This window comes from Idiotropiscis lumnitzeri, chromosome 1 (genome assembly GCF_059441095.1).
Source record: "Idiotropiscis lumnitzeri isolate Australia: NSW breed Sydney's pygmy pipehorse chromosome 1, RoL_Ilum_1.0, whole genome shotgun sequence".
Taxonomy (NCBI): domain Eukaryota; kingdom Metazoa; phylum Chordata; class Actinopteri; order Syngnathiformes; family Syngnathidae; genus Idiotropiscis; species Idiotropiscis lumnitzeri.
In genome coordinates this window covers 6460587-6582482 of record NC_142391.1, presented here as the reverse complement: position 1 = coordinate 6582482, position 121896 = coordinate 6460587, and the positions used below count along the sequence as shown (strand labels likewise).

The 121896-nt window shown below is 41.2% G+C and overlaps 3 protein-coding genes across 4 annotated transcripts; 1 reads left to right on the top strand and 2 right to left on the bottom strand.

Annotated features, from left to right (window-relative positions):
* Positions 1–873: 873 nt before the first annotated feature.
* Positions 874–16867, bottom strand: ddhd1a (DDHD domain containing 1a). Of its 2 annotated transcripts, XM_088313732.1 has the most exons (14): positions 15867–16867; positions 13338–13517; positions 11245–11346; positions 8678–8806; positions 7664–7811; positions 6769–6878; positions 6568–6674; positions 5653–5915; positions 4609–4684; positions 4382–4531; positions 3081–3145; positions 1878–2050; positions 1585–1785; positions 874–1411 (listed from the first exon to the last, which is right to left on the bottom strand). In XM_088313732.1, the coding sequence occupies exons 1-14, from the start codon at positions 16558–16560 to the stop codon at positions 1224–1226; spliced, it is 2586 nt and encodes an 861-aa protein (XP_088169858.1). In that variant the 5' UTR covers positions 16561–16867; the 3' UTR covers positions 874–1223. The 2 variants fall into 2 exon arrangements, with proteins under 2 accessions (XP_088169858.1, XP_088169867.1); XM_088313741.1 differs by lacking the exon at positions 11245–11346 and having other exon boundaries at positions 15867–16866.
* Positions 16853–102529, bottom strand: LOC148342997 (uncharacterized). Its single transcript, XM_088307272.1, has 7 exons — positions 102441–102529; positions 101808–101847; positions 101583–101715; positions 99752–99832; positions 18925–19015; positions 17881–17928; positions 16853–17004 (listed from the first exon to the last, which is right to left on the bottom strand). The coding sequence occupies exons 1-7, from the start codon at positions 102463–102465 to the stop codon at positions 16853–16855; spliced, it is 570 nt and encodes a 189-aa protein (XP_088163398.1). The 5' UTR covers positions 102466–102529.
* Positions 74876–88852, top strand: bmp4 (bone morphogenetic protein 4). The gene is made up of 4 exons (XM_088313701.1): positions 74876–75137; positions 80542–80664; positions 81678–82048; positions 86344–88852. The coding sequence occupies exons 3-4, from the start codon at positions 81685–81687 to the stop codon at positions 87192–87194; spliced, it is 1215 nt and encodes a 404-aa protein (XP_088169827.1). The 5' UTR covers positions 74876–75137; positions 80542–80664; positions 81678–81684; the 3' UTR covers positions 87195–88852.
* Positions 102530–121896: the final 19367 nt, after the last annotated feature.

Sequence of the window (121896 nt, the reverse complement as noted above, 5' to 3'; positions counted from 1 at the left end):
TTCGAGGTCATACTGGCTATTGTTTTGTTTCCGATTAACTACGCAAAAATGCGCTTACAGTGGAACCTCTAAAGTGGAATGTTTTATGAATGTGTGATGATACAAATAAAAACAAGGGAACGGAAGTCTGGCTGTTCACAAACACAAATACACAAATTATCTGGCTATTGCTGTAGTTTTTTTTGGACTCTATCCTCCATAAATTGTTTTGCTATTCACGTTAACGCTAACGATAGACCGGTTTCAGTGGTGGTTGGTCAAGGCCTTCAAGGCCTTCTCTGCTGGCCTAACATAATCAAGAAATCATGATCATATTCTTGACATTGATGTCATATTATATACTAGTGTTGAATTTTTAGGTTAGAGGTTTTTATCCAATCAGAATTCAGCTATGTCGTGTTGCCAGGCAGATTTCATAATACCAGCAGTATTACTATTCGTCCGAGGAAGGACTTCACATTTCACCTACGTGTGAAATGTACAGCCCGTCCGTCACTGACCAGTATCAAGTGTCTGATCTTCAAAGGCAATTAGTTTAATGCCGTTGAATTTTAAAGTGGAGAATGTAAAACTGTAATAAAAATCATTGCAAATTGAAATTTGCAATCAAGGAAAAATCTTTGCTTATTACTGTTTGACCATTGACGACGTTTCACATTATGTTAGCATTAAGCATTAGCATTCAGGTTTTAGACTCAATTTTCTGGTTTAGGGGAACATTTTGGTGTTTGAACGTATAACGTTGTTGTATGGTTGTACAGTAAACTACAAGTGGGAGCGAGCATGCTAATCTCTTAGTTGGATGGAGTCTTCATTTCATTTTTTTCAAAGTGACATTATACGACACTCTCACAGTTCTTGATATTTAGGAATACTTCAAAAGTTAACATTGTTTGCTAGGTGTGAGGGTGGTAAAACAAAAAAAAATGTTTTAATAAATTTTTAATGCTAAAGCCCAAATTCTCACCAATCGGGTGTGTTTGGAATGTACCCCATGCAATAAAGGTGCATAGTGTGCGGTTTACTATGTTGAGAAAACATTTTTTGGTCCACTTTGGATGTTCCACTGTACTGGAATGAAACTAATTTACGTTGGCTTATAACTTGTAGTTCACAGAACTGGATCATAACAAAAGTATCTGTGCATAAAAAAGAAAATATATTTTTTGAATCTAAGAATGAACCAAAAAAAAAGGAGGGGGGGGGTTAAGGGGAATGTGTGTTCAGTCAGGTTCGGGGGTGTGTCCTCCCGGGTCGGAGGGTGTCTTCCTCGGCTGGTAAATGAAAGTGAGAAGGAAGAGGGCGATGTCATGCGAGCACCAGTAGCCTGTGTGCGACGTCACAGCTGACCAGTAGCGACTTTCTACCAGGCCCTCGCGTAGCTCAAAGTCAATGCGACGCTCCAGCTCCACTGACGACACACAAAAAAAAAAAATTAATAAAAAACACACTTTTGTTGAGATCTGCTGATGTTAAGGTGTGCACATCGTCAATATTAATTCGATATCAATTCACTGTTTTTTGTTTTTTTTGAAGCAACTAAATTCAGGAATTTTCTTATGAAGGTTCTGGGAGGTGACTCACATGAAACGTCCGGGGTGGGCGAGGTGGGCCGGGCCATGGTGGAGAGGCCGTACGCCGACTGGCTCTCGGTGCGCTTCTGCTGCTCGTCCTCCTCGGTGTTGGACCCGCCCTCCAATCCCACGGAGACCGAGGGTTGGCTGTTAGAGCGCGAGAATCGGGAGAAGAGGATACCACCGATGCCCTTCCCGATGCTCGCCGCTCCTACAGAGGAAAGGAGAGAAAGGGGGAAAACTCAGCTTTGGTGTTTTATATTCAGGATAGCAGTGGATGACAAGGCTCTGCGATCATCTTACCCAGGATGCTGGCCTTGCCCAAGTTGGTGATGGACTCTCCGTAGTGTCTGCGGGGGAGGACTGGAGAAGTGCTCGGACTGGGGATGCTCTCCGTGTCGGACGTCGGCTCCTTAGTCAAGTTGAGGAAAGTGGGCCGCACCTCGTCGTAGGGTGCAGGGTTGATGGCGCTGCACCTGCAAAGGATTTCTCAAAAATAAGATAAAAAGTCTACACACACCAGTTCAAATGGACGTTTTTTGAAATTTAAAACAATTACAAAACTTTTTCCACCATAAAAAAATTCTGATTTAACATTCATTCAGGTTAAAGAACCGCTGATTAACCCCAAATGAAGTTCAGATGTTCTAGTAGGCTTTTTTTGAACACTTTTTCTTTCTAGGAGAAGCCTGGAGGTTTTGTGCTAACCGCTATTTGGAATTATTCATAATTCCTTCCTCCTGGACGAAGACCCCAGTTCCAGCTGAAGAAAACATACTTCTGGAATTATGGCCAAAAAGTTTAACCTAGGTGTCATTTCCCTTCATATGAGATTTTTTTTCTTTCTTTTTAAGCTAAGCCTTTTTTTGCCACCCTAGCCCAGATATATGAAGAAGAGTGGACATAGTTGTCAGATGTACTGAGTACTTGGCAGAAATTCCTGCACGTCCTATAATGTTGCTGTCGGCAGCCCCCGTGACCAGTTTATTTCTCATCTTAATGTCAGTCATGCCATATTTTCTGCACTTGATGATGACTGTCGTGACTGTGTCCATCCTATATTCAATATATGCTATGGAAATTCTTTCTTGCCTCTTCCCTGACTGACAACTTCAAACAATGAGATGTCTCTGATGCTCTGGTGTGACTACAAAAATGAATGCTAAAGCATACGAGAACATCTGAATGTTATTTGTCCTAATTAATTTGAATGTGATTAATTCTGTCTGCACAATCTGTCACTATTATAACAGGTTGTGCAAACACTTCCAACCACATTATCTCTGTTATTTATTATTCTTTCCCCATTTTAAAAGATCAAATTTTTCAGCTGAGTTGTACAAGTAGTAGGTCATGCTTCTGGTGGGAAAAGTTTTGAAATGACTTATGGCTGTCTCATTTTTTATTTCTTTAAACTATAAACCCAGACATTTACACAGGGGGGTGTAGACTTTTTATATTGAGTGGACATGGATTTATTGCATATTATCGGCACCCAAATCTTACCAATGTATCTGCACTGGTGCAACATTGTTGTAGTGTTTGAGGATGAGAGGCTCCAGTCTGTAGGCCTAAAAAAAAAGAGCAGAAGAGTTAATAACACACAAAAGATATTCTGGAAGTATTTATTTTTTTTTGTTAAATATTTTCCCATTACTTTTTAATATTGTAGTTGTAATTTTTCGGTACCAGTTTTGAACTTTTATTTTGCATCTAAGATTTCCTAATTTTGTATACTTTGTAATGTTTTTGGTTTATTTTTGTATATATTTAAATTTGAGTTATCTTGTCTAACATCCATCCATCCATCATCCGCCGCTTATCGGGTCGGGTCGCGGGGGCAGCAGCTTCAGCAGGGAAGCCCAGACTTCCCGCTCCCCAGCCACATCTTCCAGCTCTGCCGGAGGGATGCCCAGGCGTTCCCAGGCCAGCCGGGAGACGTAGTCTCTCCAGCGTGTCCTGGGTCGTCCTCTGGGCCTCCTGCCGGTGGGACATGCCCGGAACACCTCACCAGGGAGGCGTCCAGGAGGCATCCTAAACAGATGCCCGAGCCACCTCATCTGGCTCCTCTCTACGTGGAGGAGCAGCGGCTCGACACCGAGTCCCTCCCGGATGGCCGAGCTTCTCACCCTGTCTCTAAGGGAGAGCCCAGACACCCTGCGGAGGAAACTCATTTCGGCCGCTTGTATCCGAGATCTTGTTCTTTCGGTCGCGACCCACAGCTCGTGACCATAGGTGAGGGTAGGAACGAAGATCGACCGGTAAAACGAGAGCTTCGCCTTGTGGCTCAGCTCCCTCTTCACCACGACAGACCAATACAGCGTCCGCATCACAGCGGAGGCTGCACCGATCCGCCTGTCGATCTCTCGCTCCATCCTCCCCTCACTCGTAAACAAGACCCCAAGATACTTAAACTCCTCCACTTGGGGCAGGATCTCCTCCCCGACCTGGAGAGGGCACTCCACCCTTTTCTGACTGAGAACCATGGTTTCAGATTTGGAGGAGCTGATCTTCATCCCAAACGCTTCACACTCGACTGCGAACCGCTCCAATGAGAGTTGTCTAACATTGCGTGATATTTGTCAGAAAAGTTTTGTTTCTCATATTTCTCTCCTGATAGCTTTTCAATATTTGTGTTTTTGCCCTTTTAAAAGCCGCGTCTATGTACTGCAAGACTACATCCATGTGTGACGAGAGTATATATGAACAGAGTTATTAATAGCTAACTAACTACCTACTTTGTGTTTCTTTCATTCCCTATTTGAGGGAGGCATTAATTTCCCAAACAGGTATTTGGGGCAACTGACCACAGGGTCCGTCGGATGGAAGACGTTAAAAAGGCGGCTGCAGATGGATGTCGGAAGGATGTGGTCCTGGTGACAACTGGTGCCAGGCCGAATGCCCCTGAGTGCCAGGAAGACCGCCAGAGGAGAACCCATGCAGAAGAAATTTTCCACCTGAAGTATTATGAAAAAGTGCTGTAACTTAATCAACAGTTGCCCTTTGCGCTGCATCAGCGCTGACATGAACAAACCTTAAATATGAGTGCTGGAGGTGCTGATGGTTTGGAGGCTTCCAGTGTTAAAAGTTGATTCTCCAGCTCTCGTAATCTGGAAACGGATATAAAATACAGTGACTTGCTGAGTTACATGGAGGTTGTTATTACACAGAGTGGACAGGTGGTGGTGCAGGTGAACCACAATGGACTTTGCAACGCAGTAAGCACAAGGTCGAGATTGAGATTTGAGACACATTTTCATCGCTAATAACTAATATTTTATAGATTTTTCAAATACTTTCTTTTTTATCACAAATTACTAACATGTAAATGTATTTAGCAAATATTTTTAGATTTATTGAGTATAAAACATATTGCTAAGTTATTGTATTTTAACTGACTGCTTTCACTGTTAGTGAATTATTGCTACTTTGTGTTTTACTCTGTGTAACGCGCTTTGATACAGCTGAAACTGTTTTGAAATGCGCTATACAAATCGTTTTATTGTATTTTAATATTTTTGCATTTGTTATGTCAATGTATTTTTTGTCCAATATTTGTAGAAGCCCCCTGTTTTTAATTGCGATATTTTTCCAAATATTTGTTTTTCCTTGCAATTTTGTTTTTCTAATTGTGTGTATGCTATAAATTTTCCATCCAATATTTTTTTGTCAATTCCTTTCAGGTCTATTTTTGCATAGTATCCTGTATAAGTTTCTAGAATTTCAGACTTTTTTCTGTTGTAATCCAAGTATTTTTGAAAATATAAACACAGGAAGGCCGGAGACGGATTCTGACCCACTGCCTTTTTTTAATTAATCTGACGATTATTCGGGATTTCATTCTCTAAAAATATGAGCATCAGCTTCAGGCTAAAATTAATCCATATCAGTTGGGCTCTAGTTCTTATTATATATTTTAGTTAGTGATTAATGGTAATTTATTTGAGGACACTGATTTCTCATCATCATGTAACCGAAACAGAACAGGCCCGCCGGCCACTCTTGTGGTCCTTGGGGGCAACCTGGGCATCACATTGGTGACCCCTGCCTTAGCGTTTGAACTAGCTGCGAGTCAGACCTGTTCCTGGTGTAGCGCAGTTGCTCCAGCAGATGCCTCTCCTCGTACGACGTCCAGTGCTTGTGCAGCTCCTCCTCCACGGCGTGGTGCTCCTGAAGGCAGAAGCGGACGGGGTCCCAGCCCGTCATGATATCGTACGTGATCACGCAGCCCAGCGAGTGCGACACGATGGACACTTTGCCTCCACCTTCCTCAAAGTCGGGGTTGCGCGAGCAAAACAGGCTGTATAGTCTGTTTAGCTCTTGTGTCAGTCCCTTAGTGATCTGAATGGAAAGGAAGAAACAAGTCACATGACTTTTCTTCACATGGAAGGAGTGCAACCCACGCAACTAGTATTTCCCTGGCTTTTTTACTGCTCGGGCGCCTCGCACGCACCTCCTTGCTCTAATTGCAAGCAGGTGCTGGAGTTTTAGTTGTGTCACATGGAATAAGTTACGAAATATGCCGGGTTCTCACTTCACCACTTGCCAGCCCTGCACACACCCTCTTGCAAAAAGCTGCGCTGAATAAATGATTTGATTGGCTCGAGTGGTGTCATGGGAGAGGAGTTACAATTCATGCAATTTTTTAAGGCTTCTACCCTCATCACATGCCCAACTAGAATATACCCATTTGCTCTCCTCATATAAAACTGCACCGAATAAACTACTTGATTATATAAAATGTATTAAAAAAAACTATTTCATTGACCAGAGTGGCCTCGCATAGGTGGAGTTACAAATTGCAATGGTTACAAAAAACCCGTTTGGTCTGAGCATTTTCTTGATTTCTTTCTTCACTGCTTGCCCGCCTCGCACACACCTACTTGTTAAATGCTTGCTATGAAACAATGACTTAATTGGTTGAGTCCTTTCATCTGGGAGGAGTTACAACATCTGGAATGGGTCAATAAGTAGCGACGTGACTTTCACTCACCTCATCTCGGTAAAGAGGACTGTTGTAGTACATGATGTCCATGGCACTGCTGTTGAGAAGGTCTCGCAGGCCTCTCAACTTGTCTGGCGTAATAGAGTCCACTGTATCTATAAAGAGACACCCCGCAGAGTAGAAGTAAGTTATGCACTCAGTATGGCGAGTTTAATGTTACCCTTCTAAATGCACAATGGAAAGACAAACCTCCATCCAAGGACAGTTTGGAGCGCCACTCTACAGGAAGGAATTCCACATGCTCATCGTTGTGCTCCGAAAAGTGCTTCTCCTCCATTTTCCTCACACCTTCCCTCAACCTGTAAAACGCCAGATGGGATGGAGGGGGGTCACAGAAAAGAGTGTGTTTTACTTTGGAGGTTTGGCTGGTTGGAAAAAAAAGCAGGAAGTGGTTTGACGTGCCACGTTGCCGTTTCCTCTTTGCTGAGGATGGTCTTTGGAGACCGTAATCCTGATGTAGCCACGGGTAAGGCTTAAGATGCTCGGCGGCTCGACTTGGTCTACTTTACCTGCTTAGCCGGGCTAAGCCTCAAGCGACGGACTGACTATCTTTGTGACAAAGAGACACTCATGTTTTGATTTGGCTAAAGTAGGGTCTTCTATAGATCTGGAGCAGAAATGATTCCAAGGATTTTTTAATTGGGCCGCAGGCTCATGATTCATGTTTCCGTCTAATATATAAACACCTGTTGTGTTTCTTAATTATGTATTTATACATTGTGTTAATACATGTTCTATTTTTATATTGGATTACAAATTGGAACCTAACTACCAAATATGAATTGGACCAAATTGGAACCAAATGTATCGAAATAGAAACCAAATATGCATCCAAAATGGAACCAAATTTGCATCTTGACCTTTTTTTATATTGGAATTCTGCGTTTGATCTTCAAGAGGAGAAATGTCAGTGCGTGAAAATGAACACCCCTATCCCATAATGCTTTCTGATGACTGTTACGGCTCCGATAGAGAAATATTGCCAAGTTGACTTCGTCCTCCCCCCACCTCAGAATACTGACACAGAAAAAAGGCAGAAAAGTGTCTGCTTTACACAAAGAGCAAAAAGTGGCCTAAAACTCACATTCCCGTGTTTTTGATAATGCGCCCCTGGTCCATCTTCTGCCCGATCCCATGAACCACAAAGACAATGTGTGTGGTCCGTGGGGGTCTGTCCTCCGGAGAGGCCTCCTCCACGTAACCGCGATGTAGCCGAGTTCCGCTACTGGAGGCTGAGAGAGAGAATACGTTAGGGTTGGGGAGGTGCGGTTTCACACTATACATTGTTATGTTGTGACTGTGAACCTGTTTTTTATGAGCAGTTCATAGAGTGGAGCAGAGAGTGAGTCTATATTTAGATCTAAAGTCTAGTGCTATGAACAAGGTGATAGAAAGCAGTGCAAATTTCTGTAGGGTTGCAGTTGGAAGGATTTCAAGGAGTTTAAGGACTCAGATTACATCGCCAAATAAACCAAGACATCATATGTAAGGAAACTAGTTTCCGAGACAATACCACAATTAATTTAGAGTAACTACATATTTAACAGGTAAACTTACAATTGATCTGAATGCAAACTATAAAAGAATTTGCCATCAGTAAAGAACATTTGATTCTTGCAATCAACCAACATGTCCGAGAAGTCAAACGAGAAGTACAAACAGAAACAAACTTTAGTAAATGTAATGTTTCGAGTCATGGCAGATTTTTGTGTCAATGTGTTTTATTTAGATACACTTAGAATGAATGAGCCATGATTCACAGTATGTAAAATGACGCTGGCCGACGGTGACAACTGAACACTCTGATTGGCTGTTATCTAGCAATGGCAAAGAAATTGCATTACCTTATAAATTAAGCTCAGCAAAACTTGTTCCTGCCTATATTATGAGAGCGTTGGGCAAGGTTGTGCATATGTGTGCATTTCATTTAATAAAACCCTGACTGTGGATGGTATAATAAACAATGCTTTTCCACAACAGCAGGTGTCACGAGAATGCGAATAATGTCTGCTCACTTATGGCCACCCCCCCAGTGAGGTGTTGCGTTACACTGGCCAACCCACTTCAAATTTTGCAGCCAACGCCCTTGGTGACAGACCTTTGGAGAAGCCCAGTTTCTGCGTCACAGTGCGAGCGATTTTAGATGTGGTCGCGTCACTGTAGAGGTAGACCTCGTCCACGCTGTGCCAGTCCACGTGGGTCCGACTCAGCTTCATGCTGTGGATGGCTGCATAATCGGGGGAGTGAGAGAGAGAAAGGTGAAGGCATATTAAGAAGGGTATGGACATGGATAATTCGGTAAAGACACGGGTGAATACAAGACAGGTAAAACCAACGTAAGAGTTGTGATTGTGTTGACAGACTGTCCAACGCAATCTGCGGGACTGATTTGCATTTTGGAAGGAAATTAAGTGCAGGAGAGTCACTTCTTGCTTTTCCGTCCGGCTAATACAAGGAGTCTATTCTAGAGCTAGTAAGAGCCACACCAAAGGGATAGACAAAACTGGTCGACTGTCGCTGTACGATAAGCCCTTTGGATGTTCTGAACAGCAGCAGAGAGATCATTGAAATGAGATTGATGGGAGACTTTGGCGGTCGTCCAGTGTTTCCCTTGGACAGCACTAAAACAATTTGGGGAATGAAGGCCATAAGAACATGCTGAAGGACATGTGTGTGTGTGTGGGGGGGGGGGGCCTGGTAATGCAGTCGTCTTGACGACAACCGACAATTTCATACAAAGCAAAACTGAGCTAGAAAGCAGATTTGCAATTTTGTTTTATCACAAAAGATGAGTAATGGTCTACACTTTGGTTGATTCATAATTTCTTGACACAATCCTGGCTAAACGATGTCCACTATTACTACACTTTACATCCACCGCAGCAATTTTGCTGCTGGCAAAAAGAAGACCATCTAGACGGCAGCGATGGGAACTTTAATTACATCCATACAACAATACAGTGGAAACAGCAGTTCAGAACATCCAGAGAGCAGCACTGGGATGGAACCAGCGGAGTAGAAGCTAAAGCATGTTGGAAGCCTTTGTCATAATGTCCAGAAGAAGAATACACAATGGCGTGGCGTCATCTACGAAATGCTTAAGCTTGGCGGGGAGCGCCGTAATGTAAAGTTTAAAACCAGCAAAAGAAGAAACCATGCAAGAACAATAACACAACATTCTTCGACCTCTCAGGAACTAGTTTGGATTACTTTTAACACAGTCTTTGCCTGATAAATCTTGAACTCATGAAAGAAAACAGAAAATTGGTGAAATACAAAATACAGGCTGTAAGGGGAGATGAATGCAGTCCCGCATCACTGTAAAGCGGAAGGAAATCACAAGCCCTGAATGAAAATTACATTCAGCTTCCTCAGTCGGATGCTGACTTGACATGCGAGGCAAATGATGATATCATCAGCAAAGAGGCAGCTTGCGAGAGGGTTGTGCACTTCCAGTTTTACGGTGAAAGACTTTGCATTGTGAAAGGGAGGGGGAAGACAAAGTGCTCCCGGGACTGGCAAGCAATCATGAATCATTAAACTCAAGTTTTTCTTTTTTTAAATGTTATGCTATCATGTCTTGGTGCACGGGAAAGTGGTGGGGTAACAGGAACAGGGGTCAAAAAGCACCACATTTGTAGCACTAACATTCATATTCTCTCGGAATTATAAAGGCAAATAAGTCATGGGCGAAGTTGCAGGACCATGATTGAGAGGAAGTCGTTTGCAGAAGCCAAAGTAGATTCCAACCTGATATTCTCTGAGGGTGAATACCAGCAAGGCTGTCACGGTAATGTCTCGAAATAGGAGATTACAATTTTATGCCAGTCGAGATTATGTCGGCAGTGAGAGACTGTCTACCGAGTCTATGAGTCCCAGCCTCACCTACTGTTTGGCGAGACCAAAAGGGCAACCAACAGGCTGAGCAACACATTTGAGGACTCTGTAGTTAAAGGCCACAATGGCTCCACTGTTGGGTTTATCTCAAGTATTTGGCTTTCAACCACTGGCTTTGTTCATCACTTTTAGAGGGTAAGATAGTGACAGTAATTTATGTAAGTGTGTGTTCTACAAGTTCTGTTCCATGGAAGCACGTACATTGCAAGTGTGTGTCATAGTACAAGTCAGGTTCTATGTAAACTTAAGCATCGATTAGCGTGTGTTTTACTGGGTTATACGTGTCTGTCATGATCCAAACCTCTTATGTCCAAATTTGGTTAGTTTAGGGGTTTGGCATTTTGACCATTTTTGACCAATAAAAAGCGTTGAATAGATTACTCTCTGATGAGGCCATGTTAATGGCTTACAAACATGCCTTTCAAATTCTATAAGCGTGTATTCCACACATCATGTTCCATCCAAGTACATTACATGTTATGTGGAGCAGGGACTCGCGATTCACAATCAAAACTCGGAAAGCGACAGAAAGAGCAGCAGCACCAATCTCTAGGTCACAGCACACAAGGGGAAGTTCTAGCAACGAGTCCCAATTTCACCTACAAAGGATCTAAAGAACAAATCATTTCAAATAAAAGTGAGTCTAGCGCCAGAGAGATCAGGGCTCTACAAGGGGTTGAGAGGATAGAAGTTGAAGCTAGTGGGTTAGGGTAAAGAGACTGGGAAAAAATATATTCATTTATTTATTTATTCATTTTAATACAGTACCTTGGCAGCGTTTGCGCTTGTGACGTGTTGTTCTAGCACTCGTCTGATAGCCGCTCCATTTGAACAGAAAGGGGAGGTAGAAAGGGGGCAGGTGGGAGAGGACTAACAACCAAGAGAGAGTGAGTGATGGCCATTGACAACGCCTACCCCGGTCATTGTTGTTGAAAAAGTCGGTCGAGTGGCGCTGCTATCAGATTACCGTTACGGCCATGATACAACGCGTTAGAACTGTTGCCTGCCTCAAAGCCTCTCGGTCTGATATGCATCGCTGCTCGACAAATGCCAGAGATGACCGGGGTAGTGACTGTAGAAAATGAGGTTAATACTTTGGCATTTACTGTATCTTAGCACCACATCATAAGAGTAAAACACAAGTGTGGGGTTATTGTATAATGGTACCTTGACTAGACAGCTCACAATTTTTCAAGTGTGTGTTTTGTGTTGTGCGCCCAATATTCAGGTACAAACACGTTTCACATACACCGGCGCTTGTGTGAAAAGAAAAAAATGGACTTTAATGGAGAGCCACAGTCGCCGATGCGGCTTCAATCATTTATGAAACCGAATAACCAGTCAAACACACAATTAGAGAATGAAAACACGAGAAGTTAACATGCAACTGACTACCAAAGCCAACTTCTGCTCCTGATGTCACTCATTCAGCCATACTCCTTAAAGCGACACAGATACGACAGTACACACAGTAATATGACTTTATGACACCAGTTGATTTCTTTAAATTCTTTTTTGTTGCGTTATAATGTGGTATAGTGACAATCCATTGTTTGTGGGCTATGCGCAATGAACCTTGCCAGAAGTGGTGAGAATCTCTAAGTATTTGAATCGTTCCTAAAAGTCTTTGAATCGTTCCTAAAAGCTCCATCCTAAGCTGTTACCGCCTTTAAATACTACAAGTTGTTGCTAAATGACTAACGCAATCTAAATGAGGCTCCTGAACTTACTGGGTGGAACTGTACAATAATATTTAACTTTACTACAAAGAAAGTGACAAAAATTTTATTTAACTTTGCTAAAAACATGGAATTTTGAAGTTAATTTAAATGAATCTCAATGGGGAAAATGAATTTGAGAAACGAGCAAATTAAGCAATGATTTAAACTCTTAAGTCAGGGTACCACTGTACTGTGTTAAAGGGGCACAGATACATAAATAAGCACTGTTATCATACTTTGCAGAAATGCATTCAGGCATTGAGGTCTATGGAAACTGAAAGGCGCTATCTGCGTTTGACTTTTTAAAAGGCCTAACCCAGCATTTGTTAGTCAAATCAGCAGGTTTTGAATATTAGACGCGACTAAATCATCGATTCCGGTGCAAAGTCGGCTGCCTGATTTGTGTAAACGTCAGCGGCGTTTTTCCTTGGCCGAGGTGAAAAGGCTGACAAGGAGACAGAGCGGGAGACTTGCTCAATACACGAGAAATTACCGTAGCCATCAGGGGGAGTCATTTGTCTGTCGAGGCCATTAAATGGTTGATGGGGTATGTGAAGGTACCCAAAATTGAAGATAACCATGAGGTCACATTGATATGCAGGGGATAAAACTGCTGCCGGGCTTACCAAGAATGAGTTTTGTTTTGTTTTGTTTTTTTGCATCAAGTAAGAAGACTCCAATGTCACTCGGGCATTAATGTACTGTGACTGCTATTTAATCATTTCAAAACTGCACAGCACAGCCAGACCCTTCCCTATGTCACAGTAGGTTTAATTTCCTATTCTGTGGTTATCATCACCAAAACGTTGTTTAGTGTTAAAATATGTTAACCACTGTTTGACAAAACTCAAAGCAAAACTACATTTCTTTGAAGATGCCAAACAATATTAATAGACAATAACTATATTCTTGTTTGCAAATTTCTCGGGTTATATTCATGCCAGTTATTAGCCGTTACACTAACAATAGCATCTGCCTGATAAAATTAATTAGACCGAATTACTACTAACAAACTTAACCAATGCCACAATTTTCCTCATTGCCAGCAGAGGCACCGACGAAGCTAAAGAACAACCCGAAGACAGCAAAACGCACAGGTTCCACCGTACTTGAGTTATGAAGTATACAGTAACGCCTCACCATCTTTCCCATCGACGGTCCTGACAACCATGTCGCTGGCGTCAAAGGTATCCTGCGTCTGCTGCCCGTGAAAGTGGCTGAGGTGCTCGCATTCGATAAGGTCGCTCTCGTCTTCCTCTAGGGGCAGCCATGTGCCGTCGATGAACCACTGGCCTCGCAGCACCGGAATGTGGTCTTGCTCTGCGGAAGAAAAAAAAAATCAAAAAAACAAGATGCTAGATTTCGTCCCTGGTGATGGCTCGGCTTCTATTCTTGTTTTTGAGGCATTTTCCTTTCAATGTTATCTTCAGAAAAGTGTAACATGTGCTTAGTCGGTTTCAGGTCATATGACTGACTTGGCTGTTGGATAACAATCTACTAAAAAAAAAAAAAATGCTTTTGCAGTATGCTTTGGATCACTGTGAAGTGCAAGCCAATGAGTTCTGAAGCATTTGGCAGAATAGGAGAAGATAGTATTGCTCGAAGCTTTTTAAAATTCAGCCTGCTGCGTTTCAGCTCTCTCATCACTAAGAAATACAAGAGAACCAGTTCCGCTAGCAGCCATAAATGCCCATCTGGCCACGGAACAGCTGGTCATCACTTTTTGTCCCTTAAAAAGTGCAACCTGCAAGCTGTTGTCATTCCTCACCTGAGTTGGATGCAAACAACCTCAAATTAAAGATGAAAGTATCATTATTGTTTCATTTCAAATCCATAGTGGTTTTTTTCGAACCAAAAAGGTGAAATTTGTGTTCACTCCGAATATTTATGGAACTAATTGAAAATCTTAAAAATCAAATTGTTTGTTAGCATGTCAGTTTTAGATCAACTCTTGTTTGAAATTAAATGGTATGGCGTAAATGTGTATGAACATGCCTTTGTAGTCTCGCTACACAGGTTGCCAACGTGTTGTATGTTCGGACGAGCATTACTAGATTCTTGATCGTCTTTGCATAGTGTACAGCATTGGCATACCAACTGCTAGCATGACAGTATTTAATGCATTTTGATTTGAAGAAGAATATGAATACAAGGCAAAATGAAAAAGCGTGAATTCCATATCACTCGGAATTAGTTTCTTAGCATGAAAAAAAAAATACTGAAATAGCTGTCATCATTTGATCAATTCTCTTGAGCAAGAGTATCAGAAATACAGTGCAAGATGTAAAAAAATAATAATGAATAATCAATTTGCAGTCATGCTTTCTTGAGCAAGGTTGATGTCTTGCAATATTCATCATCATTTGATAGAGGAAATGGGTTACGTCGCTACTTTTCTGCAAATCGTTGATTGTAATTTAACTCAGACAAATCCAGCAGGGCCAAGTCTCAGTGGCTTTTGGAGTTGGGCCAGCTGTGATTAGTCGAGCACATTCATCAGTCTGCTGCTGCGGTGACTAATGACAAAGCTGATCTTAATAATTCAGACGTGCACGAAAGAATATTTAAACGAGCAGAATCACTGTTAATCACGCTCTTTACTAGATGACGAAAGAGACGGATGCAAAAACCCAAACAGGATAGAGTGCAAAGTCATACCGAGACGGGCTGCAGACAGGGAAACATCCTAACGCTGAGAAATATGTGCCGGCTTGTTTGCTAAGGTGTTCAGGCCAGATAAGATAACGCAAGCTCTGCGTTTGTGTCATACTTCATCAGTGCATCGACTCCCCAAATCAATTATCTTCTTGCCTTAAAAGGGACAGGCAGTGGTACGTTGCCATTAATCCATTCCCACCAATAATAAAATCACATATTTTTATGATTTTTAATAAGAGAAATATCACTTTACTGATGATGATGATGATGAATGAATGGACGACCTGTTGTAATTTAGGTTTTATCACAGTGAACCCTAGCTCCGGCCCTAATTGTGATTGAATTGAATCCATAATTGCCCTTAGCAAATATGGTTTGACTGGTGATTAATATTGGTAAAAGTGTAAGAGAAAGTTGAAAATACTGTATGCCCCGCCCCCTTTATTTAGGTTTAGTAACAGTGGTTAAGTTATTTTTACACTTGGCAGTCATAATTTTAATCCAATGAATGAATAACGAGTAACAAAGACAGTTAATTTTTAATTCAATTAGAACATAAAAACAATTTGTCTTCATCAAAGTAGTATTGTTTTTATTTTTTTAAGTTAATTATCAAAATGTATGAGCCCTTTAAAATCATTGTTTAGGTCAAATTCGACAGCAATAAAATATCCATTCTTTTAACTTGAAATTTATTGAAACATTAAAATTATTTTTTTAAGACTGTGGGATCTATTCAATATAAAAACAAATGTCGATTGTTGAAGAGTTAACAAGTTTTTGTCTTGCAGACCCGCTGAGATTGGCCACCTGATGCCCCCCCCCTCAAAAAAAGGGAAAAAAACAGCAGTAATAACAGAGCGAGCGTGAAACAGTCCTGAGAGCTGTCTGCATAAACGCCACATTTGTTCAGATTCCTGTTGTACTTTGAGGGGCAATGATGCAATCTAGAGGCACCCAGAGAGTCCAAGATGTCTGAATGGTTAATGAACAGGTTTAAGGGACACTTACGCTTCCAGTAAACAGGGTAGCATCCTCTTTCTCTGACGTCTACCTCATAGAGTCCCCCCCGAACACAGACGGGCTCCACATGGACGTCAATGCTGTCAAGGTCCCTCTCATCCGTGCTCATGGGCGGCGAGGATGTGTCCAAGGACCCCTGGTCTCCCAGGCCGCCTATTGTCCGGGTTTGCACCGACACTTCTCCGTTCACTCCCTGGACGTCTACCGGGAAGCTCGCCCCACCGGGGTTGAGCTCGCTGTACTTCCGATACATTAACTCGATGTTCAGCGAGTCATGTCCAACGAAGGGCTTCCACGTCTTCTTGTCCTCCTTGTAGAACCAGCGCACCTCCTCCGGACCCAGCTCGGCCACCACCTCGCCGAAGTGGTGCCTGGAGCTGTTGGAGCGCGACCGCTTACGTCTGTCGAACAGCGGGCCCTCGCTGTTGACGTCGCCCACGTAGGGTGAGGCGGCGGGTGGGCAGCCGAGATCCTCGAGGAGCCGGAGCCCGTCCCGGTCGTCCAGTCCGGGCTGGACGGACATCCCGGGCAACACGACTTCGTCCATGGAACTCATGTCTTGACAGCACTCACATCCATCGCTATCGACAGAGTGCCACTTTTTATTATTGTTATTAGCCGCCGTCACCCCCTCCAAGGGACATTTTTTCTCTTTTAAAGACGTAAGGTCACAATTGTTCATAACTATTTGAGCCACTTAGCATCACTCGAGCTAGGCAGCTAACGAGCTAGCCGCGGCTAACGAAGCCGGTAGAAGTCCGAGGCTAGCTTATGAGCGAGGCTTCCTTCCTACGGGTATCTCACTTCAATGCTTCTCTTTGAACGGCTTTCCCCAAGGCGCTTTAATCCAGCATTGCGACCACTTTGCGGGCATGTTACTTTTTACACGTCCTCGCTGAGTTTCGTCTGCTATATTGAACGGTAGTAGTGAGAGACGTTGTGGTCCATTGTGAATGGAGCAGAGTGGTGCGCGTTCACAGCTTGACAGTTGTGACGCATTGACGCAGAAGCGCGCACGTCGAAACCGCACGAACGTCCAGCTTCGTGTTGTGTCCACTAGATGGGGACAAAGACCAAACAATGGCGACGAAGCCGAGTTTTACAACTGCAGTAACACGATTGTTGGCTAGATGTCGACAAAGACCGTTTTAAAATGTTGCTCCAATTCGTTACAATTTTATATCTAATTGTTAGTAACGTTTATAAAAAGCGTAATATAATAAAGTTATATATTTCTTATATGAAAAAAAATTTTTTTAGGGGGGTTTACACATACTAATGATTTTACATTAATAACTGTTAAGGTGGGGTTGAGGGACTGGTGGACAGAGTGGAATACTTTGAGGCCCAGGCAGCTGCCTTTTGAGTAAACAGACATTACCCTGCTGTGTTCTAATTTACTGCAGAGTGGTTATTATAAAGTGTAGACAAGTGCCCGCCCCTCCACAACGCAACACACGTTTTGACCCTAGACAAGCACTTACAAAATAGGCAAGACTTAAACGTCACCTCGCCCAAAATCGGCCCTTATGGTACCAAATTAGTGACTTCATGCTAGCTAAGAAGTGCCTCTCAAAAGCTTTTTGAGTGATCCACGCCGATGGAGCTCGTGACACGTCTACATGGCAACATAATGGAAAATCAGGAATGTTTAACAAAAGAAGAAAACAATCCCAGAACCGTAAAAATCACACTGAAAATTATGTAATGTGTATGCCAGGCCAGTAGGTGGTAATATCATGTCACAGTAACACTTGTTTTGAAAAAGCTCCTTCTCTAATCTGTTGCCATGTAAACAACGGAAATAACCCTTTAGGCTCAATTTAGACAAAACTGTCACATACAGACTAACTACCAAAAAAAAAAAAAGGATGCTCCTAAATCACATTTTAATTGTAATAATGATCCCCTAGAATGTTTTTTTTCTTTTTTTTTTAACTGAAAATATGGAGTAATGGGAAAAGTAAAAAATAGTAACACGGATGTTCTGACTGAGACTCACATTTTGACGTTGGAGCGGTTTTAGCTCTGTTGAGAAACTTGGACGTTGCTGTAAAACATTAGTGGTTAGTCATGTTTTGCAAGCACCTGCATGAGTGGATGAGCAACAAAGTGCCCATTTTCCTTCCAGTAAGTGAGCCAATAGATATTTATAACCAGCTGCTTACCTCTCGCCCCCTCCTCTGCTGTCCTTATAGAGCTCTCCCTTTAAAGAGCACCCTTGTCACTTGTTGCCTTTGTTCTTAGACAAAGACAACTTGCCCTTCATCTGCCCGTAATTGGGCCCTGGACTCTTGGAATGTGCTTGATGTCTCCGCTCCAATAGACAGCAGTTGAAAATGCAACCAAGCGTCTCGACATATATCCTCCTGTTTTGTTCATTGTGTTAAAAAAAAAAAAAAGACAAAAATTGACAAGTTGACCCAATTTGGCAACCAGGCAGCTTGACCACCTCACGTGTACCTGGTCAGCCTAGAAATTAAATGAAATGGCACACCTCAAAATGACAGAAATAAACACAACGCGCTAACATCAGCTTGTCCTGTTGCGCCAGCATTATAGTCCACAATCTCCACTTTACTGCTGTGTGACATTTTCTTGCTGTTGCTGTGTTTTGAATAAATAGAATTCACCTTCAGTGTTCTGTTTCCTCACTGCCCTTAGTCTCCTCTCCAAAAAATATGATGATAAATTTAAATGAACAAGCAAACACGCTTATCCCTTGACACTGCAATTTAATGCATCTCAGTCGCAACCTCGTTCTTTTTGTCGCTGCCCTTAATCTCCTATTGGATAAAATGTATGCAAATGACCCAGCTGCAGTATTACTAATATTTTTTTTTGTCAAATATATTTTTCTAATTTGTCTTCTTACCTGGCGATGTTGTGGAACATGGGCAGCTGGCGTTCCACGCCGACCGGGCTCAATGTTGGTTTCTCCATCCGTTTTTCTTGCGGCCCTCCTCTCAGATAAAACTTGAAATGACTATAAACTAAACACACATGCTAACATGCTTAGCTTTTGACACAGCACTATTTTACTCACTTCCTGCGAAGTAAACACAGGAGACCCTGGTTCCTCTCCACTGTTTTGCTCGTGTGATGCATTCAATGCGCTGTGTGGCTTTTGCAGTTTCCTGTAAAAAAAAAAAAAAAAAGCCGTGTTGCGGAGCACGTTTCAAGGCCAAATGTGTCAGTCGTAGTTACGCCGGGTGATGCTGACCATGCACACATGGCTAACCCTCCTTTTGCTGCATTGTTAGCGAAGGGGAAGCAATTTAGCCCATTGAAATTCTACTCGCAAATTATTTTCAAACGCGAGTTGGCAGCCTACCAAAAAAAGAACACCAACAAAAAGAGCCTGTATTTTTTTTTTTTCATCAATAGAAACTAAATCTTCAACTCTGGCATGCATTAGGGGCGTGTCATGTTCGAAGCGTGTGGGAAATCTCGGCAGATTAGTTGGGAAATTTGTAACAATCAAGTGAAATGTTGGAAGACTTGGGCAACCGCAAATGTGATTTAATGTGTGTTGTGTGTGTGTGTGTGTGTGTGTGTGGGGGTGTGTGTGTGTTTTCTAATTCAGAACCAACGATCTGTTACACAACACAGTCTCCACTTTTCTGCAGCAATCCGTTGCTTCTTCTCGGCATAAATTATGCTACTCAAACGACAAAAAGTAACACGCACCAACATGAGCTTGCCTCGGTTCAGCAATGCACACAACGAAACACACGAACCTGCTTAGCTCTAGATCAGGCGTGGGCAAACTACGGCCCGGGGGCCACATGCGGCCCGTTAAATGTTTTAATCCGGCCCGCCGAACTTGAAAATAATTAAATGAATAAACCTTATTAATGTTTTATTTTCTAAATACTCTGGTTTTTCAAAGACAGATATATTGTTGTAATGCTTTTGTTCACTTTCATTTAAAATTAAATGTATTTTTTTTTTTAATCCGATGAGGTGAGTTTACCAAAACACTCCATCCATCTGCTTCTGGTCCGGCCCCTCTGTCAAATTTTAGAACCCATTGTGGCCAGCCAATCAAAAAGTTTGCCCAGCCCTGCTCTAGAATCTCCCGTATTATACTCCACCTTATCCACTTTGCTACCGTTGCCTATTTTCATGCTGCCGTCACTCTCCTCTCGGATAAATGTTTTTAAGAAATATCAGCAGGCCCTGTTTTTTTTACTGCCATCGGTCTCCTTTTGGATAACATTTCTAAAAGTGACTCAAAAAATAAACCATCTTAGCTCTGACCACTGCAGCATTATGCTGCACAGTCTCCAATTTGCTATAATACCATTTCTCTGCTGCCCTCAATCTCATCCTAGATAACATTTTTGTTGTAAAAACAAAACTAAACAAACAAACATTCTAACATGTTTCACTTTGGACACTACTGCAGTATTATGCTTAGCAGTCTCCATTTTGCTGCCGAACGCCATTTTCTAGCTGCCCTCAGTCTCTTCTTGAATAACATTTGTAAAAACAACCACCAAAAATAAACACACATACAAACATGCTTAGCTCTGGATACTGCAGTAGTATTTGCCAAAGTCTTCACTTTGATGACATGCCCTGTTTTCTTGCTGCCCTCAGTCTCATCACGGATAAAAAAATATGTAGAACACACATGCTATCAAGCTTCGCTTTGGACCCAGCACTATTATACTCAACAGTCTCCACTTTGCTGCAGAAAACCATTTTCTGGCTGCCCTTAGTCTCATCTTGAATAACATTTGTAAAAGTAAGCCAAAAATAAAAAACAAACACGCACACATGATTTGCTTTGGACACCGCAGCGTTATTTACTCCATTGTCTCGACTTTGCTGCAGTGCCCCGTTTTCTCGCTGCCCTTAGTCTCTTCTTGAATAACATTTGTAAAAGTAAGCCAAAAATAATAAAGAAAAACGCACACATGATTCGCTTTGGACACAGCAGCGTTATATACTCCACTGTCTCGACTTTGTTGCAGTGCCCTGTTTTCTCGCTGCCCTTAGTGTTCTCTTTTGGAATTTTGGAAAAACAGCAACAAATAAGGGCCACAGTTCTTTTCATTAATCGCAACTAATCTTCAACCATGCCAACCATTACACGTGTCAAATCCAAGGTGTGCATTAAATCTCAACAAATTAGCTGATAAATTTGGAACAATCAAGTGAAATGTTGGAGGATTTTCGCAACCGCAAACATGTGATTTTGCGTGTGTGTGTTTGTGTGTGCGTTCAAGCAACCTTGTCCAAGCCCTTTAGTGTTGGTCATGACTCATTTACTCCTGAATCCTTCACCTTTCACCCCTCCTTTGCTGCACTCTCCATGATGTAATGTGTGTTTTTCACTACTAGCACATCTCAAAGACCCCCTTGCGCCTCCACCCGTATCTATGTGGGAAGGTAATGGATGAAGCTGCCCCCGTCTGGTCCCTCCATCTCGATAGCCTGAAGCCGTGGTGGGGCAAATGTCTCCGCCTTGCCCTCCCACCCTCTCTTGAATGTCTGGTTCTTAGGTGCCAGCCGCTTGTCGGTCCCGCTTTGCCCCATGGTAACGACCTCCTCCAGGGCAAAGAGACCCATTGTCATGCGATGCCTGATATACACCGGAGCCCCCGGTCTGCTCGCCTGCCGACTGGTAATGCGAGGTGCTATTTTAACCACAATGTGACCACTTAAATAATGGACCCTATTGTCGTAGCGGCGTCTTCTACTTTGCATGGCATTTGTTTTTTTGCAGTTATTTAAATGCGACACCCACTCTCCTAAAGTGAAGATGACAAAGCATTAAGATATGAAAAATCAATCATGAATCAAACTGCCAGTCTTTAAAATAGGTTCATTGTGAAGGATTTTGTTATGCATGTGTGTGGGTGTGTGATCCTCCCCCCCTTTATTCATTATTAACTAGCCGAAATACAGGAGACATAAAAAGGTATAATGTATATAAGATGGGAAAAAAAATTGTAACATTTGTTTTATTTATTTTTAATTGGATTTTCGTAAATAAAACAATATTTTTCTTTTATACAATAGGTAGATTTTAGTATTTTTTCAAAAGCAAAAGATTTTATAAATGATTTATCTTCTAAAAATATGAACATTTAGTTAAATGTATTTATCTTAATGAAAAATAATAGATTTAGTATTTGATTTTAATGGTATTTTATTCTAAGTAAAAATAATTGATCTTATCAAAATTTTCATTTAGTTTAAAATTATTTAACTTTGGTAATCTTTTTATTTTATGAAAATATTCTCATTTAGTAATTTTTATTTGAATAAGAATTTAATGTAATTAATTTAATAAAAACGATTAATAAAAATATTTTAACATTATTTGTTTTTAATAAACTATATATTTTGATCACATTGATTTCACTGTGTAATATTTTCATATTTTATCAATTTTTAACATTTTATTTTAGTGATACAACTACAAGATTTTACAGTTGTAATATTTAATTTTTTTCAATAAAACAGAATAAAAAATGCTAAATGAAAATACATGAAAAAATACACTGTCATGACCCGTGTCGGTCATGGCAGGGGTTTGTTATTGTTTTCGCGTCTCCCAATGCCTTTTTGTTGTTGTTTTTGGTTTCTGACAGCTGAGTAGGGGCGTTTCCCCTCAGCACTCCGTCCCCACCAGCTACGCACCTGCTCCCCATTAACCTCACACACCTAATGGCCATTTGCACTCCTAGTTCTGGACTATTTAACCACCCCATACCGACTACTCAGTGTCGGAACATTGCTTCCCCTTGTGGACTGTCACGGCCGCTCCCTGCTCTCGTTCTCGCTCATGCTCACGATCCCTAGAATTTGCCACTGTCCTTGTTCCTTGTTTTCGTTCCCGCTCTCGTTCCCCCGTGTTTTGTTCACTGTCTTTGTCCCTCGTCATTTGGGCCTGTTCAGTTACGTTTAGTTGGCCCCGGTTATTTTTGGCACCCGGCCGCATTATTTGTTCTCGTTTGATTTCTTAAATAAATTCCCTTTCAGTTACCCTTATGCCTGGCTTCCCCGCACTCTTGGGTCCACCCCCCTCCTCGCCGACCGGCGGGCGCAACATACACAGTTTTAATTTAAAAAATTACTAGATTTTATCCAAAGTAAACTAACAATTAATTTGATTAATAATGTATTTTAGTTAATTAGTAATTAGTTATTTTATTTATAAGTACTTTGATTTTGGTAACATTTTTGCTTCATTAAATGTTATATTCTAGTCATCTTCATTTTGTTATCGGAGCACATTTTTACCAAATTGTAATGCTAAACAATTTTTGGAAAATACAATTAATATAGAGAGAGTAACCACTTCACAAAGCAAAGTATGAGGACACCAACTACAACAGCAAGGTGTTTGTAAGCAAGAATGTATTGTTGTACAGTCTTGTCAAATGAAGCGTAATGAGACCGAAATTGGCATTCAATTGGAATTTAAAATTAAAAAAAAAAAAAAAAAAGTTTACTCCAACGGGGCTCACACTCTCCTGCCTCCTGTTTGACACATGCAAAGTAAAAGTGAGAGTCTCCCTGCTGTCTTCACTGCTTTTTGTTTACTTGAGCATTGTGTTAGTCCATCAGGACTCCCCCCCATACACACACGGACAAACAGAGGGATGAAGAGAGGGGCAGTGTGACACACCTCATTAATCTACGCGGCACTTAGCACTCGGCGGCTGTCGGCTTGTTTATTTTCAGAGCCAAAGTGAGTGATGCTCATTAAAAAGGCACAAGGTGTAAGTTAATATTTACTAAAAGCATGGATGGAATTGCTCAACGCGCTTATTCCTCTCTGGGGTCGACTGTTCTGACTCGCAAAAAGGGAGTTTGAGACCCGTTGAAAGAGATCAATACTTTAATTTTTCTCCATTACGCACTGATGCACTTACTGCAAAGATTTCAAATAATTATTACATTTTTTTTTTTCAAAGCGAGACAAAAAATGCTTGGAAGATCGGATATTGGACTGTATGGCTTGAACAAAATCATTAAACAACATTACAATCAAATACTTTGATTTCCAAAAAAAAAAAAAAAAAAAGATGTAGGCTGAGAATTTCTAGGAATAAGGCCGAAGAGTCAAGGCCGGAATGTAGTGGCGGGCCGTGCATTTCACACGTAGGCCTTCTGCTTAGTCCGACTTGAATGAATCCCCCTCATAATATCATCATTTATGACACCACGGCTGGACAAATAATATACAGAAACACTTTTCCCTCCTTCGGCCATCGTGGTGTAAAAAAAGCAAGAATGTAATTTAGATTTTCGAACGGTCGCCAGTTACGGCTTTCTGGTGTGTAGATTCCGCATAGCGCTGCCCCCTCACAAGTGAGTATCCAATCACAAGACGCGTTCATCACCTTAAGGAAGGCTCACTGAAACCAAGTCGTGATCTGATTGGCTATCGCAACTGTCTATCAACACTGAAAGCTCATTTGACAGACGATGCCCGCACGATTGTATCTGAAGGCCTCGGACGAACAGTGCGTGCTACCAATATTGTGAAATCTGCCTGGCAACACAAGGTAGCTGAATTCTGATTGGATAAAAACTCTCACCTAAAAATACAACACTTATAATATGACATCAATGTGAAGAATATGATCAGGATTTCTTGATTATGTTAGGGAAGGCCTTGAAAGCCACACACACAGACGCACTCGCGCAAACACAAAAACACACACACTTTCACACACAGTGTCCTGTACGAATGCATCATTTACAAGGGAAGCACTCCGCCCTCAGGACCTCTACACGGAGACCTACATGTGTTCTCGCCCATCTCGGATGATGTTTCACACTGTCGGGCTTGACTTATCTGAGCGAGGTTCCCTGGGAATACAGACACAGTGTTGGAATGTTTGTACAGAATGGCCCAGAGGGGAACGGAGGGGACCCGCATCGACGGGTATGCTTCAGACTCAAGAGGCGGCTGATGTATAGTTGAGGCCCACATGTTCCCCAAGTTTGCCACATCACAGTAAATCTGTGAGTATTCAAGCATCCATGGGAAAAAAACAAGTGTAACTGGTGACGATTCTTACTGCATACTACGTGCGGTCACGGTGTAAGATGTGGCAGAGACACTTCTGAGTGTGAACATCTTTATTCCTTTGATCCTGTCCTTTGTTTCTTCTTTTCTTTTATAGGACAGCCACTGAGCGGTGCCACCACAAATCCCCGTCGCCATTATTCTAATGGATGTCAGATGTTGGTGTTAAAAAAATAAAGAGAAGAAGCAAGCCAAATGCAGGAATTTAGAATCATTAACAGTGGTTAGCTTCTGTGTAAACTTGCTATCTTTTTATACATGATTTGTGTATTCTCCTAAACCCACTATAAGCACTAACCCTAACCTTAACCCAACAATGACCCTATCCCTCTAACTACAAGGCCAACATTCGCTACGACTCCCGAGCCTAAAACACAATACAATGAGCATTAGCATTAAGCTAGCAGACTGAGCGGCTAAGCTATAGGCGCAACTCTTATTTTAAATGTTTACTTTGGCAGTAAACTTCACCTGGGAGTGACATTAAACTTAAAGACTCTTTTTGTGAATTGTTGCAGATTATTGTTGATTCCATTTTCGCGCTTGTATCTCAAATCCTACGTTTTTTTCCATCAGAGGGGCAGAGGGCCTCATTATATCTCTGTCCAATCTGTCCCACCCCCGGCGACCGTTCTGTTTGTTTAGAGCGCCGGAGCCTTCCTAAGCTACGTTTGGGCTAATGAGCCCATTATCTGCCAATGATCCACAAAGGCGCTTACCCTCACCTCTCCTGTTCGACCCGCCCTCCCCTCCTCCCCGTTCCTCTCCACCTCATTTCACCACCACTTTCCCTCTCTTTTTCTTTTCTATCTCATAGACATCCACCCGTTTCCTCTGCCCGCCTACATGTGCGTTTTATGTCGACGTTGGGAACTACTTAGGTCTGGTTTTAACTGCCCAAGACCTGCACACGTTGTTGCCGCTCTTCATCATCACATGACAGGACGCCTTAACGGTCTTCAGGGGACGACTGAGGGAGATTTGTGAAGACACCTTCAGAAGCGCTACAACATGCGATGAGGGAATAAAAACAATGTGTCCTTGCAGGGTTTGGTGAGGTCCACCATGTGTTTTGCGATCCGGGTGGAGGTAGAGAATATTTGTCAGAGGTCCAGAGTGCACTATTTTCAAAAATATTAATACAATTAAATATAAATAAATATATAAATAAATAATTATATATATATATATATATATATATATATATATATATAAAATAAAATATAAAATAGGAACTGAGGTTGCCAAGAAGCCAACCACAACAGTGAATGCGGGGGAGGAATTGCTGGATGCTTATGTGACATCAAACTATATTCTTATGTCTGAGCTAGGCAGTGGGGTGGCAAAACTTACAAAGAAATAAACACACTTGAGATCTTCCAGCTATGGTTGATGAAACCATGATTCAACTTTCTTTCCCCGAAAAGGAATACACAAACACAACACTGCTCATTACCAAAAGTGTATCATACCTACAGTGAACCGGGAATGTGGCTGCATCATGCTTTGGAGCTGTTTTTTCTTCAGGTCAACAAAACCTTCAGGTTTTGGCTCAAAAGTAAATTGCGACATGTGAACTGACTCCCATTTAACACGAGTTGATTGTCACTTGTCAATTCTAGTGATAGACTGATTATCCGCTGGGCCAATTATCGGGCCGATAAATTATAAGCTCACTCTGCTGTGCTGGTGGCCCTGCCTGCAGAAGCAGATTGGCCTGCCCACCGCACCATCTGATTGGTTCCTTGTGCAGTGAGAAGCAGCCAATCAGCACTAAGATGCCTGTTTGCTTTTTCACCTCGCGTCACAGGCACTACGGGAGAGGTCGCGCAAGCAGAGGTAGTAAGGCAACAGACTTTGCCGAAATTTTAATCAATGTCAGCCTGCTATTCACAACTAATAGAAAACCATTTGCCCTAATAAACTTAAAAGAGATGTTTGTTTTTATTGAATTACAAGACATGCACCTGAGCCTGGAGCTTCTTGCATTTTTTGTTACACTCTTAAAATTAAGTTGTCCATTTTCCAAGATCTAAAAAAGCTTTAACAGCAAATCGCTAAAGTTGTTTAATAAACATGTGCTTAAAGGCATTAGAAATAAGTCAAGTTTTGGAGTTTTCACCACTTTACCCCTTTTTTCAACAAATTATTTCAAATATTTTCGAATATCTGTTTTCGGCCTCCATCACTATTAATAATTGGTATCGGCCCTGAAAAAAGTGATTGGTCAATCACTAGTTAATGCTGAACGCAGCCACATATAAGAGGGTGGCACACTGGTGCAACCACATTATTGCAGTTGTTTATTTTTATTGTGCAGGCCACACGTCACTTTAACGTTGGAAACAGTTTTGAAATAATTGATCTTGGTGTCATTTTTTTTTTTCCATCTCAAAAACCTGGCATTTGAAAAGGGGTGTGTAGACTTTTTATATCCACTGTATGTAAGTCTGCCCCTTTCACACAGCTTGCTGTCCATGTTTGTTGACTTTCCTATTCCACCATTTTAGGGGACCTTGTTGCTACAGGCACAGTCACTTCTACTTTTTTTTTTTTTTTTGTATATTTCCTACTAAATTATCGTGAGAGCACATTGTTTTGATCTGCTCCAGGAATCCAGACTGAAAAAAAAAAATAAAAAATCACCCGAGTGGATCAGAAGGTTTCTCATGCTGCTTTTCTAATGCCATCCATTTGTTGTCTGTTCACTTCGCTCCAGCTTTAGCCGCATCCTAAATTCCTACACATGGCTCACCCCACCCCCTTTTTTCCTTTTGTATTTTTTTTTTTTTTTTGTGAGTGCACATTTTTGGCTTCCTGCTCGGCCCTTGCTATCATGCACGAGATTACGTGGTTGCTTTGACTCTGTTCCCATCTGAAAATAGATGATTAGAGTCATCGCGGAAGACAAATGCAACTTTTCTGGATGCTCTAAATCTGTTTAGGCACATTTAATAGTGTCAATTATTGAGGGGCCAGACGCGGGACTCGGCCCTTTTCTGTAGTCCTAATAACATTGGCTGCAATGAGAAGCAGATGCTGACCTGCTTGGTCCCTTTGAAAAAAAAAAAAAAGACATTTGAGTAGCTCTGCTTTTAATTTATGAGCCCTCCCTGCCCCTCCCCATCCTTCACATCTGGAATTCTTTATAATTAAAACATAAAGCCCGACGTTGTACTTCCACCTGTCAAATGCTGAGAGGATGAACATAGTAATGGGCTGGAGGGACGGCTTTTTTTTTTTTTGCAAGGGGCAATAATGGGGTGCAAAGAGAGATTGTTTTTCTGTTTGGCACTGCATAGTTCCAGCACAGATTTCACTTGGTTGATGGTGATGTAATAAGTCAGAGAATGAAATCCTCTATAAAAAAATAAGTCGCATAAAAGCAGACTCTCTGACTTCAAAACGATTAAATTAAAAATGCAAACAACAGATATCCGATCCCACGCGGAAGCGCTGAGAATAGCTTTTTTCCTTCCGTGCGTGAGTTTATTAATACAATACAATAACAACGTTATTTATATAGCGCATTTCACAACAGCTCGAGCTGTAACAAAGCACTTTCCATATGGTGTAATTTGGAAGAAAAAAAAATGAGACACGTTTAATGACAAAAAAAGGACCCTCACAGTAATAGGGTTTTCTCTACCAATCAACTTGACAATTCCTGACCAATGCACCATCACACACAACCCTACTCTACCAAGCCTTGACAAAAGAGACTGTAGCAGCAGGAAAAGTGTCCAACATAATTTTTTTGTGACTATATAGACCGTTATATGGCGAAAAACACATTTTGTGCCACAAGATGGTCAAAATAGGAAAGTAGTACATACAGGTGGTCTAAGGAAGTATTTTCAAGTGATACATCTCATTTAGACAAGCTTTGGAAATTGGGGGAGGAGCTAAGGAGGAGCTAGGTTTAGCCTGGGTTGTTATGGAGAGTGTTTGTCGTATATGCTTGTATACGCGAATTTGGGGTGCATTGTTCTCAAAATCAGATTAGCTATAAATCATTCGTTTGTAATGTTGTAATTGTATGTTTTGAAAAGAGAAACAGTTTTGGGTGTGCTGGAGCCACTTTGGTACACATCAGGTGTGTCTGCAGCTGGAGGATCGTAACGCCGGCGTACATCGGCAATTCAATTATTGCGTAATCCTGACATCGTGATATTGCGAAAATATCATATCACAAGTGAGTCTGCGATTCCTGCCTTGAAGCACTGCTGCAACTGACTCCGCAACGTAACGGGGACCGAAAAGCTTCCCAGATCTGGTATTCTGGATGGAACACGCATACGGAACTGACCCGTACCGAGCGCTTAGGTTGTCATCCAGGCATCCAGTCAGGTCAGTATTTTCTGGGTTCTTCCATTTGGTTCCAACTACTTTTCATACAAATATTTCTCATATTTATGTCGACTACTGAGTTAGCGTAGGTTAGTGACAGATTATGGTATGTTCCAACTTGTGTATAAATTTAGTTCAGGTCACCGCCGTAGCAAAACGTGAATTGGGGATTCCGTGTAGTCTTTGATAACTAGTTCATACATCATACTCGATGCTGACACCGTCATACAAGTAATGAGTGATATCTCAATAGTTACGGCAATTGCCTGCTTGATGGGTTTCTGTACAAAAGGCACGGCCAAGCAAACACCGTCACAGTCAACTTTCCGCGATCTCAACGCCAAAGACGCAAAAGCAACTGGGTTTCTGTTGCTTTTTGCCGTAAAAGAAATAAAAATTATGCTTGACGGGCACTTGTACTTTTTTACTTATCCTGAGGTATAAGAAACATACTCTACAGCAGGGGTGGGCAAACCTTTTGATTGGTGGGCCACAATGGGTTCTAAAATTTGACAGAGGGGCTGGACCAGGAGCGGATGGATGAAGTGTTTTGGTAACTTCACCTCATCGGAGAAAAAAAATAAATTTAAATTAAATTTAAATTTAAATGAAAATGAACAAAAGCATTACAACAAAATATATCTTTGACACACCACAATATTTAGAAAATAAAACATTAACAAGGTTTATTAATTAAATTTTTTTTCAAGTTTGGCAGGCCGGATTAACACATTTAACGGGCCGCATGTGGCCCCCGGGCCGTAGTTTGCCCACACCTGCTCTACAGGGTAGTTTGAAGCAGATGGAGGTCCTGAAAGTTCTTTAACTGCATTTTGGCCGGTTCGTGAGGAGTGTGTGCCAAGGATGAGATTGAGTCCGCTCACTTCAAAGCGTCGGCATCGCGTCGGCCCAGAAGTAAAAGCGGAGCGACTACTCTCAGGGGTGTGATTGAAAGGGTGAGAAGTTAATTTGGCAGCTTTTCCTCCTCGCTTTGCTAATGTTTCCTCTTAGGGCTAAACACCCCCCTCTCCTCAGTCCCCAACCCCACCCGTCCGGGCCGCCGCTCCACTCCAAAGTCCATAACGACCCACTTCCACCTATCGCCTCCCCCCCCCCTTGCCCCCCTAGCGCCTCCATCCAGTTACACCCTACCTGCTAAGGCTTGCTTCATCAAACATCAACATCACCTCCCACCCTCCACCCCTCACATCCTTGTGCAAATCCACCCTCCATCGCCGCATTGCACGCTGACCCGAGACGAAACCTTTTCTCCCCAGGAAACATCCTGCTCCGAAACACTTCGGCTCAAGTGTGTTTTCTCCCGGGACCCGGGGAGGATGGGCGGGGGAAGGGGGTGGGCGGCAGGAGGTGTGTGTGTGTGTGTGTGTGTCCGAGGTGATGGTGGCGCGGTACTTGAGCTAAATGGAGACCATGTTGGTGTATCTTCATGGCCTGTCAATCAGGAGTCCGCTGATGTGTATGGGGTCTCTGCTCCAGCTCAGCGGAGGATGAAGGGTCACGAGGGGGCGGTGGCAGCGCTGGGTAATGGGGGGCCAGGGGCATGTGTTGTGTGTTACGCAGTTAGGGGGGCCACATGGTGTCCTTGTTCTCTTCACTCAGCACATGAAGGATGACTGGAGAGTGTGATGGTGTGTGGGGAGCGCTGCCGGTTGTAGCAACGGATTAAGGGGAGGAGGGGGGGGCGTGGCATTGAAAACTCATCTAAAAGCCAATTTGATAGACTTTACTACAAGGAATATGGGGAACCTTTTTTTCCATAGCTTACATGCCATAATTGCTACAAAGGGAGAAATAAAGTTTTGTGAATCTGAATTATCCTATTCCTCGCCAATTTACAACCCACGGCTGCTCGACTGTTTGAATTTGACAGCGTTTACGGCACAACCGCTTACCGTCCTCTTACGTATGACATTTCAAGTTCATAATCTCGGTCACAGAGGGGACAACAGCAATACTTAAATGTCAACACACTTCAGGATTTATTTATTTTTTCACAATTTAAAGACCAACATCCAAAGTACACATTGAGGGTACCATGAGGGAAAGTCTTGAACCTCATCCCACCTGATCTCAAAGCAAAATCCTAACAGGCTGAGCTACTTCCGCACCGTATTCTTTTTATCGTGATACATACCCAGTGGGAAAAATGTCCGTTTTCTCACTCAATTTCATCTCGGGACGCCGACATCCGGGAACTTGTTCCTTGGTCATTGAGCCAATACCATTCAAAAAAATTGTTTCCGCTTGTTTTCACCAAAAACTCCTTGGATCTCCTGTTGTCTCTCATACACTCTTTCTGGTTCTTCTTTCATAGTCTCTGTCAACCGATCATGGATCAATACTACCACACTTCCATTGACACCTTTAAGTTCTCTGCCAACAGATAAAGAGGCCGCAAGTGCGTCAAGCTGCTTGTTTGCACCCTACGATTGGCTGGCAACAAGTCCAGGGCGTCCCCTGCCTCTTGCCCAGAGTCAGCTGGAATAGGCTCCAGCGACCGTAATGAGGACAAGCAAAGGATGGACTCTGGAAATCGATTGAATCGACATTAAATCGATTGACCAGAATCAAACGTGGTCTTAAATATGACTTGCAACACCTTGCGTCTGCTTTTCGAGGCAGCAGACTGCATTACTCAAGCACCCGAAACTGGCAGGTAGACATACGCCACCCCAACATTAACCGTGGGACCCCTGGAGAATGAGGCAATTCAAGTATCTCCACAATTTTAAAGCACTTAGGAGCATTTACTCAGACATGGAAAATGACTTAAACGGTTTCTGCAGTCAACAGTTGAGCACCAGCAGCGGGTCCCTCCGGTACGGAACTCGTCATAGTGGGTGGGGTGGTACCGTTGGGTTTTCGGTAGGAGTGACATCACCTCGCGAGCTGTAACTCATTTTCCCGCAGCGGACTAATCAAACATAGGTTTTGGCCAGGGGCCAGCACCTTACACATAGGCCAATGACGTCAAGGCGTACCTATGGTCCCTGCTTTAACGCCATGCAAAACATGATCTCACACATACAGACCCACACACACACACACAAACTCGCAGGGACACACATGCTGCACATTCGTGGTCGCTCCAGTGCCCGTTGCGTGCCTCGCTAATTTTCTAAACGACATTCCCAGACAATGTCTTCGGACCATGATGTCATTTGATGTGACACACAAGCAGACACGCGACGTGCGTGTCGAAAATCTTTGTCTGATGCTAACAAACGAGGTGTTGCACTGCAGCTGACAATGATGAGGCATTTAGAACCGCTAGATTTGATTTCTGTTTATTTTGGGTTACCTCGACAGGTGATAATGCAAGCTAAAGAGACAATTTTTTTTTTAAATTTATAGTTACACCTCTCCTACACAAATTAAACATACTGAAACATTTAAAAACACTTTTTTTTCAACTCGGAAATATATTCAAACACCCAAAATAAAACAGAAAGCAATGTATAAAAAAAATAAATAAATATGCGCGTTTTTCTGTCTGTGTAAATACACGTGCCTTTAACTCATTTGCTGCCATTGACGGATAAAGACGTCAAAGATCGATTTTTTTTTTTCAACTCAGAAATATAATCAAACACCCAAAATAAAATAGCAAGCAATGTATAAAAAAAATACTGCACATACTTTAATGTCTGTGTAAATACACCTGCCTTTAACTCATTTACTGCCATTGACGAATAAAGACGTCAAAGAACGATTTTTTTTTTCAACTCAGAAATATATTCAAATACCCAAAATAAAACAGCAAGCAATGTATAAAAAAATACTGCACATACTTTACTGTCTGTGTAAATACACCTGCCTTTAACTCATTTACTGCCATTGACGGATAAAGACGTCAAAGAACGATTTTCTTTTTTTTTTACTCGGCTGGTAGTGAATGTTAAGAGGCGGGGCCAACAAAGAGTACAAACAGATTATGGATGCTGAAACAGTTTGTGATACACGATTAAAAGCTGCAATCCAATTTATTTGCATTGACTTTATATCAGATCACATATAATAGTTCGTCAACATTAGTATTTCTATCACAATAATAGTAAAATGGAATAAAAATTATATTTAAAGACTTACTTTTAGAGATTTGAGCCTGTAGTGGGGAGACACGAGCATTTTGTATGGCTCTCTTAACAAAAGTGGAATGAGCTATTCACAAGCTTTTATGTCATACCAGAAACTGTCATTGGCTGCATCAAAACAGCTGATGGTGAGATGCCACATTGTTGTGAAAGCACACAAATATGCATGAAAATCATGTTTGGCTGGGTTCTGTGTAAAAGACACAGTGCAGAATCTGGTGGTCAATTTGCGTGAAACAGGCTTCGATGACAGCGTGTTGATGCAGCAAACGGCACACGTGGCGAACACAGCACAGAGACAGGCCAGCTCGGCCGGTGACAGTGTGCAGCCGCTCCACTGCCTCATTTATCTGCCAGGGCGGGAGGACAGAATGCAATTTCCTGCTGTGAGTGTGTGAGGGAGGGCGGGAGGGTGAAGGGGGATGCATGGCTGTTTTAAGGGGGTTGGGGGCGCAAGAAGAACTTCAAAGAAAGCTATCAGGAACTTGAGCAGTGCCAGCGCTATGTGCCAACCCACAGCCGCTCGCTCACCCTGCGGTGCGCCCAGATGTGACGCACACTACTGGGGTGTGTGTGTGTGTGTGTGTGTGTGAGAGGATAAAAATACCTCATCCATTTAGAGGCGCAAACACCTCGAGCTTACTCGCAGTGGCCATTAGTGCACTTGTGGCATGAGCTGGAGGTCATAGTTTATCGGGACACGCACCCCCCCCCCCACACACACACACACCCACACCCCCTCTAGGGAGGTTCCAACTTGGCTTAAATATGAGTGTGAAGGTGTACAGTGGTGCTTTGAAAACAAAACAAAAAAAATAATGTAATTACACTGTAATTATCTGATTATTGTATGTTTTTTTATAACGTACAATGTAATGTAGTGCTATTTTTCCTCAGTAAAATAAACGTTACAATAATTTATACAGTTTTTGTGGAAAAGCTGGAGCGGATTAACGGTGCGGTCAAGGAACAAATTAAACTCATATCTCAAGGCACCGCTATGTATAGAAAGTTTATCACATAGATGTGTGCTTTATACATATTATGCATGTGCGTGAAGTTCCTTATGATGACTTCCTCCTGTTTTGCATTTATCCAGACTACTGATTTATTAAAAAATATCTTCATATCCAGGACAAATTTAAATAACATATTTTTCTCGCAGTTCAGTGGTAAAGGGTTCCTATCTTTTAACTAATTAATCACAAAAATGTAACAAAATTTCGAAACATTTCTCAAAACTGCCCACAAGCGCCACACTCCAGCAGTGTTGGTTTGCATGGCCCAGTGGTAACTTAAACATATACATATATATATATATATATACATAATATATATGTATGTATACATATATATTATATATATATATATATAATATATATATATATATATATATATACATAATATATATATACACAGAATATATACATAATATATACATATATGTATATACATAATATATATATACATACATAATATATACCTAATATGTATATATATACACATAATATATACATATATATATATATATATATATATACATAATATATATATATACATAATATATATATATATATATATATATACATAATATATACATAATATATACATATATATATATATATATATACATAATATATATGTATGTATACATATATATTATATATATATATATATAATATATATATATATATATATATATACATAATATATATATACACAGAATATATACATAATATATACATATATGTATATACATAATATATATATACATACATAATATATACCTAATATGTATATATATACACATAATATATACATATATATATATATATATATATATACATAATATATATATATACATAATATATATATATATATATATATATACATAATATATACATAATATATACATATATATATATATATATATATACATAATATATACATAATATATACATATATATATATATATATATACATAATATATATATATATATATATATATATATATATATACATAATATATATATATATATATATATATATATATATGTTAATATATATATATATATTGTGTTGGATGGAGACGGAACCCTTTTTGTTTTAAATTCAAAGGCCTACTGTGTTTCTTTGTGTTTTTTGGAGTTGCCATGGCTGTACAGAATAGACATTTCTTGTACAGCACGGAGGGCAGCTGGTTAAACAAGTGCAACTAAATAAATGGGCCAAGCTCGGAGTGCGCATGTTTGCATCATGACCGCCGCAACTGGGCCTCCTCACGCAAACCCAACATTCCCAACACAGCTGCACTGACCAGAAAAAAAGGACTTACGCCGGACAGAATATGCATCGAGTGCTTTTCAGTCAGACATAACTTTCAGTCAAGCTATGATCTTGTGGAGTTGACATATTACAGTTTAATTTTTTTGTGGCAAGTCAACAGACTTAACGACTGTGCTCCCACACACAATAAAGAAAGCTCAGATTCGTTTTAGCGCCACCCATCTGTCTGGCTTATGATGTTGAAATGTGGTACCAATTGGACAAAACTGCACAAAATTTCTAGTTTGGATTTGAAGGTCATCTGAAAAAGGCCAGGCTGGATTGGCCAATTCAAACCAAAATGGCGGGCTTCCAGTGTCTTTTAAGGCATGGGGTTCCTGAGACTTTTGTGAGTTTGTCCATGATAGAAAAGCCTCCCTAATCTCGTGTTGCTAAGTCAAACTGCCATTGGGGGCGAAATTTTAAATAAAATCCTTGAGGTTTAATTGAGACCATTTCTAGGGGTCACACCCACGCCAAATACGTTTCAATGTGTTAAAAAAGTGTTTTAAGTGGCATTGAAGTGTGTTAAAATGTGTTTCAAATGTGTGGAAGGGTTAAACTTTTTTTTTTTAATTACATTGAAGCTTCACCCATTGCAGATACGAACACGCCTCATATTAACAAAATGTTGTTTTTTCCCCGCCCCAAAGACCCCTGAAAACGTCCAAAGCAGCTTTAAAATGTCCACTTTCAGAACACCAGTTTTGGCCATAACTTCATTCACAAATGTCAAATTATATACATTTGATCATTTTTTTCCGAAACTTGATGATAGCCGTCAGCTGACTAAAATGGCCACCGATGGAATGTTTTAGTCTTGCTCTTTCACAACGCCCGCTTTCACTTGAATTTTCTACAAATGCCCCATTGGGCCCAAGAACTTTGTCTTTCAGTACCAGCTCTTAGAAGGACAGTTAACCTGCTTACTTGAAAGGTGCTCGAGGGGTCAGACATCACGGGTGGGATATCTTATCACAGCCATTCCAAAATGCTTTGTCGGCAGCCATTCATTGTGCTGCCCCCCTACCCTCCAAATGACAGATAACAGCAGACCACAGCAGGGGTCCCCTTTCTCCAGCCGTCTATCACCTTTGCTGCACTGTCGTCTCCTTCTAAACTCCGTCCCAGGCCGGTTTTATTGGCGAAGAGAGAGAAAACAGAAAGCCTCAGTGTGGGAAGCCACTTGTTATCCGAGAGTCTTGGGAATCGACGGCTAGGCAGAGGCTTCACTCAGCACTCTAATGAAACCGGGACAATTTGGTCGCATTCATTCCCGTCCGCGGTCCCTTTCCACAGTGCCAGTACCAGGTACTCCCTCATTCTCACCTAACCCACCGCCGCCAAAATAGCTTTTTTGTTCAGAAACAAAAATGCTATCAACATGCATCCCATCCATCCATTTTCTTTAGCGCTGGTCCTCATCTGGGTTGCAGGTGAATTGAAGTCAACCCAGACTGACTTTGGGCCCAACATCTAAAACATGCAGGATATTTGAGTTTGACCCCTGTGCATTAGAGTGTTCAATGTCTCCAACGTGTCTTTGGTAACAAGCCGGAGAAAAAACGCATAAGCACGGGGACAATATGCATTCCAAGATTCAAACCGCAGACATCAAAACCAAGAGTTCATCATGCTTCCCACGATCAAAATTCATATGCAGAATAGGTTGTTCGCCTGAATCCTGAAAGATTGATGGTTTAGGTCCAGAAAGAGTCCAAAAATGTAGAGGTGCACCTGTATGTGAGACTAGAGCAGATTTCTGGACAGTGAAATGCGATATTTAAGTAACAGTGCGCACGTTCATGTAAAAAACACCAGCAACCGCCTTCACCCTAGCTTGGTATTGATATTTTAAACGAAACTCATCCACGCAAAGCATTCCAACCAAATCCAATCCAATGTATTTCAAGAGTACATTTAAAAACAACAGGGTTGACCAAAATGCGGCACAAGTTTGCTGTACAAGTTCCAGGCATGTGTCCCCAAAGGTGGAGCCCCTGCATCGGGACGCAGTTTGACTAGAGAGTAAGTCTAGATGAACCCTACCTTCAACCCAAGTCATTTTGGTCAAGCATGAAAACATAAAACAGGGTGTGAACAAGTGAGGCAAACAAAACATTTCCCAAAGCCTTGACGGTCATGTGTCAAGGATTGATGCAGTTTTCAGAGTAGAAAGCGTTTCGGGGTTTCTCCCGAGAGTTTTACCTGGTCCTTTGAAAGGGTGTCGTCACTGAATAGAATCAGAATCAGAATGCCCTTTATTGTCATTGTACTCAGTGTGCAATGAGATTAGAGAGCTACTCGCTCCAGTGCAATACAACAATAATTTAATTACATTTATAAAAAAGATTAATTAAAGGTTAAATCATTAAATAGAAAATAAATACGAAATTGGAAAAATAAAAACACATCATGTCGCTGTTCTGCAAGGTAAGGGTGGGTGTGTGTGAGCGTTCAGCATGGAGATGGCTCTTGGGAAGAAACAGTTTTTCAGTCTGTTAGGGCAACAGGTCGATCAGGTGTGAGCTCGGGTGAGTATTGTCTTTAATGATATTGAGAGCTCTGGCAAGGCACAGGGTGGTGTAGATGTCCGACAGGGAGGGCAGAGGGCAGCCAATAATCCTCTGCGCTGTTTTGACTGTCCTTTGGAGCTTCACTCTTTCTTCCTCAGTGCAGCCGCCGTACCAGGTAGAGACACAGTACATCAGCAGGCCCTCGGTGGACGAGTGGTAGAAGGCTAGCAGAAGCTTCTTGTCCAGGTTGAATTTCCTGAGGACCCTAAGGAAGTGCAGACACTGGTGGACCTTTTTTTATCACCGCTGTGGTGTTGTGTGTCCAGGAGAGGTAATCGGAGATCTGTACTCCCAGGAACTTGAATGTGTGGACCCTCTCCACACACACGGCTTTGATGTAGAGGGGGGGTGGCACAAATTGACTTTTCTGTCCAGGGCGTACCCTAAATTAGTTGAATAGACTCTTCTCATTACCTCTGCTAAGGAGAGAGTTACAGAAAACAGACACATCCCTAAATAATTAGAGTGCAAAAGGCAGATTGGTAGCCCCACATAGCACCAAAATCCACACTATTCAGAAACCCATTACAGCTAAAAGATTCACCTTCCCAGAATTTAACAATGGAGGAGATCTCCACTAAGTTCACCTTTGTTTGCCACATAGCTGAGGTTTACCGTCCTTCAGCTAAGCGTTCCTCTACAGGAGTAATGACTACGAAGGCCGTTGTCATAAGGTAAGACTCGGCCGCCGGGCATCTGAGGTGCGGCGGGACCCCGAGAGCTCAGCTACTTTTGTGGAAGATACCTGACAGGTCGAGACGATGAACAGACGGACCCCGCCCATCCAGTTTCACCTGTGGTGTCTGAGGTGGAGGGGGTCGGGGTGTGATGTTCCCACAGGGCACTAGGGTGGATTGTGTATAGCTCGCCTCCGGAGAGAGGTTAAATGAAGCCAGGGCTGTCTGCCGGACAAAGGGCGCAGGTCAGCACAAGGGCCTTTGATGGGCTACTGGTCTCTTCAGACCACAGAAGCAGACCTTTTTGTTTCACCTTGCTCCTCTGTCCCGAGGGCATGCTGTCCCCCCCCTCTCACCTAACCCGCTTTTTCCTTTTCCCTCTCAATCTGCCCTGACAATGGAGTCACTTACAAAGCTCTGAGCGCTCGTATGGCTCGCCAGTCACCAGACGGGAGAAGTTTCAAAGGCAAGGCCGTGGAGGTTCGGGTCCCCAGCGAGGAGATGGATACCCCGCACGAGCACCAAACCCCCCGCTATCTGCACATGGGGGTATCCAATAAAGACCCAGAGTTGAGTTCCCTTTTCCTTCCTTTTTACTTTTGAAAAAACTGATTGATGATTTCAAGAAGATAAAAAAGTGTGAACCCAGATTGACACTCAGCCTCAGAAGAGTGAGGAGGTCCGTGCCCCCTCGGAGAGCCATTATTACAGTAAATGTCTGTCTGCCCTTTAGCAACAGCCCTCAGAAACCGTATTCCATGCCGTTTTTACATTTTGTCTAGACTATTGTGATACACTTTATCTCAGAGTCCTCCTTCAAACGTCTCCAGACGATCCAAAATACTGCCAACTGGAGCATGTAGGAGGGAGCACATAACTCCAATTCTGGCCTTCCTCCACATTTTAGAGTTATTTGAAAATTGTCTCTTTTGGTTTAAATCTTTAAATGGTCTTGCCCCACTTGACCTCTCTGAGGTTCTCCCCCTCTACGTACTCAACACAACTGTATATATAGAGCAGTTTAAGACAACCACCGCTGCACACAAAGTTCTGGGGATGGAATAAAAATAAATCATAAAACAAGCAATAAAAAAAAAAAATAATAAAGACAGCAAAAAAAACCAGTCAAACCAAAACCAAGTGTCATGCTGAGTCAAAAGCCAAAGAATAAAAATGAAGTTTAAAACAGGTATGAATAAAAAAAAAAAAACATATCCAAGAATGCCACAAATTCTGAAGGAGACGGTCCCACAACCCAGTTATGAAATCAGGTTTTACAAGATTACAAGTGGTGCTCAGTTTACAAAAGAGATCAGTTCCTATGAATTTATATGTCGGAATGCTACAACTTTATTCTCTTAGTTGTAAGACAACAACAATGACAACCTTATTCTTGTTACACTTTGATTTTATAGTTGTAATAGACCAATGTTATTTATTACTGTGTAAAAATATAATAATAAAATATATAATAAATATTTGTAAAATGACGTTTTTTATTTATGTAACAAGAGCTGTATTTTCAGAATATTTCATCTTTATTTTAAACATTTACAGCGATCCATGTTAATCAACAAATTTACTCTCACAATATTTGGACAATTTTGCCATAAAAATATCATGCTCTTCTGCGTCACTTAGGAAAATGTATTGGCCATAAAGATAAAATGTTTCAAGCTGCTTTAAGCCGTAGTATTTGAAAAAAAGTTACTTTTATGTGTGCGCGTCTGGGGGCCCCAGTGTAGGGCCACAGGGGCAGGAATGCAAAGGCTGCGCCGGGGGGGGGGGGTCTCTTCGGTGCTAATGGATTAACGGGCCGGCCTGGCATGCTAATGAAGATTGTCGGTGATGTAATGAGCTTCTAATTAGGTCACCTCTGAGCTTGACCCTCTTGTAATGAACGAGGGGGACTGAGGAGAAGAAAAAGAAGGAGAGGAAGAAGAAGAGGAGGAAGGGGGCCGCGGGGCCGGTGATAGCAGCCTGACCTGCAGGTGTGAACCGGCCCGGGCTGTAAACATGGGTGGACATTCCTGGCATTCCCAACTCAGCATCCCCTCCCACAACTCCTCCTCCTCATCTAGCCAGGAACTTGTCTTTACCGAGTGTTGGATGCATGCACGGACTAGCATGACATCACATGCACTTCCGGCTGCGCTACTTCTAAATAAATCTTACACGCCTTTTGACCAAGGCAGAGTGATTACAAAAACACGGTAAATGACTTAAATGCTGATTTTTTAGGGGGGGACTTCTTCACTTGGTCTATTATTTGATTGCGTGAAGATTTGGACGAAAACAGCTTGAGGTAAATTTTTTGGAAGGAAGACCGAACACAGGCAGTATATTTACATTTCAAGAGTTAAGTTGTTGAAAAATAAACATGCGGAAAAGCAGACATACTCACTCCTCGGTCTTGTCTCAGTTTTGACACCACCAAGTCTTGGTCTGGACTTATTCTCAACTACTTAAAGCAAGGGTGGGCAAACTTTTTGATCAGCGGGCCTTTGCTGGGACATCCTAGTGCAGGGAGGAACGGAACTACTAACCCCAAAGAAGAAGGAAGTGAACGTTGTCTTTATCAATCTTTGCTACTAGTAGCCTAGACTCATTACGCCCTCCATAAAGGGTCTGCTCTTAATGAGGAGTCTTTTACAGGGGGGCCTCCAGGGAATAATCAGACTACAGTAGGAAGTCGTCTGTCTAGATAGCTTGCCCCCCCGTCTCAGCGGTGGTCCCGAATGCAGCACCTACACTCCCGCTTCCATATCGCTGATCCACTTTACATTCTGTCTTTGTCTACTGTCCCACTTACTAAAGTACAGAAAAAATTATACTGTATATAAACGCAGGACAAAAGTCAGCTCGAGTGGCCACTGTCAGGCCCTCTCACGGGCCTTTAATTAATTGCCTCCTTCCTTGCCCACCACCCCCCGCCCGAGCCGGCTGCAGACGTTTTACGAGACCCAGGCACTGGACCCACCGGCTGCCGGCCCTTTTTCTTCAATCTCTTCCCAATCATCTCTCTCGCTCGCTCTCTGCGTCTCCCAAGGCACTGAATGTCATGCGAATATGCAGGATGTGTAGCGGCAGATGGAGGACAGGATAGAGACGTGATAAGGCTGCGATGCTTACAAGTCACAAGCTGTTCCTGTCATATGTACAGTATCGAAATTGCACAAGTCAGAATTGTAACAAAAAGGTATTCGTGTAATTGTTGGACTGTACAAATGGCTGCTTCAAACTACAAATATTTTGGGTTAATTCTTATATTTCATTTGGACTTTATTCTCGAAAAAAATATACAGTATAAAATCAGGGACCCAACTTTATTCTTATGTATAAACTTAATTCCCGTCGTCATATGAATTATACCCGCAAAATTAAACACTTATTATCTGAATATTTCAACTTCATGCTTGTAAAATAACTTATGAGGAGTGGCTCACTGCATGAGACAGATCCAGTGGGCCTTCAGTGAAGTCCTACTTAGTCCGACTTGAATAAATCCCCTTCTTATAACCGTCATTTATGACACCACGGCTGGACAAATAATATACAGAAACACACTTACACAGTACTGAGTGAGTGTTGGACAACCTAGCTTCTCTTGAAAGGTCCGTCTTGAAAATGGCCTCGCAAGTGTATCTGCAATTAAATCCACGCTTTTCCCTCCTTCGGCCATTGTGGTTTAAAAAAGCAAAAATATATTTTAGATTCTCAAACGGTCGCCAGTTACGATTTCCGGGCGTGTTGATTCCGCATAGCGTGAATATCCAATCACAACATGTGTTCATCACCTTCAACGTAAGGCCAGCGAGAAGGCCTTACTGTCATCAATTCGTGATCTGATTGGCTATCACAACTGTCTATCAACAGTAAAAGCCCCCTTCAGACACAGAACAAATGCGATTGTACCTGAACGCCTCGGACGAATAGTGCAGGCTACTGGTATTATGAAATCTGTCTGGCAACACGAGCTAGCTGAAATCTGATTGGCTAAAAACTCCAACCTAAAAATTCAACACTAGGATATACGTGGAGAATATGATCATAATTTCTTGATTATATTAGGCCAGCAGAGAAGGCCTTGACCGCCCACCACTGGACAGATGAAACCCTAAAATAAGCCAATTTCACCACGGCAAGAAATATGCTGTAGAATCTCGATCTAACTCTTGATCATGTCATTACGAAACAGCGTTTTAAATGTCTCTAAAAGCAAAATGTCTCCTTGAAAGGTAAATATGATTGAGAAGCATTTCGTTGCTGTGCAAGACAACGGCAACGGTGCATTTACTTGCCGGCTAAAACAGATAATGAAGATTCATGTAAAGTGTTGCTTTTACTGATTAAAAGCATATTTGTCAGCGTCGTGTCGGACGGCCCGAGAAAGATTATCCCCGAAGCATGTGTTTACCGTTGAGGTCAAAGAGCGCGCCATGTTTACATGGGTGGTTTTGGGACAGACATGTTTACCAGTGGAAATACCGCCGGAGGCAAGTGGGACTTTAATCTAATTACTTTTTGTTCCCCCTTCTCTCGCTGTCTCCTCACTCAGCCGATTCAAAACAACTGCTGCCCAAACGTAAGTGAGCAGATGTCACTTCCTGCCCCCAGTCATTCCAGAGCATTGGGTCCAATTAGTACGGAGATATCGTACCGTATCACACACCGTGCCTAAAGTAGACGCTACTGTTCACACGCGGACATGAAAAAAAAAAATCCAACTTGTGAGACTATTTGAATTCTTTTGTTAACCAAAACAGCACCACACACAGAGGAAACACCACAACAGAGTGTGGCGTCTTGTTGTAGCGTTCCAGTGGACAAATTATTCAAAGTTCAATTATTCAACACAAGGATCTGACATGTTGTTGCTCCACAGTGTTGTTTGCATCCATGTTTGTATTCTCGGGGGACCTTACGCCTTGTTAGTGGGTATTTTAAACTCCAGTTTTATTAGTTTACACCAGACTGGTTGTTGCTCCGGGAGGTTTTGTATTTTTTTGTTAGGTTAGCTTTGTGCCTTCTTAGTTCAGGTGCAAATCCAATTAGATGTAAATTTCAATTTGAAGGGGAATTAATGAGAAGATTGACATGTGGCCACTCCACAACGTTGTGTACGTCCATGTTTATGCTTTTGAACCTTAGTCATTTTAAACGGCAGTTTACTTGCCATAAAACACATAAAATGAAGGGTATTGTTTTAGAGGAGTCGACTAATTCGTGGTCGCTCCACAATGTTGTGTATATTCACTTTACATAAGCTAGGACATGTGGTCTTTTTTTGACAGATTTTCGCAGTAATTTTTTTTTTTTTACATTTCTAAGATCAGGGTTGAAATTTGCAAAACAGCAAGTACATTTCTCAAAAGAGATCATGAGTTCCCCTGTGGAGGCCCCATTTATGCGACATCAGACCTGTGCGAGGTAACAAATTGACATGTAGCTGACGTCGTCCAGAATTCCATCCACACCTGTGTGAGAAAAATTGTAATGCCAGCTTAACCGGACATATTATTTTTGGTTAACCCCCAAAATGTAAATAGATTAAGGCCTCGCCCTATCTGCAGTTGAGTAACACGTATATTGAGGGATGTTGCCGAGCAGCTGCGCCATGTAACGTTGTCTCCACTGGAGCCTTTCAGTTCTTGGCAACACATCCAAAGAGAAGGGAGATGGTGAAACTCAACGATAACTGCGAGCAAAAACAAAATCCTTTCTGCTTTCACTTCGGCGTGGCGCGATAATCAGGACGGGTGTCAGATCAGACGACTCGCCTGGACCGACACATTCCAGACGGAAGGTTTTTTTGGGGGGGGGGGTGCTTTTTGTGAAATTCAAGTTAGCGTCTTTGGAGGTGGGAGGTGGAAGGTCGGGTCTAAAGGTGGCAGCCTTGGCTCGGGGTACGGAGACTGTTACCGGTGCGGTGCATGGACAGGACATGGGGGAGATCTCGCATCCTATTGGGGTTTTTCTTTGACAGGACAAACATTGAAGATGGTAACTTGAAACATAGTATTTCAGTTCCACACCAATCAAAGAGCAGCACATATCCAAATCAGATAAAAATCCATGTTTGGGAACGGCCCTTCCAGGACCCAGACCTAAACCCAATGGAAACTCACATGACAGAGTTGAAGCGCTCATGTAATGACAAAATATTCCACACATGGTCCTTAACTCCAAATACCGGTGATAGATACTCCACAGATCAAACTTTGGTGTAGCAGGCCCTCAATCTCCGCTTGGATAAAAAATAATATGGACAAAATGTAACAGATGAGCTTAAATCTTTCTCAGTCATTCTAAAAGTTAGTGTGACACTTTGCTGCAGGCGGCCCTCAGTCTCCTCTCGGGTAAATTTTGAAGACATTAGAAAAATATAAACACACATGCTAAGCCTATAAGTCTGGATGCCGACACATTATACTTCATAAGCTCTTCTTTACTACAGCGTGCCCTCAGTGTCCTCTTGGATAAAATTATGCAAATCACAAAAAAAAAAATAAGAAAGCTAGCTTTAATTTCTCTGGATATTACTCTCTTTCAGGACGACACTTTAGAAGTGGGCAACTTGAAGGATGGAAAGAAAGACCATCCTAGCTTTCATTAAGGTTGCGATGCATTTAACTTTAGAAGCAGCATTATGCACGGCACTTCTTATACTTCAGTCAGTGGATAGTCATTTTTAAAATAGCATTTTCGGAAAATCATATTTTTGTTGAGCTTTTACGACACAAAACTTACTATGAAGTTTTTGTTGATTCAATTTTGCACACAAGACTCACAGACATAAAACTAATACCAATAAAAAAAAAAAACTAAGAAAAACTGACACTAATTAAAACTAAAAAAATAAATAATAATTTTTCTAGAAATGAGAACAAAAATAACCCACACCTGTTCGCATTCTTGCCTTTCTTGACACATCGAAAATAAGAATTGTGTCAAAGTGTGAATGGAGCAGCTGCATTTATGGGCGTGTCGTAGACTTCATGGGGGTGTGCCGTGATAATTTATTTCACTTTCATGAGGAGGCTGAACGGGTGCACGTGATATCCCATTAAAGCAATATGAGTTTTATTTTCTCACCATTTGACACCACCCTTGCATCATTTTGCTATGCCTTCACTTCCTCTTCCCTCGCCACTTGGGAGACACCTTCGCCATGACTCACAGAGATACTGTCGGTGCGCTATCATAAAGAAGACTGAGGCACACTCTTTGTTGTTGACAGAATAGCGGTGATTATCATGCCTTCACTTCAGCCAAGCTGCAGCCTTCGCACACTCCTTAACTTGTTTACTGCCATTGACGGCTAAAGACGTCAATGATCCACTTTTCTTCTTTTTTTTTTTACTCAGCTTACTTGGTTAAAAGAGACCATTCTCTCCTCTTTAGTGCGTTTTTCGCTTTGACTATTCAACACCGTATTGTATCAAAGTGCCCTGTGTCCGTTCATCTCGTTTGTTCGAGCCTCAGTGAGAGACAGCTCCCGGTGGGTTAGGCAGGAGCAGTCGAGACGCCCTTCCAGAGTAAACATGTAATCATCGCGGAGGACAGCTATCATTAGACGTGGGATAGGAAGAGAGACAAGCTTGGCAGATGCGCGTCAGAAAGAGAGAGAAAAGTGCTCTTGAAATGTGTTAATAAAAGTCTGCTTGTGTTTGATTTAAAGTGGACGTAAATGACATGTGTTAGCAATCATCTCGATGTCAAAAAGCTTTAGCTAGGCAGCCACTTTTAAGATGATGTCACAGAATTCTGCTAGGAAGTTTGGAGAAGGAATCTCTTAAACTTGAAGACGAAAAGCAGGGAAAATTCAATCTTGAATATCAAGGAACAATGTCCATGAAATGAGCGGACCCCACAACCCCCATTTTCTTTTTTGTACAAACCATGAAAAACAGCTGATAAAAATTCAATATAGGTTTTCCACAAAAATACGCAAGGGGGAGTGTGATTTTAAGATGTAATATCACCAATCACCACTAGATGGCAGACATCTCAGTTGGGCGTTTATGGGTCCTGTACTGCACTATATTACGAGGGTAGGCCTATTTTTTTTTTTTTGTGGCTTTGGAATGATGTACAGGTCAAACATAGTAAGTACCTCAATAATATTAAATATGTGAGTGACTTTTTTTTTTTTTTAGAAAAAATGTACTAGATGAATTATTGCAATTTGGTTTCTTGGTGTCATGACCCGTGTCGGTCATCGCAGGGTTTTTGTTGTTGTTTTCGCGTCTCGCATGCCTTTTGTTGTTGTTTTGGTTTCTGTCAGCTGAGTAGGGGCGTTTCCTCTCAGCACTCGTTCCCCACCAGCCACGCACCTGTTCCCCGTTAGCCTCACACACCTGATGACCATCTGCTCCCCTAATTACTGGACTATATGAACACCTCACTCCAACAACTCATTGTCGGTGCATTGCTCCGTTTGGACTGTCACGACCGCTCCCTGATCTCGTTCACGCTCCCTCTCTTGTCCCTAGTTTTTGTCACTGTCTTTGTTCCTCGTTTTTTTGTTCTGTTTAGTCACGTTTAGTTCGACTTTGTTATTTTGCACCCTGCCACGTTTGTTTGTCCTAGTACCTTGTTTGCCGTTTGGTTTTGTTTTGTTAAATAAATTCCCTTTAAGTTACCCTTATCCCTGCTTCCTCGCATTTTGGGTCCACCCCCTCCTCGCCGACCGGCAATCCCTGACACTTGGTTTTGTGCTACCCTTGAATGTTATTTTTTTTATATATACAATTACACTGAAAATAAATGCTTAAAACCATCTGTTGTTGGCTTTGTGGATTTTTTTAGATATGCAATCAAAAATGTATTATCAAAAATGAAAGCACGCATTTTGCATGTATTCTATCCATATTTAAAATAGTACTTTTGTCATGCGCGTGGTTAGGAGTCTGTGGTCCTATGTGGCTCCTTAGTAGCATTGATGAAAAATTTGCCTATCCCTGATCGATTTGTTTGCTTCATTCCAATTTGTCCTGCACTCGCCTCTATACAAAACTTAGGGACAGCTAGAGTGAACAATTACACCAAATTCTTGAGATTTAGGACTTTGTCAGTGTCATGAAGAAAAACTGTGTGATGTGACATCATTTTAAAAAACTTTTACAACCATAGCTGTCGGACAAGGAGATGATTATCTATGGGTCCTTTTTTAAAGATACCTTTCACAAGACGGCGTGGGAGGCTCCCCCTAAAATCCTTTTCTTTAATCCAACTTCCATGGAGAAATGTGCTCCTGGATGTTTTTTTTTCCCCCCATCGCCATTAAAATTGCATTTGTCACTGTTAAACGCCAAACACATTGCTATCTGTTTTCCTTTGCATCAACCTGACTCACGTTGAAAGCAGCCAAGCCTTTTTCTTTTTTGCCTTTTATGTAAAAGTTGTCCTCTAATTTGCTCTCGTCTCAGACAATCTTGAAAGGGGGGCGGGACTCAGTGCTGACATCACGCCATTTAGGCAAATTAAACACACACATGCACGCACGCACACACACAGGGAAACAACTGAGGCTATTCTCCATTACAGACGTTTCCAAACTTTATAAGCTACGCAACCCCCTTCAACGTCCTAACATCTCACGGCAAACAAAGCCTTTTAAAAGCCAATTACACAAGAAAGATAAAGAAGACAAAAAGTTCAAAAAGCCCCTTTTTAGTCAAAAATCATGAAACCTGATCAAAATGAAAAAAAAAAAAAAACATCTAACAAAGCCTGACGTCGCCAACGATCACTTAAACATGGTCAAAACTAATTAAAATATATGCTTAAAATTACCCTCAAATGTCCTAAAAGCGTTTGGCGCACCTTCTCTCCCCTGGATACAGTCTCAAAAATTGAAAATAAAAAAGCCATGCAAACATGAGCAAAATAAAATCAAAACTGCTCAACCGAGTTGGCAGCACACGCCCTAAAAAATTATAAACCCGACAAAAACCTTTAAAGCCAATAATCATGTGAATAGGATTAATACAGGTGAAAAACTGAAAAAAAAAAACTGACGGAGTTGATGCATCACCACCCATAAAAAAGAAAAGATAATGCAGATTTCTAGCCCAATTTTTTTTTTGCGTTGTAAAGGTTATAGGCCACATTCATGGTGGAAAAAGTTTTGGAAAGTTTTTTCTTAGTCTCATTTATTTATTTTTTATTTTTTTTACATTACATAAACCTGTAGGGGTGTGGAAACCTTTTATATCTACTGTATGAAGAGCCTTTGTTTTTTTTTGCATTTTTACTTTGCAGTACTTCTAAAAAACAAAAAAAAAACGTTTTCATGTTTATCGGGTATAAACGAGCTTTGTTTTCAACTTCTTGAAGGGTGTTTTCAGGGCGAAAGCGATGCGCCAAGCACCAACTTGCTCCCGTTGCCTAGCGACACCTATGACTCACCCAATGCCCACTGAAGGAAGGCTGTCGCCATTGATGTAGGTAGCGTGTAATTTTGACGCATTATTCCAAAACGTGCACATCTTCCAGTCATTACAAATCTATTACATGACATTTCGCAATCAAGTAATCAGACTACAGTTACTTTGCAAACACCACGAGAACTAAGCGGAATATATTTACTTCAACTTGTCGGTGACATCAGTATTTCAAAGAGTGGTACCTTTCCCCAACATAGATAGTTTCAGCACATCGCCTCCAGGTTGCAGCAGTGAGAAAGAATGAACTAGACTTAAATAAACAGCACATACTCCTCAACTTTATTCCTAACACCATAGTACTCACTAAAGGCACTCAAAAAATAACTACGTTCAAGAAGACGTAAGAAAGGGAAACTGTGGTATTCACAGCTTGAACATAGTGAGGCCTTGTGGGAGACTTCTCATTCTCGACTGAGGGGGGTGACATCATGTACTGTAAGTGCTGTGTCATGTTTTCAGTGACGGCTCACGTGTCCAATAGGCAATGGAGGAAGGAGAGCGATTCACATTTTCAAACTGGAAATATATTCACGATTTTTACTTTGGGTCAGCTTAAAACAAAAGCACACTTTGTGCTGTTGGTAGTGTTATTTAGCTTCAATAACCATGGGACAAAAAAAACGAGGCAAAGGGTGATTTCAAGCTAAAGGAGAAAGTCAAAAAAAGATTGTGAGACTGCAGGAGGTTCTCAAATTTAATTGCTATATTTAAACAATGTACGTATGTCAAATATTGAGGTTTGTAATTAGTTAAATATGTCATGTAAAAAAAAAGACTAACTTTATTTGATGTTTTATTTAAAAATGTATGCGTGTTAAAAGCTCTTATTTTTAAATTTTTGTATAAAAAAAAACCAAACAAAAAAAAACAAGTATCCCAGTTTGGTGGAATGTGGAAACGACAAAAACATTAATTATTTTTAAATAAAATAAGGTGAAAAAAAAGTTGTTGTTGTCTGTATTTTATTTTTTATTAATAAAAACGTACTTGTTTTCTTAAATGCCACGGTTAAAACACACTTTCAATTGTCATTTTTACATGAGTGCCAAAACGGCTGAAAGTAACTATTAAAGTAATTTGTAATCTAACTCAATTGATCTATCAAGAAAATTTTTTTTAAGGTAACCTTTGGCCAAACTGGCATTCGATAAAAGGTTGTCATTCCGCACTGAACTTGTTTTGAGTGTACAGTAGAATGGAAGGTGGGGAGCAAAACAAGTGCCGATGTCATGCTTTGACATGTTTACCGTTTTGAAGGTAGAGGCTGACCTGTCGCTGTTTGAAAAAAATGCCTTCATTTTCTAAAAAATAGGACTTAATTCTCAACATAAAGTAGTAAAAAAAAAACACTGGCTCACTTTTTTTAAAAATTATAAATCATAATTTACAGTAGTAGTAGTAGCCTATTTGTAGTTGACGCATTGTAAATTTGCCTAAAAATAGAAAATAGAACATTGGCGCCAAGAAACTAGATTAAACGCTTTCTATGTCTGGGACTAACTAATTTTAGCCTGGGTTGTTAGTGGGAGTAATAAGAGTCTTCGCTGTAAGCGTATGAACACACACACTTTGTGCGCATTTTTTTTTTTTTTTCAAATAATTTATTTTTAAATGCAATGTTGTAAGATGAGTTTGAAATAAAATGAATTGTTTTGGGGGTAATGTATTGTGAAATATTTGTTAATAAATGTCTCAGTCATGCGTTATGCTTTTCTCCCGCATATAGCTGTATCTAACTGTACGACCCAAGTTTGAGAATCATCATAGCTGTAAAAAAATGAAAAGCTTGTTGCTGAGTCTTGTATATTTGTAGATGTTTGGTTGTAAACTACTCGGGGGGGTTTCCAGTTACCCAATTTCCTGAACGGGAACAAATAAATAAATACACGCTTTTGGTTGGCGAAATTCTCCCAGCCTTTCTTATCCCGCTTGGGCGCGCATACACTCCTTTTAGCCACGGACGCGCTCAAGCATCTTGGCTCACCTCTCTGCTGTCGGCGTAATGGCAGAAAGGACGATAAAGAGCCGGGGATAGCTGGTCCTTTATCTGCTCTGCTGAAAGTCAGCCATTGACACCATGCACTTTAGAGGATGTGTCACTCAGTATGTGGACCCCCCCCCCTCCGCCTCGGAGCGTCACTGACAGAGATGCTTGACTTCTCCGAAATAGTAGAAAACATTTGACAGATGGGAAAAAGATGTTTGGTGAGGAAAAAGACCTGAGAAAAGAACCAAAAATCAGAGGAAAAGCTTTAATTAGATGTGACCAGGTGATCCTGCACAGTTGTGGAAGTTTCCCAGAGGTTCTGGACCAAAAAGTGGTCCTTAGTAGCAAATTCACTAATTATAATTTCATTGCAGGTCGGTGCAAAATGGCCAAAAATCAAAATTAAGAGCAATTTTTTGTCATTCATAAGTTTAGGTGTCAGGTTCACTTCTGAACCACGTGGCCCAAAAAGGGCACCAGGAGCAACAACAATTCGAAATGTCTTCACTGGTTGCAACCTTAAAAAAAAAAAAATTAAAATATTAAAATGAAAATAAGCATTTTTTTTTTGTCAGCGGTGTGTTCAGGGACTGCGACAGCTGTGGAAAATATGGGTGTTGACGCGTTAACAAATTCTCTAAAAAGTGATTCTACAACACGTTCAGAAATGAAATATTGCCAGAAAATCACTAAACTCCTCAATGGAAATGTCAATATATTTTTTGATATTTCTGGGGTGGAGCAAGGGGTCTTGGTGTGGGGTGTCAAAGGTTTCCCTGACCAACTGTGCCCCAAAATTTCTATTCAAAAAGTTTTCTCGGCAAAAATCATGAGGATTTTGCCTTCTCGCCTTTACTGAAGAATTCCTAGACCTGTTGAAATTTTAAATTAGGCCTCAGGTGACTGGTGGAGCTTGGATTTCTTTCTTGGTGGTTCCATGGGGGGACTGGGGGAGAACAATGATCTCACAGGGGGTCCACAAAACCCAAAAGAATCTTCAGAAAACGTTGATCAACATTCATTCTATGTTCCCGACGGGAAAAAACTTTTGAAAAAATTGGCAAATACCCAAAAGTGGACTGGCACCTTTTGTGTCGAAGCATATTTCAGGTGGGGGCACTGCCCTTGTGACCCATCCCACCCCCGTAGCTCCGCCACTTCCTCTGGTGTGGATGTGGAAGGTTTCCTGGACTTCCTGGACCCCAAAGGTTTGACTTCAAATCAGCAAAGAATTCTTAAAACCCGTTCCTTCAGCTGAGTCCATGGTCCCCTGGTGAGGCTGGGCAAGGTTTCCTGGACTTCAGGCTAAGAAGGGGTGAGAAAATTTAAAAAGGGCTAAAACTGACAAAAAAGAAGTCAGAAAAAAAACACCTCGTGGGGTTTAGCCTTGCGGATACATCCAAGGTTCCTGGGATGGGTCTGGGTTTTCCAGACCTCTTGGCCTAACAGCAGCAACTTAAAAAATTTGGACATGTTCGGACCTGACTAAATGGTTGAAAATCCTCCTCCTTTTGTAAGACCAGGTTGTCATTTAGATCCCCAAAAAATATTCTCCTGCTTCACCGGACGAGGTTAAAGGATCTTATGTCTGTTTCCAGTATTAGAGCTTTTTGCGTTCTGGTAGAATAGAATCTAAATTGCATTTAATTGAGATAATCCCTACGATTCCCACAGCTGCCCCTCAACCGAGCGTCTGTAAGTGACAAGAAGTAGCGAGCGTGAATTCCTGGCTGACAGGGATGTGAGTGAAATCAGGAGGGCAGCGCTTATCTGCTGCGTCCAACCGGACTCACTTCAAACTGACAATGACTCCCCATCTGCGCTCCTTATGCGTCCAGAGAGCTGCTGCTTTTTTGTCCGCATTGTATAGTCCGTTTCATTCTTTCAATGACACTTGGTGCACCGATGGCAACGTAAAAAAAAAATAATAAAAAAATGGTCAATCCTGTTTATACTGGCAGACAAAAGGCGGCTAAACTGGCGTAAGGTGGTTTACGCTTTGCAATTTTGATTGCTGACAAGCGAGGTTTTGTCATCTTAGCAACGATAGCCAACGAGAAGCAATCTCATTGTAAACATCGTGGAACTCTTGGCTGAAGGACGGCGGGACAATGGAGCAGCGGGCGGGATTGGGTATGGCAAGGGGCCTCCCTGCAGTTCTCGACAGCGGTAATGACGGCCAAAGTGCCAACAGCAGGTGTCTTCCATTCAAGGCAGGCCAGGTTAATAAAGTTTACCCCGAGCACCTCATACCACGCGCACCACTACCACACATGCACACCTCGAGTCAATAAACAAGTGCTTAATCACACACAAAGCTAATTTCTCCTTTGGCCTCCTGTGAGGGGTTCAAGTCTTGTCTCAGAGAAACAGCCCCTTCACGCCAATTCGTATTTGAGAGTTAGCGCCATTTTCGGAAGATACTGGTACCACCATGTGGTCCAGGAAAATTTCCAGATAAGCGACCCCGTTCGGGCCAATCTTCCACACCCCAAGCCCGGGGTCCTGGACTCCTCACAAAAATGTCAGTTTTTGTCTTGATCTGTCGCAAAAATCACAATTTTGTCAATGAGCACTGCTTCAGCTCTTCTGTTTCTGTGTACGCGGATGCCGAAAATTGTAGCCTGGCCACTCGAAACACAGATCAAGTGGTGCGGTTCCATTAGAAGAGACACATGTGGTGACTTTCAAAATAAAATGGCAGACCACAGTTACTCACGATCTTAAGAGCTTTGCCATGTCAATCCAGATGTGGGAAGAGTTGTGCAGGCATGTGTGAGGGCTGGTTGGAACAAATTTCGGAGTGTGTTTGCCCCTTTTAAGGATGTTGTTAGACCATTTTACCATTGAACCTTGGGAACGTAAATGTTTTTTGTTTTTTTTAGGCCTTAACAAAGGAAGAATGTGCAATCCAAGAAATGTCTCTATGAGGTACATCGGTCTCAAGCAGGGGTGGGCAAACTTTTTGATTGGAGAGCCACAATGGGTTCTAATGAAATGAAAATGAACAAAAGCAGTACAACAAAATATCTGTCTTTGACATGCCACAGTATTAAGAAAATAAAACATTAACAAGGTTTATTCATTTAATTTTTTTCAAGTTTGGCGGGCCGGTTGAAAACGTTTAACGGGCCGCATGTGGCCCCCGGGCCGTTGTTTGCCCATGCCTGGTCTAGAGCATAGGTCTCAAACTTTGGTTTTTGAGAGTCGGTATCAAGTAGGTTTTCGATTTTTCGATTGATTCAAATGATCCGCTCATCAGCAAGAAGCAGAAGCCTGGTAACGATCCTGACCATTTGAATCATGTGTGTTGGAGGAGCAAAACATCTCAAACTCCCTCGAGGACCTATGGGCTAGAGATTGTACCTTGACACTCAGAAGTGGACCGCGATTAACTTTAAAAAAGGGGCAAACCATTTTCCCAAATTTTCTCCCAATGGGTTAAGAACAATGGGTGGGCAAACTACGGCCCGGGGGCCACATGCGGCCCATTAAACGTTTTAATCCGGCCCGCCGAACTTGGAAAAAAATTTTTAAATGAATAAACCTTGTTATAGCCTTCTGAAGCACGGAACAACTGCACTGAACCAGTTTGCTGAACATCTTCGCCATGGCACTTTTCATTGAGGATACGGGCTTCTTTTCAAAGGTGGACGCCTCAGAGACTTGTATCGTACTGACGTTTACAATAGAATGACATCAACGTTGTATGTGACAGATTGCCATAACAACGAGCATGGCCAATGTGCTGCTGAGTCTTAAAATAAGATATGACAGCCTCCACATCAGAGGACTATCTGGAGATTTTCCCATAACCACACCATGAAACTCCCTGTTGTTCAAAGTTCCGATGCGAAAGGCAGGCGGCGGCTTGAAGTCGACGGATTGAAGTGGTTGAGGAGGTCAGGGCCGTTGCACATGCTAAGCCGACTCACGTTCATGTGGCAGCAAAGTTCACGTCCCGTCCAGCCCTGCAATTATCTCGATATTTCCTTAACCTTGACCAAGAATTTTGGTGGCCAAACCCATATCTGTGTGTGTGTGTGTGTGTCTCTGTGGACAGCAAATATTGATGAAGTCTACTTTTTACATCTTAATAGTGGATTTTTGTGGATGGTTCAATATGTGTCGGAGAGTTTGTGAACTTCTGCAATGGAAATGTTTCAAAATGGATTCGTCAGTGCCAAGTAGTGGTGATAACATTGAGGGAGGATGGCATGTACGCCATATGGACAAGCCTGTGAATGATGTCATTGATCCATGTCATTTTCTTCTCAGGAGATTGAATTAACGGGAGTGTTTTGGTTGTCTCGGAACATGATTGGTCCCTCATCTGAGCAGGCTTCATCAGTTTGTCGGATTGTTAGGACTAGCCAATATGGACAAATCCTATACTCTGGAAATGTATGCGAGCTAAAAAGGTTCAAGTAAGTTTGTGTGTTTTTGGCGGGTAGTTTAGATTTAGTCTTAGTCTTTTGGACAAAAATGCTAATTCGTTTTCGTCACGTTCAGTCATTCCTATTCGTGATAGTTTTAGTCTAGTTTTAGTCGACGAAAACGCAAAAAAAATGTTTTAGTCTCGTTTTCGTAAATTTATTTGACGAAAACTCAAAAAGATTTTAATCTCGTTTTTGTCGACAAAAAGGCAAAATGTGGAGGCTGTCATATCTTATTTTAAGACTCAGCAGCACATTGGCCATGCTCGTTGTTATGGCAATCTGTCACATACAACGTTGATGTCATTCTATTGTAAACGTCAGTTGCAGCTGAAGGTGTCCCATATGTTGTTTAGGTCACTGTTGACATCCACGCTCCAGATGCAAGTCTCTGAGGCGTCCACCTTTAAAAAGAAGCCCGTATCCTCAATGGAAAGTGCCATGGCGAAGATGTTCAGCAAACTGGTTCAGTGCAGTTGTTCCGTGCTTCAAAAGGCCATAACAAGGTTTATTCATTAAATTTTTTTTTCAAGTTCGGCGGGCCGGATTAAAACGTTTAATGGGCCGCATGTGGCCCCCGGGCCGTAGTTTGCCCACCCATTGTTCTTGACCCATTCTGAGAAAATTTGGTAAAATGGTTTGTCCCTTTTTTAAACTTAGTTGCGGTCTACTTCTGACTGTCAAGGTACAATCTCTAGCCCATAGGTCTCAGACTCTGGTCCTCGAGGGAGTTTTAGACGTTTCGCTCCTCCAACACACCTGATTCAAATGATCATGATTGTTGCCAGGCTTCTGCTTCTTGCTGATGAGCTGATCATTTGAATCAATCAAAAAAATGGAAAACCCGCATGATACCGACTCTCGAAAACTGAAGTTCGAGACCTAAGCTCTCGACCAGGCGTGGGCAAACTACGGCCCGGGGGCCACATGCGGCCCGTTAAACGTTTTCATCCGGCCCACCGAACTTGAAAAAAATTAAATGAATAAACCTTGTTCAAGTTTGGCGGGCCGGATTAAAACGTTTAACGGGCCACATGTGGCCCCCGGGCCGTAGTTTGGCCACACCTGCTCTAAGGGTCCAATTTTCATTCTAAGCGCAACTTCAGCGCAACTTTGCACATGGGTGAAATTATCTTCCTTTTGGAAGTTTGCTCAAATTTGCAATGGTAGAACTGGGCGCTTGTCCGTCGTGAGCATTCGTGGGAAAGAAGATATCTTTTCCCATCCTCATTTGCGCTAAAATGAGAACGTTGGAAACACAGTACGGACGAGTGTGAAAGGGTGATTTATGGTAAATATTCAGTTTGTAGGGTATGACCAAAGTATTTTCCAGGCTACAAAACGACCGGAAACAAGGGTACAGTATGAGTCCGTCTACAACCATGTGCCCCATAGGGACGTTTTTTTTTAACTGCGCTTTGTACATTTTCAAAAGTTTAGCTAAGTAGTTTCAGAATACTAGCCCCAGTGACAAGGCATTGTGCCCCTAAAGGCTGAACTTTTTGTTCCGTTCCCTTGATAGGAGCTGAGGATATTGAGGCCTAATGGGAACAATATGGCTGGTAATGAGAGACATGATGGAGGAGTTGACATGGATTACCAGCATTCCTCTTGATGGGTTTTATGGAAGAGGGAGTGGGAAAAGAGAGAAAAGAATAGAGCTCCCTGGTTTATTTGATTTGAGGGGTTGTGGTCGTCCAGATGCAGGTTTCATCAGAGCTAAATATTTCCACCCTGCGAAAGAAAAAAAAGCCAGAAAGCAAACACAAGCCAGATTGTGGACGATTTGGGGTATTTGTTTACATGATGGTCTGCGTGTGTGCGTGAGTGCGCGCGTGCGCGCGTCTGTGTGTGTGTGTGTGTGTGTGTGTGGTATCCCTTGTAAATAAATACCAATCCAAGCCACAATGCATGTCATAGCAGGTGCTTCTGGAACAATTGCGCAACACTACGGTTAAAGATTTATTTTTTTACATGGCGACAAAGAAAGGTCAATGCCGATCAATACGCTCGCTAACCACAAACCACATTTTCGACTTAGCTCTTTGAGAGGGGAATTTAGCAAGCTTTCATGCTACTATTTCACAAAGCTGCCACTTCCACTGTCAAGTGTTTAGAGATGGTTTGGAAATCCATCACCATTTATTTCCTGAAATACTTCAGAGGGAAAAGCTAAAAAAAAGCAAATGTGCGGTTTGTCAAGCCGTTTAATGTGTTTATCAATGAAAAGCCACAAAAAGTCCAATGTTGCCAAATAAATAAACAGAAAGAACAGCACTACTAATAGAAAACCATTTCATTGTTGAGCCAAAACCTCTGAGGTTGTAGAATTGGAAAATCTAGTTATTTCTGTTTGAAAATAGATTTCTGGCTTCAGTATACTTTGGTGTGTGCTCAGCTCGCAAGCTGGAACAATAGACAGCTAGCTAAATACCGAGCTTACTTTAGTAAGAATTAGCAAAATTGTGTATGGATGCCAAGTTTTGGTGTGTTGTTATACATACAGCTGCCACCATTTACAATTCCCCTGGTTAATCCCAAATAAAGTTCAGATGTTCTAGTAAAATTTCCCGACTGATTTTTTATTTCTTTGCTTTCTAGCAAAAAACGGAAGGTTGTGCCTTCAATTCGGCACCATCCACTTCCCTTGATTAAGGCCCTTGTTCCAGATGAATTTATGACTAACATACCTTCTGGAAAAAAGGCCGAAAAGTTCAACCTTTGTTTAAACCAATTTTTTGATTGGCGGGCCACAATGGGTTCTAAAATTTGACAGAGGGGCCGGACCAGGAGCAGATGCATGGAGTGTTTTGGTTACCTCACCTCATTGGAGAAAAAAAATACATTTAACTTTAAATGAAAATGAACAAAAGCATTACAAAATGTATTTGACACACCACAGTATTTAGAGAATAAAACATGAACAAGGTTTATTAATTAAATTTTTTTCAAGTTTGGCGGGCCGGATTAAAATGCTTAACGGGCCGCATGTGGCCCTCGGGCCGTAGTTTGCCCACGCCTGCTCTAGAGCATAGGTCTTGTAGTCCGTTTTTTAAGAGTCGGTATAATGCAGGTTTTCGATTTTTCGATTGAGCAAGAAGCAGAAGCCTGGCAACGATCCTGATCATTTGAATCAGGTGTGTTGGAGGAGCGAAACATTTAAAACTCCCTCGAGGACCAGAGTTTGAGACCTATTTTTTCAAGTTCGGCGGGCCGGATTAAAACGTATAACGTGCCGCATGTGGCCCTCGGGCCCTAGTTTGCCCACGCCTGGTTTAAACAGACCATAACACAATTTTTTACATGCGTTTGTGGGATTTCAAACGTGTTTTTTTTTCTTTGTAAGACAAGGATTCCATTGTACCAACCTCCCCCTTAGCCCAAACAAACTGTTTGTAGAGACTAAGACTGGTATCGCAATCCCTAAACCTAAAACCAACTCGAACCTAACTCTAACCCCTAAACCGAACCCTTAATTACACCCTAACCTGAAACCTTTAGCCTTACCCACTTAGAAAGAATGTTGCATCTGTAGCGTTCCTAACGAGAAAACCACCTGCATATCTAACCCGAACCCTCCTTCAAGAATGATTACATTTATAAACTTCGGTAAATACTTAGATACTCAGTAAGAACCTTGTCCTAATAGCTGGCATGTTTTCCCAAGCTCATCACCTTCATCGTTTAGCCTGCCCTTTTCTTCCATTGCCCCCCCCCTCTCCTTCCTTGTTCTTCCTGCCCCACGGAGGCCGAGCCAGAGCACCTGCAAATGCTCACTTTGAAAGATGTTGCCGGCTCAAGAATGTGTGCCGTAAACACACGAGAGTTCTATTTATAATAAATCAGGTTTATGGGCCTCTGATGGAGGTGATATCAGTGAAATTTATGCCGAGAGACCTCGCCGTCCCGAGTGGAACAGCTGCGAGATAGCACTACAAAACGCCCCCCCCACTTCCCGCCCCCACCACCACCACCAACACACCCGCTGACCACCCCCCAATCTTCTCATCCTCTATCCCATGGGTTTTGTCAATTAAACTAACATGCACGCCCCTAAATGTGATTTCCCCCCCCCAGTTAATATTCATGCCCTTAAGGAACTTAACTCAGGCAAGAGTCCGAGAAGTGTTCTAAAACTCTGCCTTGTCCCTTATTTTTATCTATTTATTTATTTAATTATTTATTTAAATTTTTGTTTTAAATTTTTATTTTTATTTTATTTGTTTTGTTTTGTTATATTTTTTTAATTTGTGTTATAATTACCTGCTAATTTACATTAGATATGGAAAGCGCTTTGTTACAGCTCCAGCTGCTGTGAAATGCGCCAAATAAATAAAGTTGTATTGTATTCTATTGTATAAGAGTACTGTTACAACCGAATAATTTGACTCAAGTAAAAGTAAAAACGAGTCTGCAAAAGAGTTACTTGAGGAAGAGTATTCTGTATTGTGTGACAAAATGATCGTCAAGCTCTGGCCCGCAGACCCCAGTGTGAGAACCACAGATCTGGTTGACCGCGTCCCGGCCACCTCCGCTCCATCAGAGCCCAGACACAGTGCCCCGTATGTGGTGGTGCATGTGGTGTCTGGATGGGTACTGACCAGACTGAAATAGAGTGTGGGTAGGGTGGAGGTAGTCGTGCGTGGGGGTGTGCGTGTGTGTGGGTGTGTGTGTGTGTGTGTGTCTGTGGTTGTTGGTGTGTGCAGTGGTGTCACAATCTGATACAACTGGAGTATCTCGGCGTGATCAACATGTCCGTTGTTGTTCCCCCCGATGTTTTGTTCACACTGATCTGATAGCAAGTAAACACATACCGCAGATAATAATTTCCCACCGAGAACTAGAGCGGGCTAACTGCATTTTCATCATTTTGCAGGAGAGTGAGTTAAAATTTTATGACTGCAGTAACACCAGACAGATTTATATCTTGATTTATATGATTACATCTGGATATTTATTTTCACAGAAATGGAGTTTTGCCTCAGATTTTAGTTCATTCCAAACATCCATCAAGTCTATCAACACATGATGAAATATGATAAATCGCAATCACTTCAAATAACATAAAGATGCATGGCACCCAAGCAAAAGCATTGCCTGCTACTACTTACGATGTTCTGAGGATTCTATTCATTCAATTTCATCACACTAGTACCGATCTATCAGTGGCGGGCGGTCAAGGCCTTCTCTGCTGGTCTAACATAACGAAGAAATCGTGATCATATTCTTCACGTTGATGTCATATTAAGTCATAGTGTTGAATTTTTAGGTTAGTTTTTATCCAATCAAAATTCAGATATCTTGTGTTGCCGGGCAGATTTCATGATACTAGTAGCACGCACTATTCATCCGAGGTCTTCAGATACAATCGTGCGGGAGTCTGTTTTGTATCTCAAGGGGGCTTTTAGACAGTCGCAATAGCCAATCAAATCACGAGTTGATGACAGTGAGACCTCTCGCTGGCCTTACGCTGAAAGTGAAAAACTTGTGATTGGATACTCACTTGTGAGGGGGCAGCGCTATGCGGAATCAACACACTCGGAAGTCGTAACTGGCGACCGTTCGAAAATCAGAACTATATTCTTGACCACAATGGCCAAAGGAGGGAAAAGAGTGGATTTAATTGCAGAAACACTTGCGAGGCCATTTTCAAAACGGACCTTTCAAGAGAAGCTAGGTCGTCCAATAGAAATGCACGGCCCGCCACTGCCATCTATATCAGTCCCAAAGTTATTATTAAGGTATTGTCAATACATGGCTCAACTTGTCTCATCCACCAGTAGGGTCCATAAACCCGACATTCCTAGTAAGTCACATTAACGATCTTCCCAATGGTTTTCTCACACTAATGGTATACGGACACACGGTCGAATTTAGGCGATGATGTCACGGACGTGCATACATTGAACGGTTTCACCTTACAACCCCCACCTCTCCTAAACCCAACCGTCCCTGCCCCCGATTCCCGTCATTCTACGATGAAAGGTGACCACCCGCTGTTATTTGGTTTTCAGCAGATGCAGCCAATATTAACAACGGCTGCTCTGCGCTGCGCTCTTCCTCCCGAGCGGCTTAAAAGCACCGCAGAGTCAAGCATAATGGAGCCCCGAAAATAAAGTGCGTAAACAGCCAAATGGCTGCCGGCTGATGTCATGTTTGTTCTGTGGAAGGGGTCAGGCAGCTTCTGTACGTGTTTGTGTTTGTTGTCCTTTTAGTCAGCCATCGCCATCGGAACTATCAGATGAGATTTCAGTTGGATTGTTATCGGGCGCCTGCAGAGCTTGTTGGTGAGCTGATCGTTTTGATCAGGTGTGTTGGAGGAGGGAAACATCTAAAACATGCAGAATAGTGGTTCTCAGTGACCGGAGTTTGACAACTGTGCCCAAAACCTAACCTGAGCAGCGTTAACAGCTGAGGTAGGCCTTCCATCAGACTCCGTCACAGACAGACGGCCAGTTTGCTGACGTTTGAGGACTGACGGAGCAATTTTGAAAAATGAAAGACTGATGAATGACAGAAGGGGGGTTTCATCCGTCAGCGTAACCATCCTTTTTTTTAACTTTCGTTTTTTGGGCCATCGGACTTCTAACGGACTAAATGATGATTACAATTTGGTTCGTCAATGACGGAACGATGAATGAGGGATCAGCAAAATGTTGTTTTTTTAAATTTTCACGTTAGTGGGATTTCTGTTACGCATAAACCCCATTCACGAAAAAATAAAAAATCTAATATGTCCTGCCGCCAAATTTTGTTTCGCTTAGTCACATTACTTGTGTGCAACTACATTTACTACGGATTACTCGGTTTCTCATCAGCACTGTGAAATTCTTAACAATTTCAACATCTCAGTGAGCATCATATCCCGTCACGCTTGATCATCCCGGCCCACCGTTTAGTTTTATGACCATTGATTTTTGTCCACCGTGGCTTGAAACGGGGCGACCAAAAAGTGTCAAATTAGTTTAATAACCCGAGATGCTCACTATAATCTGAATATATTCACCTAACCATTACACTAACCATAATGAAAACTTGTAAATTTAAACTTAATACCAAAACCCTCTTGATACTAATCACAATCCAGTTCCTTCATCCTAACCCATCTCAAATAATCCCAAATCATAACCACTAATCCTAACATGCAACCACAAAATCTAAACCACACCTTCAAATTTGGGCTGTCAATATTAAAGCGTTAACTCTGGAGATTAATCTAAAAAAAAATGTACTCAGTCAAATTGCAAATATTTTAACTCAGTCAACTCGGTTTGATTTACTTCAAAAATAAGTTGCATACTTCCCAAATATTGTAGAGTACGAGGTGTACATCTTTAGCACATCATCTCAGAACAAAACACTTTGCCCAGGTTACCACTGGGCCTTGCAAGACAAAACTGCTGGAGGGTGCTGCTTGGAGGCAATTTTGAGAAATATTTCCAAGAAAAAGGGCTGTCAAGATGTCTCCGTTTAGACCAAGAATCAAAGAAAGCTATTCGAACAGTCTTTGAATGAAATAAACTTCATTTTTGGTGATTTTGTATTAATTCCAAGATATTATTCAAGTAAATATCTGTTACAAGCTTCACAAAAAATAGTACTTATAAAATGTGATTCATCACAATTAATCATGGATTTTGTTTTGGTGATTAATTAGTTACAAAAAATTAATCACTTGACAGCACTACTTTAAACGTAAAGAAAACATTTTCATACTGGGAAATTTTATAGCTTGCTAAGTGGAGAATATTTGATAATATTTGGGACCTCCTGAGCGGCGTTCCATGGAGTGCTTGGAGAGAAATCTGGCCTGAATTCCAGAAATGTTTTGTTGGTGGAGGCAATGTTAACACTGTAAATTTATCTATGCGCATAAAATGCACTCAATTCTCTTTTTACAATTTCTAAACACAGCTGCTCACAAAGACAGATGGAAATGAGGATAAACCGGTGGGTTGCTCTGGTTTCCCTGTTCTTCTCTGCTCCGATTCCCCCGCTGATCATAAGGATCCTTGTGGGTGTGGCACAAGGTACTTGAGGGGAAACAGGCAGAGCGGGGAAACAGATTTTGGCAGCTTGACCCAATGCCAACCGACGGCATGTTTGAACCGTCGCCATGGTGAAGTGGAGGTGTCTCGGAGGGCCTCCTCTGGATGGAAAATTTGGGTTACACCAAGAAAAATAAATAAATAAACCACAAAACCATATTTTGCTCTCCCGGATAAACTAAACATTCCCCACAGAAACAATTAAAAGTGAGCAAAAGCAAAAGTACAACAATAAAGAAGTAAATGTTTATCTTGTGATTTTTGACATGGGCAAGATGTACATTCAATATGTTAACACAAACAAGTGAGTAATTTTCTCCCAAAATGATTAAATAACACCAGATCCTGAATAAACACACTAACGATCACTTCGGCTTATTTTTTACACGTTTGTCGGAGAGGAATATCCATTGTTAGTGGTACCATTTGCCCCGCTTAATCCGGCCAGAAGCTGAGAGTTTTTGCTTGTGAGCAGGAAAACACACAATCAGCATTAAAGCCCTTTTTTCGGAATTGTTTGCTTATTTATTCGTTTCGCTGTTAGCGGAAAATTTGTGTCATGTCACAACTGGATCCCCTCGGGGTCGCACCGGCAAGCAGGGAGAAATGTGGCTCCAGTTAGCCAGATCTGTTTCCAGTCCAATCCGCCCCCCCCCCCCCTCCTCCCCCCTTACCTCCGACCCAAACCGACCAAACCCCCCGTCACCCTCCACCGCACCCGTTCCCCCAGCTGCCCGACATTTTGCACAATGGATGAATTTGGGAGTACAGGTATCATGACTCAGCGTTTTTTCCAAGCATCCCAATAGTTAGCCAAAATCAGCTAAAGCAGGTGTGGGCAAACTACGGCCCAGGGGCCACATGTGGCCCGTTAAACGTTTTAATCCGGCCCGCTGAACTTGAAAACAATTAAATGAATAAAACTTGTTCATGTTTTATTTTCTAAATACTGTGGCGTGTCAAATACATATATTTTGTTGGAATGCTATTGTTCCCTTTCATTTGAAATTATATGTATTTTTTTTCTCCGATGAGGTGAGGGTACCAAAACACTCCATCCATCTGGTCCTGGTCCGGCCCCTCTGTCAAATTTTAGAACCCATTGTGGCCCACCAATCAAAAAGTTTGCCTTTCTCCGTTATTATTGTAGTTAGGTAGCTCCACAAAAATGATTAAGTACTCTTTGTGTCCGTCTTTGAAATGTAGTATCACAACAGGCCTGTGAACTTCTCAGCTTCGCCAGGTTACTCTGACCGTGGCGTCAACGCCAACCGTTCCGACGAGGGCAATTTCATGCCCCTCGCCTGCTGGTTCTGCTCTTCAAAGTGCTCCATTTGTCATGATTCCGTCCAGGGTGGAACCCGGCGGCACAAACTACTTAAGCATTTTTCCATGCGTAAAGCAGAGCGACACGTCAAAGCTGCGAACAATCCCTAAAACCTGGGTGACAGCATTCCTGGATCTCTGAAGGGTGAGCTAATCAGGCGTCCGCTGCCAAAACCCCAGGAAACGGCCCGCGGGGAATGAAATCCCAGAATGCGCCTTGAAGTATTACGTCAGGAGTGAGTAATTGCTTTTACACCTTGTTGTCCTCCTAGTTTATTTCTGGTGAGGAAGAGGAGATTGTACTGAGCAGACGCACAGAATTTAGAATAAAGGATGAAGCTTATGCTTTATGTCAAGATTCTCCAGATTGCATCCAGTTGTTTAGATACTTCGCTAGCCTGTGTGCTAACATGGTGAACCTACATGCTAACACTGATAACCTCTGTTCTAACTTTATTAGAATACGTACTCACATGTTGAGCCTGACGGCTAATTTTGCTAGCCAACGTGCTTCGCTAGCCACTCTGCTCATGTGCTGCGCATTAACTTTACTAGCCTCCATGCTAACAAGGTTTACTTATATGCTAGCTTGACAAGAATATAGTCAAACGCCATTTGTGTCCGTGCTAACATGGCAATCCTGCGTGGCGACTAACTTTGCCAAACTGTGCTAACTTTACTAGCCTCATGTCTTAAATATGAACACTAACTCCACTAGCCACATGTTTGCGTTTGCTAACTTTGAGAGCTACTTTCATCAGAGCCAGTGCTAACAGGGTACGCCTGCTGCATGCTAACTTTAGCAACCTTTGTCGTACAAAGCGCGTTGATTATGCTAGGCTGTTTGCTAACATGGAGAACCCCTGTGGCATTAACCTCATTCGCTTGCCTCCACGTTACCTTCACTTCCCTCCAAGCTAATATGGAGAGACTCCCTGCTAACTTCAAAAGTTATAGGCCGTCACCAGGCATTTTAGCTTAGTCTCCTTTCAAACACACTCCCCCTCCTCACTCCCCCTTTGCCCACACAAGGGATGTTAGCATATTCCAACTGCTTGGAATTCCTGGCCCGCCGTCCCGCGAGCGCACACTGCGTTTTAAAACTTGTTGGACCCTTTCAAGTTTTTATTTGAAAGTATGTAATTGCATTCTTGGCAAAATAACAGGTCTCTGGAGTGATTTACTCACCGTATTAAATGTCACGGTTGAAAAAAAATACAGTACTGTCGACACTCGGAGAGTGTTTAAGAGTGGCGTTGATAATCCACTAAATGCCGCAACAGCTCCGGGGGGCAATTGAAATGTTATACACGAGTGGTGTGTTCAGAATTATAATCGATGTTCTGACTGCCGTGTAAAAATGTTGTGTTGATGTATCACTTTGCAGTTGTGGATTTACTGAGTCAAGGCTTTTTTACGTCTTTCTATTCCAGGGTTAGTTAAGGTTGTCAAGTGGTCCCATGATTCAGCCATTTATCCAGTTTGTGTGTTTTCTTTGTGTATTCCGACTCCCACCCACATTCACAACACAATTCATGTCCGGTTAATTGAAGACCTGAATTATCGATAGATGTGAGTGTGAAAACTTGTTTGTCTGTAGATGTCCTGCGACTGTCCAGTCAAGGGTGTACTGCAGTGGATCAAAATCAGACGCTGAGGATTTTTGGCCTAAGTGGGCATAAGTAGAAAAGTTGACTTAAATTTTGATGACGATTGAGCGCAGTTTTCAGATATTATAAGCATGATGCGTTCTGAGATCTAGACTGTCGTAATTGTAGTTATTGTCTCCAGTTCTTTTGCTGATTTCAGAACAAGACATGGACTGGGTACAATCGATTTTGCAGATGAAAACGGAGCGTTCCAAGAGTAGATACTTATTTACTGATTGCTACAAAGTAAACTGATACTATTGAAAATACAATCTGGTTTCATTTGCCTAATCAAAAAATCCTTCTCTGCCGGCCTAAAATAATCAAGAAATCATCATCATATTCTTCACATTGATGTCATATTATATCCTAGTGTTGTATTTTTAGGTGAGAGTTTTTATCCAATCAGAATTCAGCTAGCTCGTGTTGCCAGGCAGATTTTACGATACCTGTAGCACGCACTATTCGTCCGAGGCCTTCAGATACAATCATGCAGGCGTGTATTCTGTCAAAGCCAATAAGCTTTCAGAGTTGATAGACAGTTGCGATAGCCAATCAGATCACGAGTTGGTTACAGTGAGCCTTCTCGCTGGCCTTACGCTGAAGGTGATGTACACGTTTTGAGATTGGATTCTCACTCATGTGGGGGCAGCGCTATGTGCAACACACCTGGAAGTCGTAATTAATGACCGTTCGAAAATCTAAAATATATTCTTGCTTTTTTGAGGATTTAATTGCAGATACACTTGCGTTATTGAGAAAATTGACTTTGACTCGACTGTCATATTAAAGTTGACTACTAAAAAACTGTTGTTATTTTGAAGCCCTATTCCCTAATTTCGTTTTGACTGCCATTCCGAAATATTTTTCTTGATTTTTTTGGGGGGCAGAAATTATTGGGCGAGAATATGAATTACTCGAAACATGCTATGACGTTAGCTAACGACCGTACTAGCATCAAAAAGAATACAATATGGCTACAACAGTTTGGTGATGGCATTCGAGCCAACAAACCCCCCCCCCCCAAACTCACTCAAATGAAGCCATTATCTTCAAGTGCCAATCCACATGGTGATAAAAAAGCTTTTTAATCCATTGACAAAGTATCCCCCACTGCTAAAGTCCCACCCTTCGGCCCACTCAGGCTGCATCTGGACAGTGTTGAAACCAGAAAAAGACCTAAAAAAAGGATCCTCACAAAACTACCACCACCACCAGCACCAGCACGACCTCACCGCCCACTCACTTGACCAGCGCCTGTTGATAATATCTGGCAGAGGGGCAGGTTTGCAACAGCATAAAAAAAAAACACATGGAAAGACATTAATGCAACATCACTCTCTTGGCAAACTCTTAGCCGCCAAGTGGCGATGACACTCGCTGCTTCTAATGGGTCCCACTTGCACAATAACCCCCGCCCCACCCGCAACCCTCCTCAAGTCATGGTGGCGCATGAAATGACAGCTCGAAGAGGCTGCTCTTCGTTGTGAAAGTTATCAACGGAATATAAAAAGTCATAAGATGGTATTTGCACATGTACAAACACACATGATCAGAATTGTTTATTTTAACCTCATCTTGAAAATATTTCTTTTTGATCAATGAATTGCACAAGATAGAGGTAAAAAAATGTTTTCTCCCTACGTTATGAATTAGTCTTCCTAATTTTTAGTGGTCTGAAATTCTGAAGTTAAAAATATTTTTTCAGATTTTTATAAATCTATAGATATCACAAATGAAGTTCAAAAAATTTGGGCAGGACTCAGACTACGAACTAGTTTTGGGGGCAATTATTTAATGATAATATTTAATTTGTTTTTGAAAAAAAATATTTTGGGATTCTGAATCTTTTCTCCAAAATGTTTGTGGCAGAAATGATAAATATTTTTCTTGAATTATTTTGTTTAAAAAAAATCCTGTGATTTTTTTTTCTGAAGTCCAATCACATTTAGCTGAGGTAGTTTGGCTTTGAGAACAAAATAAACACAAAATATATCATCAAAATGATGAATTATTCCTGTTCCCTTATTTTTTCATGTGCCCAATTTATGGGGGCTGAAATTCTAAAATAATTTTGGGAAAATAGAGGCTGAAATAAATATCTTGTTTAGATATTTTGGGGGCTGGTATTCGGAATTATTTTTCCTGAACGGTTTTACAAATTAGTAAAAAAAAAAACTTGAGAAATGTCTTGGCAGAAATGAACAAATAGCTTGCCTGTAATTATCAACCATTGTCACCAAGAAATTCAGGTAGAAATCACCAATTAGTTTTAGACACGCACAAAAAAATAAAGTAAAAGTAAATATATACAAATAGAATTATTATTGGTCGCAATTGTGTTTGACCGAAATTCCAAGACACTGAAAGCGATTTTTTTGGGCAGAGAAAAAATGTTTTAAAAAATATGGCTTTATTGGTCACCGTGATAACGGAAGTCTGCCGGGATAGGTTCAAGTTCCCCGTGACCGTGAAAAGGATAAGCGCAATTGAAAATAATGGATGGCTCGTTAGCAACAAGAGCATTCAAGTCAGAAACGACAACGAGATGATATCCTACATTAATTACTTTGTATTTACAACGTTGTATTAAAATTCACGACAGCAGTGGGAGCCCGTGAGCAAAATATGTTATTCCTTACTGTTACTTTAAAAACAAAAACCTCAAGTTTGAGCATAAATATTCTTTGTGGCCAGAAGGTTGCCGTGTTTATCCAAACTGGGAAATGCGCTTACAAGAGATGGTCCGGAAAAGGTTTTAAAGTATCTTGTGGTCTGCTCGCTCTGGGAGGGAGAGGCGAAAGAGGGGGTTATGAACCGTGAGTTTCAACAGAACTTTTCCCCTGGAAAGCACGTCCATCCCTCTCCATTTCCCTTCTGTTTACTTCCAGCCTCATGAGTTTACATGCCAATTCCATTACAGGGATTAAAATAGTTTGTCCGATCTGTCCGTAAACTTTTCTTGTGTGATTTTTTTTTTTTTATCCCTTCCTCTCTTGTCCTGAGTACAACATACACGTTGCAGAGGACGTATTGCAAGAAGACTCGTAGAAATGTGAGCCGTCCTGAGGGGGTGTTGAGTTTGGAGGGACAAAAAGGTGTGTTGTGGCATCGCTCCAATACACTTTTGATTAAGAGGTGCGCTACAGGTGAGTGGCTCTGAGAGGGGTTGAGTGACACGTGGACGTGAAGTCAGCCGATTCAAAGCAACACAACACACACTTGAACCGGAATCCTAGAAAACCGACAGTTGCTCTGGTTCATTGACAGCCATGGTATGTTTTTATTTTATTTCATTTCATTTTATTTTATTTTATCAAATTTTATTTTATTTTATTACATTTTATTTTATTTTATTACATTTTATTTTATTTTATTACATTTTATTTCACTTTATTAAATTTTATTTGATTTTATTAAATTTTATCTTATTTTATTTTATAAAATTTCATAACATTAAATTAAATTACTTTTTTTTTTTAATTATTATTATTTTTTATTTATTTTTTTTCAGGCTCGTTCCAGCAAGCCTTGGACAAACTTGTGACTAAACGAGGGGCACTCACAGGCGCCCAGGCGAGCGCGGTATACTGGTCTCTTCCTGGATCTGTTTTTTTTTATTTTTTAAAAAAAAATCATATTCTGGTGAGGTGCACTCTGGGGCGGCCAAGCGGGCAAGCGTGAAGCTCTGGTCCCTTCAGTCTGGTCTTTTTGGGGAAATGCAAAACGTTATGTTTAGCTTAAAAGTAACACTGCACATCACCCTGAACACACCATCTCGACTGTCAGATAGGTTGGCAGCAGCATCATGGTCTGGAGCTGCTTGTTTGTGGAAATATTTGAAACTGCTGCTCACAAATTCTCCCTTTGTACCCTTCCTGAGATGATTTTAAATGAAGAATGAGGAAAAAAAAGTCAGTGACTAGATGTGCATAACTGATACCCCAAAATACTTGAAACTTCAGTTTTTCATTTTAAAAAAAGTGTCAAATATCCACTTCATGTTTGTGTCCTACTTCAGACAAAAATTCTAATTAAAAATGTTTATGTTTGAAGCCTGAAATGCGGCAAAATTAAAAAAAATTCAAGAGGGCCGAATACTTTCAGAAGTCACTGTAGATTTCATCTCATCGCTGAAACATGATGGTGCTACTGCCCCCCCCCCCCCCATCCGCTGAATTACATAACGATATGTAAGATTATAAGATTTCACAAATGTTTCATTTAATTCTCTGGTGTATTTCAATTTCACTTTACCTGCTTTATCGTCGTTAAAATATACAAAATACTTTGTACCGTATAATATAGGGTATATCGATATTAAATTAGCATTTTATTGAATAAGTTTGTTTTTATCAGAATATAACACTATCATCAGTATCCTGTTTGATGCGGGCAAGCTGCAGCAGTTCCCCTTGCGACATGCCAGCGTTTACTTATCAGGCCATAACAAATAACTCCATCGCTTATGTGACGTCTTATCAGGGCTGCTCTGAAAAGTTGTCTCGATGCTTGTCTTTGACGCTTCTGCGGTGACGTCACATCTGATTCATCCCATAAAGCATCGGCGGCGCTCTCTGCTTTGTGTTACAATAACAAGAGTTGATTATGTGTCATTGTTTGCTCGTACATGTCAGCGATGTGTTAAATTGCCTTCTCTTCAGTCAAAACATTTCGTCCCAAACGTTTACAACGTCTCTAATTTCTGACATCGGTCAGAGCAAATGTTGGATTCTTTCACAATTTTCATCTGCTTTTAATTCTGCTTTCAATATGAAATCACGCAGGGAGCGTGACGAAAGACGAAAAGAAGGCGGAGGGAGTTAGGGGAATCTGAAAGTGAGGGCAGTGGACTCTGAGGCCTGTCGGGGTGCTGCAATTTCCCCAAGTCGTGACTTGAAAGTGAAAAACGAAAACGAGGTGTGGACCGCTAAAAATAAGCGTGGAAGAACATGGTTTTGGCATAAAACGTCCAAGTCGGATAATCTTTGCCATGTGGCGTCATGCAGAAGGCATGTGTCCTGAAGTGAAATGCCCCGAGTCACAAAGAATATCCCTTAAGTGTTGGGCAAAGGTACTCACACTACCTCAGCGGAAGTAGACACTTGTTTAAAGAAATATTGTGGTAAACGTAAAAGTTCAGATTCAACTCCTTAGGTAAAAGCAAAAATTAGCAAAACAAAATAACAAAAAACACGAAATGAGCTTCAAGCTGTTTCTTGGACTCCCAATTCATGTCTACTGTCAAAGTAAACATACAACAAAGAAAATCACACCTTGTGTATTTAAAACAGCTGCATCAAGAAAGCCTACGCTACCTTAATGCTAATGCTAATTAGCATCCATGTTACATTGCTTTTACCCTTAAAGCAATGCATTGAAACCAAATGGTTAAGCAGCATCGTGAACGGAGGCAATGTAACAATACTCAGTCATAAATTGTTTATCCTCTGCGTAGAACAACTAATACTCGTTCTGATAAGCTCCGGGGAGTTGTGATGCTTTTTGTGTGTTGCGTTGTAGGCAGGACTTGCCCCCGCTGTCCAATGATGGAATACTGCTGAGAGGCAAGGACTGATTTATATTCGCGCCTCAATGAAGAGTATATCTGTGTGTGTGTGTGTTATACTGCCTCCCAGTGGCCCCACCAGAAGAAGCAGCAGTTAACTGACACGGTGTGATAAAACAACCATGTTATTATAAAGTGCGATATTACAATGTGTTATTTTTCCCTCATTAAAATACACGTTACAACAATTTTGCTTTTTTTGGAAAGGGCTAGAACGGATTAATTGCCTTTCCATTCATTTCAATGGGGAAAGATGATTTGAAGCGTCTTTAGGAAGAGTACGGCCACAGAAGAAATTAAACTCAAGTCTCATGGCATCACTGTATTTAAGGCTACCTAAGGACACTAAGAAAGTATTTGTACTTTACTTCTTCACACCACTCCCGATTATGTGCATGGCACGAGGGTTCAGCTCATCGACAAAATGAGAAGGAAAAAAAATCCCACCTGTCAGGTTGACTGAGATGCAAAATGATTCAATGAAAATGAATAATGACATGAAAGTAGGCCAGAGGGTACTGCTCATACCGTTTTCATCCAGAACGCTTCCAAGCCTTAATGGCTCATCCGTCAACATGGCCCTGCTCAGGAGTGCTTATTCAAACCCGACAAGTGCAGCCAACAGCTGTAAATAATCTGCGACTTTCACACATCATCCTTCTGTTATTATAGTTTGGCACATGTTCGCCTCACATTGGGAATGGGGAAAGTATCTTTCTCTGGCCGACGAATCGACAATATCTTGTAAATCACAGAGCATTGAGACTTCACGCGGACATTCGGCAAGCGAAGGGTTGCAAGAATGCATTCGTAAAAAAAAAAAAAAAAGGAACGGATGGACGGATGGGTTGACGGACGGACGAGTCAAACGATCGCAATTTAAAGAGTGAACGTGGTGCTTTCATTTCAGCGGAATGATGAAACTGTTCTTGGCGGTCAGGAAAATTGATGAACTGGCTGGTTGGACAGATGAATGGTTGGAAGGGTGGGTGACTGACGGATGGCTTGGACGGATGGACAGTTCGTTGGATGATTGGTGGATGGACGGACAGACGGCTAGATAGATGGACAGAAATTGTTGAATGGCTGAATAGATGATGGATGGATGGATGGATGGATGGATGGATGGGTGGATGGATGGACAAAAGGATTCAAGGGGTGAATAGATGACAGATTGTTGGATGGACAAATAGATAGCTGGACAGACAGACACAACAACAGATTGGATGAATGGACAGATAACTAATAGTTGGATGGCCGGATGGACCGCACATATTGTTGAATCAACCGCTGGATGAAGCGATATCTGTCACCCACAGATAAGTGGAGGGGATTAGATGATACTGTGATGGATGGACAGACAGACAACTGGACAGTTCATTGATTTATGGGTGGATGAATCGATGGATGGAAGATGAGAAGGTGGATGGTAGCTTGTTCGATGGACATATTGTTGGATGGATGAATTATTGGATGATTGGTTAATGGGTGATGGATTAATGGATGGAAGGAAAGAAATTGTTGACTGGGTAAATAGATGTGTGGCTGGATGAATGTACCTATTGTTGAATTGACAGATGAAGAGATTTTTGGATGACATATTGTATGGTTGGATGAAAGGATGGCGGTAATGTAGATGGATAAATTGTTCATTGAAAGAATGGACAGAGTGATGGCTGGATGATGGATGGATGATTGGTGAATACATAGAAGAAAATATTGACTGTCATAATAGATAGACAGACAAAAGGACTAGTGAGATTTTTGGATGCATGGATGGACAGACAGAATGGCTAACGGTTGGATGTAAATATTGTCAAATGCACTGCTGGATAATGAGATTGATGGATGAAAGGTGAAATTCGTGGACAACAGGTTCTTGGTTTGAGGGGACAGACCGCTTGTTGAATTAATGGATGGATGAATCAATGAAAGGAAGACAGAAAGGTGGATGGATGCAAATTGTTAGATGGACAGTTGGATGGATGAATTATCGGAAGATTGGTCATTAAATGGACAGACTGTTAGATGGACAAAAAGACATTATTCAGCCATAACGATAATAAAAAATATTTACAAAAAAATGAGGCGCGTGCTCACTTTTATGACACAATATCTTGTTGATCATGACACATGAATACAAAACGAGATGTCTTGGAGCATTAATATCACGAGAACTTGCGCACTTATTGAGAAGGGGTATTGTGTGCGCGCGCGCGCGCGTGGGGGTCCCGGGGGGAGGGGGGCGGGTTATTCAAGGTGTTTGAGACAGATGAAGGAGGAGGTGGGGGTCGCGGACGGCGGAGGGAGGGCGCACGGAAGAAGAGGGAGGACGTCGAGGAGGAGGAGAGGTGGGCAGGAAGGTTGAAATTGGGCGGATCCATAAAAAGTGCACGGGGCTTCGGATGCTGGCTCATTCCGGACACGTCCCTCCTGCGCACCGCCTCGTTCGCTCCTTTTCAATCCCACCCCGCATCCATCCCTCCCTTCAGTCGAGGAGCGGCGCCGGCTGACCCGCTCGCAGCCCCCTCGCACCTCTGGGCACACCTTGAAAGGGATTTAATGAGCCCAGAAGACGCCCGATTTCAATCGAAGGCTCGCTTTTTATAACCTCGTTGATCGTTGCTGGACTTTATTACTGTATCACGTCAGTTTTGAGACTTGCTCGTTTGAACCCGGACCTCTACTGATGGTGAGTCTCGCAAGTACAATGACGCGTTCTCCGCGATGAGGCGTTCACGGACCGAACCAACCTGTTGCTTTGTAGAATGGAGTTTTTCTTAATTGTTATTTTTAAACTATAAGTAAAAAATGTAACTTATTAGTTTGGGTTGCAAAGTGAACGTTCCATACTACAAGACGTAAATGTGACGTAACATAATTTAAATGACGAATGGACTAATTGGAAGGAATTATTCTTACACATGGATTCATGTCCGAATGTGTGAAGCGTTCACGTAAGTTGTGCACATTGATAAGATGTTGTGGTACATTTGTGCTTTGTGAGTAACACACGAGGGCTTGTTAAATTCTATTACGTCACAAAGTGCGGATGCATTTTAAGAATCGTGCGGTGTATGACTGTGTGTGTAAAATGTCTCAATTGAGTGGAGTGAGGACAAAGGACGCACGCACACGCACTCACCTACACACAAGATGACGTCTAAGAAACAACAGCTTGGTTTAAATCTGTGCATTTATATAACAGTGACTACTTATTTCTGTCTATAGTGTAATTATTAGGTTATAAGACTATTTAAGTATTTTTATCTTAATCTAGGAGTATATTATTGAATAAAATCTAAATATTTTTTCCTAAATTAGAAGTATAAAATGGTAAAATGTTTTTTTCCCTAAATCTGGGGGTATTTCTATTTTCTTTTCCTAAATGTAATGCAATATTTCAGATATAGGTTGTAACATATTTTTTCAACCTTATCTTTTTTTCTAAAAATATTCAGGATATTAGGATTTGTTTATGTCTTGTTTTCTAAAATACAGCGTTTATTTTTTTAATGTTGCTGTATATTATTTACATTTTTTTGCATTGTCTAGGTTGAGGAATGTGGATTAAATAAATTTCTATAATTTTTTAAAAACTTTTACTTCCAAACAAGAACCCATCAAGCATTTAATTTTTAAAATCTAGTTTACTATTAACTTGCTACTACTTTCTTTTGGTTGCAATTTATTTATTTATTAAGCTCTGCAGTGTTGTTATTTTTTTTTTTTTTTTACAGCAGGGTTGGGCAACCTTGATCATATTTTTTCACAAATTTAGTACGGCCCTCAGTGGACTTCATGAAAACTAAAATGGCCCGAGAGAGGCAAACCAAGCCCATTTGATATTTTTTTCCCAAGCAACTTACGCCAATGAATACATAAAACATGATTTTCATAGCAATAAACTAAGATGAAATATTTTGCGATTTTTAAAAATGAGTCTACAGTGTTTTGCTTGTTGACTGCTGATATTTAAAAGACCAAAAAAAAATTGTAAAACCAAACAATGCTCCACTTTCCCGCAATGGCTTTGAAGTTTCCCTTTGACGTCAAAAGAGTGGTCAACACTATTTGCGGCTCATTACAACCCGCTTCTGCCCCCGTGACTGCAAACCAATTAGGGGACAACTGAAATGATAAAAATCAGGGGCTGGCGATTAGTCGGTTTGCGCCGTCTACCCATCCCCACTGGTGGAATTCTTCAAGAAATGCATTATCTCTGCTTTAGAGCGCCAGGGTCCAAATTGCGGCCAGCTCTTGGGTTTGTTGCCGCAAAATGTCTGCAGCTGGGTCTTGTGTGCTGACGTCATAAGAACAACAATACGGTAACACATCATAAAATGGCATAGAAGCCAAACACCTGATGGGCTTTCATCATCACTTTGTTACGGTTACAAGATGTTCAGTTATGGTGGCTATGTTTTCAATTCCTGTAATGATGGGAGAGGCCCCCGTCTCTCTCTCGCTCTGTACAATGAACGCTTGTTGTCACTGATGCACACACACACACGCACACTCCATTCCCACATACACACACACACACCTCCACCCCATGGGTAATAGAGCTGATCATGTTCCAAACCGTCCTCGCTCGCTCTGTTCTCACAAACATGCAATGGCTGACGATTTCCCGCCAGAGTGTATGCGTGCGTGTGTGTGTGTCTGGATAAGCAACACCAACACACGCACAGGATTTTGTGTCATGACCGAGCAAGCCAAGGGTTGATCACAGGTCAAAGGCAAATTAAAACGTATCCTTGGATGTACAGTGACACTTTGATTGACAAGCTTAGTTTGTTCAGTATATCAAATCGACAATCTCCATTGAAATGAATTGAAATTCCATTAATCCGTTCCAGCCCGCCCTCAAATAAAGAAAAGAAAAAACAGAATTTTTGCTGGGGATAACCATTCGATTTGATATTGTATGGCGGTAGCTTTTGTCATGTTTTTTTTTTAATATGTACCATGTAAAAGCTCTCCACCGTAGTAGGGCAGTAACTATTCAAATTAAATTCAAACAACAAATCATCAACAACCTGATACGTAAGGTGTGATGCGATTCAAGGATAGCACATTTTAAAGTCAAAGGATTCACTTCAGTAAGGTCGAATCCAAAACAATTTTCCGATTCAAATGAGTTTTCGTTACACCTCTTCATTACTGCACACTGGAACAAGTCGCAAGTCACAATAACAACAGCATGCCTCCGGGAGTTTCAGGATCTAAATTTTGGCCCACCGGAGCTGTTTGTCACCCTTCTCATTATGTACAATATACGTGTGCAAAGCTGAATCGTTTCAAGTACTAGCGTAAGCTAGCTTGTGAATCAAATAAAAAATAAATATACCAAGTGACAGTCGTTACTCAAAAACTCCTAATTTGGGGTGCTCGTAAGTCATCATACCACGTACGATGAACAATGATCGTAAAGAATTTTGGCGGCAATGATGAGTGCTTGGTTGATCAATCTCAGGTATAGTTTGAGGTATCAGAAAAAAAAAGAACTTGATGTAGGCTGAGGAATGTTGAGCGACTCTTTTAAGCCTTCTCTGGCCAGAAACCACTTCAGAACATTCATAGATTCTGCAAGTGTAAAAAAAAAAAAAAAAAGGTTTCAAAAGGTTCCAGAAGAATGTAAATTCATTTGAAATGGATTCAATCATCACGAGCATCAGGCAACATGAAGTGCACTCTTGTTGCTCTGATCTCAAATATTATGCTGTATAAAAAAAAAAAGTGGACCAAAATGATTCATTTGATGACTTGTTAATAATTGAGTCAATTAATTGTGTCTTTAAGAAGAAGCCGTACTGTTTTGCTCATACCAGCAGGGAATCGATCTCAACTGATTTGCTGTCGAAATAAGATAAGGATGATATCGGTAACGTGGCTTTTTTGGTACAATGTTGCATCTCATTGATTTTGTCCAAATAATACAAAAATCTGAAATGTTTATAAAAAAAATAATAAAATAAAATAAAAAAAGAAATCCTCCTGAAATTGTTCACTTTGTTGTTTGTTTTGTTTTACTCTGCCGTCTGTAGCCAGGTCGGTTTTGCAAATGAGTCGGTTCCTGCTTTCCATTGCACAAGAGATATTTTCTGCTGTATATTTTTTTTCATATAGATATGCTGTATATTTATAAATTTATTAATTGTCAAATTTTCTGCATCCAACTTGGCTTTAATATTTTTATATGATTTTTTTGCTGTTGGCTTTTGCGGGAACTGAAATTGACCAAAAACCGATTACAAAACGTGGATGTATTATCTTTGCGCCTTTAGGTTTCACGCACAGATGACTCAGTTTGTACGTTGTACGTATATTTTTTACAGATATTATTGGCTTTGTGGAGGTACATACCAACAACAGATTTTTTTTTTTTTCAAATAGCCAAATGCCGTTCCCTAGTTTACGCATTTACTCTTTTTCTATGAATACTTTTGGCTTCAGCATCTAAAATGGTGGCCAAAGACCAACGTCACTCGAGTGTAACCTTAATTAACACTTTTACGATTGTGATTCAACACTGTGGTGCATTTAATGACACCCCCCCACTCCCCAAAGACGAAAAAAAAAAAAAAACAGGAAACACACCCAATACGGCTTTTCTCCTTTGTGCCAGATGGTAAATCAAAACCAGTATTCCACCTTACGACATAGTTTCATGCAAGTTGCCTCACTTGACAAGTCTATTAATAACCGCAGCAGATTTGTTTTCAATGTTTCTCTCGGAGACGCCTGCTAGAACTGTCATGCTTTTGATTAATTTGACACTCTGGAGATTTCGTGTTTGATTTAGAATGATAATGTCGGAGCTAGGCTAGGCTAGGTTTTCCAAATAGCGCAACTTCATTGCAGCGTGAAACGATTTAGGGGGAAAGGCATTCGGCATACTATGTTGTGGAAAATGAAAAATCTCATGCTGGGTTGCAACGAGCCTAGCATTGAGGTACCCCCTTCACAAATATTGATCACTGAAATGAAGTAAAACTCTGCTCGGTTGAATGTGCTCATGTGGAGAAGCTTGAATGTAATTTTGACCAACATTTTTTATTGTTAATCGTTGCCTTGGTGCTAGAAAAGGTACCTGCCAACCAACCTAGCATAAACAGGACAGTTTTATCTCTGCATTTCACGGGCAGCTGTCTCAACTTGGCATATTTTCGATTGGAACAGGAACGGGCGTTTTGATGGATTTTCTATTACGATCCGTGCAATAACTGACAAGAATCAACAATTTATTTTATTTAGAGAGCCCATTTCATATACAAGCATAAAGTAACTTATTAAAAATTTACTAAAAGAATGTACACTCTGGCAAACAAAAGATTTAAAGACATTTGAAAGAAATGAAAAGTAGATGTCTGAAAGACGAAATAGTGTAATTAATTTAAACATGTTTAAAATACCTTAAAATAATGTGATAAAGTCTAGTTTTTAACCTGGATTTAAAGGCATTTCGATTTGGGGCTGACGTCCACTTCTTTTGGTTACTGATTTCATTTGCGTGCAGCATAACAGCTAAATGTCGCTTCACCGTGTTTGCTTTGGACTTGGGCTCCCACTAATTAATCGAAGAGCTTTAGATGTTGGTGACTTAATTCTGGTATATATATTTTTAAGGTACTTTTTGATTCTGGCCTGAAACAGGAACATGCACAATCAGAAAGTTGGTCTAAAAATATGATTTTTCTTTGCATTTTAATCTTTCACACAAAGATGACAGGATTTGGTCTTTTTTTTTTTTTTTATTAGCTTTGTGCCTTGCGCAGAAAAAATACAACGACCAAGTCTAGTGCAAAAAGGATTTTTATATTTGTGTTTTTATTTTTCAACAGCAGATCAATATTTTTTTATGCATTTTTAATTAGTCACGATTCGCTTCTTGAACAGGAACAGCACCCTGGTAAAAATTGAAAACTTTGACTGGCTGTAGCGATCCCTCACATGGAAGTCATCTCTAAAATTTCACAGACACAGATGGTTATTTAAAAGAAAAAAAAAAAACACGCACAGACTTTAAGATGTTTGTTTTTAGGTTTGCAATTATGTACAGCAATTAAGTTCTTTGTGTGTGTCTCTTCCAGGAACAGGCGCACTCCTACGTTCTCCTGCAGCCGCCCAACGCCACCTAACATTTCCTGGAAGAACGTGTCCGCCGCCCGCTCCCAACAAACATGGACTGTTTTCCCACGCTTTATTTTCTGTCGGTAAGTTAAGCGGCATGTGACTTTGTTGAAGTCACCCGTAAAAGCGTGGGTAAAGCCATTTTTAGTTTGGCTGGCAACGCAGTCGAAAATTGGTCCTTGGTCTTATCTTTGTCTAAAGTGGAAGGAGTGAAAACGGGACCTTAAACGCAAGAAATGTGACTTTCTGGATTTTGTCAGGACCCCCTAAACCTCAAATTTGGAAACTCCAGGAATGAAGAATTTTTGTTTTGCGATTTTAGTTTTTTTTAGTAAGACAGGAAAATTGCAGAAGCATACTCTCATACTGAAATTTGTAGAAATGGTTCACCAGACACAGAATCAAGCTCCTCCAACGGCAATCTCAATCCCCAGACCTCAAACCCATTGAAAAGGAATGGTCAATGATCCCTCATTGGGTATTTTCCCATCTTGCGAAACATTCTAGGAGATTAGGTGCTGCTTTGTTGGCAAAAGAGGGTTGTATAGCGTAATAATACACAGCCTCACGTGATCTGATGTAAATAGTCTGTGGCCCTTGTGGATTTATCATGTCGTTTGATGACCCAAAAAAAAGTTTGGAGTCAAACCTTTATTCAAATATTGGGGAATATTTAATTTTACTACTGTGATTTTTCACACGCTGGAACACGGTCTAAAAATAATTATTTATTAACTCCTTTAATGCCAATCCTGGTAATTTTTTTTCTACTTTTGACGTCTATACTCGTCAATGGCAGTGAACGAGTTAATAGGGCAATTTATTTATTTTTTGGCGCATCAATCTCCACCCTGGAATGGACTGGCCGTTCGGCAATCTCTCAAAATTCCCAATGGTGACCACGCCCCTGGCGCCAACTCCAATTAGATTTGGGCTTGCCTTTGAAGGATGTCACAAAGAGCAAATGCAAGTGGTCTTCTTTACTGTAAACAAGCCAAACTGGATCATTCAAAACCATTAGTGGGCGGTTATGAAGTCCTGTCTACCGGGCAGGTCAAAGTTCAATTTCTAATCTTGTAACCTGTGCTCCCGTCAGAGACATCATGATTCCTGGTAATCGAATGCTGATGGTCCTTTTCATATGCCAAGTCCTGCTGGGAGAGAGCAACCATGCCAGTCTGATACCTGAAGAAGGAAAAAAGAAAGTGCCGGGCCTGCAGGGTCGTTCGGACGCTCAGAGCCATGAACTGCTGCGGGACTTCGAGGCCACCCTGCTGCACATGTTCGGCCTCAAGAGGCGGCCCCGGCCCAGCCCCTCGGCCGCCGCCGTGCCGCGCTACCTGCTGGACCTTTATCGGCTGCAGTCCGGCGAGGGAGAGGAGTCCGGGGGCGGCGACAAAATCGCCTTCGAGTACCCGGAAAGGTCGGCAAGTCGAGCCAACACTGTGAGGGGCTTCCACCATGAAGGTAAGGATGGGGGCGGGGTGGGTGTAAGGGAGTGGAACGTGTAGTAGGGAGTTGGGATTTCCTCACTGTTGGCTAGCGCTGTAGCGTATTAGGGGAGTAATAACAAAAAAAAAAAATACAGATTGGAAGACGGCCCCACCCGTCTCGCTGTAACTAAAGATTTTTCAGGATGTGGTCACCAAACCGCTGCCTGATGAGCTGCAAAAATCTGCTAGAAAAACTCTCAGCAGCCTCCCTGGACCAAAGTGTTTGGTTAAAAGCTTAAGGAAAAAGCATATCACCTTCATGTTATCCATTTTTTTTTTTACATCTTTTTCTAACCACATCTAACCAAGAGCAGCTTTCCATCTTACCAGGAGATATTCTCTGCTTCATCTTTAATGACGACCGACAATGTTTTGTGGTTCTTTTCTTTTATTGCAAATTTCCTTGCTGTTTTCGTCTTACTTTTTGCAAACCAAAAAAAAATATTTTGCACTTTTTTGGTATGCAAATTATGTTAATCTTTACGTCAAGTTTCGGCAAATATTTCATATTGTTTTAATAACCGCATCAGGGTGACTATCACTATTCGGCGTCCTTATCCGGATCACTCAGTCATCATGAGAATGCAGCAGAAGACGGAAACCCTGAAGTCTTATCAGAAGTGGATAAACGTTTGCACACAAACCAGTACAATGATCAGTCTCTTAAAATGCGCTTCCTTCTTTATAAATCAGTTTTTCTTCCACGGAATGTTCGACATTTTGGCTTATCCCACACAATCTGCTACTAGTTGTTAAATGCTACTAAATATATATATATTTTTTTTACATTGTTTTTATTGTCCACCAAGTAATTTAAGAAAATTAGTCAATTTTATCAAGTATATATATTATTTTCAGAAATATTACCAACATTTTGCTGTCATTATCATTACCTGTTCTTTGAAGAGACCCACTGATATTCTCTAAAACATTAATTACGACTGACATTTTATCTTTCAAGGAGGCAGAAATAGTTACTAGTTGCAGAGTAAATGTTTATCCCAAAGTCCACCGGGTGTTCATTAAATGCTAACATTCGCCAAAAAATGTCTACACTGTCAGCAAGCTGACATATTTGAGATTTTACTTGTTCAATGTCTGCTTGCAGTAAAGTCATAAAAAAAAGTGTAAGCTTGCCCGATATGAATTTCTAAAAGCAGAACGCCAATTTAATACAATGAAAATTATTTTTATTTATTATTAAATTATTATTATTTATTTTTATTGGAAAATCTGAATTTTCTTTTGGGGGGGGTGACATTTTTAAGTTTCAAAAGCACCTTTTTGAGATAATATATGCTTCTGTTTGTTAATTATATGCACCTAAAATATGTGTGTGTGTTTGATGACATCCATTCAGAAATTTACTCACCAAACTTTCTCTGACTTGCTCCGAAATCATTTTAGTATCTCAAAATGTTGCCATGTATCTTTTTAACGAGACAAAACATACAAGCCTGAAATTCAGCACCATGCTTTTCACTGTCAATCTATGATTTGTTTCGAGGCTAAGTTTTTTTTTTTTTTTAAACGCTAAATATTTTATTTATAAATTTGTTTGTTGTTCTAAATTTAAGGTAAGGGTCAAATATCCACTCACTGACAAATCATCAAATGCTGGCTGACACGTTGCGAAATCTTTTTAATAACACCACTTTTTTGTTGTCTTTTAAAACCAAAAAAAAAAAGAAAAAAAAAATTTCTGTAGTGTTTTGGGATGAAAGAAAAACTAATTTAGGATTTGTGTTTTTCATCGCACAGTGACCAGATTTGTTCATTTTAAGGTTTCGTCTGGAAAAAAAATCAAATAAAATCATAACCGCGAAGACGAATCTGGTCATGAACGTAAGCGTTTGTTGAAGATATAACAAGACATGCATAAAAGATTAACCTGACATTCATCCATGCGATGCCTGATGAGCTGCGAAAATCTGCTAGGAAAACTCAAGAGCCTCATTGGACTAAAGGGTTTGGTTAACAGCTTAAGCGAAAAGCATACTTTCATATTACCGACGTCTACGTCTGACCGCATCCTGCAGGGAGCAACTCGGAAAACTGGACTGCAACAATCCAGTTTATATGGAGATGAAAAAAAATCATGAAAAAAAAAAAAAGAACCTTCCTCAACGTGCAATTATCTTTAATGCGACTCTGCCGCGTTCTAAATAAAGACACCCACTGCTAACATTGTGGGTGCCCGAGAGCCGAGGGATGGAAAAAAGTGCCTCAGAGGCCCGTGCAACGCAGGGGACGCGACGTAGTTGCGGTGACCGGGGCTGGCGGCTTTCGATTAATGTTGAAGGAACTGGTGCTTGACTGAACTGCTGGAGGTAAACTGTGGTCGGAAAGCCTTAAAGGAGTCGGTAAATCTTTTAGGGTCAAGGAGCGAATTCAACTACATTGAAACAAAAGTGTTGACCTTAGAAAACTTGGTTTAGGGTGATCGGAACTAGAACGAAATATAAAATTATATATATATATATATATATATATATATATATATATATATATATATATATATAGTGTGTAGGTGCTTATGGGCAGTTTTGAGAAATATTTCTATAAAAAATGCCTGAAAAGTTGTCTCCGTTTTGATCGTATTCAAGAATCAAAGAAAGCTATTAGAACAGTCTTTCAATGAAATATACTTCATAATTGGTGAATATTTATATTTTGCATTAATTCCAAGATATTATTCAAGTAAATATCTGTTACTAGCTTCACAATAAATAGCAGTGGAAAAATGTGATTAATCGCAATAAATCAGGGAAAGTTTTTATGATCGACGAGTTAAAATATTCACCTGATAGCACTAATATATATATATATATATATATGTTTTCAGGTTTCAGGTGAAATGATGATAAATGAATGAAATAATTGGTGTGATGGACAAAAAAACAGGGGAGCCGTGATTGCTTGTGACCTGATCAACTGTGATGTCATTTGCAGTCGACCCGAGTGACTGCTTAATTCATATTCCACAAAAACAATATTCATCAGAATATTATCGCAAAGAACCTTTTTGACAGAAATGTTTTTTTTTTTTTTTTTTGGTTTAAAAATACATTGAATTTGACAATGAGTGGATGTCTTAATAGTCAGGTGGAATTTGCAGTACATGAGATGCAATATGTTATTAGAATTTCTACTGCCCTGCCTAAGAATCTTTTTTTCTTTCCTGTCCCTTTAACTATGTTAATAATACGTTTGGAGTTCTTTCAAGTGGGAGCGCTCACGTTCATGTTGCCATCATTTTCCTTTTTCATTCATTCTACCTCAGCCAAAATCCAACTCCGCTGACTTGTCAATAAAAATAATAAGAATGACGAATTCATTGACGAATATATCTCAAGCAAACAAGACGTGATGCGGCTAATCAGAACCACAGCGGGTTTTAATAATGAGAACCACCTGTGCAAGATTAGGTTCTGGGTGTGAAATAACTGGAGTGGATTGTGCAGGAAAATAGTAGACACAACATTCCTTCCCCCCCTCCCCACCTCAACAATAGTGATCTCGCCAGAAATCTCCAGCGTGAGCGCGGAACAGGGAGCCTCCACTGTGTTTATACTGTAGCTGTGGTACGTTAATCACCACCCTCCCGCAGGATGCGTGTTTCAGCAAAGTGCTCGGAGAAAGGCAAACGAGTGCACGACACACTTTGGGAAAAGACTTCTTGTGTTATCTTAACATGCACGTTTGATTTGTTTTGGTAACAAAGCGCGAAGCGTCATTGATATGCATTTTAAATCAGGTTTCCCCTTTAAAATTAATTTAAATTGATTCATTAGAAGCACTTGAAATTTTTTTAAACTGACAGGGTAGGTTTTTCTTAGGTAGTTGTCAAACCTTTAATTTGCAGTATTGCCACCTAGAGGTCTGGAGTGGAACATTATCAACGCTGACTTTTGAACGTTCCCAATTTCAAGGCCAGATTCAGAATCAGCGCAAAAAAAATTATTCTAGAAAAATTTACCTGCATCCCTGATTATAAAAATTTAGTCAAAATTTGTTGACCAGTCTATTTTCAGGGGGTTAGTGCCTTTTTTTCAGGATTTTTTCCCCGCATTCCCATTTTTTAGAAAAATGTATCAGCGTTTTTGAAGGTTTGTAAAATAATAATTATAATAAATAAATAAAAAAATTTCCCCCCCAATGCATTACAACGGGAGTTAGTGATACGCGTATTTTCGCTATTCTTGAGCGGCTCCTTCCTTATCCCGTCGACTGTAAACTGCTAACAAGTTTCATCTCTTTCCCTATCAGAGCACATGGAGAGAGTGCACGAGTTGGATGGCAGTGAGTCCACGCCCTTACGTTTCCTGTTCAACCTCAGCAGCATTCCAGAGGACGAGCTGCTCTCCTCGGCCGAATTGCGTCTATATCGCCATCAGATAGCCGGAGCAGGCGGCGACGACAATGACAAGGCGGGCCTCCACCGGATCAACGTCTACGAGGTGCTGAAGGCCCCGCGGCCCGGCCAGCTCATCACGCAGCTACTGGACACGCGGCTGGTACGACACAACGCGTCGCGCTGGGAGAGCTTCGACGTCAGCCCCGCCGTGCTGCGCTGGACTCGCGAGCGCCGCCGCAACCACGGCCTGGCCGTGGAGGTCCTGCGCCTGGACGGGACGCCGCGTCGCCGGGGCGAGCACGTCCGAGTCAGCCGCTCGCTCCACCAGGAGCCCGGCGAGGACTGGGAACAGCTGCGCCCCCTCTTGGTGACGTTCGGCCACGACGGCAAAGGCCACCCGTTGACAAAGCGGACCAAGCGTAGCCCCAAGCAGCGGGGACGAAAGCGCAACCGCAACTGCCGGCGCCACGCGCTCTATGTCGACTTCAGCGACGTGGGCTGGAATGACTGGATAGTGGCGCCCCCTGGCTACCAGGCCTACTACTGCCACGGGGAGTGTCCCTTTCCGTTGGCAGACCACCTCAACTCTACCAACCACGCCATTGTTCAGACACTAGTGAACTCTGTGAACAACAACATTCCCAAGGCGTGCTGCGTGCCCACGGAGCTCAGCGCCATCTCCATGCTCTACCTGGATGAAAACGACAAGGTGGTACTGAAAAACTACCAGGAAATGGTAGTTGAGGGCTGCGGCTGCCGCTAAAGCGGTCTTGGACAAGACAACTCTCTACAAGGTCTTTTTGAAAAAAAAAAAAAAAAAAAAAAACTTCACTTGGACCCTTATTTATAACTTTTACGTTGAGGTGTATGTGTGTCTCGCTCTTTTTTTGTTCCTTTGATAATATGATCATATATTTTGCAAAATATATAAATATATATATTTATATCAACATATTAAAAAATAAATTGAGTCCTTATTTTAAACATGGAAAAAAAAGCTGTACAACTTTGCATCATGTACATTAGATTGTATACATTTTTTATTGATAAAATAGTAAAGATGAAAAAAAAAAATATTTACTGGTAATATTTATTGCTTTCGCCGTCATCATTTCTTCCCAAAGAACAACATTTTATGAATTATAGAAGATCCATATTCTAGAATCCATCCTTTTTTTTTCACACACATATGCAAATATATTTACGCTCAGCAATGAAAAGCCTGACTTGCTAAATTTTGATCCAAAACACAAAGAAAATAAGTTTTTATTTTTTTTAAATCACATTGCGAGAAAGACGCTTTATTTTTCCTTGAACTGCAAACTTGTAACATATTGCCTTAATGTCAACATAAGCGGTACATGAATGAATGCTAAGGAACACAAAACATTTTTGCCAAGAAATGATGCACGTGCTTGACGGTCCATTGCTTAAAACTAAAAAGTGTAAAATTTCACTTGGTTAACTTTAAAGAAACCTGAAAAAAAAATATTATACATTCTGAGCATTTGTGGGTGCCAGATTTTTATAACAGCGCTTTGAAATTAGTTTTCTACAATTGAATGTCAGGCCCAGTCAAATGTTGCGCCGGCCTTCTGCTGCGTTCACACCAGACGTGATATTTGTATGAGTTTCATCACAGTAGTTCCATACACACTGACATTTTTTTCTTATAGAAAAAAAATAGAACATAAGAACATCGCTTCACAACTCTGATAATCAGCGCAGAAGTGTCACTGGTGGACGGGCGGTTGCGCTAAAACGCTGGCTAATGCTATTGCTAGCTTTGGTCAAAGTAAAGTGCAACCAACAGCTTGTCTATCATTAATATTAGATTAAACTCACATGATATACCAACTTCCCCATTTTACATTCTCAAAACCTTGCTCTTTATTTGTTCAATTTAATTCTTCTTTTTAATAAAAAAAAAGTCGCAACTTTTCCAATGGTCACATTTCAAGTCCTTTAGATGCTCCCGCGAGCCCCCCTTGTTGTCTATCAATTGCTGTTACAGACATATAAATACATTTCCATTTCCAAGACAGTATCAGGCCTTTAGTTAGGCTACCTATTGTTCCCCCATTTCACTTTCATGTCAATTAAGCTAACATGTGCTGCGACAATTGCTAATTTAATTGCAAGCAAGCCGCGGGTGACGGTGAGCCGATTGTCCCCCCGCCCTTCGCGCCCCGCGTCCTTGCGTTCGGGGCATGATTGCGAGCGATGTGTCCCGGGCTGACGTGATCCTCTGAAGAATCAAAAGGTTAGACGCTCTGTCTCCTGCCTTTGTCTCGTGCCGGCAACAGCAAAGACGCCTGTCTCCAACCTGTGGCCCCGCCACACAATGGGCCTCGACATCACTTATTTACAAGCCGACGGCTGGCCCAAATTATATGATAATGTTTGTAGAGAGCCGCTCCTTTGAACTACTGCTGGTGGTGGGGGCTAATGGGGTTAGGGGGGGGGGAACATTGCCAGTGGCTCTGCATTGTTTTGAAGAGGGTCGTGTACATCATGTCATAGGCCACCGCTGCACTTGGTTTGACTCACACTCAGAATCAAGTTTAATCACTCATTGAAATGCTTGAAAATTCAAATTTTTTTAAAACAAATTTGGATAATTACTAGGGCTGTCAAAGTTAATGCATTAACTATGGAGATTAATTAAAATTTTACAATGCTCTAAAAATAATTAACTCAGTTGTATTTACTTCCTGTAGGAGCTGACGAGCTTTCAGATTGCTTTAATTTAAAAATTTGCTCGATGGCTCATTGGAGAAATCCCAAATAATTTGCACAAAGCCAAATTCAAATACCATATTAGTTGTACGACCTTGGTGTATTGTTCAACTCTTTTTCCTGTATTTGACAGGAAAAGAATCATATTCAAAGATCAAAGAGAGCGATTACAACAGTCTGAGTTGAAATATACTTTTATATTTTTTCCACATTAATTCTAAGATTTTACACAAGTAAATATCGGTTCCAAGCTTCGTAAAAAAATTTTAATTACAGTATAATTAATCGCGATCGATGATGACAATTTTTGCAGTTAATTAGTTTAAAAAATGTTAATCGCTTGACAGCATTAATAATTCAGAGTAATAAGGCTTGGGAGGTTTATTTTACACACTTAAAGGATCGTTTCATAGAGAGAGGGGGGAAAGAAAATTAAAAACAGTGATTAATCTGCTGAGTAGTTAATTTTTTTTATTATTTCAAACATTGTGCGTTAAAATAGAGCAATGACCTAAAACGGAAATACAATTTAAAGAAATTCTGGTATCATTGCAGTGAAAATAATTGTCACCATCCAATGAAAAGCATACTGAATATCTCTAAATGTGATTTAAGTCATCTTTGTTATGTTTTTTTGTTTTTTTTGCTGGAAAAACAACCAGAATATTTTATGTTTAGGATAAAAATATAAATTCAAAGGATGTGATCATACGTGTTTTTCATTAGTCAACAAAGATATCTTGACGTGAACATACGCCACGATCCAAGAAAAAATTTGTGGGACTTTCTTTCGGCCAAAAATAAATACATTTAAAAAATTGGGAATACATGCTTTGCACTGGATGATGTTAAATGTGCCCATTACTGCTCACGAAAAAAATGCAGGGTTGCAAAACAAGAAGCGTATGTGAACCCTTTGTAGTTACATTTTGCATTCGTCGGTCATAAAATGTGATCTGATCCTCAACTCGGTCACAGCAATATAAATATAAATGAAATAAAAACATATTGCTCCTAAATGAAGACCACACTAACAATGACTATGTCTTTCTTTTTAAGCATACGCACCACTTAGACATTCACAGTCCAGAATGAAAATAGTATGTGGAACCCTGGACTGATGACTTCTGAAAAAGCTAATTGGCATCAGGAGTCAGCCAACCCAGAGTCCAATCAATGTGACAAGTTTGGAGGTGTTGGCTAAAGCTGTCCTACCCAATAAAAGCACACAACCAGTTTGCTAATAATCAACAAGTACTGTCTGTAAAAACAGTTCTCTCAGAAGTAAACGGGAAAGGTTCAGCAGTGTAGCGACTCTTACAGGAGTGGCCGTCACGTAAAGATGAATCCTAAGCGTATCGGCTGAAGACATCGCACAGAGGACGCTATTGCTATCCGCAAAGCAAATCGTACGATATCAGCAAATCGCAAATAATTCTGGTCATTACTTGGTTCAAGCAAGTTGGCGACTCAAAAAAATCTTGAAATGAACATTTAGATATCTAATAATTAAATTAAAAGTGACTTAAAAGTATGAATTGAATGAATGTGTATAGGGGTCCTGCCACATCAAATATGGTGGACACGCTCACAACCAGAAAAGTACTCACAGTGGCATCTGTGGAAAGATTATTTTAATGGCATAGTTTCAAGATTACACTCACTGATGGCTAACCTAGCAATTTATTGCCTTCACCATTAAATGCAAAATCAACATCAAGGTTAGTCTGACTCTTAGAGAGCTAAATTGCCAAGCTAACCTAGTTAGCTTAGCTTCACAGTTCACACAGCTAGCTTAACTGCGTCTGAGAGATGCAAGTAAGTAAACTTCATAGATGTTGTCTCTTATATTCGAGTTTTAAACCTTGCATGTCGTTATTGTCTTCTTTTGGGTTTAATCAAAATTTATATAAAATATAAAATATTCCTTGAATTCAAGCGTTTCCATTTTCCTCCGTGGCACTTTGTCAACGAGTCAGGCATTGTCCGTTGTCGGGGTTTCCAACATAAAAAAAGAAAACAAAAACAATAAATTTTCTTTAAAAAATGACTTGTCAGGCCATGTCGAAAAAATCAAATCAAGTCTCTTGAATCCAAAATCAAGTGACAGGTGAAAGAACGTTGCTACCCCAGAGCCTGGACTGGATCATTCAACTGAAAAATTCCTAAGTTTATCAAGGCATGTTGCAGTTGTACATAAAAACATCTGCTTGCCAAATGAAGGTTACGAGAAGTTTTAAATCAACAACTGAATGGGTTCAGCAGAAGAAAATACACCTTATGGAGTGGCCAACGTCCTGACATCGACTTTTACATGCTGACCTTATGGGAGCATTTTATAACAGACATCCCCAAATTATTGCTGAACACAAACCGTTTTTGTAAAATGTTATGTTTCAACATTCCTTCTGACTGTTGTGCAGGTCGGATCTGCAACTACAGAAAAACATTTGGTTGGGTCGATTGCTGCCAAAAGAGCCTCAACCCCTTATTAAATCCAAAGATTCCTATATTTTTTCCACCCGGCACCATGAATGTTGTGAACATGGCGTGTCCAATAAAAACATGAAAGCATATCATTGTTTGCGTGGTATGAGCTTAAGCAGATGCTGTTTTTCTCCTGTTGCAACTTACAGTAGATGAAGAGAAGATTTTATGACATGACATTTTATGATGAATTCATGCAAAAATCCAGGGAATTACAATAGGGGTCACCTATTTATTCATTTCTAGTACTCGGATTGTACATTTTCACAAAACCTTCGGTTGAGTTTTGCTAATACCAAGCTAGGTTTGTTAGCTTTTACTCCTAGAGCAGGGGTGTCAAACTCATTTTTGTGGACGGTTTTCCCTCAGAGGGCCGTTATGACGTGTGAACACATAAATGTGTTACCTTACATTATCACATATAAACAATGGGTGGAAAGCCAGTTTTCAAATCAGAACCCAGCAAGTAATTGTTTGTTCAACAATTCCTCAATTATTTTTAAAGGGGGAGGATTGGTAACCAATAAATGGCAGTATATGTTGTTAAAAATAAAGAAAGTGTGCTAGAAACAGGAAGTTGACGCATGTGAATTGACCTTTGTGGGCCACAGAAAATGAGCTCGCGGGCCAGATCTGGCCCCCGGGCCTGGAGTTTGACACCTGTGTTGCAGGCGGCCTTCAAGGTGGGCGTGGAGGGAAGTGGAGGGGGCGCTCTAATGGCCAGCGGGCGTCCCTTTGATGCCCTGCATATCAGTGTCAAAATGGGAGAAAAAGGAGGGAGGAGAAGAAGAATTTCATTTTGAAGTGGCTAAAGGCCGGAGTGTTGAAAATTAAAAAAAATATAATAATAAGGGGGGGTGGGGGGGGCGGGGGAACATACATGGTGATGTGTCCGGGAACAAGCTGGTTTGGGAATGGGGGGGGGTTTGACAGTGCAATTACAACATTTCAACTACCGCCCCACCCGCCTCAGCCCTCAAGCCCTCCAACCCCTCAAGTGGAGATAACATCAACTAGTTATGGTAATTGTTCTGCCTGTTCATTATCCTGCTACTCCACACAAAGATGACATGCTCGTTCAATTCAAGGCCCGAAGAGGGATGTTTATGCAAGATCAGTGACTTTACCAAACGCAGGTTCGTTTCAAATGCGTCGTGGCTTTCAGTCCACACAAAAAGTCTGTTTTTCATCCCTAAAAAATACGAGGTGTCGCGGTAGGCCGAAAAAAAAATAAATCATGTTTCAGTAATTGCTGGTTTTAGCAGTGCATTGCAGAAGGGACGAGTCATATTGAACAGTTTCCCCCGCCACAATTACAAATGGAAGAGTCAATTCGCCAATAAGAAGAAATGTTGCTCCAGAGTAGCCATAAAAGTAAAAAAACGCACCTTGAAGAAGAAGAAAAAAAAATATATATATATATATATATATATATATATATATATAATTCACTCGGGAGTATAATTTGCATTTTTGGCAGGAAATGTATTTTACAAAAACCAAGAACAGTAAAGCACAGAATCACACCCAAAAAACCTGTTCGATAATCATGGCTGGAAATACGCTCATTACGCTTGCTTTACTCCAACGGTTCAGAAACTAAGATCGTTGTTCATTTGGCTCTTCAGAGTGCTCTGAAAAAGGAGCACCACTGTGTCAGGCAGTGGAAGGAAATGAAACAGTTCAAGCACAAGTTTCTGATTGTGTTCCAACATGGGCTGCGTTTGGAAATTAATGCAAGGGGAGCACACTCGGCCTCTGCAAACGCACACACACACACGCACGCGCGCGCACACACCCACACACACTCAGAGTGGTGTCAGGGCATCACAAACGAGTTCGACTTCTAACAATGGAAAAGTTTTTTTTAGTTTCAAATGGCTTTCCTGAAATATAAATTCCACTTAGCATTGTAGCCAATGGCTTCTTCTTCTTGCAATTCTCCTTTTTTTGGCAGTTGGCAAATAATTTTGGTGCATTACTACTACGGTGGAAAGAAGGTGGCAATGCACAGAAATTCAATATAATTTGGGGAATGGATTTTGGGTGCCATTGTGAGCTCTAATTTGAATATATACAAGTCGCGTCGGAGTGGAAGCCGCAGGACAGCCAAAATATTAACAAAATTGTGATTTATAACAAAATTGTGATTTATAATCCGAAAAATGTGGCATCTTTTTTATATTTTTTTTTTCAATTAAACTGCTTCACAAGGCAGCTGACAAATGGGCACAACAACATGGCATTTAACATTTTTTAACTTATTTCAAAGTGAATTTTTCGATTTTCGTCAGCTCTCCCCAGAATGTTAACGTTAGTCCCATCCATGAACCAGAGCTTTAAATGCTAACATGCGAATGGACGAATAGATATCTGAAATAGCCTTCCACCTCGGGGCTTATAGCGCCACCTGTTGCCTTGGCAAGCACTTGACAGCCTGCTAAGAAATGGCAAAACATGTTTTCCAACACCACCAGAGTTACTTCAAAAAAATAATTGATTGAGAAGAACTTCAGGATCTCCAAAGACGACCGCGGGGGGTGTGTCGGTGTGTGTGTGTGTGTGTGTGTGCGTGAAGGGAATTAAGAGGGTGGGGGTCAATTGCAGAAGGAGTCCTTAAAAACAGATTGAGGGTTTTGTCATTCCTTTGTGACGTGCCTCTCAGTCTCCTGTAAGTGCTCGTTCGCACGCCATAACAGGTGAGTCATTATGCAGCGGGGTCTATTGACACGGCTCACCTAATTGACCGGGTGAAGTCTTCAAAAAGCTTTTTTTACTTGGACGTCCCACCGTAAAAAGGCAGAGTGTTTATTGATAGTAAACCATTCCCAGCAGGAACAAAGGGAGATGATCTGGACTGGCCTCGTTTCAGCCGGGGGGCCACTTCGAAATAAGAGTCATGGGTCATGTGATTGTGATGTTGATCGGGTGACACAGCACCACTAAGTGACTTTAGTCAATATCTGATGAGAAAAGTTGAAGTTAAAAAATTTGGGGTGATGACAAGTGATGGTAAATTTCTCCCAGCAAACTCGTCGGAATCGAGTGTATTCGGTGACAGTATTTGGTAACATTCTGTAACTATGATGTTTTGTGCAAATAGGGGCGGAGCCAGGACTTTTTCAGTGGACACAAAACTCAATAAGGGGTGGCCATGCCTGTAACTGCCTTGACTACACAGCAAGTCCTTGTTTATCATAAAATCCGCAGTTATGGTTTCATGAAATAAAATGAAAATGACAACAAATGCATTATTGAATTAATCAATAATTATTTTTGATAATAGAATAATCGTTTACTTTTTTTTTTTAAGTAAAACCTTCCAAATTCCTAAGAATTTCAGCATCTCAACAGTAAATATCAAACCAATTCCTGTCATCCTCCAAGAAAGCAGGTTGTTGCGCTTACTTTGGAAAACAATGAACAACATTTTTGCCTAATTTTTGTCATGTTACAGACCAAACCAGCAACTGAATCATATTTGTTGTTTGTACATTTTCTGCGCCGTCAATTTGAAAAAATTTCCTATTCATCAATTAATCGACAAAATAATCGACATGTGAATCTATTATTAAAATAATTGTTAGTTGCAGCCCTCATTGAACACATATACAGAAACTTGCTTAACACACTCAAAATACGAGCAGTACTAAATGTAAGTAAAAAACGAAAACAGATTGATATTGGTATATGTGTGCATTTTATTTCCTGAAACCAAAACTGTTTTTGTAACAATGAACACTGACCTCTCTGTCGTGTAATAATCTTTATTACCGCTATCGAAATGTATAGTGGCGGAGCATCCAAGTGGAAACGACAGTAAGGCAAAACTAATTATCCGCAACACGATATCATGTTTATCAAAATGGTCTCCTAGGTGGCCCGCGGGGTGGCCACCATGTAGCTGCGCCCCCTGGGCACTGGCAACCACACAATACCGCAATTACCTGTGACATTTGATTCACGTCACGGAAAAATTCTTTTCAAGCATACTGTAAATCTGAGAATGCAGAACAACACAACACACAGCTGCTCTTCAACCTGCTCCGACTTCACACACATCCACGCACACAAAAACACACTAATCCGTGTATCGTTTTCACAGAAACGCATTCGCGCACAGCCCTGAAACTTTAGAGCCGTCGCGTTGTCCGTCTGCAGGGGTTATCTGGGTGGCACCTTTGATTGTGACAACACCCCCCTACACTCACCTACCCCCCCAGCCAGTCATCACAAACACCTCGGCACCAGCACATGGCAGCCACGGGGGGGTGTTCTCATCGACGCAAAAGTTTGACCTCGCCCAGGCAGTTATCTCAAGCGACGTTACAAATGGCGAGCAGTGAACTAGTTTGCACAGTGGCGTAAGAATATACATTTTCATTCGGCGGGGAAAGGGCACAAACTTACCGTATTTTCGCAGTCATAAGGCGCACTTTAAAGTCACAAAAATTCTCCTTAACAAACAAAGCGCCCTGTCAGTCGATGCGTCCATTAAATGGACAAAGTACCACTCACGTCCATCAGCCCTTGTCATCAACGAGCTGTTGGAAGTGCATGTTAGCACACCCTGCTGGGCAAAGAGTGAGTTGTTCATGCTTACAATCGACCGTGACAAATACACTATCTGACTATAATGTTTGGGTGATGGTGTTAGAAAAAGCTGGACAAAGGGCAGCTGTCCACAATGTTTTAGTCTGTCTTATCATTTATGTTATTGCAAGCAAGAAACGTCCCAGGTTTAGACAACAGACAAAAAGTCCAAAGCATAACAGCACATCTCTTTAAACAGCCATGCAAATCTCTCTAAACAGCTATGGGATTGTGGGTCTCTGCTCCCAGAATGCATTGCTTGAATTAGCTAAGGCTGAGTGGCTTTTGTGTTATTTTTTTGGGTATATTGATGGCATGAGAGATAATTGTTTGTGTTAATCTTATTTCTATGTTTCATTGTTTGCTTGTATGATGAGTTTTTTATTTTTTTTTTAAACCGTGACTCTAAGGAGTGTGGTAAGCAGCCAACACCCTCCCCTGACGTTGCTTTGTAGGCTATTGCCAATGCACCTAATATTGGCTTGAGCCATTGTCAATGTCAGCTATTGTCAATGGAGAATTGGCGTCTGCTGCAACAATGGGGTGATTGCTCATGTTATTGGGACATAGTAGGCTGCTATCGGCTGTGTCGGTGTGGGCAGCTCTGCCAAGTTCATGCTATGCTAACAGCAGCTGTGCTATCGTCTTGTCAGGCGGTGCGTCCAGTATATGTTACAAAAACAGAAATAGCGCCCTCAACAGGTGTTGCGCCCTTTGACACGGCGCGTCTTTTGGGTGCGAAAATACGGTACTAGTTGATTGTTTTGTACTTATGGCCTAACGTGGAAATAAAAAGTCTACACACCCCGGTTGCAAATGACAGGTTTTAGTGATAGACAGTAAAAGAAAAATGTTTAAAAAAAAAAAAAAAAAAGGGGGCAAGATAAATCCTTTCAAAACTTTTCCCACCATTAACTCATTCAATCCATAAGATATGCATATACCTTTTTAAATAATATTGCCTTTATTAGTCCCACAATGGGGAAATTCGAGATTCAAACCCAGGCCTCCTGGGGAGACTGGGTCCTGAACGCGGCGCCTTAGACCACTCGGCCATCCTGGTCAATAAAAACGTAGTCCCTGCCTCCCAAAGACGTATTTCAACGTCTTAACCTTTTTTTTTTTTTTTTGCGTCATGCTCCGTGTTTTTATAGCTTTAGAACACAATATTCTGTTGGCTTTGCAAAATCAGGCAAAATCCAGAAAAACGAGGGGATTGAGGGGTTTCCTCTAGTGAAAATGTCTGGGAATCAATGTTAATGTGGCCAGCCTGTAGTGAATATATTATAATTACTGCACCAATTAAATTAAATTGGATCATTTGCCTCAGATGTTTAGAATCGCCGATGTACAGCGTATATAACCTTATTAATGCCAGTGGAATGGATTATTGTATCATGGAACAGATTGTGGTCAAGTTACAAGGTTAGACGCTATAATAGTGAGCGTAAAGTCTAATGAGGCCTGTCAAGAAGTGTGAGAAAAAACACAAGACTGGAGGAGGCGCTCTCAATGAAAGCTAAATTACCGTAATTGGTGCCCGTGTGATTAGCAAGAGTATTAGATATTTCCAACAGCCCCCCCCCCTAAAAAAGGTAGCATTGGCAGAGGAGGGGGTGCTTTATTGTGTGCGATTACCACCCTCTTCGAGTCTCCCACGACAATCCTCGAATGAGGAAGGATTCCGTAGTGGAAATTTCCACTGCGGCGGCAGTTGAAAATTTGGTGTCAAGTGTTTCTGTCGCTGCGTCGACGGAATTCGCTTCTTTTGTGCGAGCGAGCGCGAGGTGTAATTTTGGGCAGGGGAGGGTGTCCCCGCGGTGGGTCTTTCTTTTCTTTCTTCCTCGGATACGGTGTGGTTTCATTAGATACGGCTTATGAAAAGATGGCTGGCGCTGCGCTGGTCTGTAGTTAAGACCGCTCGCCCCGCCCACTCGACAGGTGCGGACCTTTGACGGACCCCCCGGCACTTAATGGAGAACACTGAACACTCTTTATCACCGTCTTTGATTTATGTAATGCTGCTTAACTCATTCACTACCAACCGAGTAAAAAAAAAAAAAAAAGGATCTTTGACGTCTTTAGCCGTCAATGGCAGTGAATGAGTTAAGGAGCATATTATATCAAATTAACATGCATGACTATCTTATGCGTGTAAAAATATGTTACCCACAATTGGTGGTCAAAAAACAACAAAAACATTTTTTTCCAGAGAAATAATGTCCAGAATCGTGAAGCACTTTTCATTTACAGGAAAGAAAAAGAGAAGACTGTCATTAGTGCGATTTCGATTCAACTCAAAATTTTCTTCAAATCACACAGCGCAATTTTCACCAAGTAAAGTAATATTTACAAACATGACAAAAAAATGACATTACACCATGAAAACTTTAAAAGCGACTATTCTAATAATGCACTGACACAAAAGAGGCTGTGTGAAGGAAGCCGTCCTTTTTTAAGTTTTTTTTTTTTTTAAACGGTTCAATAAAGCAAGACCTACTGCTTGCCATCATAAATGTATAAATATGCAATTAGGCGTAATAGTGCATAAAAAAATATTTAGAACTAAATTAAAAAATATTTTAGACTAGATTGAGGAGATCTCAAAACTCAGTATTTTGTGGTGCAAAATAATGCAAATAAATGTAATTAACATTGCTGATATTGTAAATATCAAATATACTTTTGACCTTATAAGATCCTGGTCATAGCTGATGTCAGCCAAAAATGAATTATTTGAGCGTGTGCTTGCTACTGAACGCAGCAGTTGTCTTATTTTAGCTCTAATTTTAGCTTTAATTTAATTAATTAATGTTCACAGCAGGTTGCTTTCCACACTCATGTGCTTCTATCTAGACTAGTGTGAAAAGTTCACAGTGTACCTTTATCACTTATTCAGATTTTTGGCGACTCTCCAATTCCGTATTTTCCGGACTGTAAGGCGCACATACATATAAGCCGCAGCAACTTTTTTTGGAGGGGAAAAACAAAAAAAGTGATATACAAGCCACAATAGCCTATAAGTCGCAGTTTCCGATGTTGAAAATAATTTGTTCTTTACTGCATGTATAGAACGATTTTGGTTCAAAATGGGGCAAAAAACTAGCGGCTTGTAATCTGGAAAACATGGTACTTTAGCGATTAGCATTAGCTTTTCATGTTTTGTCTTTTAGCTTTGTGTGATGCATGCTTTCCACCTTTAGAGACAGCGCTACTTGTTAGAAGCGTATCTTATTTGACACCATGGAGGCGAGGATTAGTTAATTAGAAGAGAGGGTTGGCAACAAGCCGATTGTGCGGAGCACGTTATCTTAGCGCCTAGCGTTCGCAAGCAGCGGGTACTCAGGGAGAATGGGTGTGACGTGAATGTGGCGCTCGTTTTACCAGCTTGGAGTAGATTGGTTAGTGTGACCTGTGCACGGATAGCAAGCCGCTTCTGATTGGTGAGGGGATAAGGGCGCTTTCATGCAGCACTGATATTTGGTGTTGTGGTAGACTTACATGCGGTTGCCTTTCCTGCAAATGGCGTAGGTTCAATTCACAGTCCAGTGCCCCAATATTCAGCCACTGCAGGCTCCAAGCCTGAATAAAGAAAAAGAAAATGGGTGAGCTGTGTCAGCAACGTTTGCCGAATAAATCATGCTCGTGACCCCTAATGGGTCAAGTCGTAAGTCACAATAATTGCCAAACAAGGTGGAATTTGTGATACAGTGAGATACATTGAAAATGATTGACAGAACCCGAGAGCTATTCTTATAACAAAAGAGGCGAGGCGGTGTTGGCAGCGCAGTTGTGTTTATTTGCAAACAACCTCCCTCTGTGTTCCTACCCTGACTCTTTTGTGTGCGGATCTCAGGTGGGCTGCGCCCCTGGCTGAAAGCGACAGCGTGAAACCGGAGACGTAAAGCGACGCCGAGGCAATTAGGCCCACAATGAGGAACGTCGTTTTTTTTTTTTTGGTTTTGTTTTTTTTCTTTACTCAAATTCACCCCTTTTGTGTGTGGCTCAATACGAAGAAGGGAAAAAAGTTGAAAAGTAGCAACTTCAATCAGGCTAAGGAACGGAGGGGTGTTTGTTTGAGGCTTCCCTTGTCTACAAGCAGGGTGGGGTGCGCATACAACATGTGGATGGAAGGAGGAAGCGATGGCAGCACCCCTCCTCCTCCTGCTGGTCCCTGAATACAGCGCGTCTACCGGATCTGGCCAGGATGAAATGTCATATCTTGGAGTGATCCTTATCTCTTAATCGCTTCCTTTGTCTCCTGTGATTCCCCCAGACCCTCCCGGACGGACTTCCCTCCCGGACGAGCCGCTTTGATGTGTCAGCCGCTTGTTAGGGACCGGGGCCTGCTTCGCTGGGGGTGGGAACTCTGTGTGTGTGTTTTTTGAAGGCTGGTTTTGCTTGGAAATAATTTGAAGCCCGAAGGTTATTCGGAAGCAGCAAAGGCTGCTTGTGCAATATTTGCATTTCTGATAACAAATAAACACTCACAGGCAGTGGCGGTTTCTGATATGTGCGTCATGTGCAGCCACGCAGGACGACATGCTTGAGTGCGGCAACAGTCACACAGTCTCTCTCCAAAAGACGAAAACGGTGTGTCAATTGTGTCAATAATGAAATGTGGATGATTTGTGTCGCCTTGCGGAGTTTCCGTGAGTTTGCGTCAACAAAAACATTCAATGGACAACATAATGTTTTGCGCCAGAAAATACACAGGATGAATCAAAATTAAATGATTAATCGACAACTAATCGATAATCAAATTAAATAACAGCTGTTTTAATAATCGAGAAGTCATTTAGAGCTATTATTTGATTTAAAGTTGGCCGTATCCTCTTATCGTCACGAAAGCATCCTGATTATCTTTGGTATTTAATCAAAATAAAACATTTGCAAAAATCTGCATTTACTTTGGAAAACAATGACCAAACCTGTAAGTGAATCAGTTTAAAAATAAATTTGTGAGTAAAATGTAAATCACTCTCGTGTGATAAAACGTCATTGTTGTTTTTTTCCCCATCAATAAACAAAACAAAATAAACAACAATTTGTGAAAAAAAACTAAACAATTTAATGCAAAATAAAATTCTATCCAATAAATCGATGGAATTGATTAAATAATCTAATAAAAAAAAATCCACAAATTCATGATTCTTTCTGGAAGGGCATCAAAACACAGCAACCATTTCGGACAAAAGAGCACAAAGCAGAAGTACATTGACAACAAATGTCAAATTCCGCCTTCCGCAAAAAAAAAAAAAAGTCCCAAATGCATTTTCCCAACGAAAAAGATGCCTTTGTATGTTATCATCATATCAGTTTGTCTGCTTGCCTCATTGTGTCCATGCAACATCCGGAGGTATTGGTCCCAAGCCAGTGGGTTGGGGAACCAGGTGGTGATGGGGGCACATTGTCTGCCCCCTCTGGTGGCCGGATGCAACAGCACAGCTTTTGTGTGTGTGGATCTGGGTTGGAAGGAACAATCAAAGCATGGGCTTCACATGAGATAGAATGATTGACGTACAAAAGCAGCATAGGAGGCAATAACCGCACTTACAAGTGTTTGGAGCGAAACTGTGAAGTCTTGTTATAACCACCTGGTAATGGAGAAAGGAAATGAACACTTAATGTAGAATAATTAGGTGTGTCAAAGTCGCATTAGCAGCCAAACAACAACTAATATGAAGTAAAACTTTGAAAGACATATAATGGGGAGGAAACTGGAGGGGGTTTGCGAAGCGCTACTGTCATATAGTGACCTTTTATAGGCATTGTTGGAAATGGTGAAGAAGCTTTTCGGGTCATGTTACTTTGAGTGACATGCTTTTTAAGATAATTAGATAAGTTAATTGTATTACTTCTCAGTGTCCAGACACTTATACATCCCATGAGGTTCCATTTCCAGTTCTAGGGTTATCGTCACCCTTTTCCTCATTTACCATCACTGGCCTTTTGTGATGGTGTAAAATAACTCACAGACACAAAAGCCAAAGCCAAAAAACTACACGATTATTAAGTTAATCCTTTAGATCAGCCTTTGACTGTTAAAAGGGACAGATTGGCCACATCATTCATAGATTATGTAAAAAAATAAATTAATCATTTATGTAATAATTCAAATGATTTAAAGGTGATTAAAAGCAGAATACATGCATTTGAATCTACATTTTTGGTGGAAGAAATGACTGACATCTTGACAGATTTGCTGATGTCATAAGTGACAGAGAAAGTCACAGTAAAAAAACGTTAATTAACTTTGCTGGCAATCTCTTAAGTCATATTTTACCAACTGTCATTCAACCATACGTTAGCCAGTCTGACGTGTTTTTTTTTTTTTTATACTTCACACGAGGAAATGGAACTGTTAAGACCCACCTTTTGATCACATGACAAGCGCAAAGTCGCCAGTCCAGCTCGCTCCTAGCTAGCTAGCTAGCGGCTAGCACTAGCATCGCCACCAACATCTTCACTCGATGCTCGTTCTAGTCAAGCAGCGCAAACAAATGGACTTAAATTCACGACATCACACACCAAGACATCGAAATGAAGTCACTTTGGTCCACAGAAAGCGCGTCGATACAACTGATAGTAACCAAGCGCTGACCGAAAAAGGAACGAATAAAACAGGAAGTTACCAAAATAACGGCTAAGAACTCACACAGACGACGACATTCAATGTTGACAAAATACTGATTAAGGTCAACATTTTACAAAGGTTTTGGGACCCCTCTGTTAGGAGAATGGTCCATCGACTGGATGGATGTTAATAAAAAAAGAAAATAAAACTTGAATGGTATTGTTAAAAAATAAAAAATGCAAGTCAAGGTAAGACGGCATATAATTTTTTCACGTGTTCTTGCCATCGTATATCAGTGAATGGACAGGAAGAAGCAACAGGAACACAAAGTAAGTCAGTCAGTTATCCCCGAAATGACGTAAAAATAATTCTCAATTTTATGTTGTTATCCCAAGGAATGCGACTAATTGCAAAATAATTCTGGAAAATTTTTTTCATAAATGCCTTTATTAATGGTTTAAACTGTGACTCTACCGTATAATTGACTGTGATTTTTTAAAAAATGCAAATACGTGGGGGTTACTATACTTCGTAATAGTTTTGCAATTGCGTACCTCCTCTGGAAGACAGGTTTTCTCACCTAACATTGATCCACTTGCCCCTGAGGCCAAATATCCACTCGAGTGGGCAACATTCCAGCCACTGGTGCCTATCTGTGTATTTACCCACTATTAAACCAGCAAGTAGAGAGTACAAATATTCCAGCTCATTTGGTCCAGATTTTTTATTCTATAAGCTTGAATCAACCTCTTCCAGTTGAGTGACTGTCAAGAGGCTTTGTGTTGCTTTTGGCATGGCCATACACAACTGCATACATTTAGCCAATTTAGCCAAAGAACGCTGCGGGCATTGCAGAGTGAGCTCATGAACATGTGGTCCGGGGTAGTTAAGACCCGCAGTCACGAGCCCGGAGGGACCGCCCGGCGGTGTAAGTCTATACCGATCATATACTTTTAGTGCACGGCAACATGTGCAAGAAACATGCGTGCTAAGTGAGACACACGAAGACAAACACATCAGGCGAAATTGCACTTGTTATAAAGTTGCAGATTAAGATTTAGCCCATAGAACCTGTGGAAGGTTGTTTAGATGGTCCGATGCACCTCAACTGCTGCAGAAAGGTCCTTTTTGTGAACGTGACACACCCACGGTATTGCGCAATGTGAACAATGTGAGACTGGTGACAAAAATGAAAAACAACCAGATTTATAGTTATTTATTTACTCTATTTATTTAATTAGTTGATTGTATAATATATTATATTTTTTATATTCTATATATTTATATATTTTTTTTATTTAGTTGATTTATTTATGTGGTTGCTTGTACGAGTCGACTTAAGTCAGTGGCCAATGCACTTCACACCTGGGCCTTCAGTGAAGTCCAACTTAGTCCTACTTGAATAAATCCCCCTCAAAATACCGTCATTTATGACACCACGGCTGGCAAAATAATATACAGACAAACACTTACACACGACTGAGCGTTGCACGACCGAGCTTCTTCTTGAAAGGTCCGTCTTGAAAATGGCCTTGCAGGTGTGTCTGCAATTAAATCCACACTTCAACATGGTGACAATGGCTGGGAATGAAACCCACAACCTCTAAGTTGGGAAACGATCACTCCACCACTGTGCCACGCCGTCCCTGATGGATGGATGAGTGGGTGTGTGATGGACAGAAGAATGAATGAATGAATGATTGGATGAGTAGCTAATGGAAGGATGGATGGATGATGGACCGATTATTATGGCTATATGAAAGAGTCGGTGATGGTTGGATGGACAGTTAGCTGTCAAGTCCATGCATGGATCGACAATAATTTTTCCACGGAGTCCTTACTATAATTAATTAATTTGATTAAACTTGGTTGCTAACCAAAACAGCAGTCCCTATCAAACAAAGTAAATGGTATAGATCAATTAAAATGTGATGTAAACCCATCTGCTGGATATTAAATTTGATCTTAAGTTACATTGAGACTGCTTCCGGTTAGACTCTGATATGTGGTCGCTCCACAACTTTGTGTGTGACCAAAAATATGTTGCGGACAGTTAAGTAAATTATTTTTCTGTGTGCTTGTGCGTGTGCGTGTGCGCGAGAGTGAGAGTGAGAGAGAGAGAGAGAGAGAGAGAGAGAGAGAGAGAGAGAGAGAGAGAGAGTGAGAGAGTGAGAGAGAGAGAGAGAGAGAGAGTGAGAGAGTGAGAGAGAGAGAGAGAGAGAGAGAGAGAGAGAGAAAGAGAGAGAGAGAGAGAGAGAGAGGTGCATCCTTTAAAGCCCTCAGTGGGCACACTAAGGTGTGACCCGCTATACATCACGCTTCTAAAACACTCCTTCAACTCATTCTCATTCACTTTGAAGTAGATCACGGTTCAGCGAGTGAGCGGTCGCTATCCCGCTGCTCGGAGAGGGAGACAGCATCCAAACTTTATGGTCCTCACGACAAGGAACGAGCAGCAGATGTCGAGAAGACGATGTCTTGTTTTCACGCCGCCGACCGGAGCAAAACAGCCCGCTGTCATTGTTGCGGTTGTGCTCCACTCAGTGATTAATTAAGTGCCTTAGTAATGACATCATGGTCAAGGGGAGTGAAGTGGAAGGTCAACGTAAGTGTTTATACAATTACATATTAGTGGTGTGTGTATGTTTGGTCAGAGAACATTAGTTTCCTCCCTAAACGTGTGCATAAATACACTTTGACAATCAAACACCTGATGCTACAAAACTCCCTTCTCTCTCCAAGCCATGGAGGCAAAGCAGTAAGAGAAATCAACGATAAGGTAGTGAGATAATAGATGTATTTGTATAATACAGAAATATGCAACACGTGGATGACTCATTAGCACGATGGGCTCACAGTTCTGAGGTGCGGGGTTCGATTTTGGCTCCGGCTTTCCTGTGTGGAGTTTGCATGTTCTCCCCGTGCTCATGTGGGTTTTCTGTGGGTACTCCAGTTTCCTCCCACATTCCAAAAACATGGATGGTAGTTTAATGGAACTCTCGAAATTGCATATACGCTAGTCCAGGGTGAACCCGCCGACTGCCGATAGACGGCTGGGATAGGCTCCAGCAGGCCCTTGTAGGGAGAAGCGGCTCATATAATGGATGGATGAATATGTAAGGGTTGTGCATCTTTACAATAAAATACAATTTGCTACTATCGATACAGATATGATTTAAGGATTTTTTTATTTTAAAGTGGAACAATTCGAGTACCGTATTTTCTGGACTATAAGGTGCACCCATATTTAAACCACACTCTTTTGTAGAAAACAAAAAAACAAAACAAAAAAGCTGCAGTTTTCTATATCGAAAAAAATTAGTTATTTACTGCATGTACAGAACGATTTTGTACTGTGAATGCACATAAAGTTACATAAACAGATTGTTAAAACAGTGCTTTTTAAGACGGCAACAACTTTGCTAATTAAAACAGAACAGACCCAAGAGAAAAAAAAAAAATCGAGATTTATTTAGCGTATTTTCTGAACTATAGAGCGCCCCCTACGGGTGAAAGAAAAATCTACAGTAAAGACGCACCGTTGTATTAATCGCATGGTTCAAAATCGAGGAAAAACCTAGCGGCTTATAGAACGGAAAATACGGTAGGTTTGAATCAACTGGATTAAAATGGATTCAGTACGGTACAACTCAGGTCGAAATTTCCCCCAAATAAATGTAAATGCTGCATCTGCCTGGTTTCTTGCTGCCCGCAGTCTCTCGTCAGCTTTTCAGCTTTCACTCGGCTAACAAAGCGTGTCAACGCACAGGTGATGACCGTTTGTGAATGAAACCATTGTGCCAAATGACCTAAATAGCGAATCTATACACAAAACAAAGAACAGCAAAGTATTCCAGGGACACATTCTTGAGTATGATGTCAATCCTCATCCATAATAAACATGTACTTCAAGTCCCGCTGACAGGAGGTTGTTTATATGCTCCCCGTACATGAACGCTAACACGGGGGTCTCCCCAACTTTCCAACCCCAAGCCTGACCCCGAGTGTGAACCCCCTTTCCCAGACTGCTACATCAGGTTGTGCCCTGAGGGACGCCCTTGGGAGCCATGTTAGCTAACCCCATCAACGCCCCCCCCCCCCGCCCCCCTTTTTGGACTGCAGCTCTCTCACCACCAGGAAGCGGGGGCCTTCTCCCGTGCGTCTCGGGCCGCAACGTTTGACAGCTAATATTTTTCCGGCCAATGCGCGTCGGTAATCCGCACTTCCACGCCGGGATCCCGTTACGACCTGTCTTGAACGGGCCAGCTGTTCAAACAAGGTGATTAATTAAAGGAATTCTGTTTGTAAAACAATCCCTGACCTCTTGCGCTTTCTCCACCGTCTCACGCTCTACCTTCATCATCCTCGTCTCCTTCTCGATTAGTTGCTGCTCCCGTCGGATTATCCATCCAGTCTGTCAATTTGTTCGGAGTGTATTCCGCATCCGGGGCATTAGCATCGTATAAATGGTTTTGGATTTTAAAAATGTGGATGCATCGAACCGAATCGTTCCACTTTTAAATATATTGACTATAAAAGTAAATAAATCATATTGAATTGTCCACATAAATGTATCGTATGTATTTTTTATCATAGTTACGACCTTTTTTCTCATATCGTTATTTTGTTCTCGTAACATTATCGTAACATAGTACAGTGATCCCTCTGTTATATTGTCTTTGTTCTCCAATTATTTCCATTTATTGCATGCCGTATCACGATGTCTTTCACACACAGTTATAACTTTGCCCCATGATATTCCAAGTTACAAATTCTTTTCAGAAAAAAAAGACTTTTTTCTCACTTTATGATTTATTTCTCTGAAAATTAAAACCTTGTTCTCGTAAAAATAGCCGTCCGGAATAATATGTTTCTTTTTTCTCTTAGCATTACGAGTCTCTCAGAGCTAAAAGACAGAAGTTATCACTTCTCTTGTCTTGTGATATTATATTACACAATTTTCTCAAAACATCTTGTTTAGTACGGAAGCGTATTGCTGCCACACCAGGAAAAAAAAGTAAACATCATGTAAAAACGTGATAATTATCATGTAAAAACATGATAATTATCATGCAAAATGTGAAACTTATCGTGTAAAAACTTGAAAATTACCATGTAAAAACTTGAAACTTATGTAAAAATGTGATAATTATCATGTAAAAACATGAAAATGATCATGTATAAATGTGATAATAATCATGTAAAAACGTGATAATTACCATGTAAAAACGTAAAAATGTTCATGCAAAAACGTGAAACTTCCATACTATAGTCTAGTTTCTCCAAACATTTAAAAATTTTTCGCATACATTATTTTCCCATAAAATCATGACTTATGGCCATAATATCACGAGTTCATTCTTGTTGCAATGTGACATTTTTTTTCTTTAATCTTGCACGATGAAGATTTTAGTTTTTTTCCCTCGCAAAACATCAGCTAATGAAAGAAAGAACACCCACCCGGTGATGCTACTAGAATCACTGACGCGTTAAGACCGTGCAATGATTCACAATCAGTGACAAAGAACCCAGCCAATCTAGAGCATTCCCCATTCGCCCTGAGAGCTTCCACATTATCGAGACAAACATGTTGAGCAAAGGCAGTACAGCTGGTTGCGGAGTGTGTGAGTGCAAACCTGATAGTAGCTGATAGCGAGCGAGGGATGGCCCTCAAGAAGGGAAGTTAAGAGACGAGAGAATTTTTTTTTTTATTGCTCTTTTCCTTGTAGCAGGTGAGTCCTGTCCTTGCCAATTCCACAGAAACACAAGTCCCCCAGACTCATCCCAATTCCCGCCATCTTTCCATCTTCCGTGAGATGTGCAGGTGCTGGCGATTCATCGTGCACTCACACAGATGCCGCAACTCCCAATAGGCGGAGGTGCATGCTAACCTAAACTGTGTTCGTGTCCTTAGCCTTGTCCTTTGTCTTTTTAGCAAGCAGCATGCCTAGCTCATCACATCCTTGCTCCCCTTTGACGCGTTTTCATCAGCAGAAGCAGGTACTAGGAACTATCATGTACTATTTGTAGTTCTAGTTCCACCTGATCAGCTGTGGTTGCTCATTGGTCCTCCGTATTTATCAGTGGTGGGCGTTCAAAGCCGCATAATCAAGAAAAATGATCATATTCTTCACATTGATGTTACATTATATCTTAGTGTTGTATTTTTAGGTTGGAGTTTTTATCCAATCAGAATTCAGTTGGTTCGTGTTGCCAGGCAGATTTCATAATACCAGCAGCACGCACTATTTGTCCGAGGCCTTCAGATACAATCGTGCGGGCATCTGTTCGTTCAAAGACAATGAATGGGCTTTCAGAGTTGATTGACAGTTGCGATAGCCAATCAGATGACGACTTCGTTACAGTGAGCCTTCACGGTGGCCTTACGTTGAAGGTGATGAACACGACTTGTGATGTACTCACTCGTGAGGGGGCAGGGCTATGCGTAATCAACACACAAGAAAGTCATAACTGGCGACCGTTTGAAAACCTAAAATATATTCTAGTTTTTTTTTAAACTACAATGGCCAAAGGAGGGAAAAGTGAGGATTTAATTGCAGATACACTTGTGAGGCCATTATCAAGACAAACCGTTCAAGAGTAGCTAGGTCCTCTGAACTCTGCAGTTAAACGCCGGAGTCTCCAATTTCCTGCAGAAGCCGTTTTCCTGCTGCCCTCAATCTTTTCTTGTGTCAAATCCGTCACAGAGACCCCTCTGATCTGATTTTAAAATCCTGTGGGACTCATTGGTCATCCCAAAAAACTGTATGGTGACACGAATCACTGACATAACATCCCGGTAATTGCCAAAATGTTGACACTACGGTTACTTTTGTGACACGTTACTCCCAAGAATGGCCAAAGCAGAGAGGGCTGCAGAACAAGAAAAACACAAGCGCGGGCTCGGAGCAAGATGTAAACAGCTGGGGCCGCACCTCGTACACATGAGACAAGCATGCACCCGCTGCTCTCAAACTGCAGTCTTGCGCACAGATGTTTCATCACAGGACACAAAAGAGGCCATAAACCCCCCCGCCAAAAAACCCATTGCACACACGACCTTACATACGCCTTGGAAAGCACTCTCTCCCTAAAAAGCCAACAGGGACTTTTCCAAAGTATTTCTATGAGGAGTCTGGGCTTTGTCCCGGCTTGTGCGGAAGGACTTGGCGAAAGAATTAAAGCTGGGTTCTGGTCAAGAGGCCTCGCTACTTGGTTTACTGAACAATTCCAAAGTCTTCCCCGCCTGGTTAGTTGGGGTTCTAGGTCAGACACATGCCGTCCCGCCAGAGTCCAATCCATGTGCTGCACTGCATTGACGACCGATGCGGGCGTCTAAGAGCGTGAGTAGAGAAATGTGTCGACGCAATTCAACTTTGCAGAGCAGAAGGAGGCCTGGATAAAGTATTGAAAGTGCTGAAACCAGAAGTAGGGGACTCGAGTCGCATGACTTGACTCGAGTTGGACTTGGGTTGCCAATTTTTTGGGCTTGAGACTTGCCTGACTAAAATGTAGGGCTTCAACTCGCTGTTCAAGACATTTGAGTTTACAAGTTGTGAATGCGCAATATAAATAAAGTTGAATTGTATTGTATAGGTCTTGGCGGCACAGAGGATGACTGGTTAGTATGATGGCCTCACAGTGCAGAGGTCGTGGGTTCAATTCCAGCTCCAGCCATCCTGTGGGGAGTTTGCATGTTCTCCCCGTGCCTGAGTGGGTTTTCTCCGGGTACTCCGGTTTCCTCCCACATTCCAAAAACATGCATGGCAGGTTGATTGGACATTCTAAATTGCCCCTAGGTATGAGTGCAATTGGCTGGCAACCAGTTTACGGCCCGAAGACAGCTGGGGTAGGCTCCAGCATCCCCCGTGACCCTTGTAAGGAGAAGCGGTACAGATATTGGATTGATTGTCACGTTGAGGTGGAGGTAGAGGAGGACCCAAATGCAGGGAAGCGAGGTAGGGGAAACTTAAGGTTAATTTAATCAAAAAGTACATAAAAGTGAGTACAAAACAACTGGAAGCAACAAAAACAATGACATGGCTTAACTAAACTTGATGAGACCGGCAGGAAGGACGCGGACCTGGACACTGACAGGGATTATTGAACAGGACAATTGACACAGACAATGGACCAAAAAGAACTGAAACCAACCAGGTAACCAAATACAAACTAATTGACGAGACAACAAGGAGCACCTGGACAAGACACGGAGGGTTGGATGGACCTGTTTGGTTAACACAATGGTTTGGGTAAATGAACACAGGTGGACCCAATAGACTTGACGAGACAGAAGACAAGGAAACACATGGCCAAAACATGAAACTAAATACTAAACCAAAAAACAACAAATACAGATCATGACATGGATGGATAGGTCTTGCCAGTTTGCATCTGAAAATCTTCATTACCATTTGTTTTGTTATTGGAAGGAGAGTTATTTCGGGAAAAAGAAAATGGAAGAATGGAAGGGTTGCTAATCAAAGATAGGAAACACAACAGCTATGCTAGCTTGCTTCAGCCGTCACTAAAAAAAAAAAACAAAAAAAAAAACGACAGTAACTGAACCTTAGCTCGGTTGTATGTTTAATTGAGATGATAATAAAGTACCGGTAATAGATAATACAGAGACCATTAAAAAGAATGAGATTTTGAATCTGTAACTAATTACAAATACTAAGTGAGAAATGGCTAATGTGCAAATAAACTCTATGTTGTGACTAAGCAAGATTTTATGACTTGACTCGACTTCCTTGAAATTTTGAGGCTTGATTTTTGCCGCAAAAACTTGCGAATTGTAACTTGGATAACACATGACATGTGCAACTTACTCCCACCTCAGGCTGAAACAACAGGGCCTTGTTTGGCTATGACTTGTTGGATGTCACGTCTAGTATAGAGCTACACACCGTGTTGGGTCAATTTCCACTTGAGTGACTCCTGGCAACCAGTTCAGGGTGTAGTCGTACCTTTTACAGACAATCATCTGGGATAGGATCCAGCTTTTCCCGCAACCCTGAACAGGGCCAGAAGACGGATGGATGGATAAATCAACCACAGCTATGATCATTCCGGAAATCGGATCGCCTTGATTGCGGGGATAGGCCGGACGACATTCCTTGCAGGAACACGGCGAACGACAAGAAACATGCTAAACAGTCACAGAAGTCCATCTGTTGGAAGTACTAATTTGATTTACCAGTGCCACTCCCCCACTTTTCGGGACTGATCCAGATCCAGATGCCACATTCTGCACCATCTGAAAGGGATTCACAAAGCATTGCAGTCGTCTGGAGACCACATTTTGTTGGGACATACCAGGGCCCAACTTCTAAAAGAATTCAGAGGAGAGTGAGGTGAAAGAGACGAAAGCAACAACTCTGATACAGGAGAGCACATCAATGTTAGCTAACAGCTGTAGTCTACTCCACAGTCTCCGCTTCACTGCAGTCTGGCTCATGTCGTGTTGCCTTCAGTCTTCCTCTTCCATAGGATATGTATGTATTTCTTTACCGTTGTAACTCTGTCGTTCTGGGACCTGGTGAGCTACACTGACGGTTTTTCCATGATCAAAAACAGGTACTGCTTGGTATAGGGATTATGGGCAACTAACTTCTGGAAGGAATTCCTTCCGGTTCAGAGGACAGTCGATCTATGCGGTCAAGTTCAGTTTCAAACCTTCATCTTATCAGCCAGTTATGCTAGTTATCGCAGAATATAAAGATGTCCGCTAACAAATGTTTGTCACTCACACTCCACATATAGCATATTAGCTAGCAACTGGTTACACTGAGTTCTAAGCGTGTCCATACGGTCGCAATATTGTAATCTTTGAGAATACAAATTTAGATATTGAGACAATAAACACTCATGTTAACGTTGGCTAACCGGCAGGACTCCATCTTTTCAGTTTTGGTGCTGTGGCCAGTTTTCTTGTTGCCATTAGTCCCATCTCTGATAACACATGTCCCCTTACCTTGGCAAGTCTCTCGTTCTAGTTTCTAATTGTTGACGCAGTGCTGTCCTCTGCAGTCTCTTAGCACCAGTACTCAGCCTCCTCGAACATAGCCGCCTAGCTAACTTTTGATTCCTTATGTCGGAAGATGCTCGTTCTCATTTCTTGCTGTTATAGCTGTAAAGTTTAATATGGATGGCTGCTTAACTTACTTACCAATCTACATTCCAGCCTGTTAAGATTTCAGTGAGTGATTAAGTGGGTGACTTCAGTCATGAATCCTTTCCTCCTCCACCACCGAAGTTGGTAAAGTTTGCGCTGTTTTCATGTCCGGCTGGCATGGTGTGGCCCTTTTCCAGATTCTAACATGCCATGGGCTGTACTGGTTAGCCACTCGTCCCGTGCGTACTGGCAGCAAAAAAAAATAAAGGACGTAATTATAAAAAGGCCCAAGCTCACTTTTTGGCAAATTCGTGATGTCACAACTTTGCTCGGCCGCCTGCCCGACAACTCAAGGGAGTGAGACAAGGGGCAGCGAGAACTTCAACCTGTTTAAGATTGGGGGGGGGTCACATGATGACAAACTCGGCCCAGTTCCACACGGAACTAAATGAAGGAGAGGTTAGAATTAATGAACGTTATGGAGAAGAATCAGGAGTTAACAGGAGGCACAACAAAGGGACATTATTTTGTCTCAACTTTTTTTTTTTTAAATGAAGAATCATCTGCAGGTACATAAGAAACATGAGCTGGTGGAAAACATGTTGAGAGCATGGACGTGTTTCTTCATCCCGGCCAATCTCTGGCTGCACCTGTGATGACAACCCCTTGTGTGCACTCCATTGATTGTGTAACCTGGAATGAGACTGGAGAAAGGTTGGGGGGTCGGGAGTCGGATGATGTAAAGCTTCCCTCCACTTGTAAATCCACAACAAGACCCAGAAAGTCATCCCTCCACTAAGTATCCTTCGGCAGGGCACGGAGAGGCCTAGGGGGGAATGAATTCAACGCACCCCCTCCTTTTGCTCTGTCTCAACCCCAAACTCACCCTTAGAATGCCCCCCCCCCACGCCCTCAGCCCCTGATCACCATTCTGCACAAGTGTGTTGTTTCAAATCATAATAGTAACCAGACTGTAATCACATTATTGCACACATGGTGATTTTTTGACAAGTGGTGGGAGTCATGTGCTGAGGCTTTGGCAGGGTTCGCACACCACTCTCCCAGCTGTGAGCTCAGACGCACCCTACCCAACACCCCCACGCCGCCCCCCCCCCCTCCTCCTCCTCGCTCCATTCCACACACACACACACACTACTACAACCATTTCTCAAATTGCTTTGTTCCACTGCAACCTGCGTGCATCTGCGCCCGGACTCATTTAGATCAGACTTTTGTTCCGACACTTAGCGCTGCGTATTTACATTTGCCCCCGCAACCCCCCCCCTCCCCGAACTCCCTCCCCCCATCTTGACAAGAGAGACCCCTAATGGCCCGTTCCCGTTCATACATGTTACAAGAGTGCCTCATGACATCTTGAAGACAAGCTGTTGCTTGTTAGTAACCAGAGCATTAGTCTATAAATAGTCCCCGTGTACAGACTGTAAACAAGCTAGCAGGGTGGTCAAATGCGCAAACGTCTGACCCAAAGAACGCATCATGCAAATATCTGTCGAGGTCCGCGCAACCCGTTTCGTAGTTCAACTCCAAAAATGATGGATGATTAGTGATTCCGCAGATGGGCCGCAGTCAAGATCACTTAAAGTCCAAACGCGAGTGAAGTCGAGGCCAAAGAATGTTACAGGCAGCCACCTCGTGTCATATGCTCTTGTACTACACAGTTCAAACTTTGACTCTTCACCCGTCGTCCCCGAAAACAAAATCCAACCGCCACCTAAATATATCAGAAGTGATTGAGATTGTCACAGGATCCTGCTAGCAAAGCTCATGATTCAGGTTCAAATGTGTAAAAATAAAAAAACAAATCTTCAGTCAGTGGTTGGTTCACATCCAATTGCTCAGATTTTTGATGGCAAGAAAATGTAAATTTAGAGCCAATTTCTTTTGCAAGTTACCACCATACCCTTTTATTTTTGGGCCTTGTATGTCAGGAACCTGTCATAACATACCCCCCCAAAAAAAAAAAAAAGTAATTTGGGGTCCAGTGGGCCCAAGGATTTTTCCGCACCCACACCACGGTGCCCAGTTGGACACAATTATGGCACAGATGAAAGCACTTTTTCGGAAAGTTGTCAATTTTCTGCCATTTTGTTTTGTGACTTTTGGAAGTTACTGCTGTGGTCCCCGTGTTTGGATCATGTAAAAAAATCCTTCTAAACTATTGGAGTAACGTTTCCATTTTTGTCAGGATCTGTTGTTGCAGCAACCAATTTTTCTAGTTTTTCTGCCATTTGTCGGGGAAAAAAATGCTGGTGCATTCTTTTGTCCAGTACCACAGTTGGATCCAGAAACCTTTCTGGAACAGTGCCAATTTTCTACATTTTTTCATCTCATACATTCTACAAAGTTTCTGTCATGGCTTCCTCACTTTTAGGTCCTACGGGTTCAGCAAATTTTCACACCCACAGATAGGCCCAGTTCAGACCCTGAAGACCCCGAACAGGTGGCAAGTCCCAATAATTAATTTCCTCTCACAATTACTTCCAAAACGTAAAAATCCATGAGCCTAAATTGCAAAAAGCTCAAGTGATTTTTTACTTTTTTATTTTCATTAAAAAATAATTAATCATTTTATTTATTCTTTTGCCATTCCTGGGCCCAACTGGAAACTGGTGTTGGTGTGAAAGATTTCACAGACCTTCTGGGCCATGACAGCAGATTCCAAGATTTGAAAGCCTGTCAGCTGAAATAGCAGAACATTATCACCCTCCTGGGAAAGTAGATTTACTTTTTATTGTTTGTTGTGCCATTTTTTTGGGACCGTCTTAGGTCCTTGATGTGGCTGAGAAAGGTTTTCCTGACCTATGGACCTTTCTTGGACCTACTGGACCACAAAATGGACCCCAAACTGTAAAATACATAAATAAATAATACATTTAAAAATTACAATAATAATAATCATAAAATAAAAGATTTTATGACAGGTAAGGTGGTAAGTCCTGATAGCCAGTATTGAAGTTGTAGCCATGCCCATGTCCTCATCCCCCAAAATACGGCCCAGGGGCCACATGCTGCCTGTTAAACGTTTTATTCCGGCCCGCCCAACTTAAAAAAAATTAAATAAACCTTGTTAATGTTTTATTTTCTAAATACTGTTTTTCAAAGACATAAATATTGTTGTAATGATTTTGTTCACTTTCATTTAAAATTTATTTTTTTTCTCCGATAAGGTGAGGTTACCAAAACACTCCATCCATCTGCTCCAGGTGCGTCCCCTCTGTCAAATTTTAGAACCCATTGTGGCCCGCCAATCAAAAAGTTCGCCCATCCCTGACGTAGTGAAATCCCTACGAGTATGTCAACATCGAGGTTCAGCATTTTCATTTGAACTTGTGCGAATAGGGTGCGGATTCCCGTGGCTGTATGTCCTCATCATAAATATAAACCCATTTCATTGAACTCATAACAAGGTGATGTAATTAAACAATATGAGCTGATGGCCCACATTGCTCAAAGCTTTCATCAGAGGCCCAGGATTGTACGCTGGCGGGAATGGATTACACAAAATCTGATAAACATCGTGTTTTATGTCGAGGACACGGAGATCGTTTAGTAATTTATGAATGTTGTAAACAAATAACAGCTTTTCTGAAACTTAAAGGTCAGCCGGGCTGTCGTTGAGGAGGAAAAACTTGCCATAATGTAATTATGCCGGCCGCAATTATGTCATCAACGAGGGGAATTTAATCATTTGTACAAACAAACACACACATTTCCCGTGCACAGTCGGAAAAGCGATAAATGAGACACTGATGGAATACTTTGACAAATCTGCAGGTTAGCACTCACGCACGGTGGTCCCAACATCAGATAATACTCCAGGAATCCCCGGAATGGTTTTGTTTCACGCTCCCTCCGGAGGCTGGAAGAAGAAAAAAAAAAAAACAATTGTGACAATCTTTGGAAATATGATGCTTCTTTTTTTGAGAAGTGAAAACATCACTTCATCAAATGTTTAAGAGGCAAAACCAGATAGCGACACGTCTGCGGTGGAGACGTTATCTCCTCTCTGACGTGCTGGATGTGTGCGAGTGGGCCCGACGGGACAAAAACAAGTTGGAAAGAACATCCAGGCACGCATGCAGGTAACCTTCATGTCGAGAGTGCAATGAAAGATATACATGACATCAACTGTATACATGAGCCCTTTTCCGCAGTTAAATGTTCTAATAAATACAGAAATATCACATGAATAACACTCCTGTTTGAGCAAAAAAAAAAGTACTGTAACTGTAACCAACTCGTGATCTGATTGGCTATCGCAACTGTCTGTCAAATCTGAAAGTCCAGTGACTTTGACAGAAGAGATGCCTGCACAATTGTATCTGAAGGCCTCGAACGAATAGCGCGTGCAACTGGTATCATGAAATCTGCCTGGCAACACAAGCTAGCTGAATTCTGATTGGATAAAAAGACTCTCCTAAAAATACAACACTAGGATATAATATGACATCAATGTGATGAATATGATTATGATTTCTTGATTAGGTTAGGCCAGCAGAGAAGGGCTTTGAAGGCCTTGACCGCCCACCACTGGGAATTGGGGGCTTAATAAGAAACAAAAAGTTTTCACATTGCTTAAACGTTTGCCTGCAGGCAGGACTTAGTGTGGAAAAAAAAAATACATTAGAATCACTGAATTATGGCACATTTCATATACAACGTACCTCAATATGCTCTACGTATTGTAATTAAATATTCAACATTTAAAAGCAGTAACAAACAAAGTTAAAGAGAATTAAAAGCAAAGTAATGAAATACAAGCTAAATAAAAAGTGTGTACAGTGTGAGATCAACATTTTTGAAAACGTGATTTTAAAAAATACTTTAAAAGTCCTTTATCGTACGGATGGGAAAAGAACCTGGATTTAAAAGCATAGACATTTTTTCCATATGTTTCGATTCTTTATTCATTTATATTATTCACTCTGACGATAAAGGAAACCAGCACCTTTATTATACACAAGTACAGAGAAATATGTATATATTTTTTTTAATTTACGAATTTTATTCATTGGATTTTATGGTAGATAATGCGATGAAAACTCAGTGTGAATGTGCATAATTTTTTTCAAATTGACAATATCTTACTTGAAAAAAGTGAATAAAGATAATGAAATGAAAAAAAAGTCCAAATGTGGGAGCAGGTGCTCTTTCCCACAATTCACACCATTAGAATAAGAGAATTATCTTGAGAATGAAAAGAAAAATTTCTAAATGACATTTCAGTCATCAACATGTCAATATTAAAAACGAGAGGATGTTTTATGGCGCGCACTGTTTGGAGTGGAAGGGATTGGGCATCCATTCCCATAGGAATTGTGTTTACTTGAATTAAAACATAAAAGACGAGCATAAAAATGAAAGACAATAGCTGCACATGGCGAGGGCAACATGTGTTTCTTTGCTTTTTTTTTTTCCTATTTGCCTGTTTTGCATTTGCGGCTGCATTTATTTCGGAGCCACGAGAGGGTATGCCAGGCCTCAGTTAGGACGCAAGGCTATAATTTCTACTCGCTTTGATCATGCGTGCATGAATCCAAAATATATGTGAGAGCGTACGGTATACTGTGATACCTAAAGGTTACGCGAACCGTTAAAAGTCAATGCATGGACTAAATTACAGTGCGGCTCAGCTCTGACGTTGCCGTGGCGATTGTATCAACAACGTAGGCTTCGACAAAGGAAGCCATTGTGGCACGTTGCACAGGTGGTCGTGATTTTTTGCGTCTGTTTACTGTCGCTGCGTATTGACTTTTTCCAACATGTCGGCCGCGCGTGCGTCCAACTTGAACCCTTGTGAACTTTATGCCACTCTGTCATTGAGGTTGAATAGCAAAAATAAAAATGCGAGAACACACCCTCGTCACTCTCGTCCAGATGGGACGTTCCTCTTCCTGTCTGCTGAATGTTGGAAGTTTGGGAAAGGCTGCAGTGCAGTGTCTGGAGATATGAGTTTAAATCGTGTAAGTTCCTACCAGGGATGCAAAATTCACCCTGTACGCATGTTTAAGCTATTTAAAAACACCCCTGTTAGATTTTACTGTAACACTAAGCACACAATAAAAATAATAAATATTTAAATCCAAGACATACGTGTGATTTAGAAACATCAAAAGCGCTAATGCTAGCAATGTAAAATCCCATTGACAGGCTAATGGCAAACTAGCATCACCTTCAGGAAATGTTATTTTTTCAAATATTCCCTCACAGGCTGTAGTAACACATGTAACAATGCTGAAAGAAATAGATTCCGTATAATCTGTGAAAAACGAGTTACATAAATAAAGTTCAATCATAATTTTCTTCTATCACTCTTAATGTTAGTGTGTATGATGACAATTTTTTTTTTTTTAATATCGCTATTTTTAAAACATTATTATTTTAATTTGTTCGTAATTTTTCTATATTGGTTTAGGAATAGACGAATCAGAGTGTTGAGTTGGCTGTTGTGAGCGTAAGTTAGCTTAACGCGCTAACCGCTAGCGAGTCTACGGACCGAGTGTTGGGGTGTCAGATCAGCTTGTGTATGAATGTGGTCATGACAGGGCTTATTTTGTTACCATTTGTTGCAGCGATTATGGGCGCTGGATTTGTCCTGAACCACTTGTGTAGGTTTTATAAAATTTGCTCATCGAAGTGCTGTTTTTAGTATGTTAGTTCTACTTAGCAGTACTGCACTTTATCATCTTTTATAAATGTCAAACGATCCCAAACGTTCTTTTAAACGAGTGAGTCTGCAGTAACATTAGTTCGTGTGGTACAAAGATGTACAAACCTTGCTTTGACGTTAATTTTGTAAACAAATTGAGTTATTCGAATAATCGTTTCAGCCCTTCTGGATTCCATGATGTACCTAATTGAGTACGCGTAGTAACGCTGTAGAATCTGCGCGAACTTTGTCCACGTTTTAAGTACGTACGGGGGTTTCAAAAGTTTGTGAAAGTCTTTATTAGGTTGTGCAGGTGTACCCGTGAGTGTATCAGGAATTTTAATGTCTTGTTTTGGCATTGACTCACGGGGGAAACAACATAAAAAGCTGGCTTAGTTGAAAGTCATTCACCTGCATGTGACCTTCCTGCGGTCTTACTATCACCAATAAGGAGCAGGCTTCATATTAATGTCATGAATTAGAGGCCTTTGTCGTAATGGTTAGGGGGAAAAAAAGGGGGGTCTATGAGAAGGCTGCGTGAGGTTGCAGTAAGTTCAGGCTCCCCGCCAAGTGACAGTACACAGACTGAACCTTTAACATGGATCATCAAAGGCAGGTCAATTAGGGAAGCGGACACTTAACGAGAACCTTTGAGCTGCGGGAAAATACGGGAAACCTCATCCGGGTGACTCACTGACTAAAAGTGACTCACATGCGCTAATCCACTCGGCTGGAGGAACTTTGCTAGGAAGCTACCGCTAACGTAGCCTCATGGAAGCATCGGTGACTTCAAATGAACACAGTCAGCCACCCCACCACCCTCACCCCGAATAAACACGACCAGTCATGACATTTATTGGATGCAAGCGGATACGCACCCTCAATGAGTGGATGAAGGCTAAGAAACACTCTGTAATGAGCGTTTACGCATCACGATTTTCGCTTGGTGTTTCGCGATTTTATTTGACAGTGTGTGCCACCACTACTGAGAGGCTGTGGTCCTTTTAACCTCAGGATGGACAAGATGGCTTTGCGATACGTGTGACGCAACTTCTGAGTTTTTTTTTTTGGTGGAGGGTGACACAACTCACTATTTTTTCAGTTATAATTGTGAAATATTCTTCAAAAAAGAGATTTAAGCTGCTATTTTCATCTGAAAGTTACATGCGAAAAGGCTAATGCTAATGCTAGCTGATAAGCAGCCGTAAATCCTCATCTCCAAATGCTCTCGGTCAAAAGACAGATAATATATTGTAAGATCTGCTTCCATTAGGACACAAAGATAAGTCTTGGTCAAAAAAAAACAAAACAAAAAAACGAAAAAAAATTTAATGTGTCTACTTAAAAAAACCAAAAGAGCTCTTTTAACATTAACAAAACATTAAGTAATAATATAATTTTAAGAATGAAACTGATATTGTATTATTATTTAATTCAATGGACATGGGTTCATGTATAATACAATTTTGTTTAAAGGTGCTTGTTTCATTAGCCCTTCTGGTTAGCATTAAGCTAGCGTAATGTGAGACAGATTACTGGTACTCAAAAACACAATGTGTTCTTTGTTTTTTTTTTCGTGTGTGTGTTGTTTTAGATTTAGTTTTACATTAAACTTCAACTGGGTATGAAACTAAACAAAGTGAAGCTATAGCACACTTGTATTTTTCAAAAATATTACGTACGACACACTCACCGTGGGCATTTAAGTTATGTAAATTTGGACACTTGTAAGTAATGCTACCATCATGTTTGAGTCACTTAAAGAAGTTTTAAGTGTAGTGAAACCCAAATAATGTATTAACGTCTTATCTGTACTGGTGCGCCCAGTATCTTCAATCTAGCAAGCTGGGCAACACAGTGCGGTGTCTGATCTCGTGCCGGCATCGGACCCGCATGCCAACGTATCTGTTGACCAGGGTGCAGATAGCGGCCGGCGAGCTGTGAATCCCCACGCTTAGCAGGATGCAGGCCCTCGCGGAGATAAGTCGCCCGTGTGAAGCATCTGAAAATAAAAAAATAAATAAATAAATGATGAAAACATCGGCTGATTGCGAGACTGTACGCCTCGAGAAAATGTTAAAAACAAGTTAGATACAAGAGGAGACATTCACTTTTGATTCGTCCATCTAGGTCTTGACTTTTTCACAAAAGCGTTATAACGCCATATGGAACACTCGTCACCGCTAAGCCGTCATTGATGAAAGAGTCCGATCTCAATCTGGTGAAGTCACGTAAGAGTCTTTACAGTCTATTGGCAAAAAAAAAAATCACAGCGTTTTCAA

What these genes read in the sequence shown, in the direction of transcription:
- bmp4 (XM_088313701.1), top strand. Translation starts at nt 81,685, where the DNA reads ATGATTCCTGGTAATCGAATGCTGATGGTCCTTTTCATATGCCAAGTC. An exon ending in GAGGGGCTTCCACCATGAAG is followed by an intron (nt 82,049 to 86,343) that starts GTAAGGATGGGG and finishes TTTCCCTATCAG; the next exon opens with AGCACATGGAGAGAGTGCAC.
- LOC148342997 (XM_088307272.1), bottom strand. Translation starts at nt 102,465, where the DNA reads ATGACATCAGCAAATCTGTCAAGAT. An exon ending in ATCAGCAAATCTGTCAAGAT is followed by an intron (nt 101,848 to 102,440) that starts GTCAGTCATTTC and finishes CTCCATTACCAG; the next exon opens with GTGGTTATAACAAGACTTCA. An exon ending in CAGTTTCGCTCCAAACACTT is followed by an intron (nt 101,716 to 101,807) that starts GTAAGTGCGGTT and finishes CTTCCAACCCAG; the next exon opens with ATCCACACACACAAAAGCTG.
- ddhd1a (XM_088313732.1), bottom strand. Translation starts at nt 16,560, where the DNA reads ATGAACAATTGTGACCTTACGTCTTTAAAAGAGAAAAAATGTCCCTTG. An exon ending in CTCCAGCACTCATATTTAAG is followed by an intron (nt 4,532 to 4,608) that starts GTTTGTTCATGT and finishes ATAATACTTCAG; the next exon opens with GTGGAAAATTTCTTCTGCAT. An exon ending in TCCATCCGACGGACCCTGTG is followed by an intron (nt 3,146 to 4,381) that starts GTCAGTTGCCCC and finishes CTTTTTTTTTAG; the next exon opens with GCCTACAGACTGGAGCCTCT.